General features: G+C 40.9%; 1 protein-coding gene across 1 annotated transcript; it reads left to right on the top strand.

Moving 5' to 3' along the window:
* The first annotated feature begins 47,260 nt into the window (after positions 1–47,260).
* LOC106596435 (protein ELFN1-like) lies at positions 47,261–129,258 on the top strand. The gene is made up of 3 exons (XM_045715048.2): positions 47,261–47,679; positions 89,878–89,973; positions 124,325–129,258. The coding sequence occupies exon 3, from the start codon at positions 124,714–124,716 to the stop codon at positions 127,120–127,122; it is 2,409 nt and encodes an 802-aa protein (XP_045571004.1). The 5' UTR covers positions 47,261–47,679; positions 89,878–89,973; positions 124,325–124,713; the 3' UTR covers positions 127,123–129,258.
* Positions 129,259–144,179: the final 14,921 nt, after the last annotated feature.

The following is a 144,179-nucleotide window of genomic DNA, read 5'->3' as shown; positions in this document are numbered from 1 at the left end:
AGCAGCTCTGTCTTGCCGAGGTTCAGCTTGAGGTGGTGATCCGTCATCCACACTGATATGTCTGCCAGACATGCAGAGATGCGATTCGCCACCTGGTTGTCAGAAGGGGGAAAGGAGAAGATTAATTGTGTGTCATCTGCATAGCAATGATATGAGAGACCATGTGAGGATATGACAGAGTCAAGTGACTTGGTGTATAGCGAGAATAGGAGTGGGCCAAGAACAGAGCCCTGGGGGACACCAGTGGTGAGAGCACGTGGTGCGGAGACAGATTCTTGCCACGCCACCTGGTAGGAGCGACCTGTCAGGTAGGACGCAATCCAAGCGTGGGCGGGGACACAATCCAAGCGTGGGCGGAGCACTGCCAGAGCCCTGCAAAATGACCTCCAGCAGGCCACAAATGTGAATGTGTCTGCTCAAACGGTCAGAAACAGACTCCATGAGGGTGGTATGAGGGCCCGATGTCCACAGGTGGGGGTTGTGCTTACAGCCCAACACCGTGCAGTACGTTTGGCATTTGCCAGAGAACACCAAGATTGGCAAATTCGCCACTGGCGCCCTGTGCTCTTCACAGATGAAAGCAGGTTCACACTGAGCACATGTGACAGAGTCTGGAGACGCCGTGGAGAATGTTCTGCTGCCTGCAACGTCCTCCAGCATGACCGGTTTGGCGGCGGGTCAGTCATGGTGTGGGGTGGCATTTCTTTGGGGGGTCGCACAGCCCTCCGTGTGCTCGCCAGAGGTAGCCTGACTGCCATTAGGTACCGAGATGAGATCCTCAGACCCCTTGTGAGACCATATGCTGGTGCGGTTGGCCCTGGGTTCCTCCTAATGCAAGACAATGCTAGACCTCATATGGCTGGAGTGTGTCAGCAGTTCCTGCAAGAGGAAGGCATTGATGCTATGGACTGGCCCGCCCGTTTCCCAGACCTGTTGGTTGATGTTCTTGATGATCTTTTTGGCCTTCCTGTGACATTGGGTGCTGTAGGTGTCCTGGAGGGCAGGCAGTGTGCCTTTGGTGATATGTTGGGCAGACCGCACAACCCTCTGGAGAGCCCAGCAGTTGTGGGCGGTGCAGTTGCCGTACCAGGCGGTGATACAGCCCGACAGGGTGCTCTCAATTGTGCGTCTGTAAACGTTTGTGAGGGTCTTAGGGGCCAAGCCGAATATATTCAGCCTCTTGAAATTGAAGAGGCGCTGTTGCGCCTTCTTCACCAAACTGTCTGTGTGGGTGGACCATTTCAGATTGTCAGTGATGTATATGTGGAGGAACTTTAAGCTTTTGACCTTCTCCACTGCGGCCCCGTCAATGTGGATAGGGGTGTGCTCCCTCTGCTGTTTCCTGAAATCCACGATCAGCTCCTTCATTTTGTTTGACGTTGAGGGAGAGGTTTTTTTCCTGGCACAACTCCGCCAGGGCCCTCACCTCCTCCCTGAAGGCTGTCTCGTCATTGTTAGTAATCAAGCCTACTACTGTTGTGTCGTCTGCAAACTTGATGATTGAGTTGGAGGTGTGCATGGCCACGCAGTCATGGGTGAACAGGGAGGGGGCTGAAGGGGGCTGAACACACACCCTTGTGGGGCCCTTGTGTTGAGGATCAGCGAAGTAGAGGTGTTGTTTTCTACCTTCACCACCTGGGTGTCGCCCGTCAGGAAGTCCAGGATCCAGTTGCACAGGGTAGGGTTCAGACCCAGGGCCCCGAGCTTAATGATGAGCTTGGAGGGTACTACTGTATGGTGTTGAAGGCTGAGCTGTAGTCAATGATCAGCATTCTTACTTAGGTATTCCTCTTGTCCAGATGTGATAGGGCAGTGTGCAGTGCGATTGCATTGTCTGTGGATCTATTGGGGTGGTATGCAAATTGAAGTGGTTCTAAGGTGTCAGGTAAGGTAGAGGTGGATATGATCCTTAACAAGCCTCTCAAAGCACTTCATGATGACAGAAGTGAGTGCTACAGGGCGATAGTCCTTTAGTTCAGTTACATTTGCTTTCTTGGGTACAGGAACAATGGTGGACATCTTGAAGCAAGTGGGAACAGCAGACTGGGATAGGGAGAGATTGAATATGTCCGTAAACACTCCAGACAGCTGGTCTGCGCATGCTCTGAGGATGCGGCTAGGGATGCCATCTGGGCCAGCAGCCTTGCGAGGGTTAACACGCTTAAATGTCTTCCTCACGTCAGCCACGGAAAATGAGAGCCCACAGTCCTTGGGAGCGCACCGCGTCAGTGGCACTGTGTTATCCTCAAAGTGGGCGAAGACGGTGTTTAGCTTGTCTGGGAGCAAGACGTTGGTGCCATCTATCCACAGTTTCTGGTTTGGGTAGGTTTTAATAGTCACAGTGGGAACAACATCCCCTATACACTTCCTGATGAACTCAGTCACCGTGTCTGTGTATATGTCAATGTTATTCTCACCAGCTACCCAGAACATATCCCAGTACGTGCTATCAAAACAATCTTGAAGCATGGATTCCGATTGGTGAGCCCAGCGTTGAATAGACCTGAGCATGGGTATTTCCTGTTTGAGTTTCCGCCTATAGGAAGGGAGGAGAAAAATGGAGTCGAGATCTGATTTACCAAAAGGAGAGCGGGGGAAGGCCTTGAATGCATCCCGGAAGGGGGAGTAACAGTGGTTGAGAGTTTTAATTTGAGTAAACTAATGGACAACAACACTTAGGCTTCTACTTCCAGCTTATACATACTATATACATTTTACGGACACTGTATATTTTACAAAAGTTATATTTTGTTTGTTTTTAGTCCCATCCTTCAACTACCCTCAGCCCCTCCCATCTATCTCTGAAGACCATCCAGTTTTGATTTCTAATGATGGAATCTTTGGTTATAACTCTGACCCGTAACACTTCTACCTCATATGTTTCATCAATGAAACAGAAGACTGGAAAACTATATTAATGGATTGGTTCACCACATGGCTATCACTCAAAGAGCCCGAATACCTCTAGGCTTAGTATTGCATTCCATGTGTATGGTGTCCATTTTAGGACAGCCAAACTCACTGTTTTGCAACTCACTGTTATGTAGCCTATGCATATTACTATGACGCATTTAGCTCATTACTTGATTGCATATTCTATAGAGCACATACTGAGGCTGTAGCTGAATTATATGAATGAATTCACACCCATTGCTGAAAATGACAACTTTGGATAATTTTAATTGCAATAGTTCAATCAATCAACTCATGAATTTAGTGACTCCCTAGTTGATTGTGTTGATAACAATGCATACTTGACTTTGTAACATTAGCTTGGTTTCTTATTCCAAATACTTCATTCTTCTTTGTAGTGTATTTGTATATTAGTGTGTACTTTGTATTGCTCATGTCAAGGATACACATTTAGTCAGTGTTGCTTTTAGAATTGCTCCACAGCCCATGATATTGAATGAATTATAAGTCATTATGTCAGAGGCCCAGTTTAATAAAGTAGCAGGTCATGACTCCAAGGCTTTACCTCTACATTGGCTATCCACAAGCCATGGCCTTGACTTTGATTTATCGTCACTGACCTCTCCCAGGCTGCACAGTAGAACATTTGCTAATCCTACAATGTCATTTGTCCATATACACACAGAGACATCGGTTAATACGTGTTGCCTTATTATTGTCCTTCTCCACCCTCGGTAGTAGTGTGTGAGGCTGATACACATACTTGTTTTCCCCTGAGGTTTGTTGTACTGGTAGTAAATTATTGGGATGCATAGTGCAGACTTGCATCTTTCATGTGCTGTACATCACAACGCTTACAAATACAATTGTCAGAGACTCCAGTCACGCAAGTCATAGACTGTTTTCTCTGCTACCGCACGGCAAGCGGTACCGGAGCGCCAAGTCTAGGACCAAAAGGCTCCTTAACAGCTTCTACCCCCAAGCCATAAGACTGCTGAACAATTAATCAAATGGCCACTGGACTATTGCATTGACCCCCGACCCCCTCCATTTGTTTTGTACACTGCTGCTACTCACTGTTTATTATCTATGCATAGTCACTTCACCCCTACCTACATGTACAAATGACCTCGACTAACCTGTATACCCGCACACTGACTCGGTACTGGTACCCACTGTATATAGCCTCGTTATTGTTATGTTATTGTGTTACTTTTGAATTAAATTATTTTGCATTTTTTACTTTAGTTTATTTGGTAAATATTTTCTTAACTCTTCTTAAACTGCACTATTGGTTAAGGGCATGTAAGTAAGCATTTCACGGTAAGGTCTTGTATTTCGCGCATGTGACGAATAAAGTTTGATTTGATTTGAAACCAGCAGACCCGCAGGCTAAAGCTAGTTTGTCACAAATCACCAGATCAGAATTTGCGAAGAAAGATTATACTGTATATGGCATTCTTGGAAATTGCTTTGCATCATTTCAATTACTGTCAATAAGTAATTAGCACATATTTCAAGATCATATAACCTGCAGTAAAATAACCTAACCTATGACCCGATCCAACGTTAGAGACGCATATTAGGTCTAAAATCTATCGAGTCAGGATTAACCTTTTCCATGCTCTGGGTCCATTTTTGTGAAAGCATTTTGACAAAGTAGGCAACTGCTGGGCATTGCAGCGAGGCAACAATATTGTAAAAAATACTATATTGGCATCGATATCCCCCTTTTTACCCAAAAGAGTCACCCTAATACCTTTAAAGTGGTATTTGATTCAAAGTTCACAAACATTTGAAACTGATCTGAAGGCATCCTGACCTTTTTTAGATGGTTTGACTTTATCTTTTTCAGATAAAACTCCCTTAAGGCTTGGCATTTGAGATTCATAGAGGATATTGCTGCCTGTAACAATGCCAAATATTGTGATGATTCTCAGATGTTGGTATATGTGAAAGGAACCATTGGTGTTAAAAGTGAGACGTGAATAGTGTCTCAAGCTGTTTACATTTCACAGTTTGTGTGATGCAATCACAATACTACGGTAGTGTATTTGTTGTCAGAAGGTAACAAGTGATGTTGAAAATCCCTCCTGTAATTTGCATGGATGCTGTGTGGCACACAATATCAAGTTAACACTGTGCCAGGTTTCAGTAGAATAAAGTGTTTACAACTGTATATGTTTCACTTGTTATTTTCAGAAGGGAATATAAGACCAAAACAATTCTAAAATCCTATAAACACATGTTTTATATACCTCGGTTCAAGAGAATAACAGGTGCAAAGTTTGCACCAGAGAAATGCAGGGAATCAGCCCCCACGGCTCTTAACATTTAATTAGAGCCTCTCAATAATAAAGCCACGCTCATGAATAATCCATTGCTCTTCCCATCTCATCTGCTATAGAATAAGATAGCACGCGCTGCCATCAGGAAGAGCATCAGTTATGTTTCTTATATTTTGTAGGCGATGCATATCACCCTCTGCTATCCACCCTCTAATACAATCTGTCTGTTTGTAATTGATTAGTTTCCCTACAGAAGTCTCAAGAGACCAATACGTTAGCATACAGCTTCTTGTCACTACAAATCAGGAGGACAGGTTGGAACTTGTGCACTCAAGCGGATTCCTATGGCCTTTTTTTTATCATCTCAAATCTCTTCCGATTTTTTCCCCCCTGTCCCTGATAAAGAATCCAAAGGTTGAGGGGCCTACATGCCACATTTGAGAGCTTTCATCAGATAGTCCTGTATTTATTCTGACCCCATCACACCATGTGTGTAATGGACTGTCTGTTGCCCGCTCTTTTTTACCCATGTCTCATCTCAATACTCCGCTAATATTTTGTGATGTGTATGTTTTTTTCAATTTGGTACCCACGGAAGTATTTAATTATACCAAATGATTTGTCTTTGAAACGCTGAATCTGTCTCTGAGAGTGGTTATTATTATTATATCTCAAAGACAGCTGCATTACCTGAGTTCACTGCGTCAATGTGGGTTGTCTTGAATAATTTGGCATTGACGACTGCTGCTGAACATACATGTTAAAAGATACTGAGTCATATGTGATAAGAATAAGTTAAAAGATGTGGGTTGCTATGGTAGTGGTAGAAATAACTCCGGTGGTAAACGCCTCAAAATAAATATATTATAGAAAGTTAAGTTGAACTGACGTAGGTGGATTGAACAGGTTCTAGCTTGTTCTCTGATGAGTCATGAAGATAACCATGATGAGGACCATGGGGTAGCAGAGGTTCTAGACCTTGACTATACTCAATGTAGCTACTATGATAACAACCCAGTCTGAACGCTAAGCAGATCATGTATTTTCATGGTTTAATGTCTGCCACTCTAAAGTAAAAAGATAGACAAGTCACATGCAAGCTGAACTGGGTCACGTTTATAGTGTTCCTATATATAAAAAAAGTACTTCATCACGGTTTATGCTTTGGTACATTTTTTAAATAGTAGCTTAGTATCTATTTGCAAACAACACTCCTGCCTTCAGAGCCAGTCTGTAAACTTAGTTTGTGTAACGGAGCGACATGGTGCTCCAATAAACGTTGAGATCAATAACTGCACACATATCACATATTCTAAAGATGGACATTTACCCTGCATATGATTAGTAGCTTTAGTATATATATATAAAATAATATAAACTGCCATATGAAAACAACAATTGACCATGAAAGAGATTTGCTTCTCTCATGTACCTTTGAATAAAGAATGGCAGAGTACATTTCTGTGTTTCCTCTCCAGGGATCCCTGCGTTAATTATTCAGTGAATACATAACTATGGACACCTATTTCTTCCGCTCACTGAGTGTGTGTGTGCAATGGCGTACCGACACCCCGCAAGCCCCAGAAGGTGGGGGGCCCATGTCTGACATCGATGTTTATTTATAAATCATTTTGACAGTAACAATCCAAGTCATTCATAAACCTTTTACGTTTCCATATTTACTAGGAAGCTAAGCATTTGTTTGTTGCGCTTCAAGAATGAGACTGATAAAAGTGCCTCAGGCCTGGGAAAATAAATAATTTAACTGATATTGGTAAACAAATGTTGTGTTCAAGGCTACGACGACGCCACTCGCCAGTGCAATGAGTGGAACTTACTCAGGTGTTCAAAAAAGCATATCAGACCGAGAGCCTAATGCTTCTTAAGTAGTTCTTTGTGAGTTTTAGTTTAGAGTGTGTTCGTAATTCACACTGGAGTGCCAGAGTGCGCTCTGGCCAATCTTAAATTCAGAGCATTGTCAGATTGTCTGTTTGTAAATTCAGAGCTTTTCGCTCTTTGAACGTTCTGGACGCTCTGGCTGAGGAGTAGGGTTGATCCAAGTGTTCTGACCTCACAAGGCAGTCAAGCACCCAAGCTAGGTGGCCAAAGTTGGCTAGCTTGCTAGCTACTTTCAGACACAAATGAGAGAACACCTTACTCTGACCATTTTACTCGCCCTAGCAGAGCTAGTTAGGCTGTTTTCATGTTATTTAGAGTGTTTGTGACTAACTGTGCTGATGACAACAATTGAATTCCGTTTTTTTTCAGACGTTCACTGACACCGGTCATATTCAACAGGTGTTGCTCGTTAGTGAATTAATCAGTTATTCTGCGCATTGGCACACTCAGACGAAAGTGCTCTGAAATCGGAGTAGATAGCCTGAGTGAATTTACGAACGCACCCTTAAACAATTTCTCCGCAGAAGCGACAGTTACAGGGATCGTTAAAAACAGCTTGATTGCCATAGCAACATCAGGGAAACTGGGTAGAAGGAAGTGGTGCTCCAAATACTAATTCTCCTTAATTGCCGGCCTCAACACGTTACGGAAAGTGATTAACTGTATAGGAAGCTATGGGACAGGCCGTCTGGATACTGAACAGCCAATAAATTAGCAAACGCAAACAGATTATCATCTTTAGCCGACAACAGTTCTTGAGGGCTCAAACTAAAAAAGCGGTTTGCGATTTTGTTCATAATGGTGAATCTGCATTTGAGTTGTGTGATTGCAATATCAACAGTCCCTTATCTCTGGTAAATCTTGGCATGCATCATGCAAGATTAAGTTCAAATTGTGTGATGTGCAATGGACATACAGTGCACAATGTCTCAGGAAAGACTGTCTGGGTTGTCAATACTCAGTATAGAAAACAGTCAGGCCTGCAACCTGGAGCTACAGGCCGAGGTGAAAACATTTGCACACAAAAATGCAAGGTGACGCAGTCAAATACTGTAGCTACTATAGGCCTCTACATAGAATAAAGAGAGATTGATATTAATAGACTGGTTTTACGCACAACAACTTTCTATTCAAGCTGGGAGAGAGCGCGAGGACTGCTCATGTCATGCAGGTTCAGGTAGGCTAAACAGGACAGGTGTGTGTGTGTGTGTGTGTGTGTGTGTGTGTGTGTGTGTGTGTGTGTGTGTGTGTGTGTGTGTGTGTGTGTGTGTGTGTGTGTGTGTGTGTGTGTGTGTGTGTGTGTGTGTGTGTGTGTATACAGTGCATTCGGAAAGTATTCAGACACCTTCCATTTTTCCACATTTTGTCACGTTACAGCCTTATTCTATAATTCATAAAATCGATTTTTCATGTTTTTTTCCTCACAATACCCCATAATGATAAAGCAAAAACAGATTTCTGGAAATATATTTTATTTAAATCCCTGAAATATCACATTTACATAACTATTCATACCCTTTACTCAGTACCGTGTTGAAGTACCTTGGGCAGCAATTACACATCTGTAGTTAGAGAGTTTCTCCCATTCTTCTCTGCAGATCCTCTCAAGCTCTGTCAGGTTGGATGGGGAGCGTCGCAGAACAGCTATTTTCAGGTCTCTCCAGACATGTTTGATCGGGTTCGAATCCGGGCTCTGGCTGGGCCACTCAAGGACATTCAGAGACCCGAAGCGACTCCTGCGTTGTCTTGGCTGTGTGCTTAGGGTCGTTGTCCTGTTGGAAGGTGAACCTTCGCTCCAGTCTGAGGTCCTGAGCGCTCTGGAGCAGGTTTTCATCAAGGATGTCTCTGTACTGTGTTCCGTTCATCTTTGCCTCGATCCTGACTAGTCTCCCAGTCCTTGCTGCTGAAAAACATCCCACAGCATGATGCTGCCACAACGTGCTTCACCGTAGGGATGGTGCCAGATTTCCTCCAGACGTGACGCTTGGCATTCAGGCCAAAGAGTTCAATCTTGGTTTCATCAGACCAGAGAATCTTGTTTCTCATGGTCTGAGAGTCTTTAGGTGCCTTTTGGCAAACTCCAAGTGGGCTGTCATGTGCCTTTTACTGAGGAGTGGCTTCCATCTGGCCATTCTACCATAAAGGCCTGATTGGTGGAGTGCTGCAGAGATGGGTGTCCTTCTGGAAGGTTCTCCCACATCCACAGAGGTACTTTAGAGTTCTGTCAGAGTGACCATCGGGTCCCTGACCAAGGCCCTTTTCCCCCCATTGCTCAGTTTGGCCAGGGGGCCAGCTCTAGGAAGAGTTTTGGTGGTTCCAAACTTCTTCCATTTAAGAATGATGGTGTCCACTGTGTTTTGGGGGACCTTCAATGCAGCATAAATGTTTTGGTACCCTTCCCCAGATCTTTGCCTCGATTCAATCCTGTCTCGGCGCTCTACGGACAATTCCTTCGACCTCATGGCTTAGGTTTTTGCCCTGACATACATTGTCAACTGTGGGACCTTATATAGACAGGTGTGTGCCTTTCCAAATCATGTCCAATCAAGCTGTAGAAACATCTCAAGGATGCTTAATGGAAACAGGCTGCACATGAGCTCAATTTCGAGTCTCATAACAAAGGGTCTGACTACTTATGTAAATAACGTATCTCTGTTTATCTTTTTTTATTTTGATAAATTTGCTAAAATTTCTAAAAACCTGTTTCTGCTTCATCATTATGAGGTATTGTTTGTAGATTTCTGAGGAAAATGTTTTATTTAATACATTTCAGAATAAGGCTGGAAGGTAACCAAAATGAAAAAAGTCAAGACCTTTTGCTATGAGACTCGAAACTGAGCTCAGGTGCTTCCTTTTTCCATTGATCATCCTTGAGTCCACCTGTGGTAAATTCAATTCATTGGACATGATTTGGAAAGGCACACACCTGTCTAAATAGTGGCCCACAGTTGACAGTGCATGTCAGAGCAAAAACCAAGCCATGATGTGGGATGAACTGTCTGTAGAGCTCCGATTCAGGATTGTGTCGAGGTACAGATCTGGGGAAGGGTACCAAAAAAATGTCTGCAGCATTGAAGGTCCCCAATAACACAGTGGCCTCCATCATTCTTAAATTGAAGAAGTTTGCATCCAACAAGACTCTTCCTAGAGCTGGCCACCTGGCAAAATTGACCAAGTGGGAGAGAAGGACCTTGGTCAGGGAGGTGACCAAGAAACTGATGGCCACACTGACCCTTCCCCAGATCTGTGCCTCGACACAATCCTGAATTCCAGAGTTCCTCTGTGGAGATGAGGAGAACCTTCCAGATGGGCAACCATCTCTGCAGTACTCCACCAATCAGGCCTTTATGGTGAAGTGGCCAGACAGAGGCCACTCCTCAGTAAAACGCACATACCAGCCCATTTGGAGTTTTCCAAAAGGCACCTAAGGGACTCTCAGACCATGAGAAACAAGATTCTCTGGTCTGATGAAAAAAGCCTGAATGACAAGAGTCACGTCTAGAGGAAATCTGGCACCATCCCTACAGTGAAGCATGGTGATGGCAGCATCATGCTGTGGGGATGTTTTTCAGTGGCAGGGACTGGGAGACTAGTCAGGATCGAGGGAAAGATGAACGGAGCAAAGTATAGAGAGATGCTTGATGAAAACCTGCTCCAGAGCAATCAGGACTTCAGACTGGGGCGAAGGTTCCCCTTCCAACAGGACAACAAACCTAAGCACACAGCCAAGACAACGCTGGAGTGGCTACGGGACAAGTCTCTGAATGGCCTTGAGTGGCCCAGCCAGAGCCTGGATTTGAACCCGATCGAACATCTCTGGAGAGACCTTAAAATAGCTGTGTAGCAACGCTCCCCATCCAACCTGACAAAGCTTTTACAATCTGCAATATTTCAATTTACAGCTTTAATTACTGAACAAGTAATTACTGCGACACCATATATAGCTTTGTGAAACGTTAGGCTTAACATGAGAAAAGTGTGACCAAACTGGTCTACCAATAAACATTTACCCATTAGCTAAAGCAAAGCTACAGGCTGCATGCCACATGCTCTGGCATCACAGAAAGCCTATCATCGATTCAATACGCAGCTGCATAGACATGGACATTTCAGCACCATGGACAGTGATTGGTAGTCTATATTTTGGGAGTGGCTGTCTTGCAGATGTATTGGATTTTATTGTGGGGGTCCAGAGAAACTGCGTTATGCCAGTGTGTGTGTGTGTGTGTGTGTGTGTGTGTGTGTGTGTGTGTGTGTGTGTGTGTGTGTGTGTGTGTGTGTGTAATGGTCCTGTGTCTAGCAGGCGCAGGACAGCAGATATGAGTAATCAACGTATTTTACTCAAAATACACAAATACAAAGAATATAGCGAGCCCACAATAACGGACCGATTTACAACGAACAATTACTCACAAACAAACATGGGGGAACAGAGGGTTAAATAATGAACAAGTAATTGGGGAATTGAAACCAGGTGTGTAAGACAAAACAAATGGAAAATGAAAGGTGGATCGGCGATGGCTAGAAGGCCGGTGACGTCGACCGCCGAATGCCGCCCGGACAAGGAGAGGGACCGACTTCGGCGGAAGTCGTGTGTGTGTGTGTGTGTGTGTGTGTGTGTGTGTGTGTGTGTGTGTGTGTGTGTGTGTGCGTGTGTGTGTATAAGATAAGTGCAATGGAGTTGCCAATATTTTGTATACAGTGGGGGGGGGGGGGGAGTATTTGATCCCCTGCTGATTTTGTACGTTTGCCCACTTACAAAGAAATGATCAGTCTATAATTTTAATAGTAGCTTTATTTGAACAGTGAGAAACAGAATAACAACAACAAAAATCCAGAAAAACGCATGTTAAAAATGTTATAAAATGATTTGCATTTTAATGAGGGAAATAAGTATTTGACCCCTCTGCAAAACATGACTTAGTACTTGGTGGCAAAACCCTTGTTGGCAATCACAGAGGTCAGACGTTTCTTGTAGTTGGCCACCAGGTTTGCACACATCTCAGGAGGGATTTTGTCCCACTCCTCTTTGCAGATCTTCTCCAAGTCATTAAGGTTTCGAGGCTGATGTTTGGCAACTCGAACCTTCAGCTCCCTCCACAGATTTTCTATGGGATTAAGGTCTGGAGACTGGCTAGGCCACTCCAGGACCTTAATGTGCTTGTTCTTGAGCCACTCCTTTGTTGCCTTGGCCGTGTGTTTTGGGTCATTGTCATGCTGGAATACCCATCCACGACCCATTTTCAATGCCCTGGCTGAGGGAAGGAGGTTCTCACCCAAGATTTGACGGTACATGGCTCCGTCCATCGTCCCTTTGATGCGGTGATGTTGTCCTGTCCTCTTAGCAGAAAAACACCCCCAAAGCATAATGTTTCCACCTCCATGTTTGACGGTGGAGATGGTGTTCTTGGGGTCATAGGCAGCATTCCTCCTCCTCCAAGCACGGCGAGTTGAGTTGATGTCAAAGAGCTCCATTTTGGTCTCATCTGACCACAACACTTTCACCAGTTGTCCTCTGAGTCATTCAGATGTTCATTGGCAGACTTCAGACGGGCCTGTATATGTGCTTTCTTGAGCAGGGGGACCTTGCGGGCGCTGCAGGATTTCAGTCCTTCACGGCGTAGTGTGTTACCAATTGTTTTCTTGGTGACTATGGTCCCAGCTGCCTTGAGATCATTGACAAGATCCTCCCGTGTAGTTCTGGGCTGATTCCTCACCGTTCTCATGATCATTGCAACTCCATGAGGTGAGATCTTGCATGGAGCCCCAGGCCGAGGGATATTGACAGTTCTTTTGTGTTTCTTCCATTTGCGAATAATCACACCAAATGTTGTCACCTTCTCCACAAGCTGCTTGGCGATGGTCTTGTAGCCCATTCCAGCCTTGTGTAGGTCTACAATCTTGTCCCTGACATCCTTGGAGAGCTCTTTGGTCTTGGCCATGGTGGAGAGTTTGGAATCTGATTGATTGATGGCTTCTGTGGGCAGGTGTCTTTTTTACAGGTAATAAGCTGCGGTTAGGAGCACTCCCTTTAAGAGTGTGCTCCTAATCTCAGTTCGTTACCTGTATAAAAGACACCTGGGAGCCAGAAATCTTTCTGATTGCGAGGGGGTCAAATACTTATTTCCCTCATTAAAATGCAAATCAATTTATAACATTTTTGACATGCGTTTTTTTCTGGATATTTTTGTTGTTATTCTGTCTCTCACTGTTCAAATAAACCTACCATTAAAATTATAGACTGATCCTTTCTTTGTCAGTGGGCAAACGTACAAAATCAGCAGGGGATCAAATTCTTTTCCCCCCCACTGTATACTGTACCATATGGCAACTGTATGTACGAGTTGAAAGTCACAGTACAGCAGGTGCGTTTGTTTCTCTGGAACAAGAGGGTACTTGAATGAAGCATATTGAGGGTTTTCGTGGCACCCTGTTGTATACGAGTAAGTAATACATGACAGTTGAGCGGCTATTGACAATTACAGTGTAGCGTGTTGGTTTTAAGATTCCAGCTCTTCAAGGAAATAGACACATCATATTAGATGACATGCTGTGTTTTGGCCTATGAGCATGGTTCCCTTGTGTTATTTTAAGAATATAGAGGCCTCCAAAACAAACTCCCCGGCACTCAGAATGATTAGCTATTGCATAACCTGTAGCCATGCCAAAGGGTTAAAAGCCCAGTTTTAGTCTAGTTCATGCATTAATGGGTTTCAGTAGATTTCTCGGGCTGCAATCCAAGAGGACAATTTAAGAGAGTTATTGGAGACACGTTAACTTGACAACGTAACCATTCCTTCCCCTGAAAGCCTGAAGTAACATGTTATTAAGAGGAGAGGTGTACCAGAGCCTCCACTGACAGCGGAGATAGTTGGATGTCTGGAATAAATAGGATAGAATGTGGATTATGCATTTGTTTACTGTGTTTTTTCTGCCACACTTTTTTCTTTCTTGTTTTGAAGATATTTTGGTCCTTTTTTATCTCACTGTCTTCTTTGTCAACAATTTTTTTTTTTTATTGCGCTTTCATTAAGGCTCTGGCTGTGTGTGTGGGTTTCCGTACGGTGTCAGTTTGTGTTAATGATAGAGACAACATGCTCTACAGAGTAATCAATGATGCATCCTCCAAACCTAGGAGGATTCAGATCATTTCCCAGTTCTCTCCGTTGTTTATTGATCAGTCTCAAATCGCGCCTCAGCTTGACATCCATTACAGTTAATTAGTGATCACAAATTGTTGTGTTATGACATTGGCATGTTATGATGATGTCATGAAGTCTCAAAATGGCAAGGGGTTCTAAATAGTTTTGTATTCAAACTTTTTGCACATGGAGCAGTCTGTGCTTTGTAACTATACAGCTAGTGATGGGACATATGTTCTACGCGAGATGTTTATGGAGACGAGCAACGCTGTAGCAACCTCATTGGGACATGATCATTCACTGCCAGTTATGTCAGGGTTCCTCTGTTTATCTTCATGCTTTGAATACCATGCATTTTACACGTGCATGATAGGCTTTTATGGAACATCACATTTCTCTTTATTAACCAAATTATACTTCCCTAAACCATATGTGAAAAATAAAACCATTTAGGCTCACACCGTTCAGTACAGCTCTCAAAAGACAGTATGTTTTATTGTCTGAATGTCTGTGTTGTGGACCAAAGTATGAAGCCTTAAATGGGGAATTATAATGTAGATAATAGAAGCTGTAGTGGGAGTTCCCCATAATAGATGTTTCCAGATGATTGTTATCTCCCACACACTTGTGCTAAACACTGCAGTGTTTGCTTACTGTATGCTTTTAAACTTACACTGGAACACATCTCGGCTGGATTTAAACATTGAAGCCTTTGAAGTCACTGTGGAGGAGTTTGATGGTTTAGTTCCCCTCGCAATGCACTTTCATGGAGACTGCAGTAAACTGTCATTGCAAGGCAAAATGATCTAAACTGAAAGTGTCACAAAGTGCAGCTCGTGAGTTCAGTTAGGAAATGGATGCCATGAACTTCTCCTAAATAAGGGGGCTGTTTATCAGAAGGGCTACTTAAAAAACATGAGTCTTCCTTTTGGGGAACTGGACAAAGTCTGGTAGAGTCTTCCGTAATGTAACTTGCAATCTTCTAGTCAGTATCTCATGCCTCCCACCCCCATCCCACCAACCTCTCAATCCTCTTTGATACAGTGTCCCTGGATGGATGAGGGCTGTGGAGGAAGTCAGACCAAGTGAGGGATTTGACAAAGAACCCAGAATCCATCTCTCAGGAGAAGTTATATTGGCAGGCCCACACCACCCACGGCATCCATGTTAACTTGAAGCTATACAGTATTATGATTGGATAGGGACTGATACCATAAAATAACATGTGTCCATGTAATTATTAGACTGCAGTATCTGGGAAGCCATGAAGGATCATGGAAATATTTAAATTCTTCTGATCATTCTGTAACACTGCTGTTAGTCTCCCTGCATTCTTATGTTCTTTTTTTAATACTATTATGTCTAAGAAGTAAATGACTGATATGTGGAAATTGTTTTAACAACATGATGAAATGTACAGCATGTAAGTTACACTAATTTTATATACACTGTATCAGGTTTCAGGTAAGACCCAGATTCAGACAGTGTCGAAGTAACAAGAGTTTATTACTAGAACGGGCAGGGAAAACGACAGGTCAAGGGCAGGCAGAAGTTAGTAATCCAGATAGAGTACAAAAGGTCCAGAACGGCAGGCAGTCTCAGGGTCAGAGCAGGCAGGGGTCAATGATCCAGTGTGGTGTGGCAAAGTACAGAACGGCAGGCAGGCTCAGGGTCAGGGCAGGCAGAATGGTCAAAACCAGGAAAAAGTAGAAAACAGGAACTAGAACAGACAGGTGCAAGGGGAAAACCGCTGGTAGGTGTCCCGAAACAAAACGAATCGGCAACAGACAAACAGAGAACACAGGTATAAATACACTGGGGATAATGGGGAAGATTGGCGACACCTGGAGGTGGGTGGAGATAAGCACAAAGACAGGTGAAACAGATCAGGGTGTGACACACTGAGTCATAGCAGAAATGCCTTTGAAACATTCAAGAAGGAAGTAGGGCATGGATCCATCCATGTTTGACAGTGCAACACTGCGCTTGCCCTCTTACAGAAACCTAACAAAACATCCCATTTACAGGTCGATTAGCCACAATCTATATTCTTCCTACTTCATTCTGTACTTCATTCTGTTCCCTAACTGCATTAACTCTAATTAGCCGTCCTAAGAAAACACATTATAACGTCAAACAAACATTGAATTCATTATCAAGTTATGAATATTACAAGGACGATGCTCCAAATCCATTATGGACCACTTTAGTGTGGGCTAAGAGGCAAGCTAATTAATAAATCAATGAAACATTCAAAGTTTCTCACCATTAATGTAAAGGCTAATGTGTTTGTGTTAAGGGCTTGCTGTTCTGTCCAAGCTTTTTAGTAAAATAGCAGTGGGTATTGCAATTCAAACAATCCTGTGTTGCTGTGGTTCACTTTAATTGGGATTGATGCAATGCCAAACCAAGGGGGACATTACAGATACACTAGTAAACCAGATATGACAAGATTTACTGAGGGGCAATCTTGCATTTCCTCAAAATATTCCTTTGTCCACAGATGATCAGTCAATGGGTATTTGACACAAACAGAAGGCATTTTCAGAAAATATGACATTAGTCATGTTGTTAGCATTCCCATTGACATTGGCTGAAGGTTTTTGTATGTTCACATTCTGTATCATAGTTTTCATTGTTATGGAGAGTTTTTTTAAGTACACAATATGCTTCCATATATTTTAGTAGTACACCAAATTTCATATACATTTTATTAAGGATTTTTTTCTTCCAGGGACCTGAGCATTCATCAGATTCATCACGATGTAGTAGCCTGAACTCCCGACATTTGTTACCAAATCAAATGTTAAGGTCCATAACAGTAGTCAGTAAACCAGCTTAGCTCTTCTCTTGACTGCTGTTGAACATAATCATCAGTGGCGAAAGTACATAGTATATTTTCATAATAGTCTCTTGCTTGAGAAATACCTGAGGCACCCTCTAATCTCAAAGCAGCACGTGGTTCAAAGTAGGGATTTAATGCTTACAGGTCGAAATTAAATTAACTCTGCCAAGGGTTCCAACCAGGAATCAAAGACCTACAAAATACTGTATGTGTCCCCTTGTATGTTTTCAGTTTCCATTCTGTTTCATGTCAAGTCGTCTGATGTGTTGTACATCCCAGCAACAGTCAGGGGAAGAAGTGGGAGGTCGGAGTTCTTCCCCTCTGTGGCAAGGCCTGTTCATACCTGTTATATTCTGATAGGAATTAAATACCTCTGAACGTTTATCAGTCAACTTCAAACACCCCATCTGTTCTTAGTTTTAGAAATTGGCTATTTACTTGGTAAGGGACTCCTACTAGTGCACTTGTCTGATTCAGTGGATACTTATAAGGTTTGTTGTGTAACCCCTGTTGCTATGGTTGCTCCTGTGTAAAGCCTCTTGTGCCATGTGTGTTTATGTTCTGATTTGCTCCCTGGTCACATCCGGTGAGGTTTCATGTTAGTGGCCACGGTGTGTGGAGGTACTTGAACATATCTGAATCCGATCAAGATTGTATTCAGCATGACCATAGCCAGAAGTTGATGAGCAACCACAGGTCCATGTTCAACCCATTTTACTTGCAGCAGCTATGACTCAGATGACATTGGCAATAAAGTACATTGCTGTGGTTCTGAGTGAAGGCCTTGTCGGGAAATAGAGGAGCTGTCAAAAAAGCACTGTGCTCTTATTTATTTTTGTGTGTGTTTTCAGGCACCCAGCTGTGTTACCTAGGAGATGAAAAGGGGTGAAGGTAGGCAAAAGACATTTGAAACCGGAATAACCAAGTGAATGTTTGCAAAGGCAAAAAAATAAAGAACACTCGCACTTGACTTTTCTTACTAGCACTGACTTGGCTGATAGCTACCTATTGAAGGAAAATGTGCTTACTATGACTGTGATTTGCAGTTGTCTCTTATCTACCTGAGATGAATGAATGAAGAGCATCTGCTAAATGACCGAAATGTAAAGGTAAAATGTACTCTGAGTTAAATGGTCTGTATGCATATCAGATAATAAAACATACACTGCACAGAGATGCTTGTTGTCTTGTAAGTCAGTGAAACAGAGCCTTGAATATATGCTTATCATTCTGTAACCCGAGGTAAATGTTAATCAGACAAAGCTCATCATGGTCATACATTAAAATGACAAAATGTGTTTTTCCGCATAAAATTATCATTCTTAATACCTTCATATTCACAGACCCACTCACCCTGCTGACCCTCACAAAAGAGTAGAAATGCCCTCTGAATTTTAAAGCACCAATTGTAAGATCTTGTTGTGGGAAGGTCAAAAGGCTTCTATTTTCATTTACCAATGGAGTGAGTCCGTAATTGTTGCATACTGGCCAGCAAGTCATGATTCGAAAAACCAACTTGAAAATAGTTGGTAATAAATCCCTAGTGCTATCAAATGTATTTGATGTCATTCATGGACCAAAACTAACTTTGGCTTGTTTTGCCAACCTATTAAGTATTTATCAAGTTATATTATTAATTTTGAATTAAATGTGTCATCTGTGTGATAAAACTTGCATGGCGTATTTATTGATTAAACAGTAGACAGAAAACAACCTTTGAAGTAAATAAGCCATTTTTAATGCACATACGATTTCAGGATGCATGTCATTTTGAGTGAGCTGCATTGATATGCCATCTTCTTTGTGTAACTATCTTAATATTTTCAGCTGTAATGCTCCAGGAGCTGTGGTTAACATGTTTCTATAGAGAAATCCCATGTAGAGCTGCAGTAAATGACAAAAATGAGTGTATGGTGATGAGGAAAGGGATAGAAACTGGGTTTTAAGAGCTATTCTCTTGCTGAACGGCAAATAAAAGATGCCCAACGAAAATTCTGTGCAGGAGCCAGCAGCAAATTTCAATTACTAATAATGTAAATTTACTGCCTAATTGGCAGCACACCATCTGTTTCTAAGAAAATAATGAGTCTGATTTTTTTTGCCATTCAGAGAAAAATATGATCTACTTATTTTTGACAGTGCAAGCTCATTTTTCATTTGCTAGCTTTAAAGATCTGTCTTAAGCACTCTCTAAGGGATCCCTATACAGAGCATCCAGAGTTTCCAGCTTTGAGAGTTTTCAAAAGAGTGGGAAAAAGTTTATGGAGGAAAAAAAACAGACAGACTCTCCAAACCGGTGACTGACTGATTCATTTCCCATCTGGTCATTCGGATCGCATACTCTTCATCGGGGTTCTGCTATGTCCTCATCCTCCACTTCTTAATGGCTGGCTGCACAGTTTGATTGTATGTAGATGAGGGGACCTGATGAAGTTATTACGTGCACAGTCATACCTGCAGGGTTTCAGCTCTGCCACTTGAGTCCCACTTATTAATGATCTGTGGGAGAGGAAAACTTACCTATCTATGCACTGAGCAATACTGAGCTTAATAGACTGCCTTTCTTTCAGAGGTAAAGTAATCGATGCAGCGAAGGAACGCAGGAACTGGTGGTTAGACTAGAATCTATGTTGAGTGTCAGGGATGCATGTTATCAGCGTTTTTAAATGTTTTGAGTTTTTGGATAACCATTAGCAATGTAATATGTTTTTGTTCGTTATTGAGGTTACATCTGTAGATATGTAGCTTCTAACTGAGGTCCTTTTTTTTTGTTGCACCTAATTAGCAGACTTTACACAATGTCAAGGAAGGCAGTGGAACAATGCCTACTAGGTACTCTCCGGGGCTAAATACAAATATGAATACCTCAAGTAACCCACTGAGCAAAACAATAAGTAAGAGATGCCAAGTACACAGTCTGCTCATTGCACTACTGATTTTATTGAAAAAGTGCATTTGAAATTTAGGCTGACTTTCAAAAAATACATGCCAAAACGTACTAAGACCTACCGTTTTGTTTTTAACTTACATGGTAACAATAAATATTAAAGTGTACTTTATGAAGAGTTTTTAAAATAACCTTAATTTAAAGTGTTACCCTTTACTACATAAGTGTTAGACCGACATTACAGGGATGATCCAAAGAAGTACATGATGTCACTTAAAGGGAAACTTCAAAATGTTCTACTTCATAGTCATCATCTCCAGCACCACCCCAACATATGTGGAAATGGTTCATTTCTATGTTTTGTAGTCAAAAAAATAGAGGAAGATAAGGGTTTTCAATGACATCATCGGTGTGCATTGTGTGATTTTGACCAATTGTGAGTAGGCATTGCCTACAAATTGGTTGATGATGTCACTGGAAACACTTATCTTTCTCTATCTTTTGTACTACAAAACATAAAAACATACCATTTTCACATATGGTGATGTTGGGGTGATGCTGGAGATGAATATGTGGTAGAACATTTTTGTCATGTGAACAGTAAGACTAGAGGCAAACAACCACCGGCAACAAACAGACTACTGTGGTTCCTACAGAGAACTTTTAATTTGCATATTAATGAATGTTTATGTTTTATTGTGTGGTAACACTATTTGAACTGTCTTTGAAATGGATAGTTCCGGTGCTTTGTACCCCTGCCATTTGGCTGTTAATCATAGAGAATGACTTTGCGGTGACCAGAGTGACAGAAAAATAATGAATAACACTCTCTCCAATGCAGAACTTCCCATTAATTCATTTGAACATGTCTCTCCCTCTACTCCTTTGGAGTGTCACAGCTGAGGAACACTACGTGGGTGCAACGCTCGTTAACTGGGAGGAATAAAATCCATTCACAGTTGAAAATATCCAATACAATTTACACAGAAGTAAAACTAGGACAGGCATATATTCTCTCTCTGCGCTTCTCTTGTCAAAGGAACCATTGTAACAATATTGGAGTGTTGAATCAGACAAAATGTGTTTAAGTGTGTGAGAACTGAGTTTCAGATTTATCACTGCTAAAAATAAATCCCAGTTTGTTAAGTCTCGCATTTAGATAACTTAATTTCTAGTCACACAACAAAGCTGATCAACTGTCCAGTCTGGAGCCTCAGTGCCGTCTCCTGTTGCTCAATGTATTCAGGAATGACTGCGGTTTGCCCTTGACCTCAATGAAATATTCAATGAAAGGCCACACACATTCAGCCATCCCTCTTTATTGAGAAGTACAGGCACGTCTGGCCCTACTTTCGGACAGTAACTATTGGACACGTTCATCTCCCGCTGACAGTGCTGTAGTCACAGGGTCACCGTTGTCCGACTCTGAACTCTTCCAAGCTGCACACAGACAGACCTGAATCATATGAATGGTCTCATTCACACTCTGTCTCAGAAACATTAGAGAAAGGACTGAGATTTGCTCTGTCCCTGGACAGTGATATGTGTCTGGCTAGTGAGGTCATATTGCAGTGGTGTGTCTGCTGTCCAGTATCCAGTATCCAAGCTTGTGCCACTATGAGCAAAGCACCTGTAACCTACACCTAATGCTTTTCCATTATGAAAGAACACAATCAACACTACAGTGTGTATGGCCTTACAGTTCATTTAGATGCTAAAGCCCTCTGTTATGCAGCTTTTCAAAGTGCATATATTAGCCGTGCTATGTACAATTGTACTAATGCACTTACCAATTACAGTAGCAGCCCTGAAGAAAACACAGCCAACGTATATGTTATAGGAGCAGTATCACAGGTATACATGGATCAATACATACTTTGCATATGTCTCGTTTCAACCTGATTCTGTCACGGTTGTCGTCGGTGAATGAGGACCAAAACGCAGCAGGTACGTGAATGCTCATCTTGATTTTTAATTATCTTCAAAAATGAACATACAAAATAACAAAACCGAAAAACGAACAACTAACAAACAGTCTGGCAAAGCAAAGCTCAACACAGAACAATCACCCACCAATCACACACACAAACACACCCTAATATATGGGACTCTCAATCAAAGGCAGATAGACAACACCTGCCTTCAACTGAGAGTCCCAACCCCAATTAACCAAACATAGAAACACACACACCAGACTAACCATAGAATACAAACACATAGACCATCAACCAAAAACCCAGAAATACTAAATCAAACACCCTTTACACAAACACACCACCCCGAACCACAAAACAAATACCCTCTGCCACGTCCTGACCAAACTACAAAAACAATTAACCTTATACTGGCCAGGACGTGACAGATTCAGTCTGTAGAACTCACAGCACTGCTTGGGTACTTGGAGATGTGATCTGAAAACTGAAACTCTTGAGTCTGCAGAATCGTGATGTACTGCACTGGCTCGATACGATTCAATTAAATGCATAACAACAAACGCAAGTATTTTTTGTTTATATTTCTTACAATTAAGTTTGATGTGATGTCATAACAATGAAGAATCCCTGTAAGTAGCCTAGTTCAGTTCCATATGTCTGGGATGGAAACATAGATCTGTGTCATCTTTGCTCAAGCACCTGGTAGGCTTTTCAGTCGACTGCCTCCATACGCTGTATTTTTCACACATGAGAGCCGCGGGCCTGAGACAGGACAGGAGCTGCTCTCCGTGGGATTGGCTCCATGCTGCCTCCTCTGTCTCTGGGGCTCCACCATGCACATATGTGAGGGCTAATCCATTCAGAGCACTGGAAACTTCTGCCTCACATACTGTACCACACACAGCCAAGAAGCATGTGTTTTCAAATCATCATACAACTGGCAGTACAAGGCAAAGAATAGGTTGTTGTGCATGTGTGTGTGTGCATGCACATTGTGTGTGCGTGTGTGTACTGGACATGGGCCAAGCTCTGTCTATGTTTCTCTTTCTAAACTCAGCAAAAAAAAAGAAACGTCCCTTTTCAGGACCCTGTCTTTCAAAGATAATTCGTAAAAATCCAAATAACTTCACAGATCTTCATTGTAAAGGGTTTAAACACTGTTTCCCATGCTTATTCTATGAACCATAAACAATTAATGAACATGCACCTGTGGAACGGTCGTTAAGACACTAACAGCTTGCAAACGGTAGGCAATTAAGGTCACAGTTATGAAAACTTAGGACACTAAAGAGGCCTTTCTATTGACTCTGAAAAACACCAAAAGAAAGATGCCTAGGGTCCCTGCTCATCTGCATGAACGTGCCTTAGGCATACTGCAAGGAGGCATGAGGACTGCAGATGTGGCCAGGGCAATAAATTGCAATGTCCATACTGTGAGATGCCTAAGACAGCGTAACAGGGAGACAGGAAGTACAGCTGATCATCCTTGCAGTGGCAGACCACGTGTAACAACACCTGCACAGGATTGGTACATCCGAACATCACACCTGCGGGACAGGTACAGGATGGCAACAACAACTGCCCGAGTTAGACCAGGAACACACAATCCCTCCATCAGTGCTCAGACTGTCCGCAATAGGCTGAGAGAGGCTGGACTGAGGGCTTGTAGGCCTGTTGCAAGGCAGGTCCTCACCAGACATCACCGGCAACAACGTCACCTATGGGCACAAACCCACCGTCGCTGGACCAGACAGGACTGGCAAAAAGTGCTCTTCTCTGACGAGTCGCAGTTTTGTCTCACCAGGGGTGATGGTCGGATTCGTGTTTATCGTCAAAGGAATGAGCGTTACACCGAGGTCTGTACTCTGGAGCGAGATCGATTTGGAGGTGGAGGGTCCGTCATGGTCTGGGGCGGTGTGTCACAACATCATCGGCCTGAGCTTGTTGTCATTGCAGGCAAATCTCAATGCTGTGCGTTACAGGGAAGACATCCTCCTCCCTCATGTGGTACCCTTCCTGCAGGCTCATCCTGACATGACCCTCCAGCATGACAATGCCACCAGCCATACTGCTCGTTCTGTGCGTGATTTCCTGCAAGACAGGAATGCCAGTGTTCTGCCATGGTCAGCGAAGAGCCCGGGTCTCAATGCCATTGAACACGTCTGGGACCTGTTGGATCGGAGGGTGAGGGCTAGGGCCATTCCCCCCAGAAATGTCCGGGAACTTGCAGGTGCCTTGGTGTAAGAGTGGGGTAACATCTCACAGCAAGAACTGCCAAATCTGGTGCAGTCCATGAGGAGGAGATGCACTGCAGTACTTAATGCAGCTGGTGGCCACACCAGATGCTGACTGTTACTTTTGATTTTGCCCCCCCCCCCTTTGTTCAGGGACACATTATTCCATTTCTGTTAGTCACATGTCTGTGGAACTTGTTCAGTTTATGTCTCAGTTGTTGAATCTTGTTATGTTCATACATATATATACACATGTTAAGTTTGCTGAAAATTAACACAGTTGACAGTGAGAGGACGTTTCCTTTTTGCTTATTTTATATCGGAGCACCCTATTGTAAAGCTGTCAGGAAAATACTCTCTTAAAGGTGCAGACCCTATATACTGTTGCCTTGTAAGCAGCTTTGTGCATTTACTTCAGCATTCAAGTATTCATCATTCAGAATGGTAGATTTTGTCTCTCAGGAAAATTGGCATTTTCCACAGGCCATGAAATGCACAAAGCCAGCTGTGGAGAATGAGGGAGAGACTGCAACAAAGAGTGAGAGGGTATTTGAAAGACACATTAAAGTGGTGTTTCACAATAGCTGTAGACAATGAGTTACAAGGAGCAGGCAAGAAATGGTAAGGATTATCATCGATGGGAGATGCGTTAAGTGTCAGCTGTTTGGATTCCTGATCCCCCAATCCAACCTTCTTACTAGACAGTGGGCTGGGTTGTAACATGGCATCTGTGGATGTGTTAAAATATAGGCTAATCTAACTATGTTGACTTGTTGTGTTATGTAAATGTTGTGTTCTAAGTCTCCATGTTGAATACCCATCATCATCACCCATCCTCCTCAACATCATTATGAATACAATGCACTAAGATGTTCAATTACCTGTCATTTTTATAATGTGAGATTATTGAAAATGGTTAAGTATTCACAACATTTCCAAATGTCTTAACCTTTTGGGCTAAATCAGGGCCACACAGAGTGTTTCTTGGTAGTCTTAAACAACTCTATTTTGAAACAAAAGTACCCACATCACACATATGATTATGGACTTTAGAAAAAGAAGACACCTGTACCATGTCAGATAAAGAGTTAAAATGTATTACATTTAGAGTTTGCATCCCAATATTACACTTTATATACATCCCAAAAGATTGAAATATAACAAAACGTTTTGACATAGAAACACCGGCTTTTCGGCGGCTTTTAAAAAATAATGTTTATTAATTATGAAATGATATATTTTTTTTAATTTGCATTTCACACATGAGGCCACAAAGTAATTTGACTGCAGGAAAAGGCTACATATCGTTTATATGAAGGTTATGAATGTCTTTTATGAGACCATAATTCTCCAATTAAATCACTCTCTGATCATTTGCATGAGAACCAAAGGCATAGGATTGTTTTAAAATGCAAATTACTAGACATAAATATGTCCCCAAATGTCATTTCAATAATCTAAACTGCTTTAAAATATATAGTATTGTGCTCTTTTAGCCTTCACTTGCTTGCTAATGCTAATCAGTGCCATTGTCTCATAATGCAAATGTTTGTAGGAGGCCAGAGTGGAATTCATCCCTTAGATACCACACAAAGCCGATTTGTGTCAAAGCACCGGGGCACATTACTTTGCAAATGAAATGCAGGGAAAGCACAGATTATAATCCAGTTACCAGGAGAGAGGGGAACTACATAATAATAACACAGCAGACACATACAACTGCACTAGTTCTCTCTAGCATTGAATGTTCTCTAGCATTGAATAGTTATCTCGCATTGAATGTTCTCTAGCATTGAATAGTTCTCTAGCAATGAATGTTCTCTAACATTTAATATTCTCTAGCATTGAATAGTTATCTAGCATTGAATAGTTCTCTAGCATTGAATAGTTATCTAGCATTGAATAGTTATCTATCATTGAATAGTTCTCTAGCATTGAATAGTTCTTATGAAAAGAGTGGATTTCAATATGTTTCTTCAAGGCTAGTTAACAAGTTCAGCTGAGCCCACAGATATATGCATGTAATTAGTGTAAATCTCTTCAGTGTCATTAATCTATTGCCTGCCTGCCTGCCTGCCCATGGGCACTCATACTAGTGGAGCTGGTAGATTGCTAGAAGCCAATCAATGGCTATATTTGGATATGTTCAAAAGCAGGACCTTTTTAGAAACAAGGTAAAAAGTTGAAAGTTAAACGATGATGTGGAATGTGAAGGAACACACTGTGCATGTCCTCGAAGTCATATTCCATTTTTGAGTTTGTGGAGAATGCTCGAGTGAGATTTTTCAAGATAAGGTTGTTATTTGTTGCAGATGTTGGGTATATCTTGGACCTTATGATATTGTGAATTTAGGGTATTTGTTTCCCAACTCCACAATATATGAAATGCGATATAACATTTACATTTAGCAGATGCACTTATCCAGAGTGACTTAAATTTATACTTGATCCAAAAATGTGGTTGGAGGCTCCGTATGGAGGGTGTGACGTAATTGCTAAATGCAGAGGCCAAATTGAACTCCATACCACATCACCGTGCGCCTCCCAAATTCTTTAACAATGCTGAGGGCTCCGTATAGCTTCGCATTGACATGATTGGTTGACGGTAGATGGGGGCGGGAGGTCCTGTAGAAACACAAACTCGCTTCGTTGACAACTTCCTTCACAACAGCTCTGTACTTCAGCAGAGGCCATATCACCGTAAGTGCTGCACGTCCAATGCAGACGTCGGATTGACCATGCGGTGACCTTTACAGTAATGGGTGCATATGACACGTGTCTTTTACAGTAATGGGTGAATATGTCATGTGTTTTTTACAGTAATGAGGGCATATGGCAGTGTCTTTTACAGTAATGGGTGCATATGTCACATGTTTTTTACAGTAATGAGTGCATATGGCAGTGTCTTTTACAGCAATGGGTGCAATTGGCATGTGTCTTTTACAGTAATGTGTGCATATGTCAGTGTATTTTACAGTAATGGGTGCATATGTCACGTGTCTTTTACAGTAATGGGTGCATATGTCACGTGTGCCTGCGGCTCTATTTTGTCATTTTTATTTATTACGTTATGTGCTTTATTTTGAATGTATTAATCTTGAAGTGCTTTAAATATTTATCCTATCATGTAAATAAAAAATTAAACCAAATTTTGTATTGCTGATTCAACTTGTTAGCCAGGGTTCGTGAAGATAACCAAGAATTTACAACTTTCAGATGAGACTAAATAAGGTGACGATTAAATATTGACTGCTACTGATGAAAAAGATTACTAGGTCTTTAAGAGTTTATGCGGTAGTTAAAACCTGTCTGGGATAGGGGGCAGTATTTTCACGGCCGCATAAAAAACGTACCCGATTTAAACTGGTTACTACTCTTGCCCAGAAACGAGAATATGCATATTATTAGTAGATTTGGATAGAAAAACTCAGAAGTTTCTAAAACTGTTTAAATGGTGTCTGTGAGTAAAGCAGAACTCATATGGCAGGCAAAAACCTGAGAAAATTCCAAGCAGGAAGTGGCCTGTCTGCGAATTTGTAGTTCTCCTTTTGCTTCTCTATCGAAACTACAGTGCCTGTGGGGTTATGTAGCACTTTCTAAGGCTTCCATTGGCTCTCTAAAGCATTCAGAAAGCGGATTGAGGCGTCTCCTGTCTCTGGGCAGAGTACAGGAGCACAGTTTGTCAGTGGACTGCCTGGTGACTAAGAGATTGGAAATTCGCGTACACGAGACCTCGCCATTTTTTCTCTTCCTTTTTGAATGAATACAGCGTTGTCCGGTTGGAATATTATCGCTATTTTACAAGAAAAATACAATAAAAATGTATTTTAAACAGCGTTTGACATGCTTCTAAGTACGGTAATGGAACATTTAGAATTTTTTTGTCTCTAAATGTGCTTGCGCGTTACCCTTTGGATAGTGACCTGAACGCACGAACAAAACGGAGGTATTTGCACATAACTATGGATTATTTGGAACAAAAACAACATTTGTTGTGGAAGTAGCAGTCCTGGGAGTGCATTCTGACAAAGAACAGCAAAGGTAATCCAATTTTTCTAATACTAATTCTGAGTTTAGTGAGCCCCGAACTTGGCGGGTGTCAAATTAGCTAGCCGTGGTGCCTGAGCTATGTACTCAGAATATTGCAAAATGTGCTTTCGCCAAAAAGCTATTTTAAAATCTGACATAGCGATTGCATAAAAGAGTTCTGTATCTATAATTCTTAAAATAATTGTTATGTATTCTGTCAACGTTTATCATGAGTAATTTAGTAAATTCACCGGAAGTTTTCGGTGGGAATACATTTTCTGAACATCACACGCCAATGTAAAAAGCTGTTTTTTGATATAAATATGAACTTGATTGAACAAAACATGCATGTATTGTATAACATAATGTCCTAGGAGTGTCATCTGAGGAAGATCATCAAAGGTTAGTGCTGCATTTAGCTGTGTTTTGGGTTTTTGTGACATATATGCTTGCTTGAAAAATGGCTGTGTGGTTATTTTTTTTTTTTTAAAAAGAAAAAATTTTTCACCCTTATTTAACCAGGTAGGCAAGTTGAGAACAAGTTCTCATTTACAATTGCGACCTGGCCAAGATAAAGCAAAGCAGTTCGACAACATACAAAAACACAGAGTTACACATGGAGTAAAACAACATACAATCAATGATGCAGTAGAAAAAAAATAAGACTATATACAACGTGAGCAAATGATGTGAGATAAGGGAGGTAAAGGCAAAAAATGCCATGGTGGCAAATTTGTGTCTATGTACTCTCCTAACATAATCTAATATTTTGCTTTCGCTGTAAAGCCTTTTTGAAATCGGACAATGTGGTTAGATTAATGAGGGTCTTATCTTTCAAATGGTGTAAAATAGTCGTATGTTTGAAATATTGAAATTATAGCATTTTTTAGGTTTTTGTATTTCGCGCCACTCTCTTCCACTGGCTGTTGAATAGAGTGGGACGCTAACGTCCCACCTAGCCCATAGAAGATAACAGCTCTATAAACATTCTTTCATGGTGCCCCGACTTTCTAGTTAATTACATTTACCTGATTAGCTGGCATACGCAAAGACAAGACACCCCATTTTTTTTATACTATGAAAATAAAGATCTATAGACACTGACTGTCTGGTATTGAAAGAACTTACAAGGTCCCCCATGGGATTTGTACCCACAACCCTGGGTTTGCAAGCACCATGCTCTACCAACTGAGCCACACGGGCTAGATATGAGGCAACTTATTGGAAGCTTTAAGCTAAGGACTCCATGAGGAAGTCATTTTAGGACACATTAGCTTCACTATTGCAGCGAGCTGAAAGTGAAAAGAGATCTCCTGGAGCCTATTAACAGTCACTGGGAGTTCATCCATCGTTGAATTTAGAACAGCATAGATTCAATCTTTTGGGGAATATAAATTGTCAAATTTCCCTTAAGCCGTAAAATATGGCTGTCAAAACATGGCAGCAACATTTTGAATGAAAAGTCTGAGTCTTCATATTGAGGGGAACCCAGCGTGTACAGTTTATATTGACTGAAGTAGGAATGTGCAGGGAACTCTACGACCACACATATGTAAAGAAACGTATCTAGTTCTAAAACAAAGATGAGCCAGTTAGTTGACAGATAAAAAGTAATGGGAGTCTTAGTAAATAATGGACATGGTGAATTAAATTGTCATTCTCTTCTAGGGATGGGAATGATTTCTCCTAAACAGGAGATCATGAAAAGCAGACTGTATATAAAGGCAGGCAGTGATGCAGGCTTTTGTGAGGAAACGATGGACCAAGCCTTAAACTTAACTGGAGTGCTCCGTCAGCAGAACCCCTGGAAGCGGTTTCCCAGCCTACCTTGAAATGGATGAGGCTTGATACCTCCACAAACTGCAGGAGTGACGGTCGGATTTTTAATTATTCTTAATGTAATAAAAATACTGAAACTATGAACATAAATTGACTGTCAAAGTCGATATTCTGGACTCTTTCACTCCGTTTTGTGCACTGTACATGGTAAAGTGCACAGTACGAAGTAAATCTTAAGCATGCAAATCTTTACGTAATTGAGAATGTAAACGTTTTACTAACATGCTATTTTAACCCCTGACCATTTATTTTTGGATACTACATATTTATCAATCTTTTTTTTGTGGCTCTGACTCAGAATGGTATACTATGAATATATAGGGTTATGCCATGACACATTCACTACAGTCCAGTCACTCTGCCCTTTGAAAGCTTTGTTGTAAATATTGCATTTAACTGGGTAATATTTTAAGTACGGTTCAGCGCACTAAAATGTATTTCTGGGTCATACCTTACTAAAATATTTTGGTTTGATAAAAAAAAGGCCCTCTCTTAATGTCAATCTTAAATCTGCCCGCCAAATGAATCATTTTGCATCGACCTTCAGCATGTTTTTGTGTTGCGTAATATCCATTGCTAACATTTTATCCCTGTTTAACGTATACCAAATTAATTTCAAACATACTCTAGCGCAGATGGTGTGAAGAAACACCGAGGTCTCAAAAGTATTGTAAAGAAAAGAGAAAACAGTAAGTCTCAGAAGTATTGTAAATAAAAGAGAAAACAGTAAGTCTCAGAAGTATTGTAAAGAAAAGAGAAAACAGTAAGTTGTGGTAAGAAAAGTCGATTACAACTGTAGACACATGACCTAATGTTGTCTGCAACATTCTACACTGACATAGTTCCCTCAGACTTGAGCAGCTGTGAAGCTATTAATATCATATGATTTCACAGCAGGTAGCTTAAAAACATTGTTTCTATGTCAAATCATCAGTGAGTTTCCTTATCCATCAGGAACATCACCACTAGCCTATAATTAAGATAAAGCTTTTGCACAACCGTTTTACTCTGAACTAAAGCAAACGACCCTTGAAAGCACATCAACAGACTACAGAAGATGGGATCAATGCAATTTAGAGATGTAATATCAGGCTGACATGGCACATGAATACAAAACGCCAGGAGGAGCCCAGGAATTTTTACCTGCATAAAGCATCACCTATTATTAAAGCTGTGTATACGGGAACACAGCGGTTTGAAGATGTGTTAAGTTGTGAAGGACTGAGGTGGGAAATAGCTCATGCATCCTTGAGAGACCTCTGCTGAGAATGCGAAAAGGAAGCATTCATGTCACTTCACATCTCTCTTAGATATCAAGCCTCAGACAGAATCTCATTGATACAACTCTGGAATTTCAATTTCAGATGGGAATGGAAGTGTGTGTGGTGGTTTTGAGTTGGAGTGTTAGTCAGCATGGCTCTGGATGAATTGCAAGGAGACTCTCTCTGGCGTTGAAGGAGGGGGATGATGAGGGTTCAGGAGAGGAGAGGCCATTGTACTGACTGCTGTCTGTCCTGAGGACCATGTACCAGGACAGGAGGATTTCACAGCTCAGATCTGATGTGAAGGACTATCTTCCTATCCTGAGAAGCTAAAAGGGACTCTTCGGGATTTTGTGAATTGGAGGTAGCATATTGTTAGCAGCGGAATTGATGGAATTCTCTAGGAACTACTAGCCAGCTCCTCTCAAAAGCAGGGAAATAGAAATTCTAACTATAACAAAGCTGGGTGGTTGGTCATTTATAATCTTACAAAGTTATACATAGTAATCAATATTTAAAATATGTTTTAATATTAATAATAATCGTAAGAAACAAGATTCTATCCAGTTCTTCATATTTGGTCAAGTTGTTGCATAAAGAGATAGAGATCGCAACATTATATCTGTCTCAATGGCGCTGCCCATACACATCAAACACATGGTTTCCATGTGGTTGATACCATTCCATTGACTCCATTCCAGACATTATTATGAGCCGTCGTCCCCTCAGCAGCCTCCACAGGTCTCTATACATCTTTATGCGACAATGGGACAGAATATGAGGAAGTGGATAGAATCTGGTTTCGTACAATTATCAGTAAAATGAACACATTTATTGAATATCAATTACTAGGTATAGCTTTGTAAGACTATAAATTAACAACCACCCAGCTTTGGAGTAGGTACAAGGTCTATTTCCCTGCTTTTGAGAGGAGCTGGCTTGTAGTTCCTGGAGAGTTCCAGCAATTGGGCTAAGCTAATGATATGCTACCTTCAGCTTCCTTAAAACTGCACTCAGAGACATAAAACTGGTATCCATGAGTTCGTCTGACTCTGGGTAAGTAGGAAAAATAGTTATCCAAATCCCAAAGTATCCTTTAAGGCACCTTCATAACCTCTATGTGCTAACAGTCAAGTGCAGACATTTCCCTTCAATTTTCTACAGATCTAAATGGCTCAAGGTTATTTTTGTCTTGATTTAAAGGAAAGTGTTAAATTAGAGAGCAATCTTCTTCGAGTGTGTCAGTCAACCCAGACATAAATTGAAACTCCATTTCAAATCCGATGGTAAGGCTTGTCAATTACAAGGAATTATAGAAAATTAAACCAACAGTTTATAAATGGGTATATTAAATATAACAATTGTGTTTTAGTACCCTCATTATGTAACAGAAAGCACAGTCCATTAATTTTAATACACTTTAGTCATATGTTTTGCTCCCAACAACTCAACCGAGCAGCAAATTGTGACAAAAAGTAATTATTACAGCTTAGACTGAACAGCTTTGAAATATTAACATTTCAAACTGCAATTTTTAAATGAAGAAAGAATGTAATTATTCTGAAAAGTTACAGCCCAACAGGACTTCATAAATGAATTCATGTCTTAATGAACAGTGATTATCAAGGCAAGCTAATGCTCATGCGGAATTTAGAGATTGTGGTTAATGGACACATCAAATCCTGATTAAACTTTCAGCACCGTTGGATCACCTTCAGAGGATTACCAAACCACAACAAGAAGTGTTTGTGTGTGAGTGAGTGTGTGTGTGACTGTGTGCGTGCATGTGTGTGTGTGTAACCTGTGCATTAATCCACTTTGAACCTGTCTTAGCTGCTGAGAAGTAAGTGCTCCCAGGGCACAGGGTCAGAGACCTTTTCCTCCACAGGCAAGAAAGGCCTTTCAACTAAGTTGATTGAGAATCTTCTTTTACCAACAACGTATTAGAAAACAGCATATCACTTTTGTAGACCTAAAGTCGTGGGAGTATTCGAGTAACCCTTGGATATTCAACAACATTGCTTCCAACTTCCCAAGAGACATTGTGCAAAAACATAAAAAAAGTTGTCGAGAAAATGAGTCAGGTATTTTTCAAAATCACCACCCCCTCCCTATTATCATGCGCCACTCAATCTATTTGATTTTTTTTCTCTCCACTGCTTCGTGAGCTGGGAATCACTTGGCCAGCAAAGCGTAGGCGGATGTCCCTTTTGTTTGTGCGCTGAGCGTCTGCGTGGGAGGCCTGCTGGGCTGGGCTCTCTCATGGAAGGGCCACAGAGAACCACACAATCCCAGGCTGCTGCTTCTGCTGCTTCTCACAGACAGATGCATACTGGTGGGCGCCCCGAAGGGAACTAACCGCCTGCAGACAGAGACAGACAGAACCACAGTCCATGCCAATATAGAGTGATGTAAAGAAGCTCTGGAAATGGATATAAATATGCATGTGGATCTTTCTAACTCAAGCTTTGCTTGCCTTTTGTCCCCTGACCCCAAGTAGTAGCTAACGATATACGCTTCAGGTCTGGTATTTGTCTACAACGTCTGTGGGAGTAGAAGAATTACATGAGATGTGAGAGAGTGCACATTAATGTTTCATCTTAAAAAAACCTTTGAATGAGTAGCCTGCACTGTGTCAGATAGATTCCTTAGCAGTGGGTGTTCGCAGTGCACGATGAGTCTAACAGTACTTGGACAGGACTTTATTGAAGAGAACATCAATGTGGACCGTGATTTATGGTAAGTAAAATCACAATATCACAACCAGGTGCATCATGGCGATGTAAAAGAACATGTTTGAGAGATCTTTGGTAAGTGTTCACAGTATCACATGTGAAGCATTCACTATACTGTATATCAATAATGACATTTCCTAGGCCTGAATAATTAATTCAGTTTCTTTAACTCTCTTGGGCATGAATGAGGTGCCAGTATGTGTGCAGACAGGTGAAAGGATTGTGGACCGCATAAACGACTGCACTGGCAGGGAGTCAGAAGGTCCCATGGTTTCACAGGCATCAGCCAAGCTAGCTAATTAATGACTTGCTTCTTTCTAGCCGTGTACCATGTTTAAATGCTGCCTGCTGCTTTCAGATTTCTATGATCTAAACCCCCAACATGTGAAGGCTTCGTCTTCCTTCTCGATTCTTGATCAGTATATGCAACAACATTATCCCCGCAACGACACAGTCAGGGGAATGATCTGAAACACTTCCTCGTACACTGCCTCAACTTTCTTGGGTACTGTATTTTACACTTGTCTTTGGAGATTTTACACCTTTACAAGGGTGTCAATTAATGTAAAGGAACCTGCACTAGCAAGCATTTCCCCCCTCAAATGTTACTGTTCACAAAACCCTCCTGCTAGCGAAACATTCCGTTTAACCCCTTCCTGCCAGAGACTCATATGTCTCTGTCAAATACAGCACAGCTCAAGCCTGGACAAGTCAAATATAGACCCTGTAAATCTCTGAACCATGCAGGACAGGAAATTCTCAGCTGAGTTATCAGGGGATGCGTGAAATTTAGCCGTAGCATATGGCATATTCTCCCCCCTTTGCTCCACGGCTAATGGAGAGAGGGAGCAAGAGGAAGGTAAAAATGACCAAGGCAGTGCGCCCAGGCACTTAGCTAATTTTAATTATGTATGGTCTACATCCGCTGTCAAAATAACCATTCTGCTTGTTCCTTATAAGTGTATCAATCTGAGGCTGGCACTATTTCCAGACATGGAGTACTGCCCCCACCGGGAGCCCCAGCTCCTGCTTCAAGCTGCAGCCCAGAGGAGCTTCAGACCCAGAGAGCAGAAAGCACAGACGTCAGGCCGTTTCGGACGGTTTTCCCCTCTCCATTTAAGCCACAAATAACCCTTGTTCATGGGGTAGAGGCAGCATGTCACAGCTGTTTGAAAAGCCATGTGTCTTTTGCAAGGCTTGTAGTGTAGGTGGTGTGTTTATCCCATGGCCAGGCCGAGGGAGCCACCATGGGGCCCCACTGTTCCTTACTGAGTGAAGTCTGACTGAGTTAGCCCACGCTCAGCTCTCCACTCCTGTCCTCTGAGCCGTCTACTCATGCTGTTCTGAAGCCTTCAAAAGCCTGTACTGTAAATTTACCAGGGAAAAAATTATTTGCACTAAATAATAGAGTGAGTTTCACCCCTGCTGATTCACTCAGGGTTGATGAATGATGATGAAAAAAACGGACACCTCCACTGTTTAATGCTTAGCATAGACATAAGCCATTTAAATAAATGTAAAGTATAATCCAGGAAGCTATTAAGGACAATGCACTGTAGAAGGCAAGTCTCTAGAACGCTTTTTTACTCTGCTGTATCTTCTATATCAATGATGGATTGTATTGTCTACATGTTAAACAGTAGGGATAAACCCTTCTTGGGTTTGCATTTTGCTTGACAGATTTTCCTTGAAACAGAACCATGTAGCATCTCTTGTGTTTTAGTAGGTGAATGGATGCTGGATATTCTCCTCAGTGAATAAATTCCTTGACTAACTTAATTTAGAAACTTTTATAAACTTATAGAGAGTGAAATGTGAGGTTAAATCTGAACAGAGACACTGTTGTTCAGAGTCTATCACTTCAGACAGCATATTTAAATGAATTCAAATGGAACTCCCACGAAATAAACTGCTTTGGCTCTGTGTCTGAACCCAGCCCCACTCATTGTAATACCTAGTGTTTATGTAAATCATTCCTTGCACCTCATCTAACTACCCCAGAGTTAGTTGGCTCATTTCAATTCTTTGGTCGGCATGGTAAAGGTTCCATTAGTTGCTGCATAAATCTTTTAGCCAGAGATTCCTATGTCTGTCTGTTTCTCGTTACTGTTTCATTGTGCACTTTGTAGACTACTTTGTAGTCTAGAACGTTCAATGAAGACACTTGAAATAACTCTGGTTGTCTCACTTTTTACTTGAAGCTTTTAGAGTACCTATGTTAGCCTGTCTGTGTCTCACACATCTATGTTTCCAGTTAATAATTCTTTAGAGGCCTCCCGAGTGGTGCAGTGGTCTAAGGCACTGCATCATAGTGCTAGATGCATCACTACAGACCCAGGTTCGTTCCCGAGCTGTTTCACAACCGGGTGTGATTGGCAGTCCCATAGGGTGGCGCACAATTGGCCCAGCGTCATCCAGGTTAGGCGAGGGTTTGGCTGGGGGGAGCTTTACTTGGCACATCGCGCTCTAACAACTCCTTGTCCTCCCGCAGCAACTGGCCCAAGCCCCCCCTGCTACTCTTTCACCCAAATTCAGACAACTGATGTTCTGATAGAGCTGCAAAATCTGGATCCCTAAAAATCAGGTCTGTTCAACCTCTCTTTCGTATTGTCTGAGATTCCTAAAGATTGGAAAGTAGCCGCGGTCATCCCCTCTTCAAAGGGGGAGACACTCTAGACCCAAACTGTTACAGATCTATATCCATCCTGCCCTGCCTTTTTAAAGTCTTCGAAAGCCAAGTGAACAAACAGGTCACCGACCAATTCGAATCCCACCGTACCTTCTCCACTATGCAATCTGGTTTCCGAGCTGGTCAAGGGTACACCTCAGCCACGCTCAAGGTCCTAAACGATATTGTAACCGCCATCGATAAAAGACAGTACTGTGCAGCCGTCTTCATCAACCTGGCCAAGGCTTTCGACTGTGTCAATCACCGTATTCTTATCGGCAGACTAAACAGCCTTGGTTTCTCTAATGACTGCCTCGCCTGGTTCACTAATTACTTCTCAGATAGAGTTCAATGTGTCAAATCGGAGGGCCTGTTGTCCGGACCTCTGGCATTCTCTATGGGAGTGCCACAGGGTTCAATTCTCAGGCCGACTCTTTTCTCTTTATATATCAATGATGTCGCTCTTGCTGCGGATGATTCCCTGATCCACCTCTACGCAGATGACATCATTCTGTATACATCTGGCCCTTCTTTGGACACTGTGTTTACAAACCTCCAAACGAGCTTCAATGCTGTACAACACTCCTTCATTGGCCTCCAACTGCTAGTAAATGCTAGTAAAACGAAATGCATGCTCTTCAATCGATCGCTTCCCGCACCCTCCCGCCCGACTAGCATTACTACTCTGGACGGTTCTGACCTAGAATATGTCGACAACTATAAATACCTAGGTGTCTGGCTAGACGGTAAACTCTCCTTCCAGACTCATATTAAGCATCTCCAATCCAATATTCAATCTAGAATCGGCTTCTTATTTTGCAACAAAGCCTCCTTCACTCATGCTGCCAAACATACCCTCGTAAAACTGACTATCCTACCAATCCTTGACTTCGATGTCATTTACAAAATAGCCTCCAACACTCTACTCAGCAAATTGGTTGTAGTCTATCACAGTGCCATCCGTTTTGTCACCAAAGCCCCACCACTGCGACCTGTATGTTCTCGTTGGCTGGTCCTCGCTACATATTCATCGCCAAACTTACTGTCTCCAGGTCATCTATAAGTCTTTGCTAGGTAAAGCCCCGGCTTATTTCAGCTCACTGGTCACCATAGCAACACCCACCCGTAGTCCTCACTCCAGCAGGTATATTTCATTGGTCATCCCCAAAGCCAACACTTCCTTTGGCTGCCTTTCCTTCCAGTTCTCTGCTGCCTATGACTGGAACGAATTGTAAAAATCACTGAAGTTGGAGACTTATATCTCCCTCACTAACTTTAAGCATCAGCTCTCAGAGCAGCTTACAGATCGCTGCAGCTGTAGAGAGCCCATCTGTAAATAGCCCATCCAACCAACTACCTACCTCATCACATATTTGTTTTGGTTTTTCTGCTCTTTTGCACACCAGTATTTCTACTTGCACATCCTCATCTGCACATCTATCACTCCAGTGTTAATTGCTAAATTGTAATTACTTCGCCACGATGGCCAATTTATTGCCTTACCTCCTTACTTCATTTGCACACATTACAGTTTTTTCTATTGTGTTATTGACTGTATGTTTGTTTATCCTATGTGTAACTCTGTGTTGTTGTTTTTGTCACACTGCTTTGCTTTATCTTGGCCAGGTCGCAGTTGTAAATGAGAACTTGTTCTCAACTGGCCTACCTGGTTAAATAAATAAAAATACAACTTGCAGGCTGACCTCGGTTGTTAATTGAATGGCTGGCTTCCGGGTTAAGCGGGCGGGTGTTAAGAAGCGTGCTTTGGCAGATTATACTTCAGAGGATGCATGACTCGACCTTCACATCCCGAGCTCATTGGGGAGAGACAAGATCAAAATTGGGGAGAAAAAGGGGGTAAAATAAAAAACATTATTATTTAGAGTTGGGGGGGTGATAAGCTAACATAAGGAAATGTTTTAAGATGTTCATAGTATGGATCATTTAGCTATTTGATTTTGAATTTTAGGACCCCTTTAGGTATAAAAAAATATATACACTACTACACTACTACATTGTAGAATAATAGTGAAGACACCAAAACTATGAAATAACACATATGGAATACAGTAGTAACCAACAAAGTTTTAAACAAATCAAAATAGATTTTATATTTGAGATTTTTCTGATAGCCACCCTTTACCTTGATGACAGCTTGAACACGCTTGGCATTCTCTCAACCTGCTTCACCTGGAATGCTTTTCCAACAGGGATTTCCCACATATGCTGAGCACTTGTTGGCTGCTTTTCCTTAACTCAGCGGTCCGACTTATCCCAAACCATCTCAATTTTGTTGAGGTCGGGGGATTGTGGAGGCCAGGTCATCTGATGCAGCACTCCGTCATTCTAATTATTGGTCAAATAACCTTTACACAGCCTGGACGTGTGTTGGGTCATTGTCCTGTTGAATAACAAATGATAGTCCCACTAAGCCCAAACCAGATGGGATGGCGTATCGCTGCAGAATGCTGTGGTGGCCATACTGGTTAAGTGTGCCTTGAATCCTAAATAAATCACAGACAGTGTCGACAGCAAAGCACCACCACACCTTAACACCTCCTCCTCCTCCATGCTTTATGGTGGGAAATACACATGCAGAGATCATCCGTTCACCCACACCGCGTCTCACAAAGGCACAGCGGTTGGAACCAAAAATCTCAAATTTGGACTCCACACCAAAGGACAAATTTCAACCGGTCTAATGTCCATTGCTCGTGTTTCTTGGCCCAAGCAAGTCTCTTCTTCTTATTGGTGTCTTTTAGTAGTGGTTTCATTGCAGCAAATCGACCATTAAGGCCTGATTCACACAGTCTCCTCTGAACAGTTGATGTTGAGATGTGTATGTTACTTGAACTCTGTGACACATTAATTTGGGCTGCGATTTCTAAGGCTGGTAACTCTAATGAACTTATCCTCTGCAGCAGAGGTAACTCTGGAGCTTCCATTCCTGTGGCGGTCCTCATGAGAGCCAGTTTCATCATAGCGCTTGATGGTTTTTGCGACTGCACTTGAAGAAACTCTCAAAGTTCTTGAAATTTTCCGTATTGACTGACCTTCATTTTTTATTATTATTTTTACAAAAATATTTCACCTTTATTTCACCAGGTAGGCCAGTTGAGAACAAGTTCTCATTTACACCTGCAACCTGGCCAAGATAAAGCAAAGCAGTGCGACAAAAAGAGCAGCACAGAGTTACACATCAACAAACGTACAGTCAATAACACAAAAGAAAAGAAAAATAGAAAAATCTATGTACAGTTTGTGCAAATGCAGAAGAGTAAGGAGGTAGGCAATAAATAGGCCCTAGAGGCGAAAATAATGTCTTAAAGTAAAGTTGGACTGTCATTTCTCATTGCTTATTTGAGCTGTTCTTGCCATAATATGGACTTGGTCCAAACAGGGATATCTTCTGTATAACCCCCTACCTTGTCACAAGACAACTGATTGGCTGAAATGCATTAAGAAGGAAATAAATTCCACAAATAAACTTTTAACAAGGCTTTACCTGTTAATTGAAATGCATTCCAGGTGACTACCTTATGAAGCTGATTGAGAGAATGCCAAGAGTGTGCAAAGCTGTCATCAAGGCAAAGGGTGGCTACTTTGAAGAATCTCAAATATAAAATGTATTATGATTTAACACTTTTTTGGCTTCTACATGATTCCATATGTGTTATTTCATAGTTTTTATGTCTTCACTATTATTATACAATGTAGAAAATAGTAAAAATAAAGCAAAACCCTTCAATGAGTAGGTGTGTCCAAACTTTTGACTGGTACTGTAAGTGAATTTGTCCCAATACTTTTAGTCCCCTAATGGGGGACTATGTACAAAAAGTGCTGTAATTTCTAAGCGGTTCACCCAATATGGTTGAAAATACACTTAAATTAAAGCTGACAGTGTGCACTTTAACCTCACAGTATCATATTGAGTGATGGGAATGCTCTGTAGTGGTTGTTACAGATATTGTGCACAAGGTTTCAGTGAATGTTAGGAGAACATTCCAAGGATATAATTCATGTTTTTTGTGAATTTCTTTTTATTTAAATATCCTTGGAACGGTCTCCTAACATTCACTAAAACGCTGTGCAAAACATATGTAACAACCACCACTGAACATTCCCCAAACGTTCTCATTAGGTTTCCAGGTAATTTACAGACAAAATGTGTTCTGAAAACACAACATCAGGCGAATGTTTTATACAAATATTGTATAATCATCAGCACAACTGGACAGTTTTTGTGTAAGGGGAACATTTGCCTCACCCTGATGAATGTTTTGGGAACTATCACATAATGATTTCCATTGTACTCGTTAGATGGTCTGGAATCTGCAATATTTTTTTCATGTTAGAGTACACATTAATTTTCTATTAAAAGCACTGTCAGTGTCAAACAAAGATATGCTTTGGTTATATGATTTCTTTATGTATCTGGATTAATAGCTTTATCTAGCTTTTTCTACACTTCCATTCGTATTTACATATTAACAAAGGCAAACATTGTTTTATGCTTATGAATACTGTCATACTAGGCCACTGCATAATCCATGTGATTTTCATAAGAAGAAGAAGGGAATGTCAGGACAGCAGAGTGATATGTTATCCTCACTGACTTTACTGAGCAATTATGATTTAGGTTTGGATCAGATGGATTACTTGTGTTGGTCCTTTAAGTGAAATACAAGTTTGAAAATGTCAATGGTTATGCCCCTTTGTATAGAAAGACCCTCCTTTAATCTGTTGCATTTTTATTTTTTTATCCAGTGAGATTTCCATTCCTAAAAAGAGGCCTTTTGGTCACAGGGCTCAAACCCTCTAATCCTCTAAACATGGATTTACTCAATCCAGTTTAGACAATACGCAATACTGTGGGGCAATGAAATCAAATATCACTCATTTAACATTTAGAAAAGGGCAAATATCATTTTTGGTTGCTCCCACTCTTTTACGACGAGACAATCCCATCCACTTCAAAACCTGAATCAATACATTCTCCACTGGGCTATACCAAAGGCGTCGTAGTACTTCATCTGTTACACCGGATTAATGCTTTAATGCGGAGACAATGACAACCATGTTACAGGGGGTGTTTAAACAAACATTTCAAACAACCTCCGAGTTCATGGGATCTCATTTACCTTGATGCAACACCATCAATAAGAGAGCTGCTGCAGTAGGCGTCTGTCCCAGCGCCCAGATGTTAAGATGGATCTGGAGCATTCAGTGTCAGCAGATGCTCCACTATATATTTTTATTTTATTTCACCTTTATTTAACCAGGTAAGCCAGTTGAGAACAAGTTCTCATTTACAACTGTGACCTGGCCAAGATAAAGCAAAGCAGTGCGACAAAAACAACAACACAGAGTTACACATAAACAAACATACACAACATAACACAAAATAAAATAAAAATAGAAAAATCTATGTAGAGTGTGTGCAAATGTAGAAGAGTAAGGAGGCAGGCAATAAATAGGCCCTAGAGGCAAAAATAATTTACAATTAGCATTAATACTGGAGTGATAGATGTGCAGATGATGATGTGCAAGTAGAGATACTGGGGTGCAAAAGAGCAACAGGGTAAGTAATAATATGGGGATGAGGTAGTCGGGTGTGCTATTTACAGATTGGCTGTGTACAGGTACAGTGATCGGTAAGGTGCTCAGACAGCTGATGCTTAAAAGTAGAGAGGGAGATATAAGACTCCAGCTTCAGAGATGTTTACAATTCGTTCCCGCTCAGCCCAGTCAAAACTGTTCGCTGCTCTGGCACCCCAATGGTGGAACAAGCTCCCTCACGACGCCAGGACAGCGGAGTCAATCACCACCTTCCGGAGACACCTGAAACCCCACCTCTTCAAGGAATACCTGGGATAGGATAAAGTTATCCTTCTAACCCCCCCCCCCCTTAAAAGATTTAGATGCACTATTGTAAGTGGTTGTTCCACTGGATATTATAAGGTGAATGCACCAATTTGTAAGTCGCTCTGGATAAGAGCGTCTGCTAAATGACTTAAATGTAAATGTTCCAGTCATTGGCAGCAGAGAACTGGAAGGAAAGGCGGCCAAAGGAAGTGTTGGCTTTGGGGATGACCAGTGCAATATACCTGCTGGAGTGCGTGCTGCGGGTGGGTGTTGCTATGGTGACCAGTGAGCTGAGATAAGGTGGGGCTTTACCTAGTAAAGAATTATAGATTACTTGGAGCCAGTGGGTTTGGCGACGGCTATGTAGTGAGGGCCAGCCAACGAGAGCATACAGGTCGCAGTGGTGGGTAGTATATGGGGCTTTGGTGATAAAACGGATGGCACTGTGATAGACTACATCCAGTTTGCTGAGTAGAGTGTTGGGGGCTATTTTGTAAATGACATCGCCGAAGTCAAGTATCGGTAGGATAGTCAGTTTTACGAGGGTATGTTTGGCGGCATGAGTGAAAGAGGCTTTTTTGTGAAATAGAAAGCCGATTCTAGATTTAATTTTGGATTGGAGATGCTTAATGTGAGTCTGGAAGGAGAGTTTACAGTCTAACCAGATACCTAGGTATTTCTAGTTGTCCACATATTCTAAGTCAGAACTGTCCAGAGTAATGATGCTAGTCGGGCGGGAGGGTGCTGGCAGCAATCGGTTGAAGAGCATGCACTTAGTTTTACTAGCATTTAAAAGCAGTTCGAGGCCAATGAAGGAGTGTTGTATGGCGTTGAAGCTCGTTTGGAGGTTTGTTAGCACAGTGTCCAAAGAAGGGCCAGATGTATACAGAATGGTGTCGTCTGCGTAGAGGTGGATCAGAGAATCACCAGCAGCAAGAGCGACATCATCGATATATACAGAGAAAAGAGTCGGCCCGAGAATTGAACTCTGTGACACCCCCATAGAGACTGCCAGAGGTCCGGACAACAGGCCCTCCGATTTGACACACTGAACTCTATCTGAGAAGTAGTTGGTGAACCAGGCGAGGCAGTCATTTGAGAAACCAAGGCTATTGAGTCTGCCGATAAGAATGCGGTGATTGACAGTCGAAAGCCTTGGCCAGGTTGATGAAGACGGCTGCACAGTACTGTCTTTTATCAATGTGGTTATGATATCATTTAGTACCTTGAGCGTGACTGAGGTGCACCCATTACCAGCTCGGAAACCAGAATGCATAGTGGAGAAGGTACGGTGTGATTCGTAATGGTCCGTGTTCTATTTATTAACTTGGCTTTTGAAGATTTTAGAAAGGCAGGGCAGGATGGATATAGGTCTATAACAGTTTGGGTCTAGAGTGTCTCCCCCTTTGAAGAGGGGGATGATCGCGGCAGCTTTCCAATCTTTGGGGATCTCAGACGATACAAAAGAGAGGTTGAATAGGCTAGTAATAGGGCTTGCAACATTTTCGGCTGATAATTTTAGAAAGAGAGGATCCAGATTGTCTAGCTTAGCTGATTTGTAGGGATCCAGATTTTGCAGTTCTTTCAGAACATCAGCTGTCTGGATATGGTGAAGGCGAAGCCGGGGGGGGGGGGGGGGGGGGGGGGGGGGAGCCAGGTGGAAAGCATGGCCAGCCGTGAACAAATGCTTATTGAGATTATCGATTATCGTAGATTTATTGGTGGTGACAGTGTTTCCTATCCTCAGTGCAGTGGGCAGCTGGGAGGAGGTGCTCTTATTCTCCATGGACTTTACAGTGTCCCAAAACATTTTGGAATTAGTGCTACAGGAAGCAAATTTCTGTTTGAAAAAGCTAGCCTTAGCTTTCCTAACTGACTGAGTATATTGGTTCCTGACTTCCCTGAAAAGTTGCATATCGTGGATGTTTTTGTGCTGGTCAAGGGCAGTCAAGTCTGGGGTGAACCAAGGGCTATATCTGTTCTAAGACCCAGTACGCACACAGGCAATGAAGCAGTGATCGCTCAGATCCTGGTTGAAGGCAGCAGTGGTGTATTTAGAGGGCAGGTTGGTCAGGATGATAACAGCCGGGGTGTTAACCATGTCCCAGTTTAGGTTACCTAACAGTACGAACTCTGAAGATAGATGGGGGGGCGATCAATTCACATATGGTGTCCAGGGCACGACTGGGGGCTGAGGGGGGTCTATAACAAGTGGCAACGGTGAGAGACTTGTTTCTGGGAAGATGGATTTTTACAAGTAGAAGCTTGAATTGTTTGGGCACAGACCTAGATAGTATGACAGAACTTTGGTAGTTCTATCTTGTCGGAAAATGTTATAGTTAGGGATGGAAATTTCAGGATTTTTGGTGGCCTTCCTAAGCCAGGATTCAGACACGGCTAGGATATCCGGGTTGGCGGAGTGTGCTAAAGCAGTGAATAAAACAAACTTAGGGAGGAGGCTTCTAATGTTAACATGCATGAAACCAATGCATTTGCGGTTATAGAAGTCAACAAAGGAGAGCACCTGGGGAATGGGAGAAATGCTGGGGACTGCAGGGCCTGGGTTAACCTCTACATCACCAGAGGAACAAAGGAGGAGTGGGGTAGGAGTATGGCTAAAGGCTAAAAGAACTGGTCGTCTAGTGCGTTCGGAACAGAGAGTAAAAGGAGCAGGTTTCTGGGCGCGGAAGAATAGATTCAAGGCATAGTGAACAGACAAGGGTATGGTAGGATGTGAGTACAGTGGAGGTAAGCCTAGGCATTGAGTGACGATGAGAGAGGTTTTGTCTCTAGAGGCACCATTTAAGCCAGGTGCGGTCACCACATGTGTGGGGGGTGGAACATAAGGGCTAGAAGGCATATTGAGCAGGGCTGGAGGATCTACAGTGAAATAAGACAAGAATTACTACCAAAACAGAAATAGACAAGGCATATTGACATTAGGGAGAGGCATGTGTAGCCGAGTGATCATAGGGTCCAGTGAGTAACTAGGTGAGCTGGAGGCATGGCGATTCAGACAGCTAGCAGGCCGGGGCTAGCAGCAGGCTAGCAGATGGGCCTCAGGGGGACGTCGCAACAGGAGAGTCTGTTGAAACCCCCTTTGACGATTACGTCGGCAGACCAGTCGTGATGGATCGGCGGGGCTCCGTCTCGGCAGCAAAGGGTCCAGGCCAATTGGCAGGAGAGGTATTGAAGTCCAGGAATTATCTGATGGATACCAACTGCGACTCACCATGTCCTGCCCTGAATTATAACTAGCCCTGTCGTCTCTTCTCCTCAGCCCCAAACAGGCTTAGCCAGTAAATGGAGGATTTGAATAAATAACACCCGACATTCCCACCTTGGCCTGCTTCGCCTTCTTTCCCCCAAACTCCATTTACTGACATTAAAATATTCTCTTTCGCATTGAAAGCTACTTAAAATATTTAATGTTGGTTTTACATGCTTAATAAGCAGTTATTCCTAGAACCTGTACTGTATTCCCCAATGCACATTGGTGTCAATGTCCTGAACTGTAGGTTTTGATGGACTGTGCAGAGATAACAAACAGAATTGGGTATGTGGTTTGTGGTTTGTGTATTAATTTTCTATTGGGGGGCAGAAGTCATCCCAGGTTCAACCTAGGCAGGGTACAACCTAAATTAATTATTTCTGCCTGCTGAAACAGAATAAATTATTTTTAATGGAAGCCAAGGGAGGATAGAGGAATAACCCAAATGTCTCAGAGAGAGAGAGCTGTAGCCCCTGATGCCTGACTGAGGAGTGGGGCGTGTGCAGCTGCTGCACCAGGCCCAAAGACATCCAGGCAGCTAGGCAGCACTACAACAGCCAGGGCCAGGGAAACCCAGCCCAGCCCAGCAGCAGGCTTCCCCCAGTATCATAAAGATATTAGTGAGAGTGACACAGTGCTCCTGCCAACCCCAGTGCTGCAGAAGCAGAACCATGCTGCCCGGCCGTCCGCCTGCCTATGTCCAGAGCCTGAGTGCTGCAATGAGACAGGGGCAATGCAGCGTCCTGCGCCAGCTCCTCACAAGCCCACTCCCTCACTCTGACAGACAAGCATCTGCAGCCTGGCCAGCCGGCCGCACCGGTCATCCCCCATCCAGCCTACGTCACCATAGAGGACATCAGTCTGCACTCTCTATAAATCAAATGTAAGAGCTCTCATGGGAATCAACGGCTGACAATATCCAGCTTCAGGAGTTGAACGACCTGTGGTTGTTATAGCATGGCCCAAGTAGTACTGGACAGTCTTTATATCATTTTCAATAAATGTATGTTTGTATTTTGGAAAGCTATACCAGCTTATCTTTCTGACAAGTTGACAAACACAAAATTAAGGGAAAATATGATGTAATTGATTTATAAAAAATATATACTTACTACAAAACAGTGTCCCTTTAAGTATTTAGTAAAATAATGTACCTCAGTATGAATAAGCACCATGTTTGCATACAAATGAACCATGCCTATCAACATTATCTTGAAGTTCCACCATAGAACAAATATGGTGATAACATTTTTCTACATGAACATGTTGTGAGGCCAGGTTAAATATGTAGGCCCTATAATATATATGGCTGATCTATACTATATTTAGAGGTGCAATGGCACACTTCAACAAAAGGATTTACAATTACCCTCCAGACTGTGTTGAACTCCACCATTTATAGCCTTGCGGTGACAAACAATCTTATTATGAGATTTATCTTCACCCTAACTGGGCTTGAGGATCAACATGCTTCTTCTCCTTCTCCTGCGCTTCCCAACTGAAATAATAACCCGCCGATTATGGTTAAAACGTGGTGTCAGCCCCGATATGATTGAAAAAAGAGCCCTGTCGCGGCATAATGGAAACTCCCGACTCCGGTTCGGGAATACATAAAGGCAAGGAGTGAAAGAGATTTCGATCAGGGCTCTCTGGCTTGAATTAATCACTCACTGTTTAATGGATCTTTGAGGCTTGTGCTTGACGCAGTGAGGAGCTGCATTTCTTGTATTCCCGAGACCAACAGAACCCTGGATTTTTCATCAGAAATCTGCTGCCTCCTTGAAAATGTCTTGGGGTTCATGGTGACATAGGGTTCCAGTTTTTTATCAGGAAAGGCTAGAGGGATTCTGCTCCGCTGTTGTAAGCAGGTAAGCGCTTAAATGTTTCTGGTTAGTGGAGGAATGCTGTACTTTAATACGCTTCAATGCCGCAGCAAACACAATACGACTTAATTCTCTAACATATTCAATGTACACGTTTTAGTCGTGTCTTTAAATATCGGCACAGTACATGAAAGTCAACGATGTAAAAGTGATTGCATGTTATTAGCAAGAATAGTTTTCACACATGAGCCATATTCCAATGGCTATGTGTGTTAGCAACACATTGTAGCATATCACTTATCCTTGAGTTAGCTGTAGAAAATGTAGAACTGGTTTGAAGTTGCATATGCATGCATAAAACTTAAACAAATTTTGCACATGACTTTATGGTGACACGCACAGTTTAAGTTGTTTGGAATGTGTTTGTTTTGTCCGTGAACGATCACATCTAGGCATTTAAACTGTAGCACGTTAAAAATAATATTCACGTAGAGTGGTTTCTAAGTTATTTGATATAGCTAGGTTTATAATAATATGTCCCGTATAGAGAAATACACAACCATGTTGACTAAATAGAAAATCAGCGTTTCCATCCCCCAAACATCTTGATCTTATCCAATTTCATGTTCATTGTATGTCATATGCAATTGTAATGCAAAAGTGAAAGAAAGGGACGCCAACATAGAAGTAGCCACTATTGCCTGTAATGCATTTCAGCACCATGGACAGCGAACGGACACTCTTTACCGCTAGAGTTCGCCTTGAACCATAGAAGATATTTCTCTCATGGCTTCGCTTCATGGATTTTCTGAGAATTATATGACAACTGTGTTACTTTCCTATTTAATTAAATTATGAAAAATGTGCTTAATGTACACTGGTGCGCAGATCCTTGCTGACGTCAAGGCGACACCTTATCGGATAATTTCTCAGAGGTTTTAAACGTTCAGAATTTGAGTTTGCATGCAGGATGGTAGGTTACAGAATAAGCAACATACTGTATGACATCCAGAGTACAGCCCGATGTGCTAGGCGCGCCAGGTCCGTGAGGACACGAGGAACTGACCCAGTCAACAGGGCTAATCTGTACCGGTGAGTCTACATGACATACCCTACAGTACACAGAAATACTTAGCCTACTGTAACATATTGCTGCACCATGTGCCGTTAAATATCGCAGGTATAATTAATCCGTGACTATGTAGACTCTTGGTCGCATGCCTTTGAGCATGGTAATACATTTTGTAATTCATGTGAAATAAGGGTTTGTGACGTGTATAAACAGGCAGGCTAAGTTAGGGTTTGGATTTATCCCCATAAAAGTAACATCCGATGATTGAATTATCTCAGAGATTTTGGAATGCAGTTGATTTTATTCAATGACAAATATTTGTTTATATCCTGTGATTCATATCCTATGCCACAAATTCATATGGTTGAAGTCAGACCTACACAAACAACAATATGACCCTCTATGGATATAGGCAGAGCTAGTGCATGGGACAGGGGGTGCAGCCTACATCTACTTGGTTGAATATAAGGCGTATTTGCTATTCATCTTGTATGCAAATGTATATTGTATAGCCTAGGTGTTTGAAAATATTGTTAACAAATCTTGTTGCAATATCTGTCTATCCGTGTTTTTTTGTGCCAATCTCCTTCTTTTTTTTTACCAATATGCAAATATTGTATATTGTATTATTTTTGTGGATCAATTGCACCACTTTGATGAATGTGTGACATTGATAATGAAATTCTAAATTGATTCACGATATTGAGTAGGCCTTATTTGCATGAGGGCTGAGAAAGTGGTGGTTCGCTTACAAAGGTTGCCATGACAAGAGCCTAATGCTCAGCTGACACTCAGCCAAACATATTACGACAACAGCTTGAGCTGTTGCGTATAGTGGTGCGTAAACCCTCGGCTTACACAGTTGACAAGTAAAATAAAAGGTATACTCATCTATTACGCGCGCACCTGGCACTTGGCACAAGTGCTATATCAATATGTTGAACGAAACATGTATGCTTAAAGACAGTTGGCTACGAAGACAATAATTAAAACAAATCTATGTTTTTTTCTTCCTCTTGTTTACCCCTCATTTTCATGACACCATTTACTTTCCACGTCTTTGTAAATGGTGGTGGGATGAGCAACCTAACTTGATATTTGCAACTAAGCCGGGAGAGTTTTGACGATTTTAAAACATCCTCACACAGTTTCATAGCTGCTGTCGCTGGAGCTTTGCCTCACATTAGCATCCCGCATCTCCCCTTTCCTGTCCCCGTCTTTCTTATCTTGATTATGCAGCTTGAAGATTGAGTCAGCTATTTTGTATGCACGTTGCCTTAGCTTGGTTATTTGTGGTAGAGAGTTAGATCGTGCTGCGGATACTGAAAAGAATTACAGCTTCTCATGACGGTAAGGAGTGGAGGAGACGAAGCTGTCCTGTTCGATATTGCCATTAGAAAAAGACATACAGTACCTTCAAAAGTATTCACACCCATTGACGTTTTCCACATTTAGTTGTGTTACAGCCTGAATTAAAAATGGATTACATTTTGATTTTGTGTCACAGGTCTACACACAATAACGCATAATGTCAAAGTGGAATTAGGTTTTTTGAAATGTTTACAAACTAATACAAATGAAAAGCTTGTGTCAATAAGTATTCAACCCTTTTGTTATGGCAAAGCTTAACAAGTCACATAATAAGTTGCATGGACTCACTCTGTGTGCAATAATAGTGTTTAACATGATTTTGTACCTGAATCTGTGTTTGTGAATTTCAAACACAGATATAACCACAAAGACCAGGGAGGTTTTCCAATGCTTTGCAAAGAAGGCAACTATTGGTTGAAAAAAGCAGACATTGAATATCCCTTTGATCATGATGAAAGTATTAATTACACGTTGGATGGTGTATCAATACACCCTGTCACTACAAAGATACAGGCATCCTTCCTAACTCAGTTGCTGGATAGGAAGGAAACCGCTCAGGGATTTCACCATGAGGCCAATGGTGATTTTAAAACAGTTACAGAGTTTAATGGCTGTCATAGGACAAACTGAGGATGGATCAACAACAATGTAGTTAGTCCACAACACTAACCTAAATGACAGAGTTAAAAGAAGGAAGCCTGTACAGAATAAAATACTCCAAAACATGCATTGTGTTTGCAACAAGGCACTCAAGTAAAACTGCAACAAAATGTGGCAAACAAATTCACTTTTTGTCCTGAATACAAAGCGTTATGTTTGGGGCAAAACTAACAAAATAAATTCACTGAGTACCACTCTTCATATTTTCAAGCATGGTGGTGACTGCATCGTGTTATGGGTATGCTTGTGATCGCCAAGGACTAAGGAATTTTTTAGGATAAAAATAAACAGAATACAGCTATAAGCACAGGCAAAATCCTAGAGGAAAATCTGGTTCAGTCTGCTTTCCAACAGACACTGTGAGACAAATTTACCTTTCAGCAGGACAATAACCTAAAATACCAGGCCAAATCTACACTGGAGTTGCTTACCAACATGACATTGAATATTCCTGAGTGGCCTAGTTACAGTTTTGACTTAAATCGGCATTCAAATCTATGGCAAGACTTGAAAATGTCTGTCTAGCAATGATCAACAATCAACTTGACAGCGCTTGAAGAATATTAAAATTAATAATGGGCAAATATTTTACAATCCAGGTGTGCAACGCACTTAGAGACTTACCCAAAAAGACTTACAGCTGTAATCACCACCAAAGGTGTTTCTACAAAGTATTGACTTAGGGGTGTGAATACTTATGTATTCAGGCTGGAACACAACAAAATGTGAAATAATTTAGGGGTATGAATACATTCTGAAGCCATTGTAAGTAGTGATGCTTATGAGGATGATGATGAGGATGATGATGAGTCTACTGGTGGTGATAGGTTGTCAATTTAGTCGTAGAACCAAAGTAAACTCATGCATTACTTTGTGAGGACATAGTACCTTTAATCTGGCATGGTAACTGGTGATTTCCTGGACAAGGCAACAAAGCATTATTCTCTTGTTGAAAAAAAGTGATATAAAGTACTACACAATAAGGAATCATACTGAAGATAAAAGAAAACATGACTGTCTTGTAGAAGGAATCCATGCTTTGTTTCAGAATTGATTGCAGTAGATGCGCTGCATGTTGTAGAGAAGTTACCTAAGCATGACATACTGACGTGCTCAAACCCAGATGCTCTGGGTATATGGTTAACAATGTGTAAAGTGTAATCAAAGAGACCAGTCATGCTTTGTAGACAGAGCTAAGAAACATATGGTACAACAGCATGCCAAAATCTGCAGTTACAATACCACAATACTGCAGCGGCCCCAGCATCAGTACGACATCAGTATCCTCCTCAATAGGGCCTCTTAGTGGAATGTCTTAAGCTTCTACACACTCTACGCAGACGCAAGATTCAGTATTGCAATGCCGTTTTTCATCACAAAAGGGGAAGCTCCTTGTAATACCTGAAAATTGAGAGTGAGACATGCCTTATTTGACATGGAGAGGTGGGAAGCTAAAAAGGCTAGCTAGCTTGCTATGTTTTTAGCCAGGCTAAAGTCAGCTAGCCAACTACTACAAGCAAGGGAAGGCGACTCTTTCTTGCTTTCACAAAATGAAAAGACAAAAATAAAAAACTTTGCTATCGCTCCCTTGTGAATGTGAGTGGGAACGGCAAGGATTTCATGTTACCAAAAGGTTTTCGCTACTCCAAATATCCCACTCCACCCACGTGTATGCACGTAGACCAACGGAGTGAAGCGTGTAGTAACCTTTAGGTGTTGGATTGGCAGCTGCGAGGTCATGGAGTCCCATTTGGTCTAACCCAGAAGTGGGTTGGTGCTGCTGTGAGAGCATCAGTACGGGGTCTTGGCCTGAGGGACCATCACACAGAGAAGCATAGGACCTGCAGCGATCACAGCCTCAATACAACACCAACGATCTTGTCAAGAGGTTAAGACCTGTTGGTATTATAGTTTATAGTACTGATGACTTTGAGTCCAGTTATGGCTACAATACGATGTCATGAATAGCTGTTTGCATTGAGTATTGACTAGTATGTGGACAAACCAAGAGGTTTTGAGTGAGACCAGCATAGCCCAAGTCAGCCTCGTCACCAAGAGGTGTCTTGGTAAATTATGCAGTAACACCAGCTGGAATCTATAGGAATCAGATTCGTTTTTTCCATATTAATGCAGTGGGCATAATACGTTATTCGCTTTACTTTGCATATTTCATCTCACCTCATACGGATGAGGAATAGGATTAGGCCTGCTATGGAAAATAGATATCTGAGAAGCTATCATGTGAAACATGTTACGTGGCAGGATTATGAGAAAAGTTGGTGTAATTGTGAAATAATCATCTTTAAAATTCAGACAAGATAATTAAATGGCACATGTGAGGGAAGTGTCTGTGGTGCTAATAAGATATCAGCTCGAAGTAGCATATGTGCTGCAATTCCTCCCTCTCCTTTGGGATAACAAGCATCCCACTGGGCACACTATGTCATTTCAACGTGGGTAATTGGGTCATATTTGGTTGAGACGTTGATCAATGAAATTGCAACCTATATTCACCCGTTCAAAAAGACAGCCAAAAGTTAGTTGAATGTCCAATGTGTTATCACTATTCTTTCAACCATCTAAAGCACAACCAAATTCAAATGGAACACAATGTCGGATTTGTGGTTTAGTTGTCACCCAAATGTCTATCCCTGTGCTTTCAACTATTATTTAAACCAATCATTACATTTGAAATCAACCAGAGCTTGAAACCCTAGGCCTATTGTATTGTCTATTTCTGGTTGAATTCTGGGTTGAAATGAAACAATTGCTGTTGATGACTTTGCAAATGCTATATAGGCCTAAATAGCATCATTGATGATATACTGTAAGTGATAAAGTGTCGTCACGTTTCATTTGCTCTGTTAAAACCTACCCTATGGAATGACTTTGACAGCAACAGTGAGTCTATTCAGTTTGAAATGTTAGAGCTCTCAACAATTATTCTCAAAATAGCACATTGACAATGGTCAGTGACACATATCTTAGCTAAACAGGGCTGGGCTTGGTTAAAAACCTGGATGGGAGACCAAAGAGTCGCTGTAGATATATCAATTCTCTTGTAGGAGTTATTTTTTTCCTGATAGTGGATATAATGCTGAAGATCTGACGTTGTTTTAAAGGTGAACATGACATGTGTTTTAAAGGTAAACATTAAATATATTTTATCAAAGGTTTGTCTATGCTGAAATGCTGGTTACCATGATGACATAATCACCCTCAAAACAACCGCTTTGATGACTTTTTCAAATCCAATGTATTTTCCATGTCACAATACGTCGACAAATTCCGTCGAAACAACGTTGATTCAACCTTTTTGTACCAAGTGGGACGTGCCTTTGATAAATGTCTCTCATTATCATACGCAGACTGTAATCTGTTTGTTTGAAATGGATGGAAATGATTGGTGAATTAAATTGTAAATGTTGACAGTGTTTAAAACCCCTCCATTATAGTCAACATCAAACCCTGTCTCTTGTCATTTGAAGACAATGAACACGGTGACACAGGCATTGTACCACACTGTGGTGGCATATGCTAGATTGAGCCACAGTTCTGTAGTCAAACTGCATCCGTTTAAATGAGAGGTGAGATTCCAGTTTGCAAATCCCAACTGAAGAAACTGCGTAGTTCTATACTATAAAACACAAGTTCAACATTTCATTGAAACATGGAGGGTCTATAAATGCCTCTGATTTGAAGGACATGTTTGTCATATAGGCATTGTCTGAATTGTATCTCGGGACAATTTAAATCCAAAATAAAGTCTATTGACAGTCCCTGAGCATTCAGTGGCAAGAAACAATATGACTGAAGGTTGAGGACTTTCTGTGTCTAATGGAGCCTGGAAGTTGCAGATAAGCTGGAAATACAAAGCTGATGTCCTAAAGCTGGATGGTTGCCCTTGGGTGCTGTCGTATTTCAATCCTGCAAAACAAAGATGGCACAATTGCCGAGATAGTATCTTTTAGAAAGCATACAAAATGGCATTCACAAACTTCACCTTGAATCAGCAGCTTGTTTGACTCATTAACTGTGTATGGCGTTTACTGAGCTGTGACCTGGACCCGTCTTAAGAAGAAATGTGTCGGCGTTTACTTATGAGACTTTATTGAAGGTGGCAGACATGGCCATTTAGATCCCTGATACATTTAGAAACAAATGGGACCAGATGATGCAAAACATATTTTGCTTCCTGTGTCAGTTTCAGAGTGTTGTTGGGTTGACGATTAAGTGCTGTCTCCAGTTCACAAAGGTCTAATTTCCTCAAGATCACTGTTGTTTAAAAGCAGTCGAGCCCCTGATCATGCTGTACAACCCTGCTGAAGAAGAGTGTCCATGTGAAAAGGAGACAGATAAATTATAATAGGAGTCTAATTGTTGAGAAGATTTCCTTCGCAGGGGTTGGCTCGGGGGGTAATTTTAATCAGTCACAACTCATATACGAGTGCACAAAGATGAAAATCGTTCTGGTGTGCCAGGCATGTAGTTCCTCAGCCTCATGCTGACTGCTTTATGATGGAAGAAAACCTTTTGCAAACAAGCATCACACAAGTGGCACGGCAGCGAGGCATATTGAACGTCCCTCTCCCCCTCCCCCCATCCCCCTCTCCCTTGCCATCTTCTCTGCAAGTAATTACAGGGCAGGGCTACAAAATACCACAGGGGCTGTATACCTGCAGGCTGCAGCACCGCACGGGTTGATGAATATCCTGTGCATGAGAACCCATTAAAACTGGCGATACATAACAGGTTTGTCAATGTACTCACTTCAGAGGCTTTCTTATTGATCTGGCTTTACTGAGTGAGAGTACAAGAAAAGTATTTCCTTCCTTCACTGAATGACATACTCTTGGATGACGGAATGTGCATACGAGGCACACTGCAGAAATTCAGGGTGAAAAGGTCAACCGCATCATACAGAGGAAAGATAAAGCAATGTATGTACATGCCAAGAAACTGTCAGAAATAGTAACAATAATAGCAAATGTATTATTTTAAAAACATATTCAATCAGGCATAACAACACCACATAATCTTTTTTTTCAGTTGTTTTAAAAACCTGTCAAAAACATTTTTTCTTCAATACATTATACAGTAGTCCTATGCATACATTTACAAATGACATGACCATTGCCGTTTTGAAACAGCACACTGTCTGTGAAGTCTCTGCCCGAAAACATTGAGTTGAAGTTGAAGCCAAATATATTGATGTTGTTCATGTTGTTTGGTTGTATAGCAAAATATGTGTTCCACTAGGTATGATGCTTGAGTCTATCATTCACCCTTAAGTGAAGGTGGGACCAACACACACACACACACACACACACACACACACACACACACACACACACACACACACACACACACACACACACACACACACACACACACACACACACACACACACACACACACACACACACACACACACACACACACAGCAACATCCTGTTCAATGAAAAGACTGGATACCAACCACTTTAATTAGAACCTCTGTGAAATACAAGAGTAAGACCCACAAAGTCCAAATAATTCTGGTTCCTCTGTAGCTAGGAAATAAATTGCATGAATGTATTAAAGCTGCAATATGTGACTTTTTCACATAGAAGTGTGTGTTATAGATCTGTCATTCTCATTGAAGCAAGTCTAAGATGCGATATCTGTTCTATGTGCGCTATTTCGTTTTTGAGTCTTTTACTTTAGATTTTGTACACAAGCTTCGAAAAGCTGAAAATGTTATATTTTTGGTTATGGAAAATATATTTCACAACGGTTTAGATGGTACAATGATTCTCTATACTATACCTGCTTGTTTTGTCACATAAACTGAAATGAAACGACTTTTAGCAACCACAAAAAAGGTTAACTGTAAGTAAGTCTTAAAAAAATGTACATTTAGAAATGCAGTGAATTTGCTATGTCTTACTTCAGGAAAATATATCTGTATTGACTGAAGTCTAACATATCCACTTTAGATGAGATTGGATTCATGATAGTTTGATAATTACAGGAAATGCATGTATGGTATGAGGTGTGCGAATCAGAACTGTAAATATATTATTTAATATAGTCTATTGTCTTTACAAAGCAGCAGTCTCTCAGCAAGATCATGTAATAGATCATTAAGATAAACACTTGCCTACCTAGATGGATTTTCCATACAGAGTTCCAACACAGTGTAGGTGGGTGAATCACTTTGCAGTAATGGCTGAGGTTCCAGCGGAGAGGTGAGTGTGCACTGCCAAACCCTGTGCTGCATGTTTTTACTGTAGCCGCCTCAAGCCGTGGAAGTGCCAAACCCTCCTCACCATAATCAATACTTATCTCTCTCTCTCTTTGAATGTCAAGTGATCACATTGTCTCAAATCTGCCACTGTGCATGCTAATGCTGTGGATAGATGCTTGTCTTTGCCTGAGAGAGATTCTATGATGGATCAGATTGACAGTGCTTTCAGTTTTTAAGTGAATTATTAAGAGATGAAATGCAATGTGAAATCCATGCAATAGTATATGTCTTTGTGGTGTTTAGTATGGGTCTATATGTGTGGGCTTTTGATGATACACACCCTGTAAAGCAATTGGTATCTGTTTTTTTTATGATGCAGAGCATTACTCCCATTGGTATGTACAGCCAAACAGCTGAGACAACAGGTATGTTTTAAAAAGTGAAGAAGTGAAGTCAATGGAACAACTGTGATTTGATGGAGTCAGCCACACTGCCATCTGCAATGAAATACTTCCTGCCCCTTGGAATGGATTGTCTAATACCCTGCTTATCTAATTAATAATATGCTTGTCTGCTAAACAGACAAGGATAAGTTGACAAATATGAATATTATGCACTGTAATTCTGTCTATTCTACTGTCGGAATTCAAGAGAGTGAAGGAGAAACCGAATTGAAAGGAACTCATTGCCTTAGAGAAAAGTCCAAATTGGCGCTGCCGCAGCACAGCAGCAGACAGACGCGGTAACGTTTCCCCCTTTTGATATCATGTAGCTGTACTTCCACCCATATGTAAGGCTCATTTACACATGTTGAGCCTGGCTTGTTTATCAGTACAAATTATACTTCCGCCCCATCTAACAAATCACAACGGGTTATTCTTTCAACCTCCATTTTGCATCTTTGCACGGCCATCGCTGATGGGTAATCTGGCGCCTGTGACTATGAAGAAAATACTCTCCCTTTGATTTCAGAAGATTTCTTATCTCGCCGTCGTCAGGGAATGAAAGGTAATGCTTTACCCATAAGGGATCGTAGACGGAAGATTGACTTAGTTCATTGCCCTGCACATTTAAGTACCAACAGAGAAATTCAAGGATAACTCCTGGATTAGGGACATTAAAAGTCAGGAGATTTCAAAGATGTTGGTTCCTTCGGGACAGTGGTCACAAAACAATGTTCCTTTTCCTTTCATGAAGCTGTGCCATATCCAAGTCTCTAACGTCTTAATTTGAATTGTGTGATTGCTATATTTAAAGAGTTGCAGTTGTTGACCCTAGATGGAACACATCCCTTTGTATCAAAGTGTTTTATTATGAGTTAAGCATTTAACTGGATTAGTGTGATGCGTTTTCCTAATGAAGAGTAATGCTACACAGGTGGCTGTTGGTGATGAACCATTTCATCCGATGGCAAATGCTTGATTCCTCCGATAGGCCACAGTGCGACTGTCGAGGCAGCTTCAATCTGGCAAAAAAAGAGAATAAATCATCAACATCTGCTGTGGGAGGGTTCAGCCCAGCATCTGTTCAACTACTGGGAGCCCTCTGGTGTAGAAGGTCTAAGTGGTTATCCCTCTCTCTTAAAAATGGATCTCCAAACAAAACAAAACTATGATTCATGAATATTCATTTGGAGCACCATCAATAGTGTCTGTCCTGGTCCAGTGAGGTGTGGATGGGCGTGTGGCTAGATGAGCACCCCTCTGATGGATGAGGTGAGGTAGGAGGCATGGCAGTGAACAGTGGTGACAGCGCCGCTAGAGCCATGCCATCATCAGTCATAGGTAATGTGAGCAGGGTTCGTGAAGCATGACTTCTATGTTGAGCCTCTATGAGTGACCTTTGACCTCAGACATAGCATCAGTAACCACAGTGTCCCACCAGGCCAGAGAAGGGGGATGACACTTGACATCAATGCCTACGTCATTTGAAGAAAGATGATTGATAGCTTACAAAGCCATGGACAGGGAGCTACGTTTTCATGTGCAATATCCATGTTCTCAATTCAGCCCCATTTTTAGGGGCACCATTTAGGACCAAAAGTCCCTTTTTAAGGCAGTGAGATAATTAAGCAAAATGTATTTTAAATTCTATTGACTGCAGACTGGTAATCAGCTGTAGCTTTAATGCATCTCTTAATTTTTAAGGGTCTCTAAGCACTTCTGTCAAGATGCACCATAAATTAAAATTCTGGCCCGCTGAGGCTTCGCAATTACCTAAGCTCAAGTATCTATTCATAATTAAAGACTTTTAAAATCATTCATGCAATGTCCGCATTTGGAGTTAAGATAATCACTGTTCCCCTCCTCCTCTCCCCCTGCCCACCTATACCCCCCCCCCCCAATGGCCATTTCTATTTACATTTATTTGTATTATTATCCATGTTTCTTTATATATTTTTTTATTTTTATTTCAATGCATTGTTCGAGTTTGGCGCTCAAGAATTACATCTGCAACTATATACATGTGACTATTAAACTAATCTAATCCAATCTAATCTAAACTCAGGATTTCCATCAGTATTACTGGAGGAGTCTAACGGATTGTCAACAAGAGAGTGAAGAGATAGCATTGTTACCATAGAAACTGCCTCTAAACATACTAGCATCTACTTATTAAAATGTGCCAATATTCACACCGTTTGCTGGCCATAGTGTATGATAACAATTATGTTGGAGAGCATGCTTTACTTACTTGTCCTCCCTCTTCCTTATACTGTATGTATGGAAAACATGTCATTACATTATTATGTAGTCGTCTTTCAACTGCATTTTGCCATTGGTAGCGCATATGAAATAAAACATGATTTGCATATTGATTTGTTTGTAGAACAGTAGTGCTGTCATGATTTGCAGTACTGTCAAGTATTGTGTGTGTTGAAACCCTTGAAAAAAAATGTAAATAAAACTTAACTTTGGAATAAAGTCATACTTTTTTGTCCTAGTTTAGAAACAGTTTCTGTTGTCACTATTGTTTTGGCTGAGGTCTTTAAGAGCATGTAGACCACAGCCTAGTCATTTCCAAAGAAGTGGCCGCCCAGATAATGATCGATTGCAGAGTAATGAAGGTGGACACAGCATTGGGCTTTCAGGGCAACAACTTCACAGCAACACCAAATGAATGAAATACATTTAGCTCACTATATGTTGTGTGCCCTGAGCAATGAAGTCGATCCCTTGCCGTGCCAAGTTTGGAGAGTGGCGTTGCACAGAGCCATGCATCATGATTCAGATCAGACTCCAGATTCCTCTCAGCAGTTGCAGTGCCTAGTGAAAGCCTACCCACCCCTTGCACAGTCTTCACATTTTGCTGCCGTGAAATGTTACATTAGGAATTACATTCGATTTATTTCCTACCGATGTACACAACCTACTCCACAAGTGAAATAACTGTTATAGAAAATTGTCCAAATGAATACAAATAATAAACATGTATTGATTACTTATATTAGTACTTGGTGAAAATACATTTTGCAGTCATTACAGCTGTGACTCATTTTGATGAAGATCCTACCAAACTTGCACAACTCTCAGGGCAACATATAACCATTGTTTTGGTCAAAATTGCTCAAGCTTGGTACATTTGGTTGGGAATCATTGACGGACAGCAATATTCAAACATTGTCTCTGATTTTCAAGTCAGGAATGGGACTGGACCATTCAGGAACACTCAACACCTCTTTATCATTATAATCTGTGTAATTGTCCAGATGTACCTGTACAACTCTATCCCGGGGTTAGGTTTTCAGAAGACTAGGGTGGGTTTTCCTCTTTTTACCTGGGCTTTGTTACTTTCATATTTATTTTGATTCTGACAAACTTCCCAGCCCCTGCCGGTGACAGGCATACTGTACGTATAACATAATGCTGCCACCACAATACTTTAAAATACAGAGTATCAACCACATTGCATTCACTCCACATTACTGGCCTCCATGACAATGTCAAAATAATGAATCCACTCCAAATCATCTGTTCTGTTTGCAACAAGGCCATTAAGTAATACTGCAAAACAATTTGGCAAATAAATACATTTTTGGGCCTAAATTAAATACTACAGGTTTGGGACAAACCCAAAACAACACAACACAGAGTGAAAGAATTGTGGTGGCAGCATCATGTCAGTGACAGGACGGGAGTTTTTCAAGATTTAAAGAAATATGATAGCAGCAAAGGTAAAAAGTTAGAGGAAAACCTGTTTTAGTCTTCCAAAAACATAACCCTGAGATAAAAATTCTAAATATCAGCGGGACAATTATCCAAATGTTAATGCCAAAGACACACCAGAATGGCTTTCCAAGAGGTGTTGAGTGTTCCTGAGTGGTCCAGTCTCAGTCCTGACTTAAATTAGATTGAATATTGCTGTACATCAATGATTCCTAACTAAATTTACTGAGCTTGAGCTATCGTGGCAAATACAATAAACATATGTTGCCCTAAGAGTGCAAAGATGTTAGAATCTCATTCAAAATGATTCACCGCTGTAATGGCTGCCAAAGGTGCTTCCACCAAGGGGGTGTGAAGACATATGCAACCAAGACATCTTCGTTTTTGTGTTATTAATTTTGTAATAAAATAAAAACAAATCTTTCACTTTAAAATTGTGGAGTAGGTTATGTAGATCTTTCGAAAAAAACATCTAAATGTTATTCCTTTTTAGATAACATTTTAAGGCAGCAAAAGACTGTGAAGAGTGTGCAATCGGTGTGTAGACTTTTACTAGTCACTGTAACTGGTGCATGTTCTGTAGACAGGAGCCACACACATTTCAATATTTACATGATGCAACCGCCATGAGCGAAGCCATGCAGTGTCACTTAACCAGAGGAAGGAACAACATCTCTATGTATATAACTTATTTTCCTTCCCGCTCATGTGATGCAGGAATAGACAAACATCTTGGCAGCATGCTAGGTTCTTTGCAAAGATCCCTTTTTTAATGATTATTATTCAGGCCGACAGCTGGCAAGAATAGTGGTGCTTCCACAGCTGCGGCGCATCAATCTGACGGTCCACCTGTTGTCTCCTCACTCACACGCCGTGCGCTGCTCGTTAAACAGTGCTGCCTTTCAGGCCGCATCAGCTCAGCCTGGTGATCACCCACTGTGAGACCAGAGCACTGAGAGAGGGAGAGGAGAGGGAGAAAGGAGAGAGAGAGGGATCTGGGGTGCCAGATTGCTGAGCCTGTGAGGTGTTATCCCCGAGATAAATGTGGAGATCTGTGTAAATCCTGCATGTCAATTATGCCATCCTACCTTTTTAGCAAGACCACGAGTCTTTGTGCCGAGCCAGTGTGAGATGGGGAAGAGAAATATAGAAGGATATGTCCAGATCAAGGGGACATGGAGATAGATTTCTAAACTATTTTGCCTTGCAAAAATATTACAATTCACTCGCAAACTCTCAGCTAAGAACTTTTTGAACTTCAAATGATATTCTTAATTAATGTGCACCAGTCTGGTTTTAGACCTGGACATAGCACCATTGAAGCAGCTATGCTTGTCTTAGATTCTGTGTTAAATTTCTTATTTCATAGGAATCACTATGCTGCCACACTTGTAGACCTATCTAAGGCCTTTGATACTGTCGACCATCCCCTACTCATTCAAAGGTTGTCTGAAAAGGGCCTCGACCATGTGTCTTGCAAGTGGTTTGGGAACTATCTGTCAGACAGTACACAATGTGTGCTTTCTGATGGTGTCAAGTTACCTCGATAGCAATAAAGGTGTCCTGCAGGGGTTGATTTTGGGACCTGTCCTCTACTGTATATAAATAATATTGGTCTAACTGCAAAAACAAGCAATATTCATCTGTATGCAGATGACACCGTTATGTACGTTATTGCCCCTACTGCTGACCAGGTTATGTTAGGCCTGCAATCTGATTTTGCTGCCTGGCAGAAAGACCTTGCTGATTTAAAATGGGCACTTAATGCGGAAAAAACTGAATGTATGATGTTATCTAATTCTCAGAGAAATATTTCAGATGGTTTACACATTTATGCCTATAAATATCTAGGCTTTTTGACATTTAAAAACATACGGATGAGCTAGTTAAGAAGCTGCGATTTATAGAAATAGATCACGCCTCTCTCTAACAGAAGGAAGCAGTTTGTACAGGCAACCTTCCTGCCAGCTCTTGATTATGGTGACACCACTACTCTAAAACCCTTGGATACAGTGTACCATAGCGTGCTTATCACAGGTGACAGGTTTAGTACTCATCACTGCATCCTTTATCAAAAGTTCAGCTGGACCTCTCTAAATTCCTGTAGATCACTTCATTTCTCCCATTTTGTTTACAAAGCTCTGCTGCAAACGCTTCTAAAATATGTCACTTCTCTGTTAAAGTAGAAAAATACGGGGCACCAAACCCGCTCACAGGGTTGGTTAACTCTTGAGGTCCCTCATGTCTCTACCAACCTAGGTAAATCAGCCTTTAGTTTTAACGCACCCCATGTTTGGAAAAATTACAATCCTCATTACATCTTGAATCCCTGGTGCCAATAGTTTAGTTCAGAACGAGGAATGAATTCACTGTGGTTTGCGAGCATTTTGGTTGATTGGAATAATTTATTTGTGTTGTTGAAATGTAGTGTATCTGTTGTATTTTGTAGTTTCTTCTTTTTTTCCTGTTTTATTGAATTATCATGTTGATTTGTAAATTGTTTGTTCTCAGGGCACGATTGAGAATGAGAATGCAAGTTAAAAGTGACATTTATGAAACCAAATCCATTGGGAATCCACATCTGTGTTAGAATCAGCCTTCTTAAATTAAACTGCCCCCCTGCAGTTTCCTGTTTCCTTATTAGTATTATTGCAGTGACTGGACTGAACCTTTACTCTTTGTAGCCACGGCCAGTAACCCAATGGCCATGTTGTAGGTTAACAACTGCACACCATAATCACATTCCTGGATCATAATTAACCATGTCTGATTGCATTTTCTAATTTAATTCACTTAAATATTACCAGATTAAAGGATGTTTGATCTTTGAATTAATCATCAACTAGTATTATTTATTTATCCACAACAGTATCAATTACGTAATGTGAGGTATGTATTCCATTACTTCTTTCCAGTAATAAGAGTGTTAACACATCCCTAGAAACACAGAAGTAAATAAGGGCATCTAAAGTGGTCTGTAATGCATAAATTAAGTTGGCACATTAATCACACCATAGAAAAAGGCTGAAAATCCAATTAATTATCTTTGATACTCCTTTAAGATCTGGAGCTGATTATCAACTGTAATCCCTTCTGACCACCATGGAAAGCCACATTATCCACACCCCAAACACAGGAACCTGTTTCATCCTGCAGGCCAGAAGAAAGTAAACCCCGGCCGATGCTCGGCTTTGGCCCCTGTTATTTCTGAGATTTAAGCTCAACAGCTGTATCCTTAGATACTGTCTAATCTGATGTTCACGGCTAAACGCTTATCCTGGGTGTTACGTGCCCATGCCTTTTTACTTTTAATTAGGCCGGTTTTGGGCTTTCGCTTCTCATTACCCTGCCTGTTTAGGGAGCTCCAGCATTATCAGCTGTGCTGAGACATGGCTGGGTCTACCAGGGAGAGATAGCAGTGCCTCAGTATATATAGTATACTGCTGGTCTCAGCTTGCTAAGAGCATATCTGAATCCCGAAGGCATGCCGAATAGTGAACTGCATGACCAATGGAGGAGCAACTATGGTGGTTAAATATGCAACAGGCCCTGCTCTCCGACTCGTTTCCACAGGATCAAGAACCTATAGGCCTTCACCTGCAGTCTCTCTACTGCGAGGAGACATACTGTAGACACACATCGCTTTGAGCATACCTACCTTTCCACTTCGAATACTCCTCATGTCATCTCCGTTGGCCGTGAACCTGTCCAACAGAAATGAGCAAAGGCGTGTCACGTGACACATTCATCTTTTATTTAATCACTGTTAAAGAGGGATGGCGCTGTGCTTTTCCCCACACACAGTGTGAGGTGTGCAGAGGAACGCTCTCTTTCATTCAAAATGAAACATGAGTGCGTCAGTCTATTTACTTCGGCAGAAAATAGTGGGACTTAAAAGCTTTTCATGCGTATTTGTGCGTCATGGTCTCTCCGGGTAGAAGTGGCAAAGTCAGTGGGTTTAAGTGTGTGTGGACTACACTCTTAGAAAAAATCGATCTATCAATCAATCAATGAAATGTATTAATAAAGCCCTTTTTACATCAGCCGATGTCACAAAGTGCTATACAGAAACCCAGCCTAAAATCCCAAACAGCAAGCAATGCAGATGTAGAAGCACGGTGGCTAGGAAAAACTCCCTAGAAAGGCAGGAACCTAGGAAGAAACCTAGAGAGGAACCAGGCTCTGAGGGGTGGCCAGTCCTCTTCTGGCTGTGCCGGGTTGAGAAAAAATTGTTCTTCGGCTCTCCCCATAGGATAACCCTTTTTGGAACTCAAAATAGTTCTAGCCTAAACCAAAAAGGGTTCTTCAATGGGTTCTCCTATGGGGACAGCCGAAGAACCCTCTTAGGTTCTAGACAGCATTTTTTTTTCTAAGAATGTAGGTGAGACGTCCAGGCTGTGAGCCCCGGGGCTGTAATGGAACTACAGTCATGGGGGCTACTGTCCGTTTCTTTGTTATTTCTCCACCTAGCAGACTGTTTGTGTTCATACCATGCACAACATCCTTGTTTTTGTTTGTCTGGTTGCAGGTGACACTATCCTAGATTTGTATGGTTTGACAATGGTTTGTGTCATTTCATGTCCACCTGTGTTAATTTCATTATGTATTACCAAGTAAGAGCTTGAAAATATTACTTTGAAAGATATGAATGAATCCAGTCTCTTTAGATACACAGCCATAGGGGGTGAAATGTGTCACTCTGGCTGCACATTCACAAACATGAGATATTCATGTCCTTAAAACTGCATGGGGCAGTCAATAGAGATCCTATCTAATTCCTAATTCTGTGGGGTAGTCTTTCTATCTCATATGAGGATGAAAACATGTATTTCTTTTGTTGGGGAGACAAAGTTGTGCGGCATGATGCACCAACATACATATGCTATTTTCATGAACAGCAGACATTTTTCTTGTGTGCCAAAATGCTTACTTATCCAAATCTCCTGGGTGTTTATATATTTCCTGAGATGTTTCATTTACTGTCTGACAGCGTCAGAATCTCAGCCTTTTGAGACAACATTCTTTTATTTTTTGTGGATATTTTTTTTGAATACCTGTGTGTTTAGAACAAAGACAATCTATGAAGCGTTTTTTTTTGTTAGGTGTTAAACAATGTACGTCCTTGAGTACTTTGTGGTTTGACTTCCAAATATGGAGCCCTAGTCTGTCTATTGCTCTACCTGTGATGTGAATGTTAAAATCCTAACACTCTTGGCTTCATCCGGCTTCTCAAACACATTAACAAAACGATGGTCTCTGGCCTGATGTTTTTTTTGATGCAGGCATTTTTGGTGAATTGGCAGCACAGGTACATAGGACTGTACTGAAAAGCAATAGCCAAGTATCATAGAAAGAGGCTCTTGTGGAATTACATAACGGTGCCTCTCTCACAACCCTGGAGCAGTGCCAGTGACAGCCGTGAAACACCAGCTAGGCTGGGCCTCTTTTCTCTCTCTAATGCCCTCAGGATATACTCCGGCAACAACCTCCCCTAGTAACCCGTCCTCCATTTTCCTCCATTTGTTGTGGCCCCTATTTAGAGATGTGCTCATTCCAAACGGTTAAGCTGTTAGTGTACAATTCTGGCCTTGACTCATTCTGTACACTGTGTTATATGCACTGGTTTAATACAGCTGATGTAGCGTATGATTCTACACCGTGAATGTAACAATTATACCATCCTTAGGAGCAACGGAGGAGTTCTAGGGCCTATTGTCAGTAGACAGCATGATAGACGCTACAGTGACAGTCACAACATTACGTTGGAACATTTGGAAGGCAGCTGAGAACCCTGCAGAGCTTTGGCAGAGTCAATTGTTATATACCCCTCAAACCTAACTCTGGACCTCGAAGCCAGTTCCACTGTGTTTTTTCATTGTTTCCCTCTAATCAGACACTGATTTAGACCTGGGACACCAGGTATGGGTAATTCATTATCAGGTAGAACAGAAAACCAGCAAGCTCCAGACCTCATAGGGTAAGAGTTGAATACTCCTGTTATAGACAAACGACTTCCTGTGAATGTTCAGAGTTCAGTGGTGGAGATTTTATTCTCCCATATTGTTAGTACACTTAATGTCCACTCATGTGGTTATTATATATTACATAATGCTACCCATTGTGGTCTATAATAGAGGAGCAAAGTACTCCTGAATGAATTGCCGTGGCGGAACTTGAATGAGTGTGAGGGGGGCTCTACGTCTACGAATGCTCTGCTGAGGCTAGCTGCAAGCTGTAAGCTCTCCCATGCACTCGTCTGAATTGCCTGTCGGGATCGATTAGAGGGAGTCAGCATGGACGGTATCCTGGATTTTCTTGCCTTCAGAATTAAGATAATCTCCCGCCGCGCTGTTTGTGATGCCCCTTGTTGACCCTCCTTGAGAATGTGATGTGAGGTCTGTTTGCTCTGCTGTTGGTCCCCCAGCGCTAATATCCTGCAGCCACACACAGCCAATCTCTCCACCGCACACACTCTCATCTGTTCATGTCTCCACTCTGCCCCAATCCTCATCTCCTCTCACCTTATCTTTCACTTCTTATTTTCAGTTATTCTTATCTCCCCTCCCCTCTTTTACCTCACTTGTCACTTTTCATTCGTCCTCACCTTTACTTTCCACACCTCTCATGCTCTCTCTCTCTCTCTCTCTCTCTCTCTCTCTCTCTCTCTCTCTCTCTCTCTCTCTCTCTCTCTCTCTCTCTCTCTCTCTCTCTCTCTCTCTCTCTCTCTCGTAGAATGGTAGATACAATATGTTGGCAGGGAATTCTAAAGTGTGCCTTTTTACCATGCAGAGGCAGACATCTAGCTCGTTTCGTACATGATATTGGTTTGAAAAGGGTCATATAGCTCAATTGAAAATGGTCAATTAGCATTGAAGTGCAAAGTCCAAATGTAAGTGTTTAGCCGGTAGCAAAATATCACAGTTCATGGTCATTTTTCAGGAAAGTCATTTTAGCTCTATATGGAACACTAGTCTTGTATCTAACCTAACCTTGATTCGATGTTACATCATTATTCCTATCCTGCCGTCTTCTCCTTTCAAATCAGCAGACTCCAGTGGCCTCTTGCTTTGCCACGACTTCTTTTCTCTGTCTGTCTGTCTGTCTGTCTGTCTGTCTGTCTGTCTGTCTGTCTGTCTGTCTGTCTGTCTGTCTGTCTGTCTGTCTGTCTGTCTGTCTGTCTGTCTGTCTGTCTGTCTGTCTGTCTGTCTGTCTGTCTGTCTGTCTGTCTGTCTGTCTGTCTGTCTGGGTGGGTGGGTGGGAGTGACTCAGCCCCTTAACATTCTGCAGACGGACTCTTAGAGCCTTTATCAACTGGATTCAAACACAGCACAGTTGAATGATAGTATCCTCGTCAAGCCATTTTGTTATTGTGTTTATCATTCCTAATCCCCCAGGTAATCCCATCGACTGGCTCCATTATGCCCACATGGCCTATACCTTCCAGGGGGAAGGAACATTGCTGGACAGCTAACTCCCTCTCACTCTATCTCTCTCTCTCCCTCTCTCTCCATTTAACTGTCTGGCTCAGATAGGAGTTCATTAGCACTAGATGGTGATGGTCAACAACTTTTCATTGTCATTCCCTGGGTGACAAACTGTCCCCAAATGAATAACTCTGTAGATTCATGAGGTCTGAGAATAACACTCCCTTAATTGGATTCATTTACAGATGATCATCGTCCTCATTAACACCATTTCTGCACAATGATGTAGACTCATCCTTTTATTGCCTCTCCTCCCTCCGGAAATATACAATTATCTTTTTTAAATTGATTTCTGCCACATCCAGAGTTATAACAACTCACACATGCCCACATAAAACTGCTCCGGACAGAACACACACATGCCACACGCACACTAGGTTTATCTCCCCTTTGCATGCACATACATCTAGGTTAGAAGGAGGTTCAGAACATATGTCTCTTTTCATGTTTGTCTGACTCTAATCCACTCTAATCCATTATTTGTCATGCTTAGAGTGCGCTGTAAGTATTAAAGTTTAGGAGGAAAAGGAGATCATGGTGGGACTGGAGAACAGGACTTGGGGCCCTCTCTACTGCAAGCTGACATTATCAATGTCTATAGTGCCTTGAGCAGATCCCTCCCCCCAGTACTGTCCATTGATCTTAGATTTCCCAAGATCCCTCTGAAGGCTGGTGCCTCAACCAACTGTCCAGGAATTTAGGGAGTAGTACACAGAAGTAATGTTATACAGGACACATTTCCCTCAAACGGCCACCGCCCTGCGTCTAACCTTCACTTTGGCTCCTTGAAGTGGTCAAGAGGCTGCATTGGCTAATGCCTCTCCATTTCCTACAGAGCATCGTAAATTAGGTTCTCAGCATGTCGTGTTGGCACAGAGTTGGATAAAGTGCAAGACTGTTCAAACCAAGTGAGCAGTATTCAAATCACACTGGGATTGCTTTCAATGGTATTTCTTTCCTCTCCATTCTTTTCCTGGAAATTGTCAGGTAATCCAATATATATATATATATAGATTGGGCTACTAAATTATATTGTATTTTATATTTCAATGTTCAGTATAAACACATTTGCATGGTTCCTTTAACTATTTGAGTTGTTATCTTGAGGTCTCCATTCAACATTAGGGCGCAAACACAACATGCCTTTCCCACAGCCCTCAAAGATTCTTCACAGTATATTACAATGAAAATGGTAATCTGCTCTGCTCAAATGCATGTTAAACATATTCATATACTGTAGCTTCGCTATGACATTTTGTCTCACCTTTACCGGATCACTTCCTTTTAACACCAATTTTCAACCATACTGCTCAAGAATTCAAGATCTGAATTCCTGTTACATTATGTGAATTCAGTCAGCCAGATGAAGACGTCTAAGCGTAGTCATATCACTAGCAGCACCTCAACAGTGAGGTGCAAAACGACTAGCTATTCATGTTCAGGAGTCTGACTCATTTGTGAGAGACTCATGGTTATCAGTCAAACAATATGACATTTTCATCTGGGGATAATGTGTTAAGCAGATCCCTCTTCCCCGAGGCCTAGAGAAAACGTATTCTCAGACTGAAAGGTACATTTGTCACACTGAGAATTTGATCGGATTTGTGAGTTCCAGAGGTGAAACTCTGACCTGCATGCAGAGATAACAAGATACTTATGCTGGTTTGGGGCAACTTTGGATCCACACTGTATTTTGCACAGAGGAAGAGCTAAGGCAGAGTAAGAAAGAGAAGGCGTGGGAGAGAGAGAACAAAAACAGACTACTGCTCTACTGACAGACTGTTATAGTACCTTTCCAAAAGAAGGCTCAGTCAATCATAACTCAAGGCAGAGGGGAGAGGGGAGAGAGGACGACGTCCATCTCTGGGCTCTCATTCTCCGCGGTGCTCCTTTAACACATTAGAGTGATGGACGTGTGTCAGCCAGCGTGGATCAGGGAGGTGACGTACCGGGATAATTTGCTGTCACGTCTCAGCTGCTTAATGGAACCCACTGGCAGGAGAGCTGAAGGAGAGGCACGGAGAGTGTGGAGATACAGTTCACCAGGACAAGCTGTGCTACTCACTGCTTCCTAAAGCTTACCTGTCAAACACTTCTCACCTGTATGTACAAGCAAGGGTTCAGTTAAAACACCATGTACAAGGTCAATTTACAGTAAAAGCATTTCCACACCACTTTAGAGATGTGTAAAAACATTTAAATAAAAGACAAAGTACTGGTAAATGTACATGACTATAGCATTCAATACCGTTTTGCCTGTAATTAAATTGTAGCACAGAATAATTCTGAATAATAGTAACACATTTAAAAAAGTAATGCCAGCTTGAGTAGTGAGGATGTATTTCTCTCTAGACAGAAAGGAACGATCTGCTTTGTAGATGTTTGTGAAACCAAAAGGCTGTCCTCTTCCCTCAACAATTTGTTCAGACTTGCCTTTCCCACATTGCGTCTCACGTTGTGTTCCTTTTCCCTCGTGTAAATTGTCTTTCTGTTAACAGGATAGGCTGCGTCATAATACAGATCAATGGCACGCGTCAGAACATCAAAGGAGAGTATTAAAAGTGTTGTGACTGGACCATGTTTACAGAGAGATTATAAAAGCGCAGTGGAAGCTTATTCTCTGTCTATTGTTAATTAGCTGTGCTGTGAGATAGCTGAAATAAGAACAATCTGGAACAAGTTGTCAGGCCTTTATTGTTCCAGCTTGGAAAAGGTCAAACATTCCATTCCCTGAAATTTACTCTCGGGGGCTCGGAGCTAAAGCAAACAACCAATAAAAATATCTTCAAGGGGATATTTAGTTCACATTATTATCTGGGTTGGGTAAATTTCAGGCTTATTTACTGATTGCAGACATGGGAAAAATAATTAAATGAAAGACACCAAATGGGCAGTCATTAGGGAAGCAAGCCATTTGTGGGCCTGTGGATCGTGCATTCTGCTGGCTCCTACAGGACAGAGCATCCTCATGGAATCATTGTTCTAATGAGGTTGGCACTATGTTTCCCCGTGCCAGCACAGTGACAAATCACTGTCAAGCTTCCACCAAATGAGGCGTTTTAAAGACAAACAGTAAAATGCCCACCACATGCATTACATTACAGATAGATGTGTGTGTCAGGGAATGGTGCACTCTTGTTTTCTGTCTGGCGGAAAGGGAAGTAGACATCTCTTCTCTAACTGAACTTTTCTAATCCATTAAAGGTTACCCCCTTTGAATCAACACAGCTCCCTTGTTATTTGAGCTTTATCAAAGTATTCACGTTGCATTAACATATTGAGAGCTTGAGACTATAATGTTCATAAAAGAGAATTCTTAGATAATTGGCTTTAACATTTTCGAACCCTCATTGGTTTGAAAGGTGTCAGCAATTTTGATCTAGAATTCTTTTGAACTTCACATGAATTGGGGGTACAGTATTTACAGTACTCTATAGGTAGAGAACAATGAACAGAACAAGGCTACGTCAATAACACATTTTTGACAAAAATGCAGATAGAACCTTATAATCCCAAACTTTTGATATTATGTAGATAGTTGATTGAATTTGCAAACATTCATCTACAGTTGAAGTCAGAAGTTTACATACACTTAGGTTGGAGTCATTAAAACTTGTTTTTCAACCAGTCCACAAATTTCTTGTTAACAAACTATAGTTTTGGCAAGTCGGTTAGGACATCTACTTTCTGCATGACACAACTAATTTTTCCAACAATTGTTAACAGACAGATTATTTCACTTATAATTCACTGTATCAAAATTCCAGTGGGTCAGAAGTTTACATACACTAAGTTGACTGTGCCTTTTTAACAGCTTGGAAAATTCCAGAAAATGATGTCATGGCTTTAGAAGCTTCTGATAGGCTAATTGACATCATTTGAGTCAATTGGAGGTGTACCTGTGGATGTATTTCAAGGCCTACTTTCAAACTAAGTGACTCTTTGCTTGACATCATGGGAAAATCAAAAGAAATCAGCCAAGACCTCAGAAAAAAATGGTATACCTCCACAAGTCTGGTTCATCCTTGGGAGCAATTTCCAAACGCCTGAAGGTACCACATTCATCTGTACAAACAATAGTACGCAAGTATAAACACCATGGGACCACGCAGCCATCATACCGCTCAGGAAGGAGACGCGTTCTGTCTCCTAGAGATCGTACTTTGGTTCGAAAAGTGCAAATCAATCCCAGAACAACAACAAAGGACCTTGTGAAGATACTGGAGGAAACAGGTACAAAAGTATCTATATCCACAGTAAAACGAGTCCTATATCGACATAACCTGAAAGGCCGCTCAGCAAGGAAGAAGCCACTGCTCCCAAACCACCATAAAAAAGCCAGACTACGGTTTGCAACTGCACATGGGGACAAAGATCTTTTTGGAGAAATGCCCTCTGGTCTGATGAAACATAAATAGAACTGTTTGGCCATAATCGCCATTGTTATGTTTGGAGGCTTGCAAGCCGAAGAACACCATCCCAACCGTGAAGCATGGGGGTGGCAGCATCATGTTGTGAGGGTGCTTTGCTGCAGGAGGGACTGGTGCACTTCACAAAATAGATGGCATCATGAGGGAGGAAAATTATGTGGATATATTGAAGCATCATCTCAAGACATCAGTCAGGAAGTTAAAGCTTGGTCACAAATGGGTCTTCTAAATGGAAAATGACCCCAAGCATACTTCAAAAGTTGTTGCAAAATGGCTTAAGGACAACAAAGTCAAGGTATTGGAGTGGCCATCGCAAAGCCCTGACCTCAATCCTATAGAAAATGTGTGGGCAGAACTGAAAAAGCATGTGCGAGCAAGGAGGCCTACAAACCTGACTCAGTTACACTAGCTCTGTCAGGAGGAATGGGCCAAATTCACCCAACTTATTGTGGGAAGCTTGTGGAAGGCTACCTGAAACGTTTGACCCAAGTTAACTTCTTATGGATGGTGGCAGTATTGAGTCACTTGGATGACTGACGTGCCCAGAGTAAATTGCCTGCTACTCACTCCCAGAAACTAAGATATGCATATTATTAGTATTTGTATAGAAAACACTCTGAAGTTTCTAAAACTGTTTGAATGATGTCTGTGAGTATAACATAACTCATATGGCAGGCAAAAACCTGAGAAAAAATCCAACCAGGAGGTGACTTTATCTAGATTTTCTATCTAATCCCTGTTCAAACTACAGTGTCTGTGGGGTCATTTTGCACTTCCTAAGGCTTCCATTGGCTGTCAACAGTCTTTAGAAACTTGTTTCATCCATCTACTGTTATGGGCAGAGAATAGGAGCTCAGTCAATCAGTGGACTGCCTGGGAGCAGTGAGTTGTTTACTGCGCAGGCACACTTGGCACGCCGCTCCTTCTTTTTCTACTGTAATGAATACGCTATTGTCCGGTTGGAATATTATCAACGTTTTATGTTAAAAAAGACCCTAAGGATTGATTGTAAACATCGTTTGACATGTTTCTACAAACGGTAATGGAACTATTTGACTTTTTGTCTCTGGTTTTACGCTCACGCGTTATGCCTTTGGATAGTGATCTGAACGCGTGAACAAAACGGAGGTATTTGGACATAAATATGGAGTATTTCCAATAAAAATAACATTTCTTGTGGAAGTGGGAGTCCTGGGAGTGCATTCCGACGAAGATCAGCAAAGGTAAGGGAAGATTTATAATACTAATTCTGAGTTTAGTTGACTCCAGAACTTGGCGGGTAACTGTATAGCTTGCTTTGATGGCTGAGCTCTGTACTCAGAATATTGAAAAATGTGCTTTCGCCGTAAAGCTTTTTTAAAATATGACACAGCGGTTGCATTAAGGAGTAGAATATCTATAATTCTTTTCAATAACTGTTGTAAAGTTTATCAACATTTATGATAAGTATTTTTGTAAATATATGTGCTCATTCACCGCAAGTTTTGGTGGAAATACATTTTCTGAACGTCACGCGCCAATGTAAAATGGGGTTTATGGATATAAATATGAACTTTATCGAACAAAACATACATGTATTTTGTTACATTGAGTCCTGGGAGTGTCATCTGATGAAGATCATCAAAGGTTAGTAATTCATTTTAGCTGTATTTCTGGTTTTTGTGACGCCTCTCCTTGCTTGGAAAATGGCTGTGTGGTTTTTCTTGTTTAGGTGCTGTCCTAACATAATCTAATGTTTTGCTTTCGCCGTAAAGCCTTTTTGAAATCGGACACTGTGGTTAGATTAAGGAGAATATTATCTTTAAAATGGTGTATAATACTTGTATGTTTGAGAAATTTTAATTATGAGATTTTTGTTGTTTTGAATTTGCCGCCGTGCACTTTCACTGGCTGTCGTCATATCGATCCGCTAACGGGATTCAAGCCATAAGAAGTTCAACAATTTAAAGGCAATGCTACCAAATAATAATTGAGTGTATGTAAACTTCTGACCCACTGGGAAAGTGATGAAAAAAATAAAAGCTGAAATAAATCATTCTCTCTTCTATTATTCTGACATTTCACATTCATAAAATAAAGTGGTGATCCTAACTGACCTAAAACAGGGAATTCTTACTAGGATTAAATGTCAGGAATTGTGAAAAAATGAGTTTAAATGTATTTGGCTAAGGTGTATGTAAACTTCCGACTTCAACTGTACAATACACAGTTTTCTCTGACTGTGCAAGATCTGTCTCATGTGTATGAAAGCCTCCTAACAGCAGCATTGTGTAGGAGCAGTGCAGGGGGAGCTACATGTACAGTGCTGCTAGTGTAACATTACGGTTGTTTTTGCCCCAATGGCATTAGTACGGTTCATAAGCCTGATGTATAGTCACATTAGCAGAGCCACATCTCCACTGACACGTAAAGGGCAGACCCGGGATTCGAACTGCAAACCCTCCAGCTGCTGGCTCGCCTCTCTTACCTCTAGGCTAATTGCCGCCATAATGGTCCATAATGAAAATGGTGCCACCATGGTCCTCTAGAGTGTGTCCCTGGAAGCTACGGTAGGCTTGTTTTGCACACAGTCGTTTGCAGAAAGGAAAGTCATCCTGTGTAGCAACGTACCAATGTCCCATCAGTCCCCTGATGGTTGTCTAGGTAAGGGTGTTGGAGGCAAATCTCTCACCTCCCATCCTCAGAACAGTGCTACAGTATATGCAACACGTTACTCTCTCAGGTGCACACAATTTCTGCCATGACTTTCAAAGATTTCCATGAATAATGCAATTGTTTCAAAGGAAAACATTTGAATTACCCAAGAGCAAGGACAAATACCTTTTAAGTTCCATTTCATGTTACTTACTTCGGTTGAATTATTCATTTTCTGACGTAGGCTCGTGTGGTAACCATGTGAACTGTGAATCTGAGTCTACTTTATACTCAGGCACTTATTACATTTCAATGAATCCACCTCTCGGTTCAGAAGGTATGGTACCTTTATGGCATAGAAAGGCGTGGTCAAGACTTCCCTAGATAATGTGGGTGTTTCCTTAAAAGCTAGAACCTTAAAACCTCAGTTAATATGGAGGGAAAGGGCATTATGTCGAGTGTGTGCGATTGCCTAAGGCAGCACATCTTGGTTCTTTAATATAGCCCATGGCTGTTGAATGGTGGTGAGGAGATATGGGTGTTAATGGACTGCTCTTCTGGTTATCAGCATAGAAACAGTATTACTACTACTAAGTGCTTATATAACCATATTAAGCACCATGTAACTCAGGCACGTACTGTTAGAATGTTTAGCTGGTAGAGTAGTGTGCCACTAGTGCTAATAGTGTTTCCAGTCCATTAGCACTGGAATAATAGAAAAGAGAAAGATATATATATATATATATATATATATATATATATATATATATATATATATATATATACAGTACCAGTCATACGTTTGGACACAGCTACTCATTCAATGTTTTTTCTTTATTTTACTATTTTCTACATTGTAGAGTAATAGTGAAGACATCAAAACTATGAAATAACACATATGGAATCATGTAGTAACCAAAAAAGTGTTAACCTGTTAGGGCTAGGGGGCAGTATTAACATGGGTGGATAAAAAACGTACCCGATTTAATCTGGTTACTACTCCTGCCCAGTAACTAGAATATGCATATAATTATTGGCTTTGGATAGAAAACACTCCAAAATTTCTAAAACTGTTTGAATGGTGTCTGTGAGTATAACAGAACTCAAATGGCAGGAAGATTCTCAAACCTGAGAAGATTCTGTACAGGAAGTACCCTGTCTGACCATTTCTTGGCCTTCTTTGCCATCTCTATCCATTACAAAGGATCTCTGCTGTTACGTGACACTTCCTACGGCTGCCATGGGCTCTCAGAAGGCGGCAAAAAGCTGAATCGTGGCTTTGGAGGCTCTGGCTGAAAAAAAGTAGCGCGTTTGGGTAGTGGCTGGTTACAGTACTGTGAGACTCAGGCGCGTGCCCGCGTCGACCGAATGCTTTGTTTTCTTTCCTCTGTTTACCTAAATGGAGATTCCCGGTCAGAATATTATCGCTTTTTACGAGAAAAATGGCATAAAAATGGATTTTAAACAGCGGTTGACATGCTTCGAAGTACGGTAATGGAATATTTAGAATTTTTTTGTCACGAATTGCGCCATGCTCGTAACCCTGATTTACCATTTCGGATAGTGTCTGGAACGCACGAACAAAACACCATCCCACCTCCTCCTCTATGCTTCACTGTGGGAACCACACATGCAGAGATCATCTGATCACCTACTCTGCGTCTCACAAAGACATGGCGGATGTAACCAAAAAACCTACATTTGGACTCATCAGACCAAAAGACAGATTTCCACTGGTCTAATGCCTATTGCTCGTGTTTCTTGACCAAAGCAAGTCTCTTCTTCTTATTGGTGTCCTTTATTAGTGGTTTCTTTCCTGCTGCATGAAGGCCTGATTCACACAGTCTCCTCTGAACAGTTGATGTTGAGATGTGTCTGTTACTTGAACTCTGTGAAGCATTTATTTGGGCTGCAATTTGAGGTTCAGTTCACTTTGTGAACTTATCCTCTGCAGCAGAGGTAACTCTGGGTCTTCCTTTCCTGTGGCGGTCCTCATGAGAGCCAGTTTCATCATAGCGCTTGATGGTTTTTGCAACTGCACTTGAAGAAACTTTCAAAGTTCTTGACATTTTCCGAATTGACTGACGTTCATGTCTTAAAGTAATAATGGACTGTTGTTTCTCTTTGCTTATTTGAGTTGTTCTTGCCATAATATGGATTGGTCTTTTACCAAATAAGGCTATCTTCTGTATACCACCCTTACTGTACCTTGTCACAACACAACTGATTGGCTCAAATTCATTAAGAAGGAAAGAAATTCCACAAATTAACTTTTAACAAGGCTACCGGATATTTAAATACAGCAAGAATCCAAATTAAACATGCATTATCTAGCTAGCTAGTAATTAACATTATATTACAATATTCTAGAAGTGTTAAATAGCTAGTGCTATCTCGTCAATTTGCAAAGAAGAACTTGGCTAACTTAGCTAACGTTAACGTCATTACTATGTTGGCTGTAATGTCTTTACATGATAGCTAACTAACTAACGTAGCTAACTAACTTACCGGTCGCACAGTGCCTCTACCACCATCTCTATGATGGACGACACCTTCTCCTCCAGCTGGTCTCTCAGCTCTCTTCTTCTTAGCAGCCGACTTGATGTCGGAACACTTCTTTTTTACAGCGTCACTGTCCCTTGCCATACCCCCGACGGCAGAGACAGACTTGGCCACTCTCGCCCATCCTTTCTTTTTTGTCTCTGCAGTGACCCTGCAGTTATCAAGTCTCCACAACAGCAACCTTTTCCTGGCTGCTATTTCCTTCAGCATCACTTCAATCTCTTTTCTGGTTACCCATTTTTGATTTTGATATAGCTAGTCTGCTATAATGTGTGAAAAATAACAAAATAACCAAATCCGATCATCCCTGTCACATAGGCTTATTTATTGGTTTCAAGCACGTCACTAATGTCAATGCCACATAAGAAGATATTTACGAAGTTCTTAAAAAATATATTTATAAAGTTCCTAAGAAAACTACGAATTCCTAAGAACATTTTGAGGAATTGCATTTACGAACTATCTTATGAACTTCCTATTTTTTCCTTAAGAAACTTCTTACGAATCCGGCCCCAGGTGACTACCTCATGAAGCTGGTTGAGAGAATGCCAAGAGTGTGCAAAGCTGTCATCAAGGCAAAGGGTGGCTACTTTGAAGAATCTCAAATATAAAATATATTTTGATTTGTTTAACACTTTTTTTGTTATTACATGATTCCATATGTGTTATTTCGTAGTTTTGATGTCTTCACTATTATTCTACAATGTAGAAAATAGTAAAAATAAAGCAAAACCCTTGAATGAGTAGGTGTTCTAAAACTTTTGACTGGTACTGTATATCGGTCAGAGAGCAGCTTTCAAGCAATAGGTGTGATTTCAAATAAATACAGAGGCATTAACACTACTGTACTGTACACCAGAGGCAGTAACACTACTGTACTGTACACCAGAGGCAGTATTGCTACTGTACACCAGAGGCAGTAATGCTACTGTACACCAGAGGCAGTAATGCTACTGTACACCAGATTCAGTAACACTACTGTACAACAGAGGCAGTAACGCTACTGTACACCAGATTCAGTAACACTACTGTACTGTACACCAGAGGCAGTAACACTACTGTACTCTACACCAGAGGCAGTAACACTACTGTACACCAGAGGCAATAACGCTACTGTACACCAGATTCTGTAACACTACTGTACTGTACACCAGAGGCAGTAACACTACTGTACACCAGAGGCAGTAACGCTACTCTACACCAGATTATTCTGTAACACTACTGTACTGTACACCAGAGGCAGTAACACTACGTACACCAGATTCAGTAACACTACTGTACTGTACACCAGAGGCAGTAACACCACGTACACCAGATTCAGTAACACTACTGTACTCTACACCAGAGGCAGTAACGCTACTGTACTGTATACCAGAGGCAGTAACACTACTGTACTGTACACCAGAGGTAGCTACAGTAATGGTAGTGGTGCATAGGAAACAAAGCATTTGGGCTTGAGGGTTTAGCTTCACCTCTTGTAAATTGTAGTCGTTTACTTGTCTATGGTAATTAGTCGAACCTTTCTGTTACTGCGGGCTAATAAACAGCAGTCCACTGAAAATGAAGGATGCTGGAGATGCTGGTACAGAGTACAGCTTGTGGACATGTTTTTGCCAATTACTCCAATCTGTAGCTACTCCTTGTCTGCACTCCAGGTGCAATACATGTTGCACCGTTGAAAGGCGAGCTCATCAATCTATTTTGGGGCGCATTGACTGGTGTTTCTTTGCTTGGAGATTGTAAACGGCTCTGTCCCCTTGTGCTGCTGTTTGATTGACATGGCAGGAGTCCCAGTCTGGGCTAAGCCTCAGCAGGCTCTCAGAGTGTCTCTCTAATGAAGTCCTCACGCTTCAGGCACATGAACACAATACAACACAGAGCCCTGGAGCAGGCAGGGGGGCAGGGAGGTGTGGCGACAACAAGCAAACAAAGAATTGCGTGAATTTGCCGAGTCACAAGTCACTCGTGGAGTGTCTTGCAGCAGTGTTAAAAAATGTATAAAAAATCAAGACTGGATCATTGGGCTCAAGCTTTGAGTGAGCCAATATTATTATTTGAAACTAATAATTGAATGCATAATGTTTTCCTTTGTAAGCACTTATGTGCAATTCCATCATGCTTCAGAATCATTCTAGATACATGACATTGACCCAAAAGATATACGTAGATTGTTTCGTGTCCCATTTTGTTTTGTGTCCTCTAAAATAGCTGAGAATGTGCAATTTACTTTAATTTGGCATAATTATCATTCAATTAAATTTAAGAAAATGAATTTCTGCATCTTAATAGTTGAATGGCATCTACCCCTTGTATCAAGCATAACTAAATAGGCTAGGGTTATTAAGGATGGTTAACATGTCAAGCAACCGTTTAAAGAGGTCCACAAATCTTAGAAAATACAGTCTTGATATTTTCTAATTATTGCATCAAACCTGTATGGTGTGAGCTATAGAATGCTAGACCACAGCTGTGTTTGGAACATGTTTTTGCACTGAGATGCTCTGGATTCTAAGCTACAGTAGACGTCGACACTGTGGCTTTATCAGACCCAAAGGCACACTACCAGCTCTCTCAGGCCCTTTAAAGAATCAACTGTGACAACAGTCATTAATATGACGACGTTGTGTAATGCTTAGAGTGCAAACACTTAGCTACTGAATCTTTCCACTATTGAGCACTCTTGAAGTAAACTGAAAAAAATCAGCTGCGGGACAATTTTATTACAATTTGTCCGTTTCTTGATTTAAGAATCCATTTGTGTTTGATCACTTAGAGAATCCAAGAGGCTCGTCGTTTTAGAGAACCTAGTGTGTGATTTTCTGCAAAAACGAATGCTCTCAAGGCTAAAATAGTGTCAAGAATTGGTCCAGCAATATGTGCAAGGCTATTGACATTGGTGTCTATATTCAGAAGGGCCACCCAGCTCTTGTGAAAGATCCAGGTTATTGTGTGGTTATTTATTGAGCTCATACTGCAGCCAGAACAAAGTGCCCTAACCTGGCAAGTAGGATGTCGTGGTGGTAAGTGATTTCCAGAAGCTTCAGTGGGCCACATTGCAGCAGAAGCCCAGTGTGCTCTGAATGATAACATGCTCATAACGGAATCAGAAGCAGCAAATTGATTTTCCACTTTTAGTTTTATCAATGTTGAATATTTGAATGGGCATACATTAACAGTGTGGGAGGGCTTGGCCGGATGGCTGGATGACTGTTCACATTCACAGATTGCTTTGGAGCATTGGACAAGGATGTGTTTAAAGTACAGGGCACTTCTCTCTGTTCCGTAAAGCAGCTAGGAGATGGTGTCTCGTAACATAAGCTTGTTAAACAAACTCCTGAAGCAGGAGCAGAACACTTGGCCTGCTACCGTTCCTCCTGTAGAGAGTACTGGATGTGTGCATTGGGCTAGTTCAACACAGCCCTAATGATTGGTGGAGCCCTACAGTCAGCCACCCTCAACATTGCAAGTCCTTACCTTCAACTCGATACTTTAAAGGAGTTAGGTGAAATAGGGGAAAGACAGCCTGGGTCATTTCTTCATTGTGGATTGTCCAGAAGGAATGTACAAACCTCTCGCATCGTTCACTACAATACAATTCAGTCAAGCCACAGGCACACCACTAGTTAACGCTCTTCAAGTCATTTGCAATCTGCAATTGTTTTGTTTATGCATTTGGAGAGGACAATGTTATTTGTTCCAGCATCATGCCTCAAGCTTGCTGAAAATGTGAAGGACATCAACATGCAGCACAGGGTGCGGAGACTTACACCTCACAGTGCTCTGCTTCCATCAATTAGTGTGCAACTGGCCTTAATGGGGGGCTCACTACACAGTATCCTCATGGAATATCATTCCTGTTTACCCTTTACAGGCCACACCCTTCATTCAGATCTACATGCATAACTTAATTTCACACAGAAGGGAGGCATTTATTATACATGTGTAAATGAGAAGATATTTGTTTCCATGGTGCTGTAGCTCATTATTCTGTGGCATTGTGCGGTCTGACACAATACATCTGCAGGCCAATGTCACCAGGAGTTCATTTTGGATTAGCTAGTTGTTCTCCAAGTCTAGAATAGTACATTTTGAATATGTCCAACTTACTCCGATTAATATTCTTCTCAGACAGAGAGAGGAACTTTATGACTCAGCACTGTGATGCTCTGCAGTGCTCCAGTGATCCTGCTCAATGTCCCCAGAATTCCACTGAGTCCAAACCCACTAATGGCACTGATGACAATAGTTATCTCCATCTTTTTCTGGCAGGGAGAGTTGTTGAGAGACCAGGAGGCACTGCAGGCCTTCTCACTCTAATTTCAAGCTTGGGCCATATCAGGAGATGATCTACCCCTAACTGTTTTGATGTTTTGCTGATATTCTCTGGATGAGATCTTGGACATAATTCTGTTGTGCCTCCAGAGTTTTGTTAACAAATCTGTTCCCACCTGACTTCCTTATAACATTAACTTGAATATACATTTCAGTGAGAAGTGTCGGTTATCGACGTTCTTGGTTGTGATCCAGGTAGCAGGCTCAGCTGTATCCCTCAACGAAAGTGTACCCCGCGAGGACTGTTAATTAGCCTCACTTTTGTTTTCTGTTTCCTGATTAGCCCGCTACAGTACTCCAGCCCTGTAGCAGGGGTTACAAAGGAAATGAAATCTTCCACATGGAAACAGATACATAAATATGATGTGTTACTTGATATGTTTCATTAATAACTGAATACCAAGAGCTGGTTAAAAATAGATGTTCTTCAGGCTGCTATATTGTGATGAAAAATGCATCAGGAACCAGTGAGCAGGCTACTTGTTTCATGGTGTTGTGTTCTAGTTTCACTGGATTATCTAAGAATTATTTCAACCCGACTTGAAAAAGACTTCACACAAGGAAGTCAGTTGTTTGCGTCAGCATGTTGACTTGTGGTGTTTCAGAGGTTTACAGATGGGTTAAGAGATTTAATGACAACTATTCTAAAGCTCATCTCATCACTGATCTCTTCTGTTAATTATAGCGGGTCACACTTATAACAAACTACACTATGAACAAAATATCTGTTGATAAGCAACTGCATGTTAAGGTTACGTTTACGTTTAGGGTTAGGTTTAGAATCAGGGTTAGGATACGGATTAAGGTTAGTGCTAGGGTAAGTGTTAAGTTTAGGGTTAGGATAAGGGTCAAGGTTATTGTTAGAACTAGGGTCAGGGTTAGTAGATAGTTAGCTGAAATGTTACTGATCTATCCAAACAGTGTTACCTTATAGTGTGCCGTTCATGTTCGAACAATACCCAATCCATCAGTCACTTGGTGTCTTCATGTAGCTTCGTCTTTATTGTACTGAAAGCACACAATGTTGGAAGAATCCTTTCTATTCCTGAAAATAACCTCTATCCATTAGTGTCTTAAGGGTTCCCACACTTTCCTTTTTGTGCCTCAGAAGCAATCCTAGATTACCATTATACACTGGATTTCCATGCAACTCTCCGTAGCTTTTGACGCCCCGGAGAAAAGCTGCTCAAAGCAATAATAGCCCCAGAGTAAAAAACACATGCAGCGAGCTGTTATACTGTCATGCTAATCTTTCCACCCTACATATCCAGTATAATAACACATTATTGCCTGTGCCACTTAAAATATCCTGTTTTGATTAAGTATAAAAGTCATTATGGCCTTTTAGAAATCTCTATGAAGATGCTCTTGGTGAATGATTCTTGAGAGCAAAAACAGGCAAGGGAGTACATTAATCTCTTTGTCACATCTGTGTGTATGAGGCCATTCGCAGGAGCACATTACTATTCAGACACAGAGCCTTCCCAAAGAGGCAAAGATCAGCCACTAAATGAATAATTCCCCCGGCAAAGTACACAGAAACCCCCTGAGTGCATGTCATTTAACAGCTTCCCCTAGCATTCCTCAGTGTACCATTCAGTCCTCTTTGATTTTAGAGCAGAACAGCCATGTTCACACCCACCAGTCCCTATACTCCATTTGAAAGTCGATGTAACAAAAGATGTTGAAATTCAGCCTTGCACAGATCTGCATAGTCCTCTTTTACAGGGCAAGAGTTAAGTGTACAGCTTTTAGGTGTTATAACATTGAGCGCGACATTTGTTACATTGACAGATTGAAGCATTAACTCTCCATAATGGAATAGTGAGCAGACATCATATTTGGACATGAAGAGCTTCTAATAGGACAGTGGGTGGGTGGGTGGGTGGGTGGGTGGGGGGGGGTGGGGGGGGGGGTCCATACAGTCATGACAATGTCATCTTGATGTATTCATGACGTGATGACATTTTTAGATGGCTCATGAATGTTATATGAACGTTAGCATTTCGACTGACAGGTCGTAAAAGGTGAAAGCCATCAAGTAATGATGGGATGTTATTGTAAAACAGTGTACTTGAAGAGTTTCACTCTTTTTGTAATTGTGGCGTTTGTCAGAGGATTAACATTAGCAAACATGTAGGCGTTACAGTACAGTACACATTACACAAATGCGCCACTACACCTCCAGAGTCCAATTAAGACATAGTGTGCATGATGCCAACATTCGCTGCTGCTATCAATTCATGCAACCCTTTCTAGAGTAGTCAGTCAACCTCACTATTACAGCTGGTCATGAGCATTAAGCTGAAAAATGAGTTAGTCATGCTGACCAAAATTTCTGACAAAAATATCAAATAAAAAAACTTTGAACTGTGCTCCTCCCTCGTGTCCTGAGGTCCTTCCTTTAACTAAGGTAGTGCGTTAATAAGCATGTTGTTATGATTCGTTTTTAGCTTATTAGCATTTTGGTGGTTGGTTCAATGAGATCGCCTGAAGATTCCAGCTCCCAGCTCCCCGTGGACTAAAGAAATGTATCTGACACGTGTTGTGTTGGTCTCACACTTCTTTCAGTATAACAACTCATCTTAACATTCCAAGTACACATGCTTGTACAATAATGCCATATACCTTCAATATTGAACCAGTAAACTTGTAGTAAAAGTATCTGGAAACCAATTTTGTTTGAAATGTGTTTGGAAGGGCCAGAGAATATATACATTGCCTGATGGTAGACAATAATACTGTATAATCTATTTTTGGCATGTTCATTTCAAGGATTTCGGTGTGTTTTGTTTTCCTAGTGGCTTGCTGTTTGCAGGTCCATCAGAAAAGTCCTACTCTCTCAGTCTCCCTAGTGGGAACTAACCGTGTGGCTCCTCGCTTCCATGCCTCCAGGTCTAAGGGAGAGACTGACTCACTCAGATGTGAAATCAAGTTTACAAAAACAGGGTCTGCTTTCCTACTGGATCTTGTGCATAGCCCAACAAAGTGAGAATTCAACAAATACGAAACAAATAGTTGCCTCTGAATATTATCCACATGGTCTTCCTGTAATCAGTCTTTTCCACCCAAACTTAACTTAATTGCCTGAATCCATTGTTTTTATTAGCTTGGATGCACTGCATTTAGAAAGGTTGGTTGCATTGCACCACCACAGATATAGTCACTTTTCAATCCAACTGATGATTAATTGTGTGGTCTAAATATTTCCATTTTAGAAACCACTATAATGATGGTTTGACTATCCAGATCTGTTTACACTTGATTGATATCCAGATACAAAGGATCCCTCCGGAGGTAGTCAGGAAGATCTGATCACAATCAGATCACTATGCGTCTTTTAATCATCTATACCCGTTTAACAAAATGTGTGCACAATCACAATGTCGACAAGATCAGGACAAAGGACGCATGTTAGAACCAGGTGTAAACGGGGCTTCTGTTTCCATCATGTGGAGGCTGTTCTTTGTCATAGGGTGTCCCTGCGATGACTGCCTAAGCATAATCCCAGTGTGTGCATCTCAGCCCATCACAGAGAAGAATTATAGGGATACTCATGAATGCACGACTGCATACTTCTTCTCTTAAAATGACCTCCAAGACAGCCAGCCGCAAGAGGCAAAGCCCTCAGTCCTCTCTTATGGTCGTCTTTCTTTTAAGACACCTCAAATCAAATCAAAGTTTATTGGTCGCGTACACAGTTTAGCAGGTGTTATAGCAGGTGCAGCGAAATGCTTATGTGACTAGGTCCTAAAAATGCAGTAAAACCTTACATCATCCTTATGGTTTCACTGTGTGTTCCTGTGCTGTGTAGTGCTGCATTTGTCTCCAACTCTGCCTTTTGGGAATATTCCCTTGGAATTATGCTCTTGTACAAAAATCCACCGTATTTAGCAATTCATTTTCTTCTTCTACAAAGCTTTTGTGAGCCTATGGCATTTTTTCATACCTGGAAGATTATTTGAGTTTTTATCTCATTTTTGTATTTGTATTTTCTGCAGATCACACATTATTAAATATAGGATATTTTCAGAGCAAAGATACACATACTAACCCATATTTTCTTTCTGTTCAAAATGATCTTTCAGTTAATTGGCCAGGGGTTCTTTTATTATTCATGGAATTCTTGGGGAATTCCAGTGCTCTTTTTGTTTTCAGATGGATCCATCCATTCCATTGTGAAATCTCTCATCCCGTCTCTGTTGTTTTCTTTGTACATTCGTTAAAGTCTCAGCCTTAACCAAGCACATTGAGGTCCCTCAGACAAGGGTTGCAATGCAATACTAAGTTAACAATGTAATTACCATCACTATTTTGTGCTGCACTGCTTTGAAGTATTAAACATAGAGGGGAATACACAACAAAATGTGTAATTGGGAAATGTTGGACTTCCACATTAACAGCCCCAGTTTTATTTTCTATTGTTCAGCCTTGTCATGTCCCTCTTTAGTACAAAATGAATTGTATTTATTTGTCGACAGAACGAGGGAGTGGAATGGACAGATGGTTATCTCACAACTAACTAGCAACATCTTTCTATTACACATCTTCCACAGTGAATCTAGTACAAGAACAATCGAGTCAGACAAAACAATGTATTGGGGATCCATATTGTTGACATTCCATCCAAGATATAAAATCGATGTGATGCGGGTAATCTGTGTGGTTTGAATCGCGGGCCTTAACTTAATTCCAGAACCATGGATAACCAATGCCATGACATTACCGTTACTTTCTGTGGTTGCCTTTATAATTTGTGTGATATTTGACATTGAACAGATTGTAATGCAATCTGTGTATCTTGGCAGACAGAATGTTCTACGTGCAGTATCTTCATAGCAATAATTTATTAATGGTCTAGGAAATTCAACCCCATACTCATGGGGAACATCATTAACTTGAGACTGTAATACCTAAGGACTTCACTAATCGCGTGTAGCAATGTCCTGTTATATTGCTATCATTATCACAAATTGAAACAGGGTATCCAGGGTGTCCTCAATAATGAATACATTAGTATATTATTTCAGACACAAAGGGAATGCATTTCCAGTGCAACATAAAGCTTATTTTATGGAACGCTATCTTGGAGGAAAGTGCATGCCAGTGATTTGTGAGCAATTGCTTCAAACTGAAGTGGACCACAGCAGGGCTATTTTGGTCCACATACCCCTGTGTGCCCCTCTGCACTTGTCAGCAGCTGAGCAGAGTCAGTCAGTCAGATCGGACTGAGTTGATGCCCAGCCTTCCAGTGCTCAGGGTCAGTGTGCCGGTGATGTGCCATAAACTTCTGCTCTCTCTCTCCAAGGCCATATGGGGCCTGCACCTCCTCCTGGGCTCCTGCTCCCCCCTGCGGCCCGCACCCCACCCCCCACCCCACCTCAAAAACAGTTACATCACAAATAGGTCAGAATCCTGTCAAAACTACATGTACTGTCTGAGTAGAGAAGAGCATCAGCTTCTGAGATAACATGGGGGGAGGGGATGATTCTGCTCTAATAGGAGATGTGATGTGATTCCTGTTTACTTGTCATTTTGTTTCCTTCATTTAGTTACTTCATTGATTTTTTACAAATATGTGCAGGAAACAACATTTACTTACATTTGAAATCCCCCTGGGGTTTTGCGCTTCTCGTCCGTTTATATTTTTTTCTCTGTTGACATTTTTTCTCTGGAAAATAATGTATTGAGTTACGGTTGTGTTTAATAACAGTGAAAACCAATGTAGACGTGATGTTTTTTATGTCAATATTTGAGAGACCCTTGTATTCCCCCAGGGGTCTGAGTCGAGGGAAGGGTTTTCAGTTCTGCAGTGTAGGCTAGCTGGGGCAGCTAGCTGGGGCAGCTGCAGGATCAATCCTGCCAAGGACACAGGGCTTCCCAGGCCTGTTCAATGCCATAAAATGGGTCATTGAACAGCTAAATGGAGTCATTATGATGAGTAATTAAAAGAATAGCGCCCAAGACTCCTCAAACTCTTCTTTTGGTTCTTGTTTCCGCCGTTTTTTTTGTTTTTTTTTCATAGGCCCGTCTGCGCTATATGGCAGCTGCCTCGGGGCACTCAAACTATCACCTCTTTCAACAGAATGCAAATTGCATCCTTACCAGCTAATTGAATGGTGTTATCTATCGTCCTCGGATTTATTGACATTCTAGCAGTGTTTCAGATTTCCATTAGCTACTGTTCAACATTGCATTTCTGTCTGTTTTTCCCAAGATACTGCATGTCACGCAAACAGTGGATCACAGGAGAGGGGAATAGAGAATCATTTCATTTCAACAAGAGTACTAACATAAATACTGATAGCGCACTCATCTGAAGCTTGAGTTAATATGTATGTAGGTGTCTCTATATAGGAACTTTTCATTAGTGCAGTGTTGCAGAGAGACTTCATAAACAGGATCATACCAACATGAGTAAAGACAACAGCAAGGCTATATATATTCTATTTAGCTAACAAATGACATATACTGGGTACAAAGCATCCGTTTCTCATCATTGTCTTGCCTTTCCGTAATATGAACAGAGAGAACACCCATGTTCCCCCTGGGCAGTGAGTATGGAAAATAGTCATTGGGTTTATACGGGAAGCCATTTAGAGGGAGGAAAGCAAATTGAGTTTTGTTTAATTAGTACGAGCAGTTTGCTGATCACAGGAAATTGCATGGCCAGAATAGGGTATACAGGATTTCATTAGCTTGTTCCTGTTAATTGAGGTTTATAGAGTGAATCAAATCAGTCCTTTAAAAAAAGGGTTGTGATATTGGACGTGCTCATGAATTGCTATTGCAGAGAGCCCCGGCAATGATAGGTCATTATAGGTAATACGGGTCACCCACCTAAGATGAATTCCCCTAATCAATCCTTTATGACAGGGGGACGTAACTCTGGTGCAGGAGTACATCCCACAGTATACATTTCTGTTGAAGCCCCAGACAAACACACCTCATTCTACTTGTCGAGGGGTTGATGATTAGTTGATTAGTAGAATCAAGTGTGCTTGTCTTGGGCCACAACAGAAATGTATACTGTTGGGGGGTACTGGAAGACCGGAGTTGAGAACCACTCCTTTATGAGCACTATGAAAACCAACGACCCTGTTCTGAACCAAAACAGCAGCTAGATACTAAAATATGGATTTCTACATGGATTTCTATCTTTGTTTGAACTGAAATGTTTTAAAACCACTCAAAAGTTATTAAGAGATTCATTCACACATTGCACTCTGTCATATGTTTTCCTGTGCGTAGAACAAAAAGAAGCTGTTTGATTTACCCTTCGATTATCTGTGTGTTTCCCCAGAGGACCAGAAGAAGGATCCATGAGGACTGGACTGATGCTGCTGGAGGATCCAAGAGATGCTTTTACTTATCGGAGACATTAACCCAGATAGCAGAGGTAAGTCCAGTGACTGGCATGGATTCAACCTTAGCATGACTCCCTCCAGGTGATACGCTGCCCTGTGAAGTGTGTCCCTAAGAGGATCCCAGGGAATCTCTCTCTAATCTGCCGGTCACAATACGCATGGATAACTACATGAGACAAGACAAGCCCTCACAGGACATGGCATTCTCCAACAAAAGAAAATGAATGGTCAGTTCTAAATTCACTGCGTGGGGGGTCATAAAAATCAGCACCCCCCGCCCCAACGTTACAAATATTTTCTCTTGACCCTCCCATTGAACTGTAAAAAGAAAAATGCACACCGTCCACCCTCATAGAATTGAGAAGAAATTATGTTTATGACCACAAATAACAGCAACTGTAGCAACCCTGTGTTTATAAACGTGGATAAACATCAACTTTGCCATACTGGCATGTTTTTGTGACATAGTTGATGCCACGCAGGGCTACGGGCCAGAAGGTTGAGGGTTCGCAGACCACCACGGACGAGCTTGCTCTCCCTGCTTGTTTCACTAGGCCTACACTATGACCAGAGCTGGCTGCAGACCATGATAAGCTAGGGAGAAATCAGATTTTCTACATTTTGATGCCATATTTATAGTTATATATAATATATGCAACAAATTTTCCATTAACAGGTTTCTGTGCCAATGCACAACACAGCCAATTAACAAAGCATACCAACTTTGGGCGCTAAGAACAGCTCCTAGTCGTGGTATATTGGCCATATACCACACCCCCTCGTGCCTTATTGCTTAATTGTTCTTACCAGGTAGACTGTTATATTTAAAACAGTTAATATTACAGTCTCTGGCTCTGGTATTTTTCTGGTGGACAGCTCTAACAAATAATAAATAGTTGGATAGGTACCTGGGGGCTGAATCTGTGATAATTCTGTGGACCAGGCCAAGTTGAATTAATACTACCATTTTTTCCCACAGATAGCCAGCCTAGCTGCTTAAAATTATTGACCTCCAGATGAGTATGAGAGGGTAGTTCAAGCACAATTCTTACAAGCTTGTTTTGGCTGGTCTGTAGCTTATTCTTTAGATGTTTGGGGCTGCTGTTGAACCTTGATGTGCAGGCATAATCAAAGTGACACTGGATTAGAGCACTTGCCAGAGTCTTTATGGTGTTTATAGCTAGGTTTCCATCCAATTGGCAAAATATTTTCATGCAAATGTTCAAACATTTGCATAAAAACTATATTTTCCCCATCCAACACAATCTCACACTCAATTCGTGCACTCAATGTACAAAAAGTATTTCAGCAGATTTCGTGCATTTTTGTGTGTCCTAAAAAGACACACATTTTTATGCGACTTCATTCAGAGGAAAATACATTTTGGGGAGGCAAACTTCGGAACAATGTTTTGAAAGTTATTAGAGCAATGCATGATGGGCAATGGTATTCTACACTACCTTTTTTGTTTCCCACATTTATTTACATATATATACATATACAGTGCCTTCGAAAGTATCAGATCCCTTGACTTTTTCCACATTTCGGTATGTTACAGCCTTATTCTAAAATGTATACAAAATTTAAAATACTCAGAAATCTGCACACAATACCCCATAATGACAAAGCGAAAACAGGTTTTTAGAAATGTTTACAAATGTATTAAAAAACTAAAACAGAAATACCTTCTTCACATAAGTATTCAGCCCCTTAGCTATGAGACTCGATTTTGAGCTCAGGTTCATCCTGTTTCCATTGATCATCCTTGAGATTTCTACAACTTGATTGGAATCCACCTGTGGTAAATTAAATTGATTGGACATGATTTGGAAAGCCACACACCTGTCTATATAAGATCCAACAGTTGACAGTGCATGTCAGAGCAAAAATCAAGCCATGAGGTCGAAGGAATTGTCCGTAGATCAGCACAGATCTGGGGAAGGGTACCAAAACATTTCTGCAAAATTGAAGGTCCCCAAGAACACAGTGGCCTCCATCACCACCAAGACTCTTCCTAGAGCTGGCCGCCCAGCCAAACTGAGCAACCGGGGGAGAAGGGCCTTGGTCAAGGAGGTGACCAAGAACCTGATGGTCACTCTGACAGAGCTCTAGAGTTCCTCTGTGGAGATGAGAGAACCTTCCAGATGGAAGCCAATCCTCAGTAAAAGGCAGATGACAGCCTGCTTGTACTTCGCCAAAAGGCACCTAAAGACTCTCAGACCATGAAAAACAAGATTCTCTGGTCTGATGAAACCAAGATTGAACTCTTTGGCTTAAATGTCAAGTGTCACATCTGGAAGAAACCTGGCACAATCCCTACAGTGAAGCATGGTGGTGGTAGCATCATGCAGTGGGAATGTTTTCAGCGGCAGGGACTGAGAGACGAGTCAAAGATGAACGGAACAAAGTACAGGGAGATCCTTGATGAAAACCTGCTCCAGAGCGCTCAGGACCACAGACTGGGGTGAAGGTTCACCTTCCAACAGGACAACGACCCTAAGCACACAGCCAAGACAACACAGGAGTGGCTTCGGGACAAGTCTCTGAATGTCCTTGAGTGGCCAAGCCAGAGCCCGGACTTGAACTCGATCAAACATCTCTGGAGAGACCTGAAAATAGCTGTGCAGCAACGCTCCCCATCCAACCTGACATAGCTTGAGAGGATCTGCAGAGAAGAATGGGATAAACTCCCCAAATACAGGTGTGTCAAGCTTGTAGTGTCATACCCAAGAAGACTCGAGGCTGTAATCGCTGCCAAAGGTGCTTCAACAAAGTACTGAGTAAAGGGTCTGAATATTTATGTAAATGTGATATCAGTTTTTAATTTGATAAATTTGCAAGCATTTCTAAAAAACAGGTTTTGCTTTGTGTGTCACGTCCTGACCAGTAAAGGGGTTATTTGTTATTATAGTTTGGTCAGGACGTGGCAGGGGGTATTTGTTTTATATGGTTCGGGCTGAGTGTGTATGTAGAGGGGTGTTTGATTTATGTATTCCGGGGTTTTGGTCATTGTTCTATGTTTGTATATTTCTATGTCTGTTCTAGGGTGTTTAGATCTGTGTTTAGGTGATTGGGATTGGGGCCTTCAATTGGAGGCAGCTGTCTATCGTTGCCTCTGATTGAAGGTCCTATAATTAGGAATGTGTTTGTCATGGGAATTATGGGAGGTTGTTCTTTGCATAGCTGTGTGTTGCCTGCAAGACTGTTTGTTGTCCGTTCATTGTTTTCGTGTTTTATTTTGTAAAATAAACATGAGCATTCACGTACCCGCTGCGCCTTGGTCCATTCACTACGACGACCGTTACATTGTGATTATGGGGTATTGTGTGTAGATTGATTAGGAAAAATAACAATTTATTTCATTTTATAATAAGGCTGTAACGTAACAAAATGTGGAAAAAGTCAAGGGTTCTGAATACCTTCCGAATGCGCTGTATGTCGAATTTTATGAGGGTTGCCAGATTGGAGAAAAATACAGATTTTCTTTTTTTTGTGGTATCGATGAAGACATGACTGGGGAATATGGATACAATTTTATGTAGGGCAATTATATAATACACACACATTATACACACCAATAACCATATACACACTACCTTTTTTTTACTCATGTTGTAGCCAACTCTTGACTTTGTATTCATAATTTTTAATAAAATATTTGTATCTAGTTGTCATGTATTCATTATCAAATCAATTGTATTTATATAGCCCTTTTTACATCAGCTGATATCTCAAAGTGCTGTACAGAAATCCAGCCTAAAACCCCAAACAGCAAGCAATGCAGGTGTAGAAGCACGGTGGCTAGGAAAAACTCCCTAGAAAGGCCAAAACCTAGGAAGAAAGCTAGAGAGGAACCAGGCTATGAGGGGTGGCCAGTCCTCTTCTGGCTGTGCCGGGTGGAGATTATAACAGCACATGGCCTAGATGTTCAAATGTTCATAAATGACCAGCATGGTCAAATAACAATAATCATAGTAGTTGTCGAGGGTGCAACACGTAACTGGTTACGTGTTTGTAGTTTGCATGTTTCAGTAATGATTAACACGGTTAAATAGCCCTAAATCTCTACCTGATTTAGCTTTTGGTATATTTGGCATTTTTATACATATTCTGTATTTCTACTGAAGAAAGCAATAATGAATCAACACGCTACTGTAAATAAATGGACACTACCTGTAATAAAACGGAAATTGCTCTCCATAAATAAATGAAGCCATTCGGCAATGGGTTTCACAGCCCTATAGTAATGATACAAGTTGTATCAGCTTAAAAAGGGTTTATTCACAACCTATGGGGTATAAGATGTTTGGAAATGTGGTCTAGGAGAGTCTGGAATTAATGGAATAACCTAACCTTAAGCTATGTTCAATGTCAGCAGCAATTTCCAGTGAGAAATGCTCAGTCTGAGCCATTCGGCTATGGGTTTCACAGCTCTAATAATAATCATACAAGTTATATCACCTTAAAAAGGGTTTATTTACAACCTCTGGGGTATAACATGTTGGGCAAAGTGGTATAAGAGAGTCTGACATATTTCCCCTAATTTGAGTTCAGTCTTTGCCAATGAGAACCAAGAGAGGCCTAGCTTCATCCTTCATGACTGGGAAAGGCCTCGATTCTAGGCCGTAGAAAATCCTACATCCAACTCATTAGATCAGAACAGGATGGATCAACAGTGATTCATATTATTGGTTTGCATCCTAAAAAAAGGATAGTTGTGTCTTGCTGCAGAACACACATTATCTGTCTACCCATATGATGTGGATCATTGTCAGGTTATTAGATGTATTAGCTTTAGTAACACTTTAAACAGGTACTTTGTAAAGGTGTAGAATGTGTTTGTTTTTACCACACGGGTAAGTTAACTTATGTAAATTACACATACAGAGGATTTTCTTCTGAATAACTGGTCAGGGCATTGCACTTTCCGTTCAGCTTCAGGCAACTTTGATGTAAGGCTTGATGATACCTGTGGTGACCACTTCTATCCGTCACGCCCATTGTTGCTTATCCATTGTTCACTAAATATATCAATGTAATTACACCCAACACAATGTTGAAAAACAGAATGCTTCCCACCACTAGATCACATAACTAGGTGTGAGCTGGACGTGATCCCAACGCTGCCATCAATGTAGCGGAAGAAAGTGAAAGCTGCAATGAGGACTCTAACCAGGGCTCATACGTGGCAAAGTGAGCTGTAACAGCCGTTGTCATGAAAGCTTAGTAGGCCTCTAGGCCGAGGCAGGAGGTCTACAATGCTGGCATATGCCTTGTTACAACAGCCTAAGTATATAACATGATTGACACGACCATAATAATCATTGTGAAACGGCCTTGGAAGTGCCATAAGTGTAAGTCAACATAATTCATTATTTTACATTAACCTGTTTAACTGCATTGATATGGCTTAATTGATCATAGTACAGACTCATTATAGTTGCAAATGCCATGCAGTTGCACCAGGGGAATTTAAACCAAACAGATTTTTTTGTGGGTCTTCTGTTTCCCCACACTTATTGGTTATTTAATTTCCCATCATGATAATGTATCCCCAATCAAATACCTTCATCGATACCACAAAAAAAACAGACAAATACAGCTTTTTTCTCCAATCTGGCAACCCTCATAAAATCCGACATAGCACCAGATTCCCAAGTATTAAGCAAAAACAAGCATAGAAAACAATATTGGTATTACTTAAAAAAAACATTAAACCTAAGGCTACTATTATATTGTAAGTATTTCGGTGACTACCTGGTTGATATTTTTTATAAAAATGTTTGATTTCACCTTTATTTAACTAGGCAAATCAGTTAAGAACAAATTCTTATTTGCAATGACGGCCTACCGGGGAACAGTGGGTTAACTGCCTTGTTCAGGGGCAGAAAGATGTCAGCTCGGGGATTCAATCCAGCAACCTTTCAGTTACTGGCCCAATCGCTCTAACCACTAGGCTACCTGCCACCCCTGATTAACAATATTGGGTTGTTAACACCTTTGTTTTTTTATATAAATACATTTGGGATACAAAAAAAGGCAGTGTAGAACACCATTGCCCAAAATGCATTGCTACAATAACTTTCAAAAGATTGTTCCAAAGCTTGCCCCCCAAAAATGTATTTTCCTATGAATGAAGCCACACAAAAATGTGTCTTTTCCTACAAATTATGCCACACAAAAGTGCACAAAAACACACAAAATCTGCTGAAATACTTGTTCTACATATTTGCACAAATTGAGTGTGAGATTGTGTTGTCCCATCAGAGTTGTGTTTCCATCTAATTTAATTTGTTGCAGATAAAATTGTGCATAAATACGTAGTGCACATAAAAATAACTTTTGTGGTTAAATTCTCATGTACCGAATAAAAAAATACAAGTTAAATGGATTTCCATTGCATTTTCAACTCTAGGTCTACTGGTTTTGTTTCCAAAAATGTTGTGTATGTATAGTGAATGTGTCCACTCTGGTATTGGCATGTGTGCTCTAGACAACAGACACAGTGCGGGTATAGGCTACATGATCAGATTATTATGGACAAAAGTGCAATATTATTTTTATTTGTTAAACTGCAGCCAAGCATCAATCATTGTGACACCAGAATGAGAATTATTGAAAGGCACATCAAGCTCATCACTGTCCACTTTCACCACCCTGTGAAGTTCATCATTATTTCATCTGTAACGTAATAAACTGTATGCTTTCCCATGATGTCCTGACATTTTTCATACAACATGTACTTTCCTCACATAAAAAGGTTGGATGGAAACCTAGTTAACGTCAAGCCATTTTGACAATGCTGAAATTATATTTTGGATGAACGTGAGCATGCCGACAAGAGAATTTTGAAGTAGCCTAATACAATTCAAACATTGTGACTGGTTGTGTTTCTGCCACATATAAAAAGTTATACATTTTAATAGTTAAATTAAAAAAATTTAGGCTCGGGTTGGAGTGGAGGCAGAGCATGTGTTAAGCTTTCCTGAATAACTGGGACTGCCAGGAACGTATGTGGCCACACTATTATAGGACTTGGGAGAATGATGATCTGCAACAGACAGCCCAGCTTAGTAAAATAGAAAATAAAACAGAAGTAAAAATACACCCAGACTGACTTGCTACTGTTCCTTTCTAGACCTTATAAACTGTAGAGAGAAGACCCACAACTGATCCACCGATCCCATAGGGCGGCGCAGAATTGGCAAAGCGTCGTCCGGGTTTGGCCAGGGTAGGCCGTCATTGTAAATAAGAATTTGTTCTTAACTGACTTGCCCAGTTAAATAAATAAAACATTTAAATACAAATTGAATGAAACATTCAAATTACAGGGCTTTTCCGCTGTTATTCAAATTACATTTTCCCTGCAGCCTAGAGTATAATAATTCAATTATTCATTGTATTGTGGTGTTGTAGACTACTATAGGTAGGATACTAGTAATGTCCCTAAACAAGATCAATAGGAAAGCTTTTTGAGCTGCATGTCTCATGTCTTCACTGTCCTTTCATGCGTAATTATGCACCTGGTTTCTCTGCTGCCTATCAGCTATACCTATTTGTTCTTGTGGATTCATATGAAAAATTGATGAAGCTTTGAATGCTTTTATGTGTGGTATGATTGCTAGTTAGCCTAATGCAGATCTGGACAAACGATCCACCTACCACTATTGTCACTATGAATGGTGGATAGAATACAGGATAGACAGTTAGTCTGGTAGACTTTATACAACAGATGGGTCTAATCCCGAATGCTGATTGGTTAAAAAAGCATTCCAGCCGGTGTCTATTCCACCAGCTAAATCTATGACGTTAAAATGACTATTTACTCTGTTCCATCTTACTGTGCTATCCAGTGTCTCATCAGCCCAACCAGGCAATTTATAAACTTGATTTCCACTATAAAAAGCATCTAGACATTATCTTACATTTCTTTTAGACCAACATTTAGTTTTCAACAGTGGAGATTTGTATAAACCTTGCTGTCTCTCCAACATTTCCAAAATGTTTCCGATATTACATTTCGATCTCCAGCTGTCCCATAGTAAAGAAGGTGTAGGGGTCGGGAGTCGGGACGAGACAGACAGCGATTCCCAGCCAGTCGAAATCATGAATCAGCCGGCGTCATTCTCATTGATATATACAAAGAAATGTCAATTGAAGAAAGGTAAAACAAAACGAAGTGCAGGTAGTTTGCAGTCTTTCCAGCTTCAGTTTGAAGTGAAATTGTTAGCTGTGTTTTTGGCTAGCTCCTCTGAACAACAGTGTCCTGATGAGAGAGCACATTCTCTATTCCAGGCAAAATCTTGCCTCATTAGCTCATTGTTATGGATATATCCAAATAAATGTCACAAGAAAACAGCTTAAACAAATGTAAATGCAGCTACTGTTGTTATTCTGGCTGCACTGTTTGACATGAATGTAAATTAGCTATAGTTGGCTAGCTAGCAAGCAAGGGATAAGAACGTTGCCTGCCAGTATGGCAATGGAACATTTAGAAAGAACGACTGGGTCGCGTCCATAGATACAGAACAAAAAGACTGAATGACAGGGTCATGTCTCTGGCAACCGAACGACCAGCCGGCTTGGGTAGCAACCCTAGATTTGTGTCGGGACTAAATCTGGTGGAAGGATTAAATAGAATGATTCAATTCATTTAAAAATATATTTTTATGAAAGTATTATTTGAATATGTTGGTAACCCGTTGTATAAAAGTGATAATGCCCTCAAAACCGGTGTTGAGGATATATTGGCACGGTTTGTGTCTAGGATGGCAGAAAATATATAGTAAAACCTGCGAAAGAGTGAATGTAAACCAGGGAAGAAACACACTACCCTCCCCTGTGCCCAATATAAAAAACACAACCCTCCCTATGCTTGAGTACCAGCTCTAGAGACTGAATGGTAAAGTGATTCAAACGGGTCAATCTTGAAATGATTTGATGGAATTTCACTAAAATACATACCACTACTATGAACATATTCTCTTAGAACTTGTAGTCAGTACCTCAATTGTCATGTTTTTCACATTGTGGAGAATCTGAGGGCAGTGGAGAATAAACAGCATGGCAACAGGAATTTAACCAAGGTTTACTGCTAGAAAGCCTCAAACTCTCCTTGTTAAACCCTAAAGGGATGAAATCTGTTGGTAGAACCACAGATAGCCATGCTGTCTGCTGCTAAGGTAAAGGCTCAAATCTCTGTCGTTTTTTAACAAATTACAACACTATCAAAACTCAGGATAAGACCCAGATGCAGATAGCTAGAGTCACAGATGTTTACTGACCCAAACAGGGGGCATGCAAAAGACAGGTCAAAGGCAGGCAGAGGTCCGTAATCCAGGGCAGAGACAATAAGGTACGCAACAGCAGGCAGGCTCAGGGTCAGGACAGGCAGAGGTTCGTAAACGGGTCAGAGTCAGGCAGGTACAGAACATCACGGCAGGCTCAGGGCAGGCAAAATTGTCAGAACCGAGGAAACAGAACGTGAGAAAGCAGCGAGACAGGAAAACACACTGGTAAGACCTGCCAAGAGAAGATGAACTGGCAACAGACAAACAGAGAACACAGGTATAAATACACTGTGGATAACGAGGAAGATGGGCGACACCTGGAGGGGGGTGGAGACAAGCACAAAGACAGGTGAAACAGATCACGATGTGACGAATACATGGTGGTATGATGCTCTCTGTCAATCTTCGAAGAAGGCATCTAAGAACTTACACAATTGTGTATGGACTGAATTGTAGATACTATGAAGAACAATCTTTCCTGAGTCAGTAAGGTCAAACCATCAATAGTTATAATATGCTCACCAATGCAAGGGTCACTAAAATATGATATTCATTATGCACATCCAGAGCAGGATTAGAACTCTTAAATCTATTAGTCTTTCATGTTTTATTGATCATTACCTGTTACAATTCTTTATTATCATTTCAAACTGGAGCTAATATTGACACTGTTTCCTTTTGATTTCAAACAATGTCAGTGTCCATGGCAACTAGATTTCAATGTGAGTCAAATTGGCTTTTGATGTGTCTTTGTCAATCACGAGTGAGAGTGGCACATTTGGAAGGACTTCAAAATGTTATCACAGTTGAACACATCAATGTGAACGCCTGGATAGCTAGATCAATTGACTTGCGTTGATTTAATCTCTCCAGTATAGACAGTGGTGATGTACTGCCCTCGGGAGCGCTACTTTAGCAAAAAGCAACATATTAACTTCTCATCTGAGGATGATCCAAGGGGTCAACTTCAAGTCCATGCACTCATTCTATTTAGCTCCTCTAACTGAGCCTTGGAACTGAGAAGACAATACAAAGACTGGGAGTATGGTTTTTAATGACCACTTTGAACCTGTGATTGACACTTTGCTTTGACGGATGTTGAGGACGTCTGGAAGTTAAACAGTTGAAAAGAGGTGAGGGCCCTCTGTGCCAAGCTGCTTTCTTTGACACGTGTCACAAGGGACAGAGCCTGTCCAGAAAGAATGCTGTGGTAAAACTATGGAACATCGCCTATTGTTCCCATGGTACTGTAGAGGCGATTGAGATCAAGATTCACTGTGGCATTATGTGCAGAAACCAGTATGGCAGTGTTTAAAACCTTTACCCTCTATGTTATAGAGACAGGGGAGGTTTTATTTGTTTTTCTTTGTTCTGTACATCCAGGCCCTATCATTAAAGCCCCAGTGGGGACAGTAACTCTTCCACTGCTAGTGAGACTAGAGGACTGAGAACCCCCCCTGGAAGACATGCTCATGACATCAGAGAACGATGACTGACATAGACTGGGAATAGATTTCCACTGCTAACCTTCATGCTCCCTTCACCTATGGCCTTGAATCACATAGAGGCTTCCTATTTATTGTTTGTCTCATATGTTTGTGCTGCTAATATACTATCCCTCACACATATACTGTGCAGTAAGGTCATTCTTCCTCAAAATTGCATTTATCTGAAAACAAACAAAAAAACGTATTATAAGAATATCATACTCTGTGAAGGCTACTGTATAGGTGAACTTATTGCAAAATACCTCAAGCGAGAATTGAAATGATGAGATCCGTTGCTGTCCTGTAGGGCTGTTATTTCTCAAGCCACATGCAGTATGTCTCACACAAAAAAATACTGTTTGTTGTAAATATGTTTCCTACTGTGTCATGAATGCTGTTCTGCAGCAAAAATCTGCACATTTGCATATGCCAAATGTCACAATTTCCATCATCAAGGGGATCCCTGGTGCTTTTTCCTCACATGGCCATTAACTCCCCTGCACAATCATTTTATCTATATGAGTCATTTAAAAAGAGTAGAGTAGGTCTGTGCAGCATCAGCTTTAAACTGATTCTCATCTCTACTGACTGACATTTAGCACCGTAGTGCCACTGCACACTGGACGGTGAGAATATGAAGAAACGCCAATCACACCTCTGATAAGGTTTAGTTTGTGAAAGCTTATCTCTATGTTAACCTCTAATGGTGAGAGGAACAAGAACTATCAGCCTGGTCTCATAGACTAGACGTAACATAGTAAATGTAAACCTGAGACACTCAAATTAGTATGATATGTTACGTTTGGTTTGGTTAGAGCAGACGGTTGGTTACTTAAGGCTGGTCGAGGTGGATAAGTGGGTGTATAATGAAAATGTCTAGCAACCCAGAGGTTGTGAGTTTGAATCTCATCATGAACAACCTACTTTGTAGGTACTTTGTAACTTCTTAGCATGTTAACTAACCCTTCCCCTAACCTTAACCCTTTTACCTAACTCCTAATCTTAACCCTAACCATTACCCTTACCACTAACCCCTAGCCTAGCTAACGTTAGCCACTTAGCTAGAATTTATAACACGTCATAAGTTTAGCAAATTCGTAACATATAGTACATTTTGCAAATTCGTCACATATTGTAAGTTAAGCAAATTTGTAACATATAATACGAATTGGAATTCATAACATATCATACAAAATTTGGAATGGACATCCACATGCCATATATGAGGGATACAATCTTCCCAGCTCTGCTGATTTTGCTGCGAGGAGGCAGAGTCATTAGATAATATATTTTGGTACTGTCCATACTGTATGTAGCTCGTTTTTTGGTAACAGCTCCAGGAATGGCTGAAGAATTGCAACATTTACCTAAAACAAATTTGAAAAGTCAGAGTCAATCGATCAATAATATAATAATTATTTTAGCAAATAAATGTATCTTTAATTTACAATCTGTAGAAACTATGAGAATAGAAAGGTTCAGTACTTTTGTGAAGAATAGTCGAATAGTCTAAAAATATATGGCAAATAGAAATCCAATATGGATGGTGTTAAGAGATAGATGGGAGGGGTTGAATGGAGCTGAAGGGTGGGACTAATAACAACAAGATAACAAATGTAAAACATACGGGATCTGTAAAATGAATATAGGATCAGAACTTTTGTGAAATAGCACAGTTACAAATATATGGCAAATAGAAATCAAACTGGATGAACATCAAAAATAGAGGAACGCCAGGACAAAAAAAAAATATATATATATAACTATTGTAAAATAGATTGTGTCTGTAAAATGTGTATAGTATGTATAAGCCAGCAGTAGAAGCCTAAGTGTTATTGTTTATTAGTTTACTCCAATTGGGGGAGGGGTGGTAGGGTTTGCGGGGAATAATAAAGGAAGGTATATTCTAAAAAAGTGTGTATGTGTATATATGTGTATATGTATGGATGTTTATTTTTATATATATAATATATATATATATATATATATATATATATATATACAGTATATGTGGGTATGTGTATGTATGTATATAGATATATATATATATATATACCCCCCAAAATATATGGGGGATTGGAAATGATGCAGACAATTACATTGATGGAAGCAACAATCTATACGCAATATTAAAGCTTTAAAAAAAAGGAATACATGCAATACAAAGCATAACATATCATACTAAATGGAGAGTATTGGATTTACATACAGAATAATATGAAATGCACTGAGACCAGGTCGGAAGTATCAGATACCAGTCTTCTGAGTAGATTATTTTTATATACAGTACCAGTCAAACGTTTTGACACACCTACTCATTCAAGGGTTTTTCTATATTTTTTGTATTTTCTACAATGTAGAATAATAGTGAAGACATCACAACTATGAAATAACACATATGGAATCATGTAGTAACCAAAAAAGTGTTAAACAAATAAAAATAAAATTTTTATTTGAGATTTTTCAAAGGAGCCACCCTTTGCCTTGGTGACAGCTTTGCACACTCTTGGCATTCTCTCAACCAGCTTCATGAGGAATGATTTTCCAACAGTCTTGAAGGAGTTCCCACAAATGCTGAGCACTTGTTGGCTGCTTTTTCTTCACCCTGCGGTCCAACTCATAATAAACCATCTCAATTGGGTTGAGGTCGGGTGATTGGGGAGGCCAGGTCATCTGATGCAGCACTCCCTCATTCTATTTGGTCAAATAGCCCTTACACAGCCTGGAGATGTGTATTGGTTCATTTTCCTGTTGAAAAACACATGATAATCCCACGAAGCGCAAACCAGATGGGATGGCATATCGCTGCAGAATGCTGTGGTGGCCATGCTGGTTAAGTGTGCCTTGAATTCTAAATAAATCCCTGACAGTGTCACCAACAATGCACCCCCACACCATCACACCTCCTCCTCCATGCTTCACAGTGGGAACCCCACATGCAGAGATCATCCGTTCACCAACTCTGCGTCTCACAGACACGGCTGTTGGAACCAAAAATCTCCAATTTGGACTTTCCAACGGTCTAATGTCCATTGCTCGTGTTTCTTGGCCCAAGCAAGTCTTTCTTCTTATTGGTGTCCTTTAGTAGTGGTTTCTTTGCAGCAATTCAAGCATGAAGACCTGATTCACTCAGTCTCCTCTGAACAGTTGATGTTGAGATGTGTCTGTTACTTGAACTCTGTGATGCATTTATTTGGGCTGCAATTTCTGAGGCTGGTAACTTTAATGAACTTATCCTCTGCAGTAGAGGTAAATCTGAGTCTTCCTTTCCTGTGGCGGTCCTCATACGAGACAGTTTCATCTGGCTGTCGTGGTTTTTAGCGACTGCACTTAAAGAAACTTTCAAAGTTATTGAAATGTTCCGTATTGACTGACCTTCATGTCTTAAAGCAATGATGGACTGTCGTTTCTCTTTGCTTATTTGACCTGTTCTTGCCATAATATTGACTTGGTCTTTTACCAAATAGGGCTATCTTCTGTATACCACTCCTACCTTGTCACAACACAACTGATTGGCTCAAACACATTAAGAAGGAAAGAAATTCCACAAATTAACAAGGCACACTTGTTAATTGAAATGCATTCCAGGTGACTACCTCATGAAGCTGGTTGAGAGAATGCCAAGAGTGTGCAAAGCTCTCATCAAGGCAAAGGGTGGCTACTTGAAGAATCTCAAATATAAAATATATTTTGGGTTACTACATATGTCCATATATGTTATTTCATAGTTTTGATGTCTTCACTATTATTCTACAATGTAGAACATTGTCAAAATAAAGAAAAACCCTTGAATGAGTAGGTGTGCCCAAATTTTTGACTGGTAGTGTATATATTTGGCACCCAGAGAAATTTGGCACCCAGAGAAAGACAAATGGCACCTATTTTTTGTAAGTTTCATACATAACTGATACAGGTATCAATACTAAATTGATACTGTGGGGGCAATGTATTCAGTGTTGAGACAGGTTAAGGGTTGGAGGCATAGGAGTGACCTTGTGATTTATTTGAGGTGCTTTTATCACTTTCAATGAAGCAAACATATGTAACATTTCCCCAGTGCAATCCTATCCACCCGACAGAGCCTGGATTGAGAGAACAACATTTTAATCAACAAACAGGCTTGATGATGCCAATGTTTTTTTCCTGCAGCCTGCTAAATGTGATGCGTTGCGATTCATATAACTACAGCCTGAACTCGAGAAAAAACACAGTTATGAGAATTCAAATGAAAACATCTACAAACACCTGTGAAAAGGCCAGGGCCCAGTGGTGCTCAATCAACACAATTGATTTTCCATGTTCTATATTTAGTCTACAAGAAACAGCCGTCAAATATCCTTGAACGTAACAGCTGGAGTTGAATGTAAAGCAGCAATGGACCTACAACACCATACACTACCCATTACTAGCCACTAGAGATGGTGGTCAAGACGGCTCCCGTCCTAATGAGTATACAAAACATTAAGGACACCTGCTCTTTCCATGACATAAACTGACCAGGTGAATCCAGGTGAAAGCTATGATCCCTTATTGATGTCACTTGTTAAATCCACTTCAATCAGTGGAGATGAAGGGGGTGAGACAGGTTAAAGAAGGATTTTTAAGCCTTTAGACAATTGAGACATGGATTGTGTGTGTCATTGAAGGTGAATGGGCAAGACAAAAGATTTATGTGCCTTTGAACGGGGTATGGTAGTAGGTGCCAGGCTCACCAATTTGTGTCAATAACTGCAACACTGCTGGGTTATTCACACTCAACAGTTTCCTGTGTGTATCAAGAATGTCCCCTCGTGTACTCCCTGTTCACCCATGACTGCATGGCCAGGCACGACTCCAACACCATCATTAAGTTTGCCGACAACACAACAGTGGTAGGTCTGATCAACAACAACGATAAGACAGCCTATAGGGAGGAGGTCGGAGACCTGGCCGTGTGGTGCCAGGATAAGAACCTCCCTCAGTGTGATCAAGACAAAGGAGATGTTTGTGGACTACAGGAAAAGGAGGACCGAGTACGCCCCCATTCTCATCGACGGGGCTGTAGTGGAGCAGGTTGAGAGCTTCAAGTTCCTTGGTGTCCACATCACCAACAAACTATCATGGTCCAAACACACCAAGACAGTCGTGAAGAGGGCACGACAAAGCCTATTCCCCCTCATGAGACTGAAAAGATTTGTCATGGGTTCTCAGATTCTCAAGTTCCACAGCTGCACCATTGACAGCATCCTGACTGGTTGCATCACTGCCTGGTATGGCAACTGCTCGGCCTCCGACCACAAGGCACTACAGAGGGTAATGCGTACAGCCCAGAACATCACTTGGGCCAAGCTTCCTGCCATCCAGGACCTCTATACCAGGCGGTGTCAGAGTAAGGCCCCCCCCACCCCCTTTTTTACACTGCTGCCACTCTCTGTTTATTATCTATGCATAGTCACTTTAATTCTACCTACATCTACATATTACCTCAATTACCCCAACTAACCTGTGCCCCTGCACATTGACTCTGTACCGATATACCCCCTGTATATAGCCTTGCTTATTTTACTGCTGCTCTTTAATAATTTTTTATAAAAATGTTTTACTTATCTATTTTTTTACTTATTTATTTTTCTTAAAACTGCATTGTTGGTTAAGGGCTTGTAAGTAAGCATTTACATTTAAGGTCTACACCTTTTGTATTCGGCGCATGTGACAAATACAATTTGATTTGATTTGAATGGTCCACCACCCAAAAGACATCCAGCCAACTTGGCACAACTGTGGGAAGCATTAAAGTCAACATGGGCCAGCATCCCTGTGAAAATCTTTCGACACCTCGTAGAGTCCATGCCCCGACGAATTGAGGCTGTTCTGAGGGCAAAAAGGGGGGTGGAACTCAATATTAGGAAGGTGTTCCTAATGTTTGGTATACTCAGTGTACATACCCATTGATTCTTGAAGAATAGAACTTATACTGTCAATGCCTCATGAGCTTAGTTCAACAGTCGTACCCCATCAGAACCCAGAATACAAGCTTATTTTACTCCAATGTTTGTAAACAATGTAAATGTTAACAAACACTGTATAGCCTTAAAAACATTGTTAAAACTAGAATGTTGATATCATGGATGGTCAGTCCTTGCATCCACATCTCTGTCTATGAATTTGAGAGTGGTTACATTTCTCCAGGCCCTCCCTCAGCTTTTTACCAAAACATGGGCGGGGTGGCGCTTTGTTATTGCTTCAATTAAGGATTCTAGCTTTAAGTGCCTCAGTTCTAGTCCACCTGGACCAGTAATTCATTGAATTGAAGAGTCATTTGAATGGATTACCACAGACCATCTATGATTAGCCTATGAAAGATGGAGTTCTAGAGGGAGCCTTTAGGTGGACACATAAAGTGATCATAAAACAACATTATAGAGTCAGCCATTGATGCTTCGCAAACTCAGCAGAGAGGGGATTTAACCCTTTCTTTCCCATTCTTCAAAGGCATGCTCTCATGCAAGCTGCTGTTGTGACTTGCAAACTGAAACATATATAGGCCTTGTTCCTGTGGTGATTATTCCGTCCCTGCGTTCCAGTAATGCGAAGATAGAAATGATCAGTGCTCTCAAGGGCGGAACGAAATAGAATGCCTGTTTATTTCTCAGTCATCCTATTTCACTCAGCCCCGAGAGCAGTGATCAGACCTGCTTATGTGCTCTGCAGGCACTATTAATGATTACGTTAGCGCCATATCACCATGGTAATGTCTTAAATGCAGTGTGACATCATAAAACCAAAGTGAGATATCGTTGCTTACTATTTTACTGTGACCTTGCCACAAGATGGATGAAGCATGCCGTATTCCTCATGAGGGGATCGTCCATATTGAAAAGGGTAAATGGTTTGTTTGCACTTCATGATTAATAATGAGTGTGATTAGTGTCGCGATGCAAACTAGCTTGTTAATAGAGGCTGGCGCAGCCTGCTCCGCAGCGAATTAGCATTGAGAGAGGCAAAATAAATGTAAGTTAAAACAGGGAGATGGATGCCGTGTTGAGAGACAGCTGTCACCCATTTATTACAGACAACCCTGACGATTCTCTCCTCACCGCTGACAGTAAGCTGTGACTAGGTTGCCCTGCGTGGAACTTCATTTGTGCTCTCTGTTCCATCACATCCCATTCACGTTGAAGCCAGCTGGACACCCCAGTTGACCTTCAAGTCATGTCAAGCTCCAAGATAGAGAGAGATTGAACGGTTGGTTGGGGGGTGGGGCTTTGTAATATTGTGACAATTCGAAATCCATTTAACATATGAATATCTGATGCTCTGATTCACATAATGAGTGATGGATTGCACAAGGAATGTTTTATTCACTCGCATAGTACATGAGATTGAAGAATTGCCTTCACTTCACTTTGTAGCGTACTCAGGCGAGGAAAGGAACGGTACAGGTTTCGGTTTATCTTTTACAGCTCACAACAAAAGCTTAGACCTGAGGCCACTCACCTTTAAAGTAGGATCTTTGACCATCTGTTTTTATGCCTCTCCTCCCCCACACTCATCAAGAGGTGCATTTCCTTTGAAGATGTATTTTTAACATTTACTATTCCATCTTATGTTGTGAGAACACTGAGAATCGTTCTGCTGAAGTCGTTTGTCAATTTCGTAAATGCTGAGACTGTGTATGAAAACACATTGAAGGAACAATTGGGCATACCTGTACTTAAAACCATGAATAATATTTTGTGAGACTCTATTGGTCATAGCTGCTGCTGGTGACTATTGGTACTATTGTCTCAGACATAAACCACTGTTAAATAAGTCTGTTCTGTAAATAATGTATGGCAACACTGAACATGACTCAGAATGCACGGTTCTCTGAAGGAGAACATTATTCTCCTTTACTGCCTGAGAACAGGCTATTGACCAGACGGAGAGATGTGTGTTGGTGTTTTCTAATGTAATGTGATCTTGCGTTGAGAATTTCCTTGAAATAGCTTGAAAGGGTTTAAAAAACAATTTTGAAAACTGCTGGTGCTGAATATACAGTACTTGAAGAAATAACATATCATAGACTGTCTCCCATTTACAGGCTTCATTTTACATGTCTAGGCTGCCGTAGTAATGGTTTTCAGATGTTTGCAGTGATCTCAGTGATAACCGGATTGTGGGAGGTGAGATAGTAGACCGTGTGAAGTGGGAAAAGTGCCATCTACTGGCAGAAGAATCCTTTTTAGCTTTGTTTGAACACTGGTTATCCTACTCCATTTTTCCTCACACCAGGGCTTAGTCAACCCTTGGCACTAACAATGGCTTACTATTTTTTGGCAAACACTTCATTGTAATATGTAATATGCCTTTTCAGAGTTCTCACTGGTTTGAAAGACTACAGTTCTACTGTCCAATCTTTACATACTGTAGTTAGCTCATCAATGTAATATGAATGGCTGAGTACAGTCATTCCGTGTCTAAATTCAATTCAGCCTAAATCCCACCACATACTGTGCTGTATATCAAATCAAATCAAATCAAATGTATTTATATAGCCCTTCTTACATCAGTAGATGCTTACCCCCAAGGGAGACTCTTGTTTGGAATAATACTAACGATCAATGGAAGAAAGCTACAGTTCAGGCTTCTCATTTCCCTGCAGGTATTAAACCTGCATCTTGAATGGTTCCTGGATTATTTTGATGAGGATGACTCAGTTCACAGCTCTTTCTTTTAGAAGTAGCCTAAAGGCACCAGTCTCTGTATCCCATCCAATCCGTATTGGATGAGGGTCCATTAGGCGTGACTAATTGAAACCTTAATTAATTTGGGCGAGTGCCCCGTCTGCTCAAAGGATTGAGTCTGGGGCAAAGTTCAGAGGAGAGCGCTCTGACTGAGTTAAGAGGACCTTAGAGAGGACTCCCATATTTTTCTATACGGGTAATTGTGTCAAAAGTAATTAGAGAATGGCATCCAATTTAGTCTTGATCTTTACATCTATACCTGAGCCTCTCCTTCAGAATAGATTAGATTATAGTTGCTGACTATAAGCCAGCATTCTCCCCGCTGGAGCCTCCCTACAACACATTCTGCACTGTAAGCTGGTTTATACTTCATCAGACATGCACTACAGATACATGTCAGGACTATCAACTCTAATCGGATCATCACGTCAACCGACAAAATAAACTGCTGTCAGACCATCTAGGAGTGTGTCGACATACATGTGGATTTCTTATTTAAGTGGCCCCCGTCATGGAGCCATCAATCTTAGCATTCTGTGATTATTCCAGCGAATGTGGAGGGAGTATTCAAGAAAATAACCTGTCTTTTCTATCCGGCTGTCTCTTTCTGTATCTGCACCTTCTTGTCTCTCAACTATTTATGTAACAGGCAAAGACCTTGAATGTGTCACTGTGTGAACAAAACAGCTATGGGACCTGAATGTGCAACGTGTCTCTGCAGTGAACCGTATTATAACTCGGTTCAAGGGAACTCAACAAAGATACTCGATAGCTAATTAAATTCAGAACATTATGAATCGAGGGTTCATTATAGCACATGTACCCTTTGTACACTTCCTAGAGTATTCATATTTTACAATGGACGCAGCTCCCGGATACACTTTATTATTAATGTTGTTGAGGCAATTATTAAAGAGTGAGTCTCAAAATTACAGAACACTGTGTTTGATTGAATCTTTTGTGAAGTTGGTTTAGATATAGTTCAGTATTATGGAGACTCTTTTTTTTGTTGCTTTACATAACTCAAAATATTCAATTTTACTCTACTGCACAAAAGTAGCCCTCCTAACTTCATATTTTGATGTGAAGTAACTCCAGTAAGTGCATGACCATTTCAGAAATATTAATACATGGCACTACTGTATGTATAATTGTGAGTGTGAGTAGCTGTGAAGCTGTCAGGCCATGAAGGCACCAGCCACTGGGAATATACTATGGCATCACACCTGCCAGTGGAACACTTGCCATTGGTTGGTTGGGTATTGGTGACTCCACCATCCTTGTTTGTGAGGGAACCTGTGGATCACTGTGGGTGGGCGGATGGAGGGTGCAGCTTCCACAGCAAGGCTGCTGCTGTGGAAGAAGACATGCTGCCAGGGAAAGGAACTGCTGTAAATCGAACCAGAAGGGTGCCGGCATAGCTGTGACATTACTTGGGAGGGCTGTAACTTAAGCACTTGATTCTTTCATTTCACAGGGAATGTAGCATCGCATTTGATGTCTGTTCTGCCTTTTAGGTGAGGTAGCATCTGCTCATACACAGCCTCGCAAAATGCTCATCCCATTATCGGTGAGTTTTTGAGAGAACATTCAAATGGACAATAGCAATAAAAATGCAAATGCTGACAAGTTTTATCAGAACATTTTGTGCCAGATAAATTCTACCAGCAGTCAGCATTTAAATGCTTTTCAAACTGTTGCATCACTCCCACCTTAACTGAGATAATATCCTTACCACCAGCATGTTCTTGCCTACCTCCCCTCTCAGAGTATAACTTTACTATTCATTTTTTGTGATGCTGTATGCCAGACATCCTACCCATCAGTTCAGTATAGCTTAACTAAAACCTTTTTTCCCTTCCGTATTGTCCTCTCTGGAATATATGCCATGTCAAATTCTTTCATTTCAAAAGACGAAAACAATTTTATTCCCAAACATAGCCATCTCACTAGACAGCTTTCAATATTTCCATTTTGCCTCCAACCTTTCTATTTCCATCGCTTTCTCCAGCCGAGAGTCTGAGGCTTTCTGTATAGATCAAATGTGGCCAGTGGAATAGTCTGACAAGCCCAATGTCCTTGCTGCCACTGTGCCTCTCAATGATTGATTCCATTCCTTACTATCTCATCCAATCCTGAAGCTTTCCTTCATTCCGTTGCTGACTGCTCTCATCTGCTACTCATATCTTCTATGTTTGGGAATGGAGGTTAGAGATATTGTACAGTATCTCCATAGTGAAAAGGAGGTGTAGCCTATCATGCACAGTCACAAACAGAGATTATTCTGAACATGCTTCTTGTACTGAAATGACTACAGTACCCTAGCAGAATGACTAAGTAGATTGTATTTCCTTATCCGTTGCTAAGTCGGAGAATACAGTATATTCAGTAAGCACTACAGGTATTTCCATCTTCAACTCTACTGAATCAGATGTCTGCGTCGCCAAGTATTGAGGAGTCGTACGACAAGCTGCAAGGAAATGCTCAGATAATTATTTAAGAGTAGTTGAAATATACACAAAGTAGAACATACGAGCACTGCAGAATACTGTATGAAACCAAAGTAAAGCAAATAAATACATATAATGGCTCACTACCTGTAGAGTCTTATGCTAATGCTTCTATGTTCCACTTCTTAACTCCCAAGCCAACTTTAATAAAGATGCATTACACATCATGGCGGCGGCTGCAGGACCATATGTGTTTATGATACAGCTGCCACAGCACTATTATCAGGCAGGCTAGGTTTTCTTTATGGGTGATGTATTGGAGAGGGACAGTGACCTCTGAGGGCTGCCAAGGTCAGAGTGAATCAGATGTGCCATGTCTATTATTGGCATAGTTCCTTGTCACCACAGACTGGGAGAGCATTGGGAGTTGATATGTGTAATGCAGTTCTCTGGTTCTCTGGAGCTTTTAAAGCTGAATAGTGACTTGCAACAATTAGCCTAAGAGTCCAGACTGCAGTTCCATTATTGGCGTACATATAAAACATAAACAACCACACAAAGCCATTATCATAAGGCATGAAATATTCTGTCAGGGAATTGTGGTTAGTATTTAAAAAGATAAAGAAGAGCAATTTTCTGGTGTATTCATATAAATGTTTTTTATTTATTTTTATTTTTTCCCAAACCAACAGTGCTTTTGCCTTGAGCATTATGTACTGTTTTTTAACGTCTACAAATCATCGACCATAGATTGCCGAAGTACCTTCCTTATCTCCCAACATTCCATGTATTAATCAATAGTTAAAACACCACAACTTAATATGTACATTATATACAGTAACTCCACCGAGTGCTGATAATGTAAAATGCTTGGCACAAGGACTACAGACTGTGTGCGTAAGATTCTGGCAGAGGAATGATTCAAGGAAACAACAAATACATCTCTGAAATAACCCCTACATGTTGGCTGTGAAATAGCTTTTCCCCACATTCTGCAATGTTATGTTGATGTAGAACTTGGTCCTTGGGCAGGTGAGTCACAGTGTCACAGACATACAGTGTGCTCTGCTGTAGTGGTTCCAGGTGCTGTTGGGATTTCAACAGAGAGAATCTCTTCGCTAGGTTAAAAGTCCTGAACAGTCATTCTGAAAAGTTCTGAAAAGTACTCATGGCTAACTACCAGGAAGTTTGAAAAGACGAGTGGGCGGAGAGTTTATATTCATGAGCTCACCTTGACTGACAGCTCTTTGAAACGCCTATGTCAAACAACTTGGATGCAGTGAGCAGTGTTGAAGTAAAATCATCTCAAGCTAATGTGGTGATACACAAAGCAACTCAAACAACATTGAAATTGTATCAATGATATATATATATATATGTTTTTATACATCTCCCATTTGGCATGTTTCTTTTGATGCCATTCACAGCAACACTGACAGATGTGTTGACTTGACAACTGTGTCTGAGTTTTGAACGACAACCTCCATGTTGGCTGAAGACCTAGTTAGTCAGTAACTAGCTGACACCAGATACAGATGAAACATATAAGTATCTTTGCCATAGATGAATAATGGTAAACTCTTAATTATATTTGCTGACACCCTAGTCAAGCTCTATAAACCACGCCCCTCTGCAAACACACCGATGTTGGTTACAAGCCGGTACTTATTTCAATTAGGTAAGAGAATATCAAGTTACCATTGTTGTATTAAAATTAGAGTTAAGGTGATGTCACCTTGTCCCCTTAATAATGATTCAAAGTGTTTGACATGTGGGAGGGGACCAGTAACTTTATGATCAAACTTTGTCAATGTAGAAGCAATTGTCATTTTTCATACTTCGGTCATCATATTTTGATCTGGTTACCTTCAAATATCATCCAATTTCATGAAAAACATGATTTTTTGACTGTTCATGACCTTTAAGCTCAGGCCCCCAGGTGTTCTCTGTCTCCCACCAATCTGTTTTTGGCCACGCTGACATTTGTTTTTGGCCTAGCTGGATATCACACAGTGTCAGTGTTCTGTCCCTAAACACGCCATGTAACCTCACAGGTTCCTGGACGGATAAAAATGTTAATGTGTAATTTGATGAACTTGAATGGAGAAAAAGGAGGAGACAGTGAATCATTCTGCTCATATCCTCTTAATGAGAGTGCTGAGGCAGGGTTCGCTGTCACTCAGAACCCTGGTTCTCTCCCACAGCATAATTTGATTGAGGAACTCCACTCGGTTTCAGAAGGTTAATTGGTGGGGTAGAAAGCTGCGTTGGCAGAGCAAAGTAATTGACAAGAAGAGGAAATTAGTGCCGTTGTTCCTGTACGTGCATAGTTAGCATACTTGAACTTTAGGCACTGATTTTACCTCACAGACAGCCCCTATATACAGTATGACACAACATGTACTGACAACAGCAGCAGGACGGTGCAGCAGGCAAACGGAACATATCAATACAAACACTCAGGCTTTACAATATGTGCTCCGTCTAGCGTCACACTTAAAGGGATAGTTCACTTAAAATACAAAATGACACATTGGGTTTCTTACCCTGTAAGCAGTCTATGGACAAGGTATGACAGTAATCCATGCTTTGGTTTTATTTCCCTGGTACCATTTCTAAATGCTAACCCTTTAGCATTTTTAGCACAAATCCCATTCAAGTCATGGTACCGATATTAGCATTTTTCGCGCATCATGTCCAAATCCCCCGAAAGTATCGAAATTGATTATGAAGCTTAACAAAGTCACATAGATTATTTGAATGTAATGTGTGAAAAATGCTAATATCAGTACCATGACTTGAATGGGATTTGTGCCACAAATGTTAAAACATTGGAAAGAGTGCCAGGGAAACTAAACCTAAGCATGGGTTGCTGCCAAACCTTCTCCAAAGACTGCTTACAACGTAAGGAAACCAATATGTAATTTCGTAATTTGGGTGAACTATCCACGTAAGACTGTACAGTAGATCCCAGTTTAGCCTGCCATGTCTTGAGTCAGCAGCAGAAGAGGTGTCGGCATACATCCTCCTGCCCACCGGCAGCTGGTGGGCTCAAAGGCCAGAGTGCTGAGTTGATGGTCTGGAAAATTGCAATAAAACCTGCAGGTATTATCCCAAGTTGTATCTTACTCTTACATGAACGAAATTAAATTAAACTGTAAGTGTTGGTTGTGCTCTCCCTGTTCTTATGACAAATACAGGCTGTCTACAACCTAATTGTTTTCTCATTGGATTTTTTCTACTGTTGTTGGTTAAGACAATTCTGACAATACCTCAATTGGTTTGTCGGTTTGGAATAGGCCTTAGTATAATTGAATTGTCTACAAGTTTACTCAATACAAGTCTGTGGCATAATGCACAATTATTGTTGGGACAAATCCATAACCTTTTAGTTTGTTTATGTTGCAAATCAATGAATGTTGTTAAAGGAAGGTTTTGTATATTAGATCTACAGTTTCAGATGATCATATTTTCTTTTTTTGCTCATTGTACCAACTGAGCAAACTGTCCGAAGTGCTTTCATACCGCAGTTCCCAATAACTCCACTTTGGATATGACTTTAGCTCTAAAAGCTCTATCCATTAAGGCTACTGCTTCCATCAGTGCACACTGTAATTCTAAGCCATTCTCCATGGCTTATCATCTTTTTTTTAAAGGGCCATCCAGAATGGAGTTTGTGCTTTGTAATACGATTTCTTGCTCCCTGGAAAGGTGAGAATCGTACTAGGTCATCAGCCTGTTGAAGGACTCGATCCACTGAAGAACAATTGAGTGTGGTATTGGGAATTTACAAGAGATGCCAGAGCAGTAAGTCATTTAAAGTTTTACAAAGCGTCACACCGTCAGGAATACCAAATAGCCTGTTGTAGAATAGAACATTTGTGTCAAATTCTAATTCTGGAGGTCTGGACTTGCATAGTTGGCCTCAACCTTTGGCCCTCAAGCTCTTAATTAGCCCAATCATTCACTATTTAAGGAAATGTTCTACCTTCAAAATGACCAAATACACTACACTTAAACTAGATTTATGACGGAGGTGGATGTATGAAATGTTAATATATGTGGCTAATTGGCTATTTAGAGTAATTAGCTGGGGGAGCTGGAAACAGGCATGCAAAAGGGTGAGCACAGTTTCACCCTCATTTGGGTGGGCAAGTGGAGCTGTTTTTCAGAATGCCTTTCAGCAACTTAAAAAGTGCTCTCCCAGCAGATATGCATTTGAAATAGATTCCGCACAAATGGTCAACATTTACATATATTAGAGTTCATCCTGACGAAAGGATAACTGTTGCTCTTTAGGATTCCCCTTGTGGGGAAGAGTTGTGTAACGCTGCGTTTACACAGGCAGAACAATTCTGATGTTGTTCCACTAATTGGTCTTTTGACCAATCAGATCAGCTCTTTGCCAGCAATTGGGCAAAATATCAGCATTGGGCTGCATGTGTAAACGCAGCCTTACTTCCTTCTACCAGCACTTCATACGGATGCAAGGTCTTAATTTGATCACTCAGTTGCAGGAGAACGTTCCTGCAATGCAGAAAATGTCAAACTCGTAGTGTATTTAAGGTTTAAAAAGGCTTCTGAAGATTGCAATTGCCACTTAGAAATTTCAGACTTGATTTTCCCTTACGAAAAATGTATCAACCCCTACAAAAATATAGATGAATTATAATCCACATAATAATCCACATTTCCTGTTACTGCAGGATTATGTTCTTGCTGTAGAAAACTGACTCAAATTAAGATCCTACATCTTTATGCATTGGTTGACCTTTTTTCCCTTGCTGCTGTCCATCGTGCTGAAGTCGTTAGCTGGTTTGTAGTGCACTGTCCATACATAGTGCAAGCGTGTCATTCCACCACAACCACCATCCCCCAACACCACCACAGGATATACCGTATGTGACAACACTGAAAAGCAATCCAGCAAGACATTAAGAAAACTGGTATAGTTCTTGCTACTCCTCCTTTTCTGCCTCTGCTGTGGAAGGTCATGATGTCTGTAGAATATCTGAAGAGCATGTTGAGAGCACAAACCTGGAAATTGTGTGCATCTCCACATACACAACTTTATCATTACGTATTTCCTTTATTCGTTTTCGTCACGTTTTTGATCACTGCGGTGACATACATTCGCCTCCATTGAGATAAATACCATTGTGAAAGCTTTTCCTGACTGAATTTAAATGAGGCGATTCCAATTGTCATGGGGAAAGAAAAGGGCTTTGTCTGAAAAACAATTCAATGCACAGAGCTGCGGCACAATACCCCTCACTTATCAGGGAAGTAAAGTTAGATAAAAACTCATTAGTGTGCAGTGCCTTGCAGCTGTCTGTGCTCCTGTACGAGGCCCTTTTTCTGAAGAGGCCTGGCATGTCCACAAAGTATGCCATTGATGCCACAAAGGAAGCAAGCACATTTCCAAACAAACTGGATTGGGGGCTAGAGAGAACATTCCATTCAATTCCAGGCAATGTTCCTTTTAGTAATTAATGCATGACTTTAATATCCTTGGATATAGCTGAAGCATGCATCCACCTCCTCCCTTTCTCTCCAAAGCAATTCAGTACCTCAGTAAGTACAATGTTTTCCTTCCCCAAGAGAAGCAGTTCCATTTCAGCTCAATTGATTCTCCACTTCTGGTCGCCCATCTTTACCTTTTTCATTCTTTCCCAGCAAGAAGCGCATGCATTTTCAATGACATCAAATAAAGGGCAGTCATTGGGAGGGATCAGGGGACTGAGGCACCTTCACCATCCGACAGAGAAAGACGGAGCAAGATATAAAGACGAACCGCAGGGGGGGGGGGGGCCCTTGGACACAGACATGAGAGGGAGATAACATGACTATATATATCAGGACAGATATGACCAGATTAAACTGAGAATCCAGTCTCGCTGTGTCCTTCTGACCAAGACAGGCTGTCTAATACAATTTGCAAATGTGTGTTTTCCTCCGAGAGAGAGACAGAGACCGAGAGAGGGACAGACAGAGAGACAGTGAGAGACAGAGAGAGAGATAGTGAGAGAGACAGAGAGACAGTGAGAGACAGTGAGAGTCAGTGAGAGAGACAGAGACAGTAAGAGAGAGAGAGAGAGTGAGATATCAAATCAAATCAAAACAAATCAAAGTTTATTTGTCACGTGTGCCGAATACAACAGGTGTAGACCTTACAGTGAAATGCTTACTTACAGGCTCTAACCAATAGTGCAAAAAAGGTATTAGGTGTCTGAGAGCTGTTAGATAGGATACAGTATGACAGCTTTACATACAGTATACCTCATTGGGAGACAGTTGCACTAGTTACTGTATCTGTTTCATCCACAAGGCTTATGGGAGATTCTGTCATGTCTTTGCCTTGAAGCCCTGGCTCGCCGCTGCGGAGGAGAGAACCCCAGAGGCTCCGCATATGAGAGCAGAAGCCTGTCTCGCAATCACAGACTTGAATTCAGTGCATTGAAAGACTCCCCTCAAGGTAACATGAGCTCTCAGCTCCCGAAGCACCCTCATCTGCCCCCTCCTATGAAACAGTAATACTAGTTGGCCTCACAGTTACGCTGTGTTATGTCAGTTGTCAAATGGTAAACATTGGGTCTATGTATTGCCCCAATATGTTTATTGTAGGCACTTTGAATGCAACTACTTACAACGAAGATCAAATAGCATCTACACTCTGAGTTAAACATCCTTTGAAAGAAGTATCTTTCCTCAACGTTGACTGCTTATGGAGAATACAGTAGCTCTCTCAAATAAAATCCACCAATAATATATTTAATGCAAAAAGTGTAGCTATGTAAGTGTATGAAAGTGCCTTGACCAAGCAAAACAGTGGGAATTTACAACAATTGAATGTACAATCATTGAATCAGGGCGTCATTAGTTGTTCACAGGGGATGACAAGAAAATCCATCATTACCCTATATGCAGCAGGGCCCCAATGGGAACAAGTAGACTGGGGAATGGCTGCCTAGGCTGCCTGGGGGTCCACTGGGAGAGGAGCTTGGCTCTGACGCCCTGGGTGTTCTGGCCTACTGCCCTCATGGCTACACTACCATTGGACCATAGAGATTGCTGCCAATGGGGAAAGAGTCCAGGGCTGCAAATAGACCTATAGGCTCTTCTGAGGACGAACATGCCATGCTGCCCTAACTGCCTTAAGCTCATTTGCAGTATGTGACACGTTTTACAAGCATTTCGCTACACCAGCAATAACATCTGCTAAACACGTGTATGTGACGAATAATAACATTTTATTTTATTTCGGTGAAACTAATGCATACACATGGATTCCAACGTTTGTTGTTCTTTTCCCACCATCTCCAAGCAGTTTCATCCATGAGGCTTATGGGAGATTCTGTCATGTCTTTGCCAGTTAGCACTGTCGGATTTGTTCGTTAAGCATATAGGCACCAGGGTGGCATTAAAGCACTCGGAGCCACTAAACCTGAATGTATGATGAGAGGTTTGTTTATGCAAAAGGTAGTTTACTAAATCACTAACATGCATATGCAACAGCGGGTTACTCTAACAAGGCGAACTAGCAGGGTTGTAATTTATGCTGTGGACCGCAGTAGCGGTGGTGAAATTGATGCGGAGCCCACTGGAGTGAGTCACAGCGGACAAACAAACCCCTCTATACATTATTAATGAGGGAAAATCTTTTCAGGTTTAACTTCAACTTCCATTTAACACCTAAAGGGATCCTGCAACAACACCATGCTAAGAGAGAGCTGAGGTCGGGTCAGAACGTCTCTCAGACACTGCCAGCCGGTATTTACGATAAAGGTCAGCGAATGAGGGGACAATGGTAGGAGACAATTTTCTCTTTAAAAGTTTTGCCTCGCCAGATATTTCCCAGAGCCATACTTTTCATATTCATTTCATGGAACATTTGGTTTGTGTTTCCAAACAGGAACCTTTCTTTCAGAGGGTTTAAAAAGTGATTATATTTGAATGCCCCTTGGTAAATGCACTTTTGTGGTAGGTGGTTTTGTAGTGGTAGCCTTTGGCATTTCCTTGCAGAGCGTTCCACACAGTGCATGGAGGTGCACAATGTAATTCCTTGTTCTATGTCTAGGTTAGCAGGTGACAGAGTGACTCCACCCACTTTACCATGCCCGTGATATAGTGGGAACTAGGTACACTAAACTAAATGTCAGATGCCATCCATGTACTCAAAAAAGTCTGTCTTAATATGTTTTTAATTCAAATCTGGGCCACATGCATTTTTCAGCCAACGGACACAGTCCTCTTCAGTGCGAACAAAGTCCTCCAGTTTCAACGGACAGACATTAAAAGAGTGCTCCACATAAAGTGTGGCCATCAGTGGAGAATGGTGGGAGGAGCTATAGGAGGATGGGCTCATTGTAATGCCTGGAATGGAATCAATGGAACGGTTTCCACATGTTTCATGTGTTTGATACAGTTCCACTACTGTATATAGATAGCCTCACTACTGTTATTTTTCACTGTCTTTTTACTGTTGTTTTTATTTCTTTACTTATCCATTGTTCACCTAATACTTATTTTTTACCTAAAAATCTCACTGTTGGTTAGGGCCTCTAAGTAAGCATTTCACTGTAAGGTCTACACCTGTTGTATTCGGCGCATGCGACAGATACATTTTGATTTGATTTATTCCATTCCAGTCTTTACAATGAGCCCATCCTCCTATAGCTCCTGCTACCAGCCCCCTCTGGTGACCATGTCATACAGCAGTAGAACTCAGTGATGTGAGGGGGCCGGCATGGCCCCAGCCTTACAGAAACCTGTCAAACCCAAACAGCCACCTAACATTTTATGTTGAGCAGCTCACAGCATTACTGCCTCAAGACATCCCCAAGCTCAATGGAAACTAAGTAATTTATTGTAACTGCTTCGAAGTCCCCCACAAAACACATGCCCAAAATGGAGGATCTTTAGTATGTGTGGAGACAGACTGTGTATGGGAATGGTGAGTTTGCAGAAATATGAGAATGGGAGACAACCCAGTTTGCTACTGTGCTGTATTACAGTGTGCTTCCTAATTTAGTATTCAAATGTATCGGGTTTACGATTCACACATAACACAGGCACGAGTAGACAAAGCTGGGGTTTAGATTTATGTGTAATCTCTCCCTCAGGGCTCATACAAATCCAAGCAAAACAAACAGTCCCTCAGTAGGTTACTTCAGCACTGCTCCCTCTGATCCAATAGTACATATTTACTGTCAGAACTCATCCATAGCCACAGTATGCTTTCCCCCCATACAAGACAGCTCTATGAATGGCTCCGCTCTTTTGTTTTAGTTAGGCTTAAACATCTCCATTAAAATGGAAAAAGCATATTACTTGTAGAAGTAGCTTGACTCAGTGATTTGAATGAAAGGTGCTAAGAGTATAATGAATCATTGCACGGATATAACAAATGTTCTTTTCAAGGTAAGGCATATTTAGAAAATGAAAACACTGGAACTTTTCCACTGACTGATGACTGTGTCAGTAATACATAGTGATTAATCTTAGCCTCAACAACCCTGTTTCTGTACCAATCAGCACTTATGTGCAAACATGCTGACCAGTGTAGTCCTGAATAGGTTTATGTTGAACAATGGACATACTTCCTCTATTATCAGTGATTCCCATTAGAATCAAGCCAGCATCATGTACACTGTACAGTAAGAGAATACTAAACAATGGAAATTGTATTCATATTGTCCTTTAGTTCGTGGAATGTGGACAGTTTTGTTTTTGAATATGAACAGTTCAGTATTGTGCCCTAGAGATCATGGTATGGCTGTTAGTTATTTTGACTTCCTGAAAACATATGCTCACTTCCTCATTGATGATAGCAATGCTAGATGGCAACACAACATTTGTTTAGGCCTAATTGGAGCATGGTGGGCAGACCACACAAAAGGTCAACAGACTTCTGGAATGACCTTAGGTCCACGGTTCCAATTTGAGGTGTATTCCCTCGGCAATAAACTGTCACAATTATCCTGTTGTAGCAACATGATTGTCCCCTTTATGTAAAGGCCTATGTCCTCTACCACCTAGGGACACCTTTCTTCTCACCCTCTGTGGCCTCCCACAAGGCAACGCATCCACTGGCCTGTGTCAGCAGATGCATCAGAGGGCTAAGAGAGGCTAGTGATGAGGGCGCACACCACATACCTCTGGGTTTAAAGTATTCAACTGCTGTCCTCTATGATTAACCTATCCATCACTTGTGTTTCCAGCCCACTTTCATGGTCAGTCACTCCCACACCATTCACAATGAATTAATGGCTGTAATAACACAGTCCCCGGATCTAGAAGAGTTGAATATTTGATGTTACTTAAGGGAAGTCCACAAGTACCATTTCTCGAACAGTAACTTGTATTTCTAATATATTGGATTAGATTGGATTAAAATTTGATTTGCTTTCTTCTTTAAAAAAAACAGCAGGAATCCTTCCAGGTCTTAATATGAATAATATGTATAATATGAAAAAGAAATGACTTCTCCTCATAAACATAATTTTCATAATTGAAACATCTCTCATTGGCTTTGTTAAATTATGAATATACACAAATCCCTCTCTGTCTTTGCAGGTTAGAGGTTGGTTGTCTTCTTGATTCTCATTGTTCTTAGAAATGTTCAAGTGTGACAGCAGTAAGCATGGCAGACGAGGTACTAGGTGTTGTTCTGTACAGTAGCCTACACATCTCTGTGAGGTCTAAACAAATATCTCCCTCTGAGATGTCTGGGCTGCTTTAAGTGGACCGGAGAAGAGAACATGTAATTCATCGCTCTGAGCTGAGACCCCTGCCTTGGTGGTGAGCATTCCTTCTGTGGCTATGTTTGCCATCATATTGAATTTTAACAATGAAAAATGAATAACTGACTGAGTCCAATCTGATTTGAAAGCTAGTTAAGTGGCTCAGGTCTGGATAAAAAAGCAATACTAGGTGCCACTGACAATGAAGTATACTGTAGGCCTTGGGTCAGCAAGATGTATTGACTACACATTAGTGAATGCAGATTAAATGTTTCCCCTCTCACTCAGAAATGTCTGGCGTGCAGTAAATCATTTTCATTCCTCCATAGGCATTTTGTAGCCTCAGTTCTTATTATCAAAAAGGAGAACAAACACTTTTATGTTTGGCATGCAGTCATAACATATAAATCAATATCGTAATTGGCACGTGCAATAGCCTATCCCATATTTTTTTTTATATTCAGCACAATGAAATCCGCTAAGAAATGGAAAAAGCATCATGATTTAGTATGGTGGGAATATCAAAGTTATAAGGTAGTTCTTTGAATAGAACTAGTGTATGCAATTCATAGTCCAAACACAAAAGTATTGTTCCAGGAAGACGAAGTGTCTCAGTGTTCCTCGCTGGCCACTGCTGCTGATTATGACCATGGCTGTGCTGGTCGACCGTGGTGCAACTTATTACCTAAGACTATTATGAGAATGACTCATATGCTTAAACATTTGACGTTCATTCCTCTCAGCACCTCCCATGCTGAGGTCACCTGCTGTTTATGACTAATAATTCATTAATACCGCTCCATAAAACCAGGATCTATAGGCTACACACCCAGCTCCAAGGTTTTCTCCTGCAGCTATCAACTTTATTCAGAAACCTTGGGCTGTTGATAAAATTGATTGGGTCCAATTATTTAACCAGACCCAATGGAACACTGCAATTTCCCAGGGGAGCTATCTGACAGGGTTAAATTGACAATGAACAGCTTGCTATTTTTGGTTCACGGTTTGTATCCTCAGTAGTTACCGTAAGATGTTAAAGAGACACATCCATGGCACTGAAAGCCATTATGTTATATTTCTGTTGTCAAATTAAAACATCTATAAGGTTCTTGAGAAGACATTTTAGTATGGTGCAGAGTAATTAATTAATTGAATGCTGCATCTAAACATTAGTTGGACTCAGTTGTGTTTGACAGTCCCCGGGTTAATGGTGTGAAAATAGGGACCCTGCTTTCCCCAACCTGTCAAGTTGTAATTGGCCAAAGGTTTCCTTTAATAGCAATATGCCACAGGGAACGCAAAGCACCTCTGAAATTGTGTACAAAATAATTGGATGGCAATGAAAGAGGAAGCATACACATTAATCCTATTTTGCCTTTAAAATGATATTTGCTATTTTTACTTAACGTGTAAAACAAAATGTGTCTTGATTATTTGGATCCATTTGTGCAGTATACATGACAGATGATTAGAATGTAGAATATAAAATACAGATTGGGCAACATGTTATTTGACTGCTACAAATGGTCTATAAAGGAGAAATATCATTCTACTTGTGCAGCATGGCATGTATTTTGAATATTTCTGGCCAAAAAAATATATACTTTTTAAACGAAGTGGTGTAAATGTGGTTATATTCAAATTGCAAACCTCACATTCAAGCAGTTGTTGATTCCCCTAACGTGTGCCTGCTTCTCTTTTCTTCACAGGGAGTTCCTCTGAGCCCATGAATGCCACCCAGCAAGAAAGACAGAGGAAGAAACAATAGGATGAGACCGATCAACGATGTTATCCCTGGGGAAATAAGCACAAGACAATCTGAGGTGGTGAAATACTGAATCTCAGCGAACCATCTCTAGAACTTCACTCCAGGTTAAAGTCATTGGATGGATGCTGGTCTAAATGCACATGCCCAACATCTTTTTGTAAATGGCTGGAACATTGGGACCGAATTATCCTTCCCTGGACAGAAGGCCAATATATTGATTGTCCTCGCTGAGGAGAACACTTGAAAGTCCAGCTAGATTACAAAGAGTTCAGTTCAGCATCTTTAGAAACCACAGTGGTGTTCCCGTCTTAGAGCTTTTGGGCCCTGCCCATGACATCAAGAGGAGCACCAATGGCCTGCGGTGGAGCTATGGTAATGAGTGCCTTTTTCTGGTCTGTGGCCATAGTATATTTTACCCATATAGGCAGAGTCAATGGGGACTGCTGGCTCATCGAAGGCGAGAAGGGTTTTGTGTGGCTGGCCATCTGCAGCCAAAACCAGCCTCCATACGAGGCCATCCCCACGCATATCAACAGCACCATTGTGGACCTTCGGCTCAATGAAAACAAGATCAAAAGTATCCATTTCTCTGCCCTCAGCCGCTTCGCCAACCTGACCTACCTAAACCTGACCAAGAATGAGATCAACTACATAGATGACGGGGCCTTTTCTGCCCAGTTCAACTTACAGGTCCTTCAGTTAGGCTTCAACAAACTCCGTAACCTTACTGAGGGCATCCTCAGGGGTTTGGGCAAGCTGCAGTACCTCTACCTCCAGGCCAATCTGATTGAGACTGTGACACCCAATGCCTTTTTGGAGTGCTATAGCCTGGAAAACATCGACCTCTCCATGAACCGTATCCAGCAGCTAGATGGGACCACGTTTACCAGCCTGACTAAACTGACTACCTGTGAGCTGTACACCAACCCTTTCAACTGTTCCTGTGAACTACTTGGCTTTGTGAAGTGGCTCTCTGCATTCCCCAACAGGACAAATGAACGGATGGTCTGTGACTCCCCATCAGGTGTCTCTGGCTACAGTCTGCTCAGCCAGAACCCTAACAACCCGACTTTTCGGAATGCCCTCCATATGCTCTCCACTGTGTGTACAGACGACTATGTGACGCCGTACATACCTGTGCCTCCTGAGACCACCACACTCCCACCAGACTACACTCCCTGTGGGCTGGAGGACTGTCCCTCCGGAACTGAGCCAGATGAGAGTATGAGTATCAACCCAACGGTGATTAATGTGGATGTAAAACCCAGTATGAAGCTGAAGCAAGTCTCTAAAACAAGCGCCACCATCACTGTTCAGATCCCCCATCCCTTCAAGAAGATGTACAGCCTGGTTCTCTACAATAACAGCTTTTTCACTGATATTCAAAACCTCAAAATTCAGAATGAGGACATTGAACTTAAAAACCTGAAACCACATACTGAATACACGTACTGTGTCGCTTCTATAAAGAATAATCTTAGATTCAATCATACTTGTCTGGCAGTCTCCACAGGACCCTGGAATGGGAAAGAGAGATCACAAAACCATGCAACAGCTACCCACTACATTATGACCATCCTAGGTTGTCTCTTTAGTATGGTGATTGTCCTAGGGGTGGTCTACTATTGCTTGCGTAAAAAACGTCAGCAAGATGAAAAGCACAAAAAGGCAGGCAGCCTAAAGAAAAGTATAATTGAACTAAAATATGGACAAGAGCTTGAAGGGGGAACCATTTCCAGGATGTCACAGAAGCAAATGATGGGTGGGGAGAGTATGTCCCGCATGCCATACCTACCATCTGGTAGTGAAATGGAGCAGTACAAACTGCAGGAGATAAGAGATGACACGCCTAAAATGGCCAAGGGAAGTTACATAGAGGTGCGAGGAACCGGGGACCACCATGAACGCAGAGAGTGTGAGATGTCCATGCCTGGGATGTCCATGCCTGGGAACAGCCAAGGGTCAGTAGCTGAGATTTCAACCATTGCAAAAGAGGTGGATAAGGTTAATCAGATCATTAACAACTGTATCGATGCTCTGAAGTCAGAATCCACATCTTTTCAAGGGGTGAAATCAGGAGCTGTGTCCACCCAGGAACCCCAGCTGGTCCTAATATCAGAGCAGCCGCAGAGCAAGTCTGGCTTCCTGTCCCCAGTGTATAAGGACAGCTACCACCACTCGTTACAGAGGCACCACACCTCGGATGTCCCGCCAAAGCGGCCCAGCACTGCCACTGGAGGTCCAATGCGGAGCCCAAGGCCTTACCGCTCAGAGTCCAAGTACATAGAGAAGACCTCGCCAATGGGTGAGACCATCCTCACTGTAACGCCAGCCGCTGCCATCCTTAGGGCAGAGGCGGAGAAGATCAGGCAGTACAATGAGCACCGGCACTCCTATCCCGACAGCCACCAGCTGCAGATCGAGGAGCTGGAAGGGCCCGGAAGCCACAAGCCCTCCATCCTGGAGCCCCTAACTCGGCCCCGCCCCAGAGACATGGCGTACTCTCCGCTCTCACCTCAGTACCATAACCTCAGCTACTCCTCCAGTCCTGAGTACTACTGCAAACCTCATCACACTATCTGGGAGCGCTTCAAACTCCGTGGCAAACGGCACAAAGACGAGGACGAGTACATGGCTGCAGGGCATGCGCTACGTAAAAAAGTGCAGTTTGCCAAGGATGAGGACCTGCATGACATTTTAGACTACTGGAAAGGTGTATCTGCTCAACAGAAATCTTAATCTCTCCAAGTATTTTCTACTGGACCACAACTTTCAGAAATGACACAGAAACCTTATATGTGAAACTCACTATTGATTGGATGGATACTTCCATATTGCGATCAACTACTTAAACGTATATATAGCAACATATTTTGACTGTGAGTAAAATAGGAAAAGAACCTTGGAAATGACCATCTTGGAAATGACCATCTTAAATTTGTCACATTATGTATGGAATTTATGGGAATAAACTGTAATCTAACGTTTCAAGAAGAAAACATATTGCAAATTAAGAATATACATATTATATGTTGCAATGGATTATAGGTATTTGGGTATCGCATGGCCAAGTCCTGTGACAGTGGATTTGCTGTTGTGTACTTTGAGAAAATACTGTAACAAATATTGAAAAACATGTCTATTGAATCCTCAATATTTTTCTTGAAGAACTACTGAACAATCATACGAAAAAGAACATTTTTTCTCCCCACATATATTTCATTCTACAATGGAACTATGTACTGATACAGTTTCTATGTCTGCAATGTTTTCTGTTAATAAGATTTCAAAAATTATGTTTGATTCAGGTTTAGTCCATGGATTTCAAAGACAGCTACTTTATTTGTTTTCTAATGATTTCCGTGTCCTAACTGATAAACGTTACACTGGTCAGATAATTGGTATTATGTTACCCAGACCACTTAACTTTCCCTTCCCCTATTTACAGCACTATCACATAATACATTTTAGAGGCCACTAAACAAATTGCACAATATTAAAAGGCTGGAATTTTCTAAATGTAATATTCCACATAAGACAGTTCATTGTATTATTCTGATGCTGATGGTCTGTCTTAGGCATCGGCATTGTGAGCCATTAGTCATATCTTTAGAACCAAAGTAGAAAAAGCTGAAGTGTTTACATTTTCTTTCTGCATGGTCTAAGAAAGTGTTTCCCAACTCCGGTCCTCAAGTACCTCCAACAGCACACATTTTAGTTGTAGCCCAGCACTAAAACCCCTGATTCAACTTGTCAAGGGCTTGATGATTAGTTGATAAGTAGAATCAGGTGTGGTTGTCCAGGGCTACAACAAAAATAGGTACAGTTGGGGGTTGGGAAACACTGGTCTTAGATATGTGTGAACATAGTAAATCAGGTTCCATATGCATATAATTTGAATTTGTTCTACTGTGTTTCAAAGAGCCAAAACATTTTAAGAGTTACTTTTGTTGAAAGTGTAATTGACCATTCATCTTTATATTACCAATATTTTCCACAGAAGGCACCTTTAGTTTCCCACCTGTTGTTTAGGCAGAATGCTGAGAATGCAGTTCACATTCTCTACTGGAATATCTGTCCTATGGCCCGATGGATGAATGTACAATATAGATGATGAAATCTGTATATGGCAGCTTTTTCATTTTATTTCAGAGATTTTTTTTATTTGCTATTTACAACCATAATCTCCAGTTTCCTTTGTCTCTACATCTATATCAATTAATATATTTCCCATAACTTATCATATTTTATATTTGTCTGCAATTCTCAGCCAACAAAGTAAAAAACAGCAAAGTTGTTGGTTTCACTGAAGGCTCTTGTTGAAGGATATTTTCCTATATTGTGTGGCTGTTATGACACTTTTGTAAATTAGACATCACCAATCAGAGGTATATCAACATGCCATGGTTAACTATTAAATAATATCCCATGAATGCCTGAACTAAACTTCTGCCGCTGGATTTGTATATTATCAATACACTATTTTTGAGTGGATACAAGAGGTAACTTGGCTGTCTGAGTTCTTATTTCAACCGCCTTAAACTTCTGGGATATGTGTGCGACTGTAATTTTCTTTATTTTCCTTTCAGTGTTGATATTGTTGACAAGTCCTTATTTGATGTAATTTTTCTAAATGCATTTCAATAGATTCCAAGAGCTGTCAGATTTATAGATAAATTAGCAAGTAAGCTACATGTTTTTATACTGCATATTGTAGCACTTCTGTGGCTCATAAAAGTTAGAATTGTTGGGAAACCGGTGGAAACAAACAAGAGCACAATAAAGTGTTTTTATTTCATTTCTTAATACTATGTTACCTGCTTTCAGACAAAGTACTGTGAAATAAAGGGAAGGGTGCACCCATCAGTATCTTCATTATGTTCTTTTCTTGTTTTTGAAATCTGAATCAAGATATGAATCCTGAATGTACGGAATCCTGAATGTATGAGAAAACTTGCTTATTTGTATCACACACATCATTATCATGTTTTTATGATACTTTAATGGTTCTACCAAACTATGAAATGTTCATAATATAATGATCAGCAACTTGTACCATTCTTCATGTATAGCTAAATATTCAAATGTAGGCTATCCTGTAATACAACACCTTTTCCATCGGAGTATTGGCAGTGTTTCCAATGCTCTGCTGAACATATCCAAGCAAGTGCTTATGAAGAAGTGACTGCATGCATTTATCTTGGGAGCTGAAGATATTTATTATGTTCACAAAATGCTGAGGGCTCGATTCAATACGTAGCGCTGAAGACCTACGCTGAAGCGCGATATACATTTAATGTAATGTTCCTTCGTTCACAGAGACTGCATTCACGGTAAACGCTACATGTCGTCTCAATCGGAAATTACCTTTACATTTCAATCGCACTACAGCGCTTATCTTCAGCTGCATGGATTGAATCGAGCCCTAGGACTGCCTCTCCTTTGAAAAACAAACATCAATTTGTCTTGTCCCCAATGGTTGTCAGATATCTTAACCTTAAAAGTGCCAACTGTGGAACACTGAACTTAAAAACCTGAAACCCCATACTGACTGCACATACTGTGTCGCTTCTATAAGCAATGCTCTTAGAGTCAGTCACGCTTGTCTGACAATCTACACAGGACCGTGGAATGGGTAAGGAAACCAATACGCTTCCAAAACATTCAAAGCAAAAGCAGGTTGGCATTTATTGTCATGAATCTTGCCCTGAAGAAAGAACTGAGCAATTTTCCTCTATATGGGCAAGCTGCTAAGTCAAAATTGCCTATATCATAAAGATTCATGAAAACAAAATATAAGGTTAGGCATTAGGGTTAGCAGTGTGGTTAAGGTTAGGGTAAGGTTTAAAATCCGATTTTATGACTTTGTCGCTGTGCCAGCTAGTGACCACTCTGCAGAGCTGCCTCCAGGCAAGATTCATGACAATAAATGCCAATCTGCAAAGCAAAATCTAAAGCATGGATTGCTGTTATACTTTGTCCATAGACTGCTTACAGGGAAAGGAAACCAATATGTAATTTCTAATTTGGGTGAACTATCCCTTTAAGTGTATTTGGCTTAGAAAGAGATATTTTAATTTACCTTTTGAGGTTATGCAAATATTTCAGCAAAAGTGAAGGGGTAGTATTCAGCACATCAAAAACAAGCAGGGAACACAGTTATTGCTTTTCTTGAAAAATCACTATAATTTCACAAAATGTAAGGGTCACCTAATACATATATGTATTCGATTTTTTGTAGGTTAAAACAGCACTTCTATTTGAAATGTGTGAGGATTGATGGGAAATAACACAGGTATGTGTTATGAAAATGTATCTTCATATCTCAGATAAGATTTCAGCATCTGAAACTGACTGGAAAGTGTCCAATAGATAAGGAGTCAGGAGATTGTTAGCAATTGTGGTACCATTTGAAAAAAGCTATTTCCTTTTCTCTCAGACATGATGTAACTGTCTCCAGAGAATCTTAGGTGTTATCAGATTACAGAGCATTCAGAAAATATTCAGACCCCTTGACTTTTTCCACATTTTGTTACATTACAGCCTTATTCTAAAATTGATTAAATAAATAAAAAATATCATCAATCTACACACAATACCCCATAACGACAAAGTTCGAAGACATTTTTTACTTAAGTATTCAGTCCCTTTGCTATGAGACTTGAAAGTGTACATCCTGATTCCATTGATCATCCTTGAGAGATTTCTACAACTTGATTGGAGTCCACCTGTTGTAAATTCAATTGATTGGACATTATTTGGAAAGGCACACATTTGTCTACAGTGCCTCCGGAAAGTATTCAGACCCCTTGACTTTTTACACATTTTGTTACATTACAGCCTTATTCAAAAATTGATTAAATAAATGTTTTTCCTCAGCAATCTATAGACAATACACAACCAAACAGCTTTTTATAATAAAAAAAGAAGTATTCAGACATTTTGCTATGAGACTTGAAATTGAGCTCAGGTGCATGCTGTTTCCATTGATCATCCTTGAGATGTTTCTACAACTGGATTGGAGTCCAATTGTGGTAAATTCCAATGATTGGACAGGGTATATTTAAGGTCCCACAGTTGACAGTGCATGTCAGAGCAAAAACCAAGCCATGAGGTCGAAGGAATTGTCCATAGAGCTCCGAGACAAGATTGTGTAAAGGCACAGATCTGGGGAAGGGTACCAAAAAATGTCTGCCACATTAAAGGTCCCCAAGACCACAGTGGCCTCCATCATTCTTAAATGGAAGAAGTTTGGAACCACCGAGACTCTTCCCAGAGCTGGCCGCCGTGCCAAACTGAGAAATTGGGGGAGAAGGGCCTTGGTCAGGGAGGTGACCAAGAACCATATTTTTGTAATTTTTTTATTTAACCTTTATTTCACTAGACAAGTCAGTAAAGAACAAATTATTATTTACAATGACGGCCTACCCCGGCCAAACCCGGACAATGCTGGGCCAATTGTGCACCGCCCTATGGGACTCCCAGTCACGGCCGGATATGATGCAGCCTGGATTCAAACCAGGGACTGCAGTGACCCCTCTTGCACTGAGATGCAGTGCCTTGGACCGCTGTGCCACTCGGGAGCCCAGATGATCACTCTGACAGAGCTCTAGAGTTCCTCTGTGGAAATCGGAGAACCTTCCAGAAGGACAACCATCTCTGCAGCACTCTACCAATCAGGCCTTTATGGTAGAGTGGCCAGACGGAAGCCACTCCTCAGTAAAAGGCACATGACAGCCCGCTTGGATTTTTCCAAAAGGCACCTAAAAACTCTCAGACCATGAGAAGCAAGATTCTCTGGTCTGATAAAAACAATGTTGAACTCTTTGGCCTGAATGCCAAGTGTCACATCTGGCGGAAACCTGGCACTATCCCTACGATGAAGCATGGTGGTGGCAGCCTCATGCTGTGGGGATGTTTTTCAGCGGCAGGGACTGGGAGACTAGTCAGAATCGAGGCAAAGATGAACGGAGTAAAGTACAGGGAGATCCTTGATGAAAACCTACTCCCGAGCTCTCAGAACCTCACACTGGGGTGAAGGTTCACCTTCCAACAGGACAACAACCCTAAGCACACAGCTAAGACGTGGCTTTGGGACAAGTCTCTGAATGTCCTTGAGTGGCCCATCCAGAGCCCGGATGTGAACTCGATCAAACATCTCTAGAGAGTCCTCAAAATAGCTGTTCAGCAATGCTCCCCATTCAACCTGACAGAGCTTGAGAGGATCTGCAGAGAAGAATGGGTGAAACTCTCCAAATACAGGTGTGCCAAGCTTGTAGCATCATACCCAAGAAGACTCAAGGCTGTAATCACTGCCAAAGGTGCTTCAACAAAGTACTGAGTAAAGGTTCGGAATACTTATCTAAATGTGATATTTCAGTTTTTTTCTTTAATACATTTGTAAACATTTCTAAACCTGTTTTTGCGTTGTCATTATGGGTTATTGTGTGTAGATTGAGGAGGAGGAAAAAAACTATTTAATCAATTTTAGAATAAGGCCGTAATGTAAGAAAATGTGGGAAAAGTCAAGGGGTCTGAATACTTTCCAAATGCACTGTATATAACACACTGACTTCTGCATGTGATATCATGTTCTCTATTTCAGAAATTAAAACTGAAATGCTAGCCCTTGCACGCTTCAGCAGCTATACAGATAATACTATATGCAAAAGGAAAGCTAATAACCTTGAATAATTTATCTGTAATACACACCTGCCATCTCCTGTTACTATTGTGATGGAGTGAGAGGCCTCTTATAATAGTACTTTCAGAAAGTATTCACACCTCTTGGCTTGTTTCCCATTTTGTTGTGTTACAGCCTGAATTTAAAATGGATTAAATTAAGACTTTTTTGGCAGTGGCCTACACACAATAATCCATAATGTCAAAGTGGAATTATGTTTTTAGGAATTTTTATACATTTAAAATGAAAAGCTGAACTGTCTTGAGTCAATAAGTATTCAACCCCTTTGTTATGGCAAGCCTAAATAAGGTCAGAAGTAAAAATGTGCTTAAAACCTCTTAAGGATTAACCCCTTTTTTTCAATTTTCAAACTAAATTGACATACCCAAATCTAACTGCCTGTAGCTCAGGCCCTGAAGCAAGGATATGCATATTCTTGGTACCATTTAAAAGGAAACACTTTGAAGTTTATGGAAATGTGAAAGCAATGTAGTAGAATATAACACAATAGATCTGGTAAAAGATAATACAAAGAAAAAAACAACCATTCTTTTGTATTTTTTTGTACCATCATCTTTGAAATGCAAGAGAAAGGCCATAATGTATTATTCCAGCCAAAGTGCAATTTACATTTTGGCCACTAGATGGCATCAGTGTATGTGCAAAGTTTTAGACTGATCCAATAAACCATTGCATTTCTATTCAAAATGTTGTATCAAGACTGCCCAAATGTGCCTAATTTGTTTATTACTTCTTCAGGATCGGTGTCCCTTCCACGGGACGGTTGAGCTAACGTAGGCTAATGCGATTAGCATGAGGTTGTCAGTAACAAGAACATTTCCCAGGACATAGACATATCTGATATTGGCAGAAATCTTAAATTCTTGTTAATCTAACTGCACTGCCCAATTTACAGTAGCTATTACAGTGAAAAACCTACAGTGAATGTTCATGCGAGGCCGAGTTACAGTTTTGACTTAAATCTACTTGAAAATCTATGGCAAGACCTGAAAATGTTTGTCTAGCAATGATCAACAACCAATTTGACAGAGCTTGAAGAATTTTTTAAATAACAAAAGGCAAATGTTGCACAATCCAGGTGTGGAAAGCTCTTAGAGACGTACCTACAAAGAGTCACAGCTGTAATTGCTGCCAATGGTGCTTCTACAAAATATTGACTTAGGTGTGAATACTTGTGTAAATGAGATATTTATGTATTTAATTTTCAATAAATGTGCAAAATATGTTTTCACTTTGTCATTATGAAGTATTGTGTATAGATGGGTTACAAAAATAATTAATGTAATCAATTTTCAATTCAGGCTGTAACACAACAAAATGTGGAATAAGTCAAGGGGTATGAATACTTTCTGAAGGCACTGTAAATGTTTTCATAAGAAGGTAATTATTGGATAGTATCATTCCGGTGCTTCGACCTGCTCCTAATTGTTGCGATTAGCCAATGTTATTAGAAGCAATTTGTATCAGAAATCTAAGTCTAACATGAAGGTGTTCTTTGATTGCTCAGTCAAGGGCTAATTATGTTGACTTGATAAGCATTTTGTTGTTGGAGGCTTAGAATGAATTTGAAAAATAACACTTACGAGTAGTTAACATATTTCCTCAGTGTGATACAGTTAATAGACTCCCTTATACTCCTCTGTAAATCCCCTGTCAATATCAATCTTCATCCAATTTATCTAAAACTAGAGACTCATATCTCCAGGAAGGTATGGTACTTTTGACAGCAGAAATAATAGGATGGGTAGTGTCATCAGAGATTATGCTGGAAAGAACTGATAAGTATGGAACCATTGCTTTAGGGCTTTATGGAAAATAAGATAAACCAGGCCCTCTTTGAAAGCATCCAAGCATCAGCTTCACGCTGCCTTTAATCTAGCCAGGCTCCAGTTTTTTAAAGGAATATCAGATTTGAAAGTGCACTGTCAGGGAGAGAGCACACACCCAGCCTTAGGGTTCGCCCAAATTAATTCAGTAAGCTGAGTCTTTTTTTGCAGTAATTTACGGTATGAAATGTACCTTGCTAGTAGTAGTATATGTACAGATATTGCAGCATTTAACAAGGAAGTCTAAATAAATAGTTTGGTCTAAGATGTTCCGATATGGCCAATTCAGATTTCTATTCATTGTGTTTACTGCTTTTAACCTTATGCTAAATGAATCATTGATAAAGTGAAACTTCACACATTAAATAATTAGTCAGCACATGCCTTTCTTCCACCATACCATATCCAGGGAAAGGAATGAGGTTTTCCTGGCAAAACTTTCAAAAGGTAATTTAAATTATGTGGCCTATGTCTCTAAGCACGAAATGTCTTATTAATTAACTACAATTACGTGTCGACAGCTAGTTGTGTGAGGAGAAGCACTGTGTGTGCACTACCGTACGCTGTCAAACTTGTTTTAAAATCTCTTAAGCACTTACAACCCTCACATTATCCATTGTCAAATAGTAAAGAGCTGGTGGTGCAGAGCTGAGTCACTTCTTTTGAATTGTGAGTCTCAAAGTGGGGATATGCCAACTAGGCTGCACAATGGCTGTACATCATAGGCCGGTCTGATCATCATTCATTTGAATTCACAAGGTTATTTTAATGGGAAAAAACTAATTGGAATATATAAGTTGTATTAAGGCTACAATGGGCTAAAACAAACGTTTTGTCTCGTCAAATCCTTCCCCACTAGGGAAGATTTTTCTCCCCCAGCCAGCCTCTCCGTCATCCCCCACTAAAGTTAAGAGATGGAAGCCAACGAGTTTCCCCTGGACATGGTGGAGAGAGCATTAATCAGCTGTAGACAGAGCGTGACTAAGGCTCAGAGAGGAAAAGTTATGAAAAGTGGAAAAAGAGAGAAAACACCAAAAGTTCCTCTCCACTCTTCAGAGATGTAGCTAATGTTTAATAGGATATGGGTGATCAAGTACAGAGTATACAGGATCTACAGTGCACTTCCAAATGAGATCGCCACTGGCAAAGCTCAAAGCTCAAATGGATGGTATAATTACTAGGTCGTGTCCATATAAAACTCTTAAGAGAAGAAGAAAAGCTAACAGATGAAGGATGTGATGATATTCAGAAGATTACATACAGTATAGCTAGCTATACAGCCTCACTTAAAAAGCTTTTAGAAAATATCAAATTCCACTGTGTGATATGATGTTTGCACTTCATAGATTTGCTTATAGCTAATTTGATTGGAAGTGCTTAAGTCAAGATCAGGTCTAAATGAATCTGAAAATCCCTTCCACTTTCTATGATGCAAAAAAAACACAACCGTTCTAAAGTAAATTAGTCAATCTCGATGCATTTGCTGCCTTATGCAAAGGTATCTATCCATGTGTCTATTAGGTTATTATTACCAAAGGGGCGTCTTGGCCTGTGATGTATGAGTGTCTCGATCTTGTTGGGTTGAATCCCTCCACTCTAGTTAAAGAAGATGGATGTTGATGGCTGTTGCAGAAGGAGCCAGGACCTGCTCATTAATACAAGGCACTGCAACCAGAGTGAAGCCCCAATGACAAGCAGAGAGAGCGAGTGAGCCAACCGTCAGATGAGCGCTGTGCAAAGGCAGGTCACAGGGACCGCCAGTCAACACAAGTGACAGGTAGAAAGAAGGGGAATCGCTGAGCGCACCATATGTTAGAGCAGGATTAAACCGTATTGCTCATTAAGATATAAAAGAGTGAGCAAATCAAAGAGCCTTCACACCGCAGACAGGAGAAAATAAGAAGAGTACCCACACAAGTCACATGACTTTCTGTTCCAGGAACTTTTGCTTCTGGTGATAATGAGCACGCCTGTCTCCTCTCCACATCTCGGTCCTAATTTTTATTTTTCACCAAACAAAGACTCTTCTGATCATAGATCAGAAGAAGCTGGGGGAAGAAATCAATGGCTCCATTCTTGTGGAAGATAAACAGCTTTTAGGCTTTAATTATGTCCCCCTTGTAGCTTTATAAAATTGCTTACAACTCAATGCAGAGGTGAGGGCTCCCCTGCAAATACTTACAATAGATGAAATGCTTTTCCTTTCAAAAAAGACATTAAATAGTACAGTATATTAGGGATAACTCAGGTCAGTACACTCATGTTCTAACAACATTGCCCGCAGATATGCACAGATCATGTACTGTGGGCTACTACACAAAAACAAAACTTCTCTTTAGGAAATCAGGAAATTAATTACATTGTATATCTGTATATCTTGTATATCTGACCCACTTACAACGATAGCGATTACAGTAAATGCAAGTGTTCACAGTTAAAGTGCTATGAATGTAAAGGACTGTCCCCAGGAAGAAAAAAACGCAATGGCTGACACGTGGGTTAACATAGCAAGGAAACTATCCAATCTACTGTCTAGCAGGCAGGTTGAAAACACTTCCTCAATGCAGAATCTCTCCACTATCAAGACAACCTCTCTATTGACTATCAATCAATACACCTGCAATTAGGAGTCTGAGATGGTGCTTCATGCCATAAACAGAAACATTGTCAAAATATAAAAGCCGAAGGCAAATGTTCTCATTCTCTGTTGTTATAATCATAATTGTATTTTTGGCTTAAACCAATGGGTTGTTGAGCACCCTCCTCGAACAGCTACTACAGACCTTATATTGTTGTGGTGTGTAAGTGATAATATATCAAACACTGCAATCATAGACTTTATTTGGACCCTACAGGAGTTCATTTGTGATTTCTGAGGCACTTGTTCTTTCCTTCCTGGCTGAAGCCTGATGCACATGCCAAAGTCTACTCTTCAAGTCCGTCCAACAATCAGACACACCGACTGAGTGTCCAGAAGCTGTCACTGATTGCAAAGCAGACAGTGTAGTGATTGGAAGAAATTATACCTTTTTTAGGATGATCACGATAACTATTAATTCACTCTGAATGTATGATGGCTATACCAGCCTGGCCTCAGAGCCATACGAAACATACTATACGAAACATACTATACGTATTTCTGAGCACCTCCAAGATGTATGATACCTACTAATGGTGTAGTTACTTTAGAAAGAAACAAAAGTAGGGAGATTGGTCAGGGACGATGGGTGAGCATAATCCGCGACCATCTAACAATCCAAAGGTTTTGTGTTAGAGTCTCGTCAGGGACAAGTGTAACATTTTATTTAACCTTTAATCTAAACTTAACCCAATTCACCTAATCAGCTAAGTCAATTCCCCTAATCTTTGTCGTTTTAGTTCCCTTAACTTTCCACGTAAATTATCCTAACCTTTGTCGTTAGTTCACCTAACCACCAAAATAAATTCTCTCCGTAATTCTCCTTCGTTGTTAAATCCTTCAAGACGTATGATAAGTTACATCATCCAATTCGTTATTCTTTTGTATGACCGGGTAAGACGCATGATACTATACGCCCTCTAATATGTATGATACTGTATAACTGCTATTCCTTTCTTAATGTATGTAACAAAACATATCCTACAAATGGAGTGTCACAGATTTACATACAGAACAATATGAATTGCCATGAGACCAGTAGTCAAAATTTAATTAGTTTGAGTATTACTGTTTGGGACCAGGAAATCATACATAATATGGCTATCATTACTACTTATGCATTCAACAATGCTAGCAACGTCATTGTCTTGGCAAATCCCCATCTTCATTGTTGGTCACAATATTTTCTTCCTTATGGAAGGGAAAATGGAGGATGACTTTGCCATCTTAGAACAGACAGATCTTTGGTTTGTATGGCAGCTAGCTATCTTTGAAGCATCCTGCAGATCAGAAATGGCTTCCTATTGAATAATACACTGTATTTGTGCAATGATGAATGCAATTCACTGTGACTTGGGGTAGGTATCCTACTGAGATATCTATGGTACTGTATAGAACGAAAGCATGAATTAACATATCAAACCAAATTTGAATTCATTTTGTTGCTATTTACATAGTAAATACACTTTTTGTGGTGCGAATAAGATTCAAGCAAAGAGGAAGAGACTCTGGGGTTTGAGTTGATTGCAATCCATGCTGAAATTGCAACACACAATAAAGACTAATGACTGCCTGGGCCATCTCCAGGATCTTATGTACAGTTGAGGGACATCTCTAAATTTCCCTCTTTAGTCTACAGTGCCTACTTTACGTCAACTCTGATTCTCTATTCTCTCATTTCTATTAGCTACTGAAATCTGCTCACACCATCAGCATATAATAAGAAGCAAAATGGAGAGAGCTTGTCAACAAAGACAGCAGTTTGAGTCACTCAGGAAATGAGAATACTGTGCATTTCACTGCTTAAAACCCTCATCTTTGAGACGGGTGTATCCTCTTAAGTGACACAGCTCCCTCTGTGCAAATAAATGTTACCATAAAGCTGCCTCTCCATAGCGATAAATACTGTTGCTCTTCCTCTCAGTTCTCCCCTTCATTTTTATATGGAAATGCGACATCAGAGTCTGGCAATAGAACTGCTGTGGGGTAGGAATGATATGGAGGATCGGAGGGACATGAATAGAACATTTGCCTACAGTATATTAATTGTCAGATAACTAATGTAGTTTTACTTGTCACCGGACAGAGTAGTTTGAAAGAGATAGTTCTCCCAAATGACTAAATGACTAATTTGTTTCCCTACATGTGTGACGTGTCACATCTACACTACCAGTCAAAAGTTTTAGAACACCTACTCATTCAAGGGTTTTTCTTTATTTGTACTATTTTCTACATTGTAGGGGTTACAGAAGATAGCCCTATTTGGTAAAAGACCAAGTCCATATTATGGTGAGAACAGCTCATATAAGCAAAGAGAAATGACAGTCCATCGTTAGTTGAAGACATGAAGGTCAGTCAATACGGAACATTTCAAGAACTTTGAGAGTTTCTTCATGTGCAGTCGCAAAAACCATCAAGCGCTATGATGAAACTAGCTCTCATGAGGACCACCACAGGAATGGAAGACCCAGAGTTACCTCTGCTGCAGAGGATAAGTTCATTAGAGTTACCAGCCTCAGAAATTGCAGCCCAAATAAATGCTTCACAAAGTTCAAGTAACAGACACATCTCAACATCAACTGTTCAGAGGAGACTGTGTGAATCAGTTCTTCACGGTCGAATTTCTGCAAAGAAACCACTACTAAAGGACATCAATAAGAACAAGAGACTTGTTTGGGTCAAGAAACACGAGCAATGGACATTAGACCGGTGGAAATTTGTCCTTTGGTCTGGAGTCCAAATTGGAGATTTTTGGTTCCAACCGCCGTGTCTTTGTGAGACGCGGTGTGGGTGAACGGATGATCTCTGCATGTGTATTTCCCACCATAAAGCATGGAGGAGAAGGTGTTATGGTGTGGGGGTACTTTGCTGGTGACACTGTCTGTGGTTTATTTAGAATTCAAGGCACATTTAACCAGCATGGCTACCACAGCATTTTGTAGCGGTACGCCTTCCCATCTGGTTTGGGCTTAGTGGGACTATCATTTGTTTTTCAAAAGGGGACAATGACCCAACACACCTCCAGGCTGTGTAAGGGCTATTTTACCAAGAAGAGTGATGGAGTGCTGCATCAGATGACCTGGCCTCCACAATCCCCTGACCTCAACCAAATTGAGATGGTTTGGGATGAGTCGGACCTCAGAGTTAAGGAAAAGCAGCTAACAAGTGCTCAGCTCAAGACTGTTGGAAAAACATTCCAGGTGAAGCTGGTTGAGAGAATGCCAAGAGTGTGCAAAGCTGTCATCAAGGCAATGGGTGGCTATTTGAAGAATCTCAAATATGAAATATATTTTGATTTGTTTAACACTTTTTTTGTTATTACATGATTCCATATGTGTTATTTCGTAGTTTTGATGTCTTCACTATTATTCTACATTGTAGAAAATAGTCAAAATGAAGAAAACCCCTTGAATGAGTAGGTGTTCTAAAACTTTTGACCAGTAGTGGAGACAAATTTAAGCCTGATGCACCTCCTTATCAGAGTGCAGAGTTTGCCTTGTAAAATACCAGTGTTTCTCTGCAGCCATCTGCTGCAGCAGATTCCTTTTACCTGTGAAGATTGACTGACATAAAGCACTCTAATATCACCTAGTATACACTGTGCAAGAAAATGTGATGAATACAAAGGATGAAACAGCTCTTTGGGATTTCCCTCACATCTTCGTAGGATACTGTATTGTAGATTGTCATGCTTCCTTTCTTTCCCTGAATAAGAAGGTAGATACTCACGTATTGTCTGTGGTTAAAAGGAACAAGAGTTTCCCCTCTTTAGAGAGACAACATACAGGAATCAAATAGATGTCTGTTTATACTTGGCAACCAGTTCCAACACCAACATAATCACAGTTTTTCCCCACTGCTCATTGATATCATTTTGAGTTTGCTATTTTAGTCAGTTACCTTAGAGACAGACACAACTCACTTCTGGTGGCCAGTCATTTTGGGGTGATTCAGAGTTCAAAAAACATGCTCTTAGACTCTTAGGGCAAATCTGCTCTGTCTGGGGACTAACAAGCTAAGTGCTTCAAAGTGTTGATGGAGCAATCATTACTTCTTGGCTATTAAATATTTGTCATAGCTAACCTCTACCACTGAATGTTTGGGCCAGCCACACTACCCTCTGCCTCATCATCACCTACCATTGTGCTCCTGGGCACTTGTGAGAACAGATTTGACCCATGTAGATATTAATGCACTGTCAGACTACTTCACAGTGGCTGCACTCAGGACAGAGGATCATCAGTCTTACACCAGGGTTTGCAAATTCTTCAATGACCTCCTTCGGCTTGCGGCATTTCAAGAGTTTTCCCCAGTAGCTAATCTAACTTGTTCAGTCAACCCTACCAACTCTGCATAATTCACTAACTTTTTCAAACGCAACAGCGACTGTTATGTTTACAGATAGGAATATAAACAAAATTGTAATAATATGGGTTTACTTCAAGGCAACTTACCACATGAGACATACTGTATCATGTATATTATTATAAACTGTTCGATGCCTGCATGCTGATTGGCTGAAACCCGTGGTATATCAGACCGTATACCACGGATATGACACAAAATTGCTTGTTTACTGTTCTAATTACGTTGATAACCAGTTTATAATTGCATCAAGGCACCTTGGGGGTTAGTGATATATGGTCAGTATACCATGGCTAAGGGTTGCATCCAGGCAATCCGCATTACGTCGTGCCTAAGAAAAGCCCTTAGCCATGTTATACTGGCGATATACAGTTGAAGTCGGGAAGTTTACATACACTTAGGTTGGAGTCATTAAAACTCGTTTTTCAACCTCTCCACAAATTTCTACTTTGTGCATAACACAAGTCATTTTTCCAACAATTGTTTACAGACAGATTATTTCACTTATAATTCACTGTATCACAATTCCAGTGGGTCAGGAGTTTACATACACTAAGTTGACTGTGCCTTTAAAAAGCTTGGAAAATTCCAGAAAATTATGTAATGGCTTTAGAAGCTTCTGATAGGCTAATTGACATTATTTGAGTCAATTGGAGGTGTACCTGTTGATGTATTTCAAGGCCTACCTTCAAACTCAGTGCCTCTTTGCTTGACATCATGGGAAAATCAAAAGAAATCAGCCAAGACCTCCGAAAAATAATTGTAGACCTCCACAAGTCTGGTTCATCCTTGGGAGCAATTTCGAAATGCCTGAAGGTACCACGTTCATCTGTACAAACAATAGTACGCAAGTATAAACACCATGGGATGACGCAGCAGTCATATCGCTCAGGAAGGAGACGTTTTCTGTCAACGTCGTTTCAATCCCAGAACAACAGCAAAGGACCTTGTGAATATGCTGGGGAAAACAGGTACAAAAGTATCTATATCCACAGTAAAACGAGTCCTATGTCGACATAAACTGAAAGGCCACTCAGCAAGGAAGAAGCCACTGTTCCAAAACCGCCATAAGAAAAGCCAGACTACGGTTTGCAACTGCACATGGGGATAAAGATTGTACTTTTTGGAGAAATGTCCTCTGGTCTGATGAAACAAAAATAGAACTGTATGGCCATAATGACCATCGTTATGTTTGGAGGAAAAAGGGGGAGGCTTGCAAGCCAAAGAACACCATCCCAACCGTGAAGCACAGGGGTGGCAGCATCATGTTGTGGGGGTGCTTTGCTGCAGGAGGGGCTGGTGCACTTCACAAAATAGATGGCATCATGGGGGAGGAAAATTACGTGGATATATTGAAGCAACATCTCAAGACATCAGTCAGGAAGTTAAAGCTTGGTTGCAAATGGGTTTTCCAAATGGACAATGACCTCAAGCATACTTCCAAAGTTGTGGACAAATGGCTTAAGGACAACAAAGTCAAGGTATTGGAGTGGCCATCACAAAGCCCTGACCTCAACCCTATAGAAAATGTGTGGGCAAAACTGAAAAAGCGTGTGCCAGCAAGGAGGCCTACAAACCTGACTCAGTTACACCAGCTTTGTCAGAAGGAATGGGCCAAAATTCTCCCAACTTATTGTGGGAAGCTTGTGGAAGGCTACCCGAAAAGTTTGACCCAAGTTAAACAATTTAAAGGCAATGCTACCAAATACTGCTTGAGTATATGTAAACTTCTGACCCACTGGGAATGTTAATAAAGAAATAAAAGCTGAAATATATTATTCTCTCTACTATTATTCACATTCTTAAAATAAAGTGGTGATCCTTACTCACCTAAGAAAGGGAATTTGTACTTAGATTAAATGTCAAAAATTGTGGAAAAACTGAGTTTAAATCTATTTGGCTAAGATGTGTGTATCACTAACCCCCAAGGTGCCTTAATGCAATTATAAACTGGTTAACAATGTAATTAGAACAGTAAACAAGTAATTGTGTGTCATATCCATGGTATGCAGTCATATACCACGGGTTTCAGCCAATCAGCATTCAGGGATCGAACAGTTTATAATAATACACATTATATGTCTCATGTGGTAAGTTGCCTTGAAGTAAACCCATATTATCACAATTTTGTTTATATTCCTATCTGTAAATATACAGTCGCCGCTGCGTTTCTAAAAGTTAGTGAATTATGCAGAGTTGGTAGGGTTGACTGAACAAGTTAGATACCCCCCCCCCCGTGCCTTATTGCTTAATTATAAATTAT

The sequence above is a fragment of the Salmo salar genome, chromosome 03, assembly GCF_965601325.2.
Source record: "Salmo salar chromosome 03, fSalSal1, whole genome shotgun sequence".
Taxonomy (NCBI): Eukaryota; Metazoa; Chordata; class Actinopteri; order Salmoniformes; family Salmonidae; genus Salmo; species Salmo salar.
Note: the sequence above shows the minus strand (reverse complement) of the source record. Positions and strands in the feature narration are given on the sequence as shown.

Excerpts from the sequence above, each read along its gene's own strand:
- LOC106596435 (XM_045715048.2), top strand. The coding sequence starts at position 124,714 with ATGACATCAAGAGGAGCACCAATGGCCTGCGGTGGAGCTATGGTAATG.